This window comes from Erpetoichthys calabaricus, chromosome 3 (assembly GCF_900747795.2).
Source record: "Erpetoichthys calabaricus chromosome 3, fErpCal1.3, whole genome shotgun sequence".
Taxonomy (NCBI): Eukaryota; Metazoa; Chordata; class Cladistia; order Polypteriformes; family Polypteridae; genus Erpetoichthys; species Erpetoichthys calabaricus.
The window spans coordinates 268,522,879-268,644,774 of NC_041396.2; the positions used below are offsets into that span (position 1 = coordinate 268,522,879).

General features: G+C 36.6%; 2 protein-coding genes and 3 non-coding genes across 6 annotated transcripts; 1 reads left to right on the forward strand and 4 right to left on the reverse strand.

Annotated features, from left to right (window-relative positions):
* The first annotated feature begins 60,912 nt into the window (after positions 1-60,912).
* LOC114648911 (PWWP domain-containing DNA repair factor 3A-like) lies at positions 60,913-63,418 on the forward strand. 2 transcript variants are annotated; one of them, XM_051925258.1, is made up of 5 exons: positions 60,913-61,428; positions 61,871-62,036; positions 62,145-62,345; positions 62,428-62,516; positions 62,842-63,418. In XM_051925258.1, exons 1-5 carry the CDS (start codon positions 61,331-61,333, stop codon positions 62,903-62,905), a joined length of 618 nt encoding a protein of 205 aa, XP_051781218.1. In that variant the 5' UTR covers positions 60,913-61,330; the 3' UTR covers positions 62,906-63,418. The 2 variants fall into 2 exon arrangements, with proteins under 2 accessions (XP_051781218.1, XP_051781217.1); XM_051925257.1 differs by lacking the exon at positions 60,913-61,428 and having other exon boundaries at positions 61,435-62,036.
* Positions 63,419-74,829: 11,411 nt separating this feature from the next.
* Positions 74,830-74,922, reverse strand: trnar-ucu (transfer RNA arginine (anticodon UCU)). Its single transcript has 2 exons — positions 74,886-74,922; positions 74,830-74,865 (listed from the first exon to the last, which is right to left on the reverse strand). It is a non-coding gene; the product is annotated as a tRNA-Arg (tRNA).
* A 398-nt stretch (positions 74,923-75,320) lies between these two features.
* trnat-agu (transfer RNA threonine (anticodon AGU)) lies at positions 75,321-75,394 on the reverse strand. Its single transcript has one exon. It is a non-coding gene; the product is annotated as a tRNA-Thr (tRNA).
* Positions 75,395-76,158: 764 nt separating this feature from the next.
* trnaw-cca (transfer RNA tryptophan (anticodon CCA)) lies at positions 76,159-76,230 on the reverse strand. Its single transcript has one exon. It is a non-coding gene; the product is annotated as a tRNA-Trp (tRNA).
* A 14,214-nt stretch (positions 76,231-90,444) lies between these two features.
* On the reverse strand, positions 90,445-117,130 carry LOC114648912 (diacylglycerol O-acyltransferase 2-like). Its single transcript, XM_028798244.2, has 8 exons — positions 116,746-117,130; positions 106,062-106,165; positions 104,326-104,433; positions 104,173-104,243; positions 101,839-102,043; positions 101,573-101,747; positions 98,932-99,131; positions 90,445-91,061 (listed from the first exon to the last, which is right to left on the reverse strand). The coding sequence occupies exons 2-8, from the start codon at positions 106,162-106,164 to the stop codon at positions 90,907-90,909; spliced, it is 1,017 nt and encodes a 338-aa protein (XP_028654077.2). The 5' UTR covers position 106,165; positions 116,746-117,130; the 3' UTR covers positions 90,445-90,906.
* Positions 117,131-121,896: the final 4,766 nt, after the last annotated feature.

Genomic DNA, 121,896 nt, shown 5'->3' on the forward strand with positions numbered 1-121,896 from the left:
ACTTTTATTTTCCTGGGTTGTGTGGTTCCTTGTAGAACCCATCCGTTTCATTGGGAAGGGTTCTCTGCATATGACGTTGGTTCTTTGTGCTTTGAAAAACTTCCTATATGTACAAAAAACTGAAAATTTTAATGTATAGTGGGTTGCCTAGCAGGACACTAGCAGATTAAGAAAACCTGGACTTAGCCTGTGTTATTTTATTCAACTAAAGTCCTTTTAATATCATTACCCATTGGTATTTCACAAAGGAACCTGTTAGGAATCTAAATAAATAAAGGTTCTTCCTGGAACATTCATGTGTATGGGTCATTTGGGGACCAAAAATGGCTCCCCTATGGCAGGGGTGGGTAAAGTCATTCCTGGAGGGCCGCAGTGGCTGCGGGTTTTTGTTCCAATCCAGTTGCTTAATTAGAAAACAATCCTTGCCAATAATTACATTTCATGGCCTGTTAGTGCTTTAACTCTGCTATGTCAAGTCATTCTCATATCCTAGATTTTTTTTTCCATTATAAGGATATCATCCAAATACTTTGAAGTGTAAAATGGATGGGTAATTCTCAATCCTTCACTTTGTTCTCTTCTCTTTCCTTCCAAGTATTTAATTAAACCAACTAGTGCACGATAAATACACACAGGTGTAAAGGGCAACAAGCAAAATTGATAACTGCTGGTTTCTTTTGTCATTTGCATCTTATTGCTAATAAGGAGCAATTAAAAACCGAGAATGCAGCTGTTTAAGACTTAAATAAGCAATAAGGGTTCAAAATTTTAACGAGGGAGATAAATAAAATGAAACAGAAGTGTTTCTAGAGCAATAAGTGCTTCTTATTAAGCAATTGGGTTGGAACAAAAACCTGCAGCCACTGCAGCCCTCCAGGAATGACTTTGCCCACCCCTGCCCTATGGCATCGCTCTGATGAACTACTCTGGCACATTTTTAAAGTGTGCATGGCGCACTTTCAGGTAGTGGCCACTCACCACACAACAGGGGTAAGATAATAAGAACATCACATTTACCAACAGGAAATACCACGCACACATGCATAGAACGTGCAGACACCATACTCGACAACAACTGCACGCGGGTTCTGAATCCATTCTGATCGGTTAACCGCAGCGATGGTAATTGTTTTTATTACATTACAGAAGTATTGCATTGTAATGAAACTTTATGTATTAAATGTTTACATTTTCTGCGGTGGCGGCATGGTGGCGCAGTGGGTAGCGCTGCTGCCTCGCAGTTGGGAGACCTGGGGACTCGGGTTCAATTCCCGGGTCCTCCCTGCGTGGAGTTTGCATGTTCTCCCCGTGTCTGCGTGGGTTTCCTCCGGGCACTCCGGTTTCCTCCCACAGTCCAAAGACATGCAGGTTAGGTGGATTGGCAATTCTACATTGGCCCTAGTGTGTGCTTGGTGTGTTTGTGTGTGTCCTGCGGTGGGTTGGCACCCTGCCCGGGATTGTTTCCTGCCTTGTGCCCTGTGTTGGCTGGGATTGGCTCCAGCAGACCCCCGTGACCCTGTGTTCGGATTCAGCGGGTTGGAAAATGGATGGATGGATGGATGTTTACATTTTTAATTTTCTTTCCCGTTTATGTGATTAAGCCTGAAATAATATTTTTATGAGCAGCACAGTCAAGTTGATATTTGCTGTGATGCTTTAAATACATTTTTTCACCCGTAAAGAACTGGGTTTTAATGTGCTTCTAAACTAGCCGATTTCAGTAAGAAAGCAGTCCTATTTTAAATTAAACTTATGTGCATGAAGTGCTGAATTGCCACACCCCACGCTGCAGTCTGATTAATTCAACACGTGGCAGGAGTATCGGGTTTCAAAACTGTGGTTGCTTCTCGTTTTGGTGAAAAAAAACTTTACAAGTGTAGCACGTGTCTTTTTGATTTTTTCTACCCTCCCACAATACCATAATTCCATATTTAAGGTACATGCATGGCCATATTACATTTCTCCCTAATGATTTATTTAGATACATTCTATTTACAGCTTTTGCTTTTTTTCTCCCGAGTTTTAATATTAATTAATCTCTCAAATAAATGCTATTGTCCAAACATGAAATGTGAATAGTAAGCATTTTACAAGTGATAAGAAAGCAATAAAATGTACGCAAGGAGAAGAGAAATTTGTTAACCTGAATTTCACAAAAGACTAAAAAGCAAAGAGAAAAGTTTTCCCACGGGAAAATGGAAAATGTGCAAAAAAAACTCACTATAAGTAAAATCGAGGTCGGCGGTTTGTAAAAGGTTGTACGACAAACCTGATAATAAGTACGAAAGAAAGAAAGAAAGAAAGAAAGAAAGAAAGAAAGAAAGAAAGAAAGAAAGAAAGAAAGAAAGAAAGAAAGAAAGAAAATACAAAAGGCAGGCAACATTATAAATGACAAGATCAGCATTTTTAAACATTTTTGTTCGCATAGTAACCACGAACGTAGTAAATTAGATCCTTTAAAATGAATACCCGGTCGTCTATGCCACAGCCAGAAGCTACTAGTGTGTTCGATCACAAATATCAGGAATTACCATCTTTGATGGTCAAATAGAGGTTGTGAGTTCAAACCCCGCTACTGACACTGTGTGACCATTGGCAAGTCAGTTGACCTGTCTGTGCCCCAAGGGGAAAACCAAATGAATGACCAATTGCATCATAAATGTTGTAAGTCTCCTTGTAAATGTAATTCAAGCTGGCAAGACTTAGCCGGTGACTGCGGAATAACGCATTGATATACTGTGTATTACACGTGACGAGCAGACTTGATGCAGCAGAACGAAGAGACATTTTAAAACATTCTCCATGCATAAATTATTTATTTCCGGACCTTCAAATGTCTGTGCACGGACCTGCAAGTTCGTGGTGTAAATACACACAATAGCAGTTTACTATAGCAGTTACAAAATAGCAGTCTATCACAAGTTTAGCAATTTTGTACATCAGCTGTAAATCAAAAACATATCACTAAAAAGTCCTAAGAGGTTTTTCTCTTAATAAAAGGACTACAACTTCTGTCATGAAAAAGCTATTCTATTAAAGTGTGTAAAGTATCTGAGCGATTGATATCCTGTGCAAATAAATGTAAGGTTTATGTATTCATTGAGAGCTTTGCAGATGCGGGAGGAAGCAGATTTTCAGTAAATGAAAAAAGAAACCAACATCTGCCTTTAATCCGACTTTTAACTTCTATAGGGGTCTTCAATTGTTAAATGCCTTGTAAAGAAGTACAATTCTTCTAAGCAATTAATCCGCGTTTTGGCTCATTGGTATGGATTAGTCTCGGCATTATCGCCGTTTACAAATTTAAACCCATATTGTCTGCATTATTGTTTCCCTTAAAAGACAAATAAATTGCACTTTTTGATCCGTTGCATAACGCTAACTAATACCGTACATCGTTCCATTTTTGTTCATACTATCTTTAAAGAATACAATGTGATTAACATTGCGTAGCTGTTTGCAATCGTATTTAAAAGATCACAGATATTTTTCCTCAATCTTGAATTTCCTTCGACTTTTTTATTAATGCGAGTAAAACAAATGTTTAAATATGAATTATACTATGAATAAACTTTCACATAAATCACGTTACACAAAAATGAAAACAAGAATACTCTTTAACGGTTTTAGTGCCTCCGTTTTTTAATTTGTGAAAGATGTAAAAGAACGTTTTAGTATGAAAAGTTCAAAATAGAGTGCCTTGTTGGTGAAAATGCACACTTCTTTGACGTTCTGGACTCAGGTTTGTGTTTCCTAAGCAAAATTCTGTACATACATTTATAATCTGGAATCATGGATAAACAAAAATGGCACCTGGTAGTTATTGGGTTGCATTTAAATTATGCCGCGGTCGCCCTCTGATTCCAAATGCCTATACATTCTTTTTTAAATAAAAACATCTTCACGCCGCAAAGAAAAAAAAAGAATGGCTTCCACTATTATATCATAATCCATGATGTATATAAGTACAGATCACTGTTATACGTTTGCTAAAAAAAAGATGGCAATCGGTATGAGAATGACTTTTACAATAAAAAAATAACATTGAATTTTTAGAGGTGCGCGCGTCGTGCGTTATTGTGATTAGTAAAATACAGAACTCTGATTGATTGGAGTGTCTTCGATGGGCGGAGCGTTGAAGCTGGTCTAGGCGGGTGGGCGTTACTGTTCTATAAGTATCCAGGACTCTACTTTCCCGTAGTTGTTGGATTTTTGTTGGATAGCAGTGTTGTTACAGTCCTTACTATTTTCTGCCATGAAACCAGCGGAGCTTCAAGAATCAAAAAGGGTAACTTTTCCTTTACATACAAACTGTGGATATACAACTCGTCAATAATTCATTATCAGTGTAACTTACAGTTGCTTTATTTTCTCATTCGTAGGTTTCCAAACCACTTATGGAAAAACGAAGACGTGACCGAATTAACCAAAGCTTGGAGACATTACGTTTGTTGCTTCTCGAAAATACAAATAATGAAGTAGGTTGAAACTTTGCATTTTGGTCCATGTTTATATTTGTTATAGAAGTAGTTCTATGAAAATATACTCTCTCGGAGTTTTTATCTTATGGTACTTATCGTATTCAGGCCTTATATGCCTAACATTAATGCTACGTTTGTTGATCTGTAAATTGCTTGTTACAGACTGAATCACAGTTTAGATGATGTAAGAGCTCCCGTCTTACTTCGTGTATGCTAATTAACAGATGCTGCCCAGACATGATAATTGGCAAGACGTGTTTATGTTCTGTATAAAATGTCAGAGATACGAACTACTTACAATAAAAAATCATATTTTTTTACTCAGTTGCTCTGTTATTTATTTGCTTTATACCCTTTCTTTTCCCTATTTACAGAAACTCAGAAACCCGAAAGTAGAGAAAGCAGAAATTTTGGAGAGCGCTGTTTTGTTTCTGAAATCAGAACTGGAAAGTGGTGACCTGAAGAATTCAAAAAACGAGGTAACTGCGACCCTGGAGATGACCAAACCCAATACGTCAAAGTACCTGCAGAGTTATGACGAAGGATTCAGGTCATGCCTGGAGACAGCCAGCGGTTTTATTAACACTAAAATTTCTCAAAATAGTGAAGAGAGCGAAGCTCACATCAGAGAGAGCTTACAACTCTGCGCGGATCGAATTCGCCTTAAAGCATCTCTTCAGCACCGACATAACCCTACTGATCAGGTTTACAAATCCACACAATTACATCAAAGAGAAAACTGCCACACTCGGCATAAAGTCAAAGCCTTTCACGAGAATCCTGGAAATCACCAAAAAAGAGTCAAGTCTGAAACACAGAGTGCGAATCGACACCCTAAAGTACCCTCTTACCAACATACTGCAAAAGCAACCACAACTCACAATCAAAAGGACATAACAAAGAGGGACGGTGTGGCTAAGCCACCTACCACCTGTAATAGCTTCGTCTGGAGGCCATGGCCATAGGAAAAGAATTCAGCTTTCATTAAATAAAGAAGCGCATTTGTGAATGATCCAAATTGTAACGAACTTTAGCGGGAATGGAAAAAAACACTTTGGATTGTTTGTTGTTTTTGTAATCTTTTATATTAAAATGGAAATTACCGACGATTGTATTTTTTACATTAAAAAATGCATATTGTTCTTATACGGTTTTTTCTGTATGATATAGTGTAAAGTATTATTTTTGGCAACATGCAACTGTGAAAAGAATTTTTTTTAAATAGAATCTGGCTCTTATGTGTTACAAAAATGAGAGGGCAATGCAAGATGTATTTGCCACTGTTCAGCAAAAAAGACTGTTGTAACATACAATTGAATATTGTTTTTGGTTATGCTGTCCTATAAAGTAGAAAGTATTACCCTTTATTTTGCTAAACTATATTTACTGTATAGTCTGACTTAATATCTTTCGTGTGCACGGCATATTTCACAAAATAAGGATTTATTCAACAGGTATAAATTGGTCAAAAGTAAAATGGTAGACTGTGTAATTACTTGTTTTACTTTAATCGAATGTGTTTTGTGCGTCAGTGCAAATAGATATTTAACTTTGTTCCCGCTTTAAACCTGGTAAATAAATCGATAAACTAATTTTCTGAGTATGGAATTGTAATTAAGTTACTAAAATCATGTAATTACTATTCTCCCAAGTGAAGTGCTAGTAAAGCGTGTGCTTCTGAAGTGCACACTGATTAGATATTTAGAATAAAACACAAAGTGTTTTATATGTAAGTGTGTGGGTGTGTGTGTGTGTTTTCTTTTTCTTTTTTTAGTTTCATTTTGACTGCAAGGATGAAAATGGTTCTTTAGCACAAATAAGTTATTGCGATCTTAACTGTATGTGGACAATGAGCAAAGATGAAGTGCACGTACTTCTTTTATATTCAGAAATGCACAGACACTTCAGATAAAGCGTTAAACCCAAATAAGAAGCGACACTCGTATATGTGTATTGTATTTTTGTAAGTTGTGTCAGAAGGCATGCTGCGAGCAGCATGAACCTTGAAGATGGTAATTAGCATGTGAATGATGCTGCCACAGTGTCGCACTGTAGCAATTTTTACTATAGACAGCACAAGTGATATTTAACGTTTAGAGTTATGTCATTTTGTACTGCTGCTTGCACTTATAAATGCGTACATGTTTCAGGTTAGTTATTAGATGGACTTTCTGATTCAAATGCATGTGTTTCCCAGGATGTACAGTGTTCTTTCTGGTCGTTGTTGTGTTTTAGGTATGAAACGTTACAAAAATGTGTTTACAATTATTATAAGAACATGTCTCATATTAAAAATGACTATTATGTGAAAAATATGTCATCGACTGTGTTTATTAATTTTATTCAGTTGAGTCTTGCAGGACTTTTTGCCCTTTGGCTGTTTCCGGAACTATCGTGCTGCCGTGCACTGCCACAGGTCACCATGACCCTTATTTGACTAAAGAGGGTTTGGGATTATGTTATGTTATGTTACGCATCATCCCTAAAAGATTGATTTAGGTCGAATTTTAACGAAAGGTTCACACAAAAAAACTTTGCCCTAGAAAAATAGATATGGGAACGTCAGTAATTAATTGCATATTTGCATCAGCCTTTTCAGTGGGCAAAAGAGACTCCATTTATTGGTCGTGTTTTGTCTTTTATGGAGTAAGAATTGGATTAGGAGTAACGAATGTTAATAAATTGATTTAGATGTACAGTATACCAATTTTGTTATAAATGGCTGAGCTTCCTCTTGGAACCTTTTTAAAGTAAACATTTGTGGGTCAACTTGAATGGCGATCTAAAAATGGGTTTGGAGTGTGTTGGATGTATGTGGAACATTAATATTAAAATGTTCAAAAACTATATTTTCTAGTGTTTAAGTATATTGAATTTCCACATTTGCTCTCAGGAGTATTACAGGTCGTTTTTTTTTCCTAACAAATAAGTGTGAAATGGAGACTATTCATTTGACCTGTACCACCTTCAGCTATCCCTTTTGTACAATCTTTCACTCCACGTGTGGGTACACTTACGGACCTGACAACTTGCTATTTCATTTGTTAACTGAAGGTAACATATATACTCTTGGTAATACATTATCAACATAACAACTGGATACAGAATAATGAATTCTGCTAGGTCTTCCTTCTATTATTGCAAACGTGTATGCAATGCAGATGTTTTGACATTTTAAACGATAAATCGTTTTATATGGTGCATTCGATAAAAAAGATTTAAAAACAATTAAATAAGAAGCAAAGCAAAACATGCATATATTTATTTGTTTTTATGTTTCCTGTGTTTTTTTTCAATTATGGCGATCGCGAAATTTCAGAAAAACATTCAAGTTCCAATCTTCATTAAAAACACTTTTTGATAACTTTTAACGACTGCTATTAACATTATAGGTCATCTTCGATTTGACTAAATAGCAGTAGAACAACTTTACATGAGATATTGTAATTATCTTAACCTTGGCCGCCCTCTACTGAAACACTATTTGAGACCCCAGAAAGAAAAGCGGTAGTCTTGGATGTTGCCATATTCTCAATAATAAAGGTGCAGAGTGGTTCTTCAGAGCAATGCCATATGTGCAACCATTTTTGGGTCCCAAAAGACTCATCCACCGGTTCCAGAAAGAACATTTATTTATTTTGACAGGCTCCCTAAATAACCATGAAAAAGCTCATGATTTTAAAAGGACTACTGCAGAATACGTATGTAACACGGGCAAAATCGAAGTTTTCTTAAGCTGTACAAGGAATTTCTTAACCAATTAAATATTTCATATTTTTTACATATTTGTCAAAAAACAAAGAACCAACTTCATATAAGAACCATTCACAGAAAGAAATTGTGCTTATCGAGCAATAGTTATATGAGCAACCACACAACACAGTAAAGAATAATAAAATGCCATTAAAGAATCATTATTATTATTGCATCCGCAAACTGGTTTTCAATTCGGGTCACTGTTTCTATTCAGTTTATGCAGAGTCGCCATGTCCCCGTGGATTTTTAGCTTTGCGATTTTCTTTCCATGTTCCAGAGACACAAATTCATTTATAACTCTAAGCAATCCCCAATTAAGAGGTGCGTGGTTATGTCCTGCTGTTGTGTTGTTCGCTGTTGCACCCACGGCTCCTGGAATTGGTCCTGGAACAGGGGAAACTAGATTTTGATTAATATCTAAATTGATCAATGATGAATGTGAGGCTTTATACAATTTTTCAGTGAAGGGTGTCAATTAATTAGTTCGAATCTACTTTTATCAAGTTTGGTTTGAGTTGCTATTAGAAAGAAGTGTGATGAGTTTTGATTGTTAAAAACACTGATGGAAAACATAACCTGAGAAAATATTGAGGTCATTTGAAGTCTCGAAGTGATCATTTGAAAGCAGTGGATGTTACTGCCCTCAGACATAAGATGCATCAAGAAACTAGGCCAGTTTCCACATTTTTTATTGTGAAGTATTGTTTTTTTAACGTCTTAATTCATGTAATTGCAATGAATTAGTACTTGCAGAAAACCGAATTAACACCTAACTTATAAATGTATGAGGGTTCCAATTTGACCCCTTTAAGTAAAAGTATATTTTAACGAAAGATGATGGAACAAAAAGTAAGATTCTGCAGTGAAAAGTGTTACTAAACTATTCATCCCTGAACCAAACAATGAATTTTCTATCCTGCGAATGAGGATAGGGCAAAACTGCTCAATGCCATGACTTATTCTTATATTTAGCACTTTCATTAAAACATGTTAATACGCAATATACTTTAAATGGTATTCAATATATATAAATATCTAGACATACAAAGCATATGTTATTTTTTAATAACCAAGGTGAACATTGTTCTAAATACTATACTGATGAAATAAGAAAAAGGACGCAACCAGAAAATAAAAGAAAACACACCCAAAAATAACCTAATATATAAGCTCATGGCTGCAGGTAACCATCCAGCCTCTCAAAGGACTGTCCACCAATCCTTCAAGGCGCAGTCCAAGTAGATTTTAGTAACTCTGGCAAAACTATGAAACAGGTTTGAGGACAGGTCTGCAGTTGATTATACAGTAACATTTCCACAGCTACAATACAGATTAAACAGACGCATGCAGGAACGTTGTGCCTATTCAACGTCATTAATTTATCTGATGTCTGCATTTATATTGGACGCACATATATCAGCTTTCAGGCCTGGCTAAACGTAAACAGAAAATAGCTCCAGGATCTATAAAAAATGTGCTAATTTCTTTAATCTCAGTGCCAGGTAATAATGTTACTGCACGCTTGAAGGAATCTGAGATAATGTGTGTAAATTTAAAAGTTTAAACAATTATTTTCAAAGAGATATCATTTAAGAAATACTATTTTCTTGCACTATCGTTTGTTTATGTCATCGATGGAAAACATGCTTTTTAGTATGGTTTGGCAGAGTCACATCCAATCCGCAATATTTTATAACTTTTATTATTAACGCCGTCCATCGTTATGCTCAATTGCTTAACATTTAGGTGGCCGAAACAAAGTCGCAAAGATAAAACTAGGAACGTTTTATTCGGATTTTAGTTGCTATTAAGAGCATTTAACATTGCACGTTTGCACTTGCAACTTTGCATGCATATGGAATTACACTGCATTATCATACAAGTTTCCCGCTGTTCTGGAACATTTAACCAACAAATCAATAGTTCCCTTCTTTGAGAAACTAATTGTAGGTATTTAAAAATAGTGACACGCTTCTTTCGCATTTAAAATACGGGGACATTAATGGACAAAACACTTTCAAAACCCAAACAGGCCGACCATTTGGTGACTTTGAAGGTGTTTCCGCAAAAGTGGATGAAAGTGACGATTCCTGATGGCCGTGGTGGGGAACCAAAAGGTTTCTTTGGCCACACTTCTTTGTCGTGTGCTTCAGAAGTGAATCGTTTGCTGTGCGTTACCATTTTAATAAGCCTGCATGCGCAGGGCCTGGAAGACAAACTTCAGACACGAGTTCCAGGGTATATGTGAATTGCCACCTCATGCGATTTTGTAGACGCCATCAAAAAGCGTGTAAATGTAACACTTGATGGTAACACAAATGCCAAATCAAGTTTATTGCAGTAAGATAAACAAAAGTAGTTTTGTGATAAAATATATGCTACGAGTTTTCCTGTCAGAGCTAAAAATTATTTGCACTGTAGAGAGTGTATATTGAGCGAGGATGTGCGTGTGTGTGTGTGTGTGTGTGTGTGCTTCCTGCGACTGACTAGCGCACTCGGGGCCGGGTGTTGGGTTGCACTCAGTGCTGCCTGGTTGGGCTCCGGTCCTCCATGAAACTTAAATTATCTAAACACGTTAGACAATGTTATGTTTTGAAAATGACTGAAAAAATGTAATTGCATAGATTTAAAATGGCTACACGCTTTATAGTTTTTTTTTTTTTTTTGTATTTTACTTGGCGACAAGAACTCCACGATTCTTATTTACAGTAGATATCGCCTTATAAATCTGCCTGAGAAAAGTCTGGAAAAGGTGTCTATATCAAATGTAATCAATCCGGCAATTAATAATCATTTTAGTTCTAAGAAAAAAATAAACAAAATGTATTTAAAATCCAGGTATGCAAATCAGTATCTCCAGAGTAATTTTGCATGTATACAATCTCTAAGATCTCCGAAGCGTGCCCGACATGCTTTACGTCACTGAGTTGTGTTTCATTTAATTAAAATAATTCTGGTAATCGTGTTACTGTCAGCTGTGTTAGTGTTAGTAGCCCATTCTTATTTCGCCCCCAGCGTGCATAAGTTTGTAAAGGTATGGATGCCGTGCTGAGGAGAGGTTTCAGTCCATGGAATATATGTGTGTGTGTGCGTGTGTGTGTGTGTGTTTGTGTGTGTAATTAAAGAATCTACAAAGAGGATTAGGTAGCAAGTCATCCAGCACTAATGACTTTGAAAGAAGTACGCTGCCCCGGCAACACACAGGAGTCCACAAAGTATTTAATCTGAGATTAAGAAGCAATTAAAACCATCTTTACAGAAAGTTGTGGAACACACTGTCTTTAGTGGAACTTTCACAGAAAACGTGTTGTGTTTTGAGTGATTAAGGATCGAATCCGGAAAAGATATACTCCTTTATTCTGTTATTTATTTAAATATCTTTAAAACTAATTGTGAGAGTATATTCTAAGATGACTAATAAAATCTAACATTTTCTGTCGGACACATTCAATAAACAATTCTGCATTTCCACACAGTACCTCGTGTTATACAACTCTACAAATTCGTGTTAGAAGAGAACCCGTTTTCATAAACATTTTCTGAAAACTGTCTTGTTTACTTATTCAGACGTATTAATTTGAACTGGCTTTTTATATTTCGCTTTGATTTTACAAATTCAATTGATCCAATATGTTCTTTCGTGTTTTTTGCAATTAAACAGTTTGAATGAGAATTCTGCTTATAAAGCAAAACACCCAGTTTAATAATAAACAAGGAGAGCAGTAAACTGGTGTCTGTATCAAGTTGATAAAATGTGTATCATACATTGTGTATTCCGAATTACCTGTACATATTTTTACTAGCATTTAAAAGTATTTTTTCCAATTGTAACATTTATTTTAGGAACAAAAACCTTGAGCTTATTATTTTAGGTGCGTTTATTAGTACATGAAAGATTTTACCAGATAACATTTTCAAAACACAACAGATGGCAAATATGGTCGCTTCCCAATAGCTGTAGTCAGTGAACGGAAAAACTGGAGTACCTGGACAATTAAACTAAGCATGGAGGGTGCCTAATCCTCGATAATTACCATAAACGGCTTCCTGTGCCAACAATAAAAGACCATCGGCATTTCTGTTTTTTTTTTTTTTTTTTTTTTGTCTCGTCCATAGACCAAGACAAGTATTATTTCTTTGCTTCATACAGTTTAAGACCACCTAGATCTAAAAAGCAAATGTTTGGGAAATCTGTCTTCTATTGAGGTCAAGGATATTTATTTAATTAGACGATTATTTATTTTCCTATTCATCTTCATCCTTTTCACATTTCATCAATGGGAATGTTCAGTTTTCGTCAAACAACTTAAAAGCTATCAAATATAAATCATGGATCGTTTACACGCTTTTTATTAAGCCATCAAAACAATTTCAAATGAGATAGATAGATAGATAGATAGATAGATAGATAGATAGATAGATAGATAGATAGATAGATAGATAGATAGATAGATAGATAGATAGATAGATAGATAGATAGATAGATATGTCATCTGTCAGATGTTCAAAGAGATTTTCAAAGCAATGGATTACTATATTTTTTTTAGAAATAATCTTTTAATCTAGGCACTTTTCTGCTTGCATCTCAAAGAAGCCATTTTCTTCTCTTTTTTAATCCAGTTAAACTAAAATTGACTTCACTGGGATTGCCGTTTATACACGTTGGATTACTTATTAAATGTCTTTAGAGGGGGTATCTAATCCTGACTCTTTTAAAACAGTTTAAAAAGAATTACCCATCTCCAGCTAGGCAGCTTTAAACTGAAAAAACACGACTGTAATGTTAGAGCCATGCATTTCCAAGAGAATTTAAACCGCTTAGAAGCAATGTGCTCCAGAATCAGAAAAGTAATGAGGCTCCATACTTGAGGCAGGAATTGTGGGAACCGTATTTTTAACGGAAACCTCTAATTGTAAAATTAAATATATATCTAAAGGCGTTTTCCCCATTTGAAGAAAATGGCATCATGAGTCAGTGAATGAAATATCAAAGTAATATATTTTATAAGTATTTCAGTTTGTACTATGTATTAAATCATTCAAAAATGATGAAAATACATCGTTGTAGGCATCGTCGGTATATTCAGTATTAGTAAGTATAGCGATGAATGTTTTATTTTTTCGTTGCTATTGCTTCTTCAACCTAAAGATAAAATTATTTGTGATTTAAAATGTTCAGAAAAAGATGAGTATAGCGTTTGACTCACATCCAGTTCTGGGACTATCAACAATTAAATTTGATCTTCTCGGTTTTAGAAAATGGATGGATTATAACAAAACATATAACGTGTGATTCAGGTGTTAAGATGTATAAATTGACTGTGGGTTGCTTGTTATTCATTGAAAACACGATGCTTTTACTTGAACGTGACTATTAGGTTATTATTGTATATTTAATTTTGTAACTGATAGGTGTTATAAATATGAATACTAGTTCATCTTATCTTCATATACTTATTTTAAAATCTCAGAACGTTATAGAAGTACACAACTATAATTCACTTTTCGTCTTCTCAATATATTATCATTGCAAAACTTGCATCAAAAGGCTGTCAAATTAAATAACTTCACTCTTAAAAACTATGTCTCTTCAATTGCAGTTTACGGTTTTTTAGTGGGTTGCGTGGTTTCTTGTTGAACCTTTGCTTTTAATCCCGGGAAGGGTTCTTTGCATATGAAGTTGGTTCTCTGTGCTTTGAAAAACTTTCCAAAAGAAAGAATAAGAAATCTTTAATGTTTGGTAGGTTACGAAAACCTCAGCTTAGCATGTGTTACTGGACTTATGCAGCAAGTCTTTATAAAATCATGAGCCCATAATATTTCACAAATCTGTTACCATATATCTGTTAATGGTTATTTACTGTATGGAGCCTTACAGAACTAAATGAATAGCTTTCGTTTGGAATCTTTGTGCGGATGGGCCTATTGGGCATGGTTCTGAAGAACCACTCTGGCAACTCTATTAAGAATGTTGGTCCAAGTCATTCACCATCACTCCGCATTAATTGTATGAAATGAAAGCAAACAACAAATCTAAGTTCTGGCATTTATTGGAGCACATGCTACTGAACTTGAAGAATTTTGAAGATTATTTTTCTCTAATCTTTTTGATATTATACATTTGGGTGAAATTTTAGAACAAAAATAAGCATTTAAATTCTTATTCTGATGTTTCGCCGTCACTGACAATATAAGACTTCAGACAAAGTGCCAAACTGTGGCTTTGTCTCGTTTTGTGAATTGGGCGCACTCTCACTCACGCCCCCAGAATTCAGCCACGAGGAGCAGTTCAGAGGAAGCACCTTACCCCGCCCTTCGCCTCGCCTCGGCAGTCACTGTACACCCCCCGCCTCCTAGTGAGAAATTCGGCTCAACTGAGTTTAGAAAGTAGCGATTTGGTGTCATCACACTTCATAAAAGACAAAAAATGCATAGGCTTGAAAGGGTAAAACTGCATTTGTTGCAAAATGTGGCACTTTTCCCATGAGAAACCTTTTGAAAAATCCTTCCCACGACAAAGGAATAGGTGACAGCAATAGATCGAAAGATTACATTCATTTTCAAGGATTAAGTTGATTGGATTTTTGCAGTTCCTAAAAACAGTTTTGTGGAATATTGAGGGTCTTTGCAGTTCCTAAAAATAATATTAAGGAAAGCTGGTATCGACTTTTTTTTAATCGTTTATTTTCAGCTTTCGTATAAAATCGTCATGCTTATTTCAGCTCCCCAAAATAAAAAAAAAAAACTCCATGACTTATAGTATAATGTATATTAAGAGCAAAAAGGATTTTACAATTTTATGACAGTAAAATATTGCACCACTTAAATTTCATCTCGTTTTAAACCAGCTGCCTGCATGGTTTGCTAACAAGTTTCACACACACCCGTGCGCGATATAAATAAAAAAGCGATTAAATTATAATGAAAACCTAAAGGTGTTTAAAATTACGTGAAAATAGTAATATAAGCTTCAATATTTACAGATTCTAGTCTTTCTTTGGTATTTATACAATTAATTGGTCTCTAGAAATATATATTTTAATTCATCTACTAACGTGTTTTATTGTGGGTTTTCCACCGCAAGCAATTAATGATACAGCTTCACAATTAGTAATATAAGCATCAATTCATGCTTTCAAAATAAATATACAGGGCATGTCCATACATTTTCACTGAATGTGATGAAAATGAGACGCCATTGACAAAAAAACATGTGTTTGGGTTATTTATGTTAAAAGTAACAATGCAAGATAAATACGTAGCCTACTTGTGAATACTTAACAAATAATGAACAAATTGCGAGTTGTGTGCTTGTGAGTAAAGGGGTTTGGTAGGAGGAATGGCGCGTGTGTGTGGGTGCGCGTTTAAGATTTATCCTCCAATCAAAGCGAAGCAAACAAATGGCAATGACGTCGAATGTTTCGTCACTTACCGTTGTTTCTTGGTATAAAACAGGTGAAACATCGCGCCGGCCGTCTATTATAAAGATATTTCCTGCTGCGAGAACTGAGAGCTAGCTCATATTGACTTGAAAACGTCGAAAATAATGAAGACCTCACATGGTACAAAGTTTAAAGAAATGAAGAAAGTAAGTTTTTATCTATCTATCTATCTATCTATCTATCTATCTATCTATCTATCTATCTATCTATCTATCTATCTATCTGTGACAGTTAATCTTTCTGTAACCTTTCTAACCATTTTGTCTATATACTGAATTTCTGGAATTAATGAATTTGGTTTAATTTATTGACTTCAGGATTCAGAACAGTAGAATTTAAAGGAACATAATTAAATTACAAATATATCCTTGAAGAATTATACAGATAAATCTAACTATATAGAATACTTGAAAACTTTTGAAGCTATGAGCAAAACTATGACCTGTTGTGTATTTCAAGTATTTCTATTGTTCACATCTTAATTGCCAGTCAATAGTTCTAATACAATATGGAAAAGTCGATGTATTGTAAAATTCATAGACTGGGAACAAAAAATATGTCTAGGAAATGTGGATGGGGGAAGTATATATGAAATAAGATCAACAGCATCGGCTAGAATGTCTTATATTTCGAGTTTGTTATTTTTACATCTTGTGTCCGCGGGCTTCATCATCCATCCATCCATCCATTTTCCAACCCGCTGAATCCGAACTTTCACTGCGAATGCACGATTTTAATTGAGAAGTGAAACGCAGTGTCGCGAGTTTTGGTGCCTTCTCCACGTTTGGATCTTTACTTAGGTACTGTTGCTGTTTCGAAGATAGGTATTGGTGCATTTCAAATATATCTGAAACTAAAGTTTAAATGAACGGTTTGGACAGAATTCAAATGCCTATGAAACGCAATACAGAAATTATTTCTAGAATCACCATAATAGGATTTACTAAATCCAAGTGTGTAAATTATTTGAAATACATTCAACACACTGTTACATTTACCTATTCTTTTCAATTATTTCGGTTTAGATTAACATTCTTTAATTTGACAACCATGATTTGTTAAATTAACTTATTGCATTGATTTGTTTTGTTTTTATTTTTATATACTACAGATGCTAAAACCATTGGTGGAAAAGAAGAGACGAGATCGAATAAACCAGAGCCTGGAACAACTGAGGACGTTGCTTTTGGATTCCACCAAAGAGGAGGTGAGATGAATAGTGAAAAAGTAAAGCACATTAATAAATTAAAATTCACATCTATAATATGGTAGCGTGTTATTAGTTGATGCTTTGGCATTTTGAGCATTTTAAGGAAAAAAAAAAAAAAAACTTAAGGGCGATTTGGTGAAATCGGCCTTACTTTCATTTTCTTATAGTATGCTATCACCCTCTAGTGGTTTCATCAGATAAGGAAAGCTACTGAAATTTCACCCACTAGGCCCCCTAAACCATTTAAACATTATACGGTTTTGTTAAAATGTTGATATTATACATAATTACAAATAAGTTTTAATATTTTAATAAAACTATATTAAAATATTTATTAAAAATACTTATTCAGTTTCAATAAAAATAAAATTTAATATATTAAGAAAAGTGACCAAAGAGATAATTTCGTCAAATTTTGTTTGTTCGTTTACATTAACCAGTAACTCCAACCCCACCAGATAATTGTTGTTAAAACTTTTATCATCCTATTATTAAGTGAAAGTGAAACAACCGAGGAGTTTAGGGAGTTAGTGTCAGAAATTTCACAACTTACTGCATTTTCATTCATTGCCCAATTACATTCTGCACTTGTTCGTGAATGTCGCTTTGGAAATATTTTACATAATATAAACAAAATCTCAGGGAATAATTTAAGGACGCAAACGCAACATTTCAGCTTTTCACATCTTGTCAGTTTGTTGCCTGTGTGTTGTAGTAGGGGTGCTGAGTAAGAAGACTAATGAATGACGCTGTAGCTGTATTGTTATCACCAGACTACTAGACAAGGATGAGATGTTAAAAAGTGTCTGGTGTTTCTGGATGATATCGTGGGAAACAGTGAGCTCCCCTTCTCCCACATCTCGCTGCACACATTTCAATTTTATGATGTGTCGTGTGTCCTCTTTAAGAACTTCAAAGGGTCTTCTCGCTCGTGCCAGTCTGTTAACGTGAGAAAATTGTGTTCCTCTTTTTACTTAGCATGCAAAAGCGACGAGTGCAAGAATTACTTTAGGTTTGTGGCTCAATTGAACGTAATTAAAGGAAACGCTAAACATGTACCTACCATTACTTTCATGTATATATACACTATTTTTAAAGTGCAGAATGAATATTTTTAAATTTAAAAAGTACGTTTTAAATATTCACAAAATATGAATCGCTAAAATTATTTTTTCATTTTTTCTTTTGTGTCTGAATTTTATTCTTTAAGTTCTTTTTAAGTTAAAATAATATTTGTAGCCCTGGAATTTCGTTTAATTTTAATGTTAATGTCAACAAACATTGTGCAATAATTTTGGGTAACTGTTTAACTGCCTTCGAAAACTGGTTGGTGCATTTTCAATAGTGAAGTTTATTTGGTGGAGTATCTTAAACTTGCATGGATCAATCCAACTGGACTGTGCACAATTCTTGTTGGTATATACGTCACCACTGCTGCTAAGGTTGTACCAAACTAGTTTGAAATGATACAGCTGGCCAGGGTAAGGCTTTAAAAGTATTCCTATCCCTCTTCTAGCAATTTCGCTGTGAGGTGGATTGGCGATTCTGAATTGGCCCTAGTGTGTGCTTGGTGTGTGGGTGTGTTTGTGTGTGTCCTGCGGTGGGTTGGCACCCTGCCCAGGATTGGTTCCTGCCTTGTGCCGTGTGTTCGGATTCAGCGGGTTGGAAAATGGATGGATGGATGGGTGCTGTTTTTGACACTGATAATGACAGCACAATCACACTACAGTATAGTGGTTTTACAATGGCACTAAAGGGAACCAATATATGGTCTGATATTGTACCTGAGGGTAATTTCTATTTGTACTATTTTGTCTTCAGCTTCACACAATTATCTAATGGGCTTGAATATATTTGTATGTATGTGTTTATTCTTGGTTATTTTCAAATTAGTGTCATAATTTCTAAAAAGTAATATTGAAAGCATTCATTATTTATTTAAACTGTAAATATATCCTCGCTTAAAACCAGTTTCAATGGTAAATTATTGGTTGAATATGTCATCCATATTTAAGTAATATTTTTTTCATTATTATTATTATTATTATATTTATTCATTGTTATAGTCATATTTGTAATATCCAGTTTTCAAAAATTCTAATATAATTTCATATGAATGTATTAAATTGGAGAATCTGTGGTAGCTCTGCTGTCTCACAACATGGAGGCCAGGGTTCGTGTCCTGGCTCTTCCTTGTGTGGACTTTGCATGGTGTCTGTATGGGTTTCCTCTGGATGTTATGATCATCTTCCAAACACATGCAGGATTGGTGATGCTAAATTGGCCTGTGTGTGTATTCATCCTGTGATGGACTGGTGTCCTGTCCAGGGGTTGTTCCTGATTTGTACCCTATACTTTGTCCAAGTTCCCAATGACCCTACTCAGGATGAAGCAGGTTTGAAAAGTGAACGAATGTGTCAGATCCTAGACAGAACGTTATTTGTCTGGAATTTGAAGTTTAAGTTAAGTGAGTCTGAAAATGTCATCTTAAATTGGCCAATTGAAAAAGAATGTTGGTGTGTTTTTGAGCAAAACGTATTATGGTCTGGTACCCAGTCTGGGGTTAGTTCTTGTCTTCTGTCTAGTGGTACTGGGGTAGTACATCTGTGTTACTTCATTACCCTTAAATGGATGTAGCAGTTTTAATAATGGGCAGATCAATAAAATGATATCCTTTATATATATATATATATATATATATATATATATATATATATATATATATATATATATATATATATTCCATTTAGATAGATAGTTAAACTTTGCAGTAACTCCTGCAGTCAACTTTACAGCAGCTCCTTAAGTTGGTGTTAGGGAAATTTGGGAAGATCAAGTACTTTCTTTACATGAATGCAGCATTCTGCCATTTTACCAGTGCTGGTCTGGTGTATAGTTCTGAATGAACGCCACAGTGCTACAGCATGGATATATTAAGGTAAACATGTTCACATATTTTGGTATTTGTCCATTAATACATGTTACAGCGGCAAAGTAGAATTCACAAAAAATGGGGAGTTGGGTTGGGAGGAGAGTGGGCTGCATACAACTGGCTGGATAAGCCATAATCTGTTTTGAAATTTAGAAACTTTTTATGAAGCAGTTACAGTCCCTTTCTTGGAGATTAGCGCATCCTGATCCATTGACGATTAATCTAGTGTGTGGGGTTTGTGGGGGATTTCCCTCTTGGAAGTGAGTGTCACAATTCATTTATAATTGAACAAAGGTCTGGGATGGACTTACACGGATCACACAGAAGCATTTGAGGAGGCTTGGCTTCTGAATGGGGGGCCCCCATAGCTTTTCCTCTGATGCTTTATAATTTCATGACTAAGGATATATTATAATATTAAAGTTGCTCTGTGAAGGGATTTCAGCTTTTTCTGTGGTTGGCATTTCATTATTCATATAAGCTAAAGAGAAATTACTCACTAGTGCATTAAATTATTTCATAACTAAAAATGGCCCAATCACAATAGTTTACACATATTATATGTCTTCTTAATATATGCCTTAAATGGTATATTTAAATAAAAAAAAAAGTTCTTCTGAAAATAAATACAAAACGCACAGTCTTATCCAAGTATTTTTTTAACCCAAGTATTAAATTTGTGGAGTAGGGTCCTATATGCATAAAATACTCCACACTGGCTCTGCCCGTAATATCCTGGCCCATTTTCTACCAGAGTCCATTCAATGTAATAAATTACGAAAAATAAGCAGACCCATATAGTAAATGTACATTTTATATATTACATGATTAAAACACCTTTATTGTATCATGCACAGACACTCCCTATTAGTACTACAACAACATGGATACCTTATCATAGGCATCTCTGACTTACCAATTCACATTCCCCTCTAATAAATAAGTAGGACATTATTTTCTGTATTTAAATGAGAACTGTCATTATTGTTTGCATAAATACTGTATGTCAATAATTCCTGAAGTAATCACTTTATTAATGCTATTTGCAAGCAGTGAATCACTAAATGAAATGCTGTTTCCTCCTGTAAACTTGTGTATAAAAGATCTGAAGGATGTGGAGGGAAAAGCATGTTAGCAAATGCTGCTGCCACATAGCTCTGAAGAACTGTTATCACTATATGTAGCATTTGTTGATTGTCTTCATGTCTTCATTGGTCCACCTCATGTCTCTGGTTTTCTTCCTACATCCCAAAGACATATATAATAGGTTATTTTGTTGACTATAAATCAGCTGAGGGAGAGAATTCATATGTGAGAGTGCTCAATTGACTGGTTCCATGACCATCATTAGTTCTTGCTTTACACCTAAATTTGCTGAAATAAGTTGTGACTACACTGACTCAAACTTAGATTAAGCATGTCTAGGAAGAAAATGAATAGAACAGAGGTTGGGGTGGATTGTAGAGTCACTCATTTATCATTTTGAAGAAAGAAAGAATTAGTGGACAAGGGGGATATGGCAAACAGCTTTCCGAAATATAGTTGGTGGCAAACACACATAATATATTTAAAAACAATTACAACAACTGGTTTTTGATATATTATTTAACATTCAATTGAGTAATTAGAAAAACACCTAGATTTTAAAAATGTGCAGTTCATTTACTTACATTTCAAATACACACATATTAAAAATGATAAAGTTAGCAATCATGGAGTAAGAAGGCTGAATCCCACATTGCCAATTTTAATACTGTCCTCCTCAAGTCTACTCCTCTACTGTAGGTGTCTTACTGAAGTTTCTCTCATTACAGCTGTTCTTTAAAGGAACACAAAACACACTGCAATTAGAACACAAAAACTTAAAAAATTTGACAAATGAAAGGAGAATTTTCAGTCCATCAAGCTCATTTGTTTAGCTAATAGCTAGGATGTCCTAATTTCTCAACTTCATATGTCTTAAAGGTTGTCAAGGTTTCTGGTTCAACTCCATGTCTGGGTAGTTTGTTCCAGACTCCCACAACTATTTGCATAAAGATGTGCTTCCTGGCTTCAGTCCTAAATGCACTTCCCCTTAATTTCCACGGGTGTCCCCAAGTACATGATTAACCCTTAAACTGAAACTTTATCAATGGCTTTAGGAATTTTGAAGATCTGTATTACTCCAGATGCTGTCTCTAGTGCAATTATATTGTCTGAGTATAACGTCATTCAAATTATATTCAATAGTACTGTATAACCTAAAATTGAGTCTTACCATAATTAAATAAGATGAGTTGGTTTTTCTATTAACTAATATCAAATCAACATGAATCTCCATGAAAAATAACTAATGTCCATTTCTTACTTTATTTCTTATTAGTTTTATGTATTTTTTTTTTTTTTTTTTGCATTGCTCATTTATTGCAGAGAAAACTCAAATCTGGGTCTAACTCAAGTTGATTTAGGTAAATCAAGACTTAACGGAAAAGTCAAAATTCTACTATTGTATCCCACTGGGTTCAGGTAGGACAGAAAACTTTTATGACAGAAAACATTTCTGTGGTACAAATAGAGCGACCAATTCTACCCAAGTTGCTCAACTTTGGAATGTAGGAGGAAAACTGGAGTACTTGGAGGAAAACTAAGCAAACAAACAGAGAAAATGCTGTCATTACAGAATTCTCATGCATTTCTTCAAGAGAAACTTTTATAACAAGCTTTCATTGTTTTGGTACAGTTCAGAATTGCTGTCCAATTATAACTGCATACATATATGTCTGTACCAGACAAGGAAATAACAATGATCCCTTTTACAGTTTTGATAACACTTTAGTTTAGGTACTGTGAAACTTAATCTATTGCTCATTTACTCTTATGTAACAAGACATTAGTAAAGGATTCTTTTGCCCAACTATACTAGTAAAGCTTCAGTAAAGGTGTTATTTATTTCTGTTAATAGTGGCATATTTAGAGTCTTTGACATGCCAGTAAAACTATTTATGAAAATGAAGGATTCCCAGATCTTATATTGAAGTAGGTAATTTCAAGAGAAATATGTTTCACCTAAGCTACCTCTCACCATTCCAAAATGAAGTTATTTTACTAGTCCACATGTACAAATGAATAACCACTTTATTGATGTTTTGTGTTATTAACATTAAAAGAAGACTTTGCTAAGGTCTTGTTACATAAGAGTAAATAAGTAACGGATGCATTTTTGCAGTACCTAAACTAAAGTGTGACCAATTTTTCATGTTTAAAATTAGCTGACATGTCCTTAACTAAAGCTCAATGTATCTACAGAAACTTTTTTAATTGAAGTTAATTGTTTATACATAATGAAAAACAAATAAAAATCACAATGTGCTGAGAATGCAAGTGCACCCGTTAAAATGTTATCTTACTTATATAAACATGTAAATTATGAGTCTCAGTTCAGTCTTATTAATAAATAAATCATGAGTAAAACTGAAAAACTGCATTCTTATTTATTGAATCTTACAAAAAACATTAAAAAAGGACATTAATGTTAAACATTACTACATATCTTTTTAAATCATTAGCCAAAATCTTTATAGCTTACATCAGGTGTGTCAGACTACAGTATGTGTAAATGATTGAAAATCATTAAAAAGCAGTTTAAAGACCCACATTTTACTTAAAAATAAAAATCTGAAATAGATTCAAGTTAAAAAAAAATACATGTGAGTAAAACCATATCAATCCAGGATTAATAGAGAATCCCAAGATGCACAGAAGACATCCTTGCATCTGAAAGTAAATGTTAAAAGAAAGTTAAAGTTAAGCATTCCACAATCCAATGGATTATTTACAACTAAGACCACTGCCAGTCTACTATGAACTGATCATCTCACCAAATTCAATGGCCAAAGGATACTCAAGTTTGAAGAAGAAAACAAAAGCAGGTCAACATCAACACAATCAATGTCAAGATGCATTAAACTGTTGCCTGAATGTGGCCAAGCTTGGTCTATGAGGAAGAGGAGAAAAGAAGATAAGATAGGACTGCTGTTTGGTAGCACTGCTATTTTGCCACAATGACATTATTTTTGCACCAAACAACAATTGCTTTTGAACAGAAATCATTAATTCCTATTGTAAAATAAGAAGGCGGATGCATTGGGGTTTAGGACTGCTTATTTGTTTAAGGCATTTAAAAGCTTGTTCAATTTCAGCGAATCAAGAATTCATGAACATAATGTAAGGGAATTTGTCAAAAGGCTAAACTGAAAATTGGCCTTACAAATCAAAATTGATAATAATAATAATAATAATAATAATAATAATAATAATAATAATGCCTTTTATTTATTGGGCACTTTACATTTGTAGTAAATCTCAAAGTGCTACATAAGAAGTTTAAACAAAGGCAATACAAGTTAAAAACAGAGATAAAACAACAATAATTAGTAGCATTCTTGTTAATATGCTTTCCTAAATAGAAATAATAATAATAATAATACTCAGGCATGTGCAAAACAGACAATTACATGAAAAATAAATTGAGAGTTTTGGAATAAGTGAATCATATTTCACATCTAAATCCTATTGAAAGGATGTGTGTTACTGGAGGCAATACCAGGTATTGAGGCAAGGGCTGCTGAATAAGTAAATGACAAGTACACTCTTTCAGTGTTACTTGATTAAGTCACTTTAATCTATTGATAGAACTGAACTGAGTACTGTATCAGTTTTCTGTGTGGATTTACCCAGACTATCTCAAATTGGTGGCACCATGATATAAATAATATGGCAACAGTTATTTGTTATGGATATTTTTTCAGATTAATTACTTTTATGTTTAACTGGACTGCCTTTTTTCAGCTACTAACATCATTTAGAAGCTTTATTCTGTGTTAGAACATTTCTGTACTCAGTTTAGTTTAAACATAACATAACAAAGCATTCTTAAACTCACCTGTACCTATTCAAGTTATAGACAGATAGACAGGGACATTCAATCACATCCCAAAGATATGGATGTTTGTTGGCAATTCTAAAGTGGCCCCATCAGCTTGCAAGTGTAAGTGTGGGTGTGTGTATCCGTGTATGTGTGAGTGGGCCCTGAGATTGACCCTTAGTGTCTGTGTCCTGCCCTGCCTATGACGTTACTAAGATGGGCTTCTTCTCCCTACTTCGGAGAAGCAAGTTTGAAAATGTTATGTCAGATTAAATTGTCGCAAATAAAAGCTATGCTAGTTACTGCAATCTAATAAATAAATGATTTTTGACAGACCGATGGTTCTGGATATTTTAGTTTCAAGCACTGTGTAGAAACAAAAGCAAGAATCATGTGTGGTCAGACATCCATATTCCCTTGCACTTAAGTATTACCAGGACTATGAAGGGCTCTGCTTTTGAGGTTCCTCCTCTGATTGTTGCGATACTGAATCTTGCACAGGCAGTGACAGAATGTAGGAAGCTCAAAATATTGTCAAAACAAATTGTTTTGTCCTTATTTGTTTATATCATTATTAAGGGAATAATCCACCCAACAATGATAATGTTTTTAATATGTTACTTACCGCATGTATTTTGTAGTGGTGGTGGAGAAAAAATTTTAATGTTATGTTTTCTTGCAGAATAGAGAAAAAAAGTTTATGACATAACCAATGTTGTACAATGATAAAGCATGTGAAAACATCCATAAAAAAAAAAATTTGTGTTACTCATGTCACATAATCCATATGTCAGTTACCCAAGTTGTATGTTGAAAACATGCAAAACACAAGCTTGTTGCTAATATTGTTAAATAGTTACTTTTGAATAATCCACAAACATCATAAACACCAAACTAAAACCTCATGGGTATGTATCACTTTTACAAATGAAGACTGGACTCTTGACCAAAGAATGATGTACATGTAGATTATGTGACACAAATAATGTGAGATTTTTGTGAGGTTTTTAATATTGTTGTCCAGCACTGGTCACCATCCACTTTCTTTTTTCCATGGACATTTTTCACATAGTTCCCCATAGTATGGCGTTGGTCACTGTTGGTTTCTATTATGTCAAAACCTGTTTTCTCTCCATTCTGCTTAATTTTTTTAAACACCACTACGAAGTACTTGGGATACGTAACACATTAAAAAAAATATAATCTTTGGATGGAGTAATACTTTAAGATGGGCACACCCTTCCTGTTTCCCTAGATGCCCAGAATGAAGAAACTAACATGGTTCACGTTTAAGTTTGACTTTATACAATTTGTCTTTTTAAATTTAATTTGGGCTGGTAGCCAAAGCTGTGTGCTGTAGGTGGTAGTAAACTGTATGTTGGAGCTGTTCTCTATTTTTTTAACTCCCAAATAATTGATTCAGGCTAAGAAGTGGCCAAGGATGCCTGGAGTTTTAACAGAAAGACACATGGATTCAAGCATAATTGGGGCCACCTATTGAAGGTGTAAGGAGGCCATAGGGCTTCCGAACTCCAAGGTAAAGGTCTACAATTACTGGAAGAGCTATATGAGGGCACCCTGATGTGTCATCTTTAAAATATGGAACAACATTCCTGAATGAATTGTTGGCCATTTTGAACGTCAAGAGTTTGGGGCCTCTTCAGTCTTCCCTACTTTTCAAAGCCTATATTTAAATGAATATGAATTTTGGTGGTTCGCTTCCCGGGTCCTCCCTGCGTGGAGTTTGCATGTTCTCCCCGTGTCTGCGTTGGTTTTCTCCGGGCGCTCCGGTTTCCTCCCACAGTCCAAAGACATGCAGGTTAGGTGGATTGGTGATTCTAAATTGGCCCTAGTGTGTGCTTGGTGTGTGGGTGTGTTTGTGTGTGTCCTGCGGTGGGTTGGCACCCTGCCCGGGATTGGTTCCTGCCTTGTGCCCTGTGTTGCCTGGGATTTGCTCCAGCAGACCCCCGTGACCCTGTGTTTGGATTCAGCGGGTTGGAAAATGGATGGATGGATGGATGGATGAATTTTGGTCTCTAAACCTCAGATAAATTCACATGCCTGACAGGTCACAAAACATCCTCTAAGGAAACAGAAGTACAGCATGCTGTAACTCTGCATATTCATTAGCTAATACTGTAGGTAGCTGTTAATTGTATTTACTTGTAATAAATACTTGATGTGGAGTACTTGGAGAGTGTTATTCAGTGTGCATGTTTACTTGTAAGGTTTCCATATATTGTCTTCTGCTGTAAAGAATACAAAAAATAACTGTTCAAAAAGAGTTGAGCATATTTAAGGATCATCATGAAAACTATTTCTTTACTAATTTTAATTTAAAACTAGACTAGACTTATAACCAGAAAGACAAAAATTGAAGTTGAAAAAAGTTGAAAATTAAATTGATAATGCACATTACTTGTTTATAGTAAGAGACAATATACAAATAACTTATCAATAGCCACTAATAAATTACATTTTTATTTTTTCCTTTACAAATTTGAACTTTCTGCTTAGTACATTCTAACCGGAGTCTGTATTTTCTAAATATAAAATCTGCATAATGTCTACGATTTTTAACATTTTTGTTTATTTTCTACAAATGATTATAAACTAGGTATAATTGCAACAAATGAAAACAAACACATCAATGCATAAGGTGTTAGAGTGGCACACTGGTGAGCACTACTGCCCTAATGCTACATCATTTCATCATTGGTTTAACCACCATTTTCCGGATTTACTCAGGTTAGCCGATTGCCCCCCAAATCCTTCTCCTCCACTCTCTGCAGTTGAGTCCATTTGGATGAGACCCGTTCTTTTCACATCATCTGACACCACCTCCAACCATGTCTTCTTTGGGCTTTATCTGGATCTCAGTTCCTACGTCTCCATCATAATACACCTCTTCACACAATCATCCTCTGCCTTTCACTCACTCCATATGCACAAACCACCTTAATGTGTTTCTACACAGCACAATACCCATTGCCTCCACTCCAACTCTTTCTCCTAACTCAGCATTCATCTACTCAAAAGAAAATTAGAATAATGAATACTAGTACTATAAATTTAAATTTTCCCATAGTACAATCATCATACATCTTCAAATAGTCATATGAATTGAGTTTTAAATATGCTAGATGTTAGGTTATCTACGGTGGGTTGGTGCCCTGCCTGGGATTGGTTCCCTGCCTTGCGCCCTGTGTTGGCTGGGATTGGCTCCAGCAGACCCCCGTAACCCTGTGTTCGGATTCAGCGGGTTGGAAAATGGATAGATGGATGTTAGGTTATATAGCACAATATGTAAAATACAAGTCAAATGAGGTTGTGCTTAAGATATACAACACACTAGTGAGGCCTCATCCGGAGTACTGTGCACAACTTCAGTCTTCAAGGTGAAGAAGACAACAACACACCATGGATGCACACATGGCAAAAACAACACATGTTGCATTACACAATTGAATCTGTTCCTCAGAGAGTCACAGTCAGGGTGGTTGATTGAACAGTCTTTAAGGATGACACTGCAGTTCTGACCCGCTGGGCTGGCTACTTTGAGCAGTTGTTTAAAGCTGATCCACCAGGCTCCTATTCCTGGTGTTGGGCAAGGTCATGGGGTCCAGTGTCTGTGGGGCATCTGTTGGTGAAGAAATTCACTAATTTTGACTTTGCTGACAATGCTGTGATATTTGCGGAATGGAGGCTCTGATCAGGGCTCTCGAGAGACTAAGTGAGGGGTCTGAGTGTCTGGGCTTGCGAGTGTCCTGGATAAAAACCAAGATCCAGACCTTTAATGACCTCTTAGGCACAGCCATTAGTAGTGTGTGGCGACGCACTGTACTAGTGCATGCTCCCCATCCTCACCTGACCTAACCTGTAATTTGCCACAAGGAAAGATCTTCATTTAAACTCAGAGGAGCAACATACAGTGCATCCAGAAAGTATTCACAGCGCATCACTTTTTCGACATTTTGTTATGTTACAGCCTTATTCCAAAATGGATTAAATTCATTTTTTTCCTCAGAATTCTGCACACAACACCCCATAATGACAACATGAAAAAAGTTTACTTGAGGTTTTTGCAAATTTATTAAAAATACAAAAACTGAGAAATCCCATGTACATAAGTATTCACAGCCTTTGCTCAATACTTTGTCTATGCACCTTTGGCAGCAATTACAGCCTCAAGTCTTGTTGAATATGATGCCACAAGCTTGGCACACCTATCCTTGGCCAGTTTCACCCATTCCTCTTTGCAGCACCTCTCAAGCTCCATCAGGTTGGATGGGAAGCGTCGGTGCACAGCCATTTTAAGATCCCTCCAGAGATGTTCAATCAGATTCAAGTCTGGGCTCTGGCTAGGCCACTCAAGGACATTCACAGAGATGTCCTGAAGCCACTCCTTTGATATCTTGGCTGTGTGCTTAGGGTCGTTGTCCTGCTGAAAGATGAACCGTCGCCCCAGTCCGAGGTCAAGAGCGCTCTGGAGAAGGTTTTCATCCAGGATGTCTATGTACATTGCTGCAGTCATCTTTCCCTTTATCCTGACTAGTCTCCCAGTTCCTGCCACTGAAAAACATACCCACAGCATGATGCTGCCACCACCATGCTTCACTGTAGGGATGGTGCCAGGTTTCCTCCAAACGTGACGCCTGGCATTCACACCAAAGAGTTCAATCTTTGTCTCATCAGACCAGAGAATTTTCTTTCTCATGGTCTGAGAGTCCTTCAGATGCCTTTTGGCAAACTCCAGGCAGGCTGCCATGTGCCTTTTACTAAAGAGTGGCTTCCATCTGGCCACTCTACCATACAGGCCTGATTGGTGGATTGCTGCAGAGATGGTTGTCCTTCTGGAAGGTTCTCCTCTCTCCACAGAGGACATCTGGAGCTCTGACAGAGTGACCGTCGGGTTCTTGGTCACCTCCCTGACTAAGGCCCTTCTCCCCCGATAGCTCAGTTTAGATGGCCGGCCAGCTCTAGGAAAAGTCCTGGTGGTTTTGAACTTCTTCCACTTACGGATGATGGAGGCCACTGTGCTCATTGGGACCTTCAAAGCAGCAGAAATTTTTCTGTAACCTTCCCCAGATTTGTGCCTCGAGACAATCCTGTCTCGGAGGTCTACAGACAATTCCTTTGACTTCATGCTTGGTTTGTGCTCTGACATGAACTGTCAACTGTGGGACCTTATATAGACAGGTGTGTGCCTTTCCAAATCATGTCCAGTCAACTGAATTTACCACAGGTGGACTCCAATTAAGCTGCAGAAACATCTCAAGGATGATTAGGGGAAACAGGATGCACTTGAGCTCAATTTCGAGCTTCACGGCAAAGGCTGTGAATACTTATGTATATGTGCTTTCTCAATTTTTTTATTTTTAATAAATTTGCAAAAACCTCAAGTAAACTTTTTTCACATTGTCATTATGGGGTGTTGTGTGTAGAATTCTGAGGAAAAAATGAATTTAATCCATTTTGGAATAAGGCTGTAACATAACAAAATGTGAAAAAGGTGATGCACTGTGAATAATTTCCGGATGCACTGTATAAGACTACTCAGTATTGGACACTGTAAAAGCTTGGTGTGATCAAACACCTTTCCCTATGCCAAGATGAATTAGGACTACACAGGCATCTGATGTCTTCTTCTTCTTCTTTCGCATGTACCTGTTAGGGGTTGCCACAGCGGATCATCTTCTTCCATATCTTTCTGTCCTCTGCATCTTGCTCTGTTACACCCATCACCTGCATGTCCTCTCTCACCACATCCATAAACCTTTGCTTAGACCTTACTCTTTTCCTCTTCCCTGGCAGCTCTATCCTTAGCATCCTCCAAATATACCCAGCATCTCTCCTCTGCACATGTCCAAACCAACACAATCTCGCCTCTCTGACTTGGTCTCCCAACCGTCCAACTTGAGCTGACCCTCTAATGTACTCATTTCTAATCCTATCCATCCTCGTCACACCCAGTGCAAATCTTAGGCATCCGATATATAGCCAGTTAAAGACTTTCTTTCCTGATGTTTGCTACTGTGTAACAAGTTCACAATTATATGTGTCAAGTAAACTTACACTTTTTACAACCTTTTGAAGAGAAGTTTCAAAGTTAGTAGTAATCATGATTAGCACATGCAAGTGAATTCTGCACATGTGACAATATTGTTCCTATAAACCTTCAAACTCTATGAATCTGACACAAAAACACAGCAGCAACAGGGAAACTCTAAAGAAGTGTGACTAGGCTGATTGTGATTCAGAAAGATATGAGAGATAAAGAAAGACTAAATAATCCTGAATCCTTTCAGTCAGTCATGGTGCAAGGCTTTTGTACTGTGGTGGCAAGCACATCAGTGGGCCTTCCACCAATGTGCATACAGCACACATTGCACAACACTTCCTAGAATTTAATATATTTAATAAAACTTCTTATCATATCAGGGGTGAACATCTGATTTTAGAACTAATGTGGATCAATGGTGTTTCCCATGTGTGAATGAGGGTTCAAAGTTAGCAGTGGTAAATTTCAATGGGCAACTGACAGTCATTTTCATCATTCGCTGCATGTTTATCTCTCTCTGGTTGTTATAGTTTTCATCTTCATCTGTTGCACTGTTTTCAGTGTCACTAATTTGGTTTTCATCTTCATCATCATGTCAGTTGTCCTCCATCCTCTTACATTTTTCTGTTACTTGAACAGTCTCCTTTTATTCAGTGGGCAATCCATCTCTCTCCTCTCATCACTTTGTTCTTCATGCACTTTGTTAATGCATGTTTGGCTAGACAGAGTTAGTCCTTGGCTTGAAGCAAAATAAAGAAAATATGGGAGTAGAATCAAAATGTAAGAAACAGAGCCACACTTGTGTTTATTCATTTTCTAGAAGGATAGCGTTTGTGGGAATACTTTTTTGGAGACATAGTGTGGTAATGCAATCAACATGTACCTTTCTTTAAATTCATTAAACTAAACTCATTAGGATGGGGCTTAGGGGGAAACCAACCCCTCCAAACACACACACACATACAAACACACACACACACAACCCAACCACCTCAGATGAAGTTTTCATTTTTATCATAATGGAGCTTAAGAGGTAAAACGATTGAAGTGTTTAAATCTATGAAGGGAATTAGTACAATGGATCCAGCCTGTTACTTTAAATTGAATCATTTATCAAGAAAAAGGACAAATAGGGAAACTTGAGCTTTTGAGGTTAAACGGCCTGTTCTCATCAAATAATTCTATTGTTAATTAATGAAAAATTTTATTTGACTTAGGGCATATTTGTATGAGGTGGCGTTGCTGCTTTTTAGTCTTGTCTTTGTATTTTTGAGGGCTTCCAATAGACATGATGACTTCCTCATGACATTTTTAAGACAGATTGTTCAATGACTGGCAGTCTATGTTGTCCATCCATTTTTCCCTTATGGTTTCAAATATGCAGGATTTAAAACTTTTAATTATTACTAGTTTAAAGGAATACTCCACCTAAAAATTCTATTTTTTTAAAAAGCTGCTTACCCCGCATCTCCCCTGATATACTGGGCCAAGAGTTCTGTCTTCAATTCAAAAGCACAACCCCATGTGAAAGAGTTTCCAAGTCATGGGCTTCTTTCTCTTTACTGGAGGAACTGATTTATCACTATTTTAGCCAAAAATGCATGCATTGTGCTCCTTTTCAGTATATGACTGGATCACTTGACATGGATTATTAGATACAAGTAATGTGAGCTTTTTTTCATGGAGGTATTGATATTGTTAAATGTGGTCCAGTGCTGGTCATTGCACACTTCTATTAAAGCATTAACTTTGTTAGCTCTGTTCTGTATGAAAGTATGTGATCACAACACTCATCACTACAAACTACACGGGGTAAGCAACATTTTAAATATATCATTTTGGGTGGGGTATTCTCACACAAATAACGCAATGCGTTTTATACATAGTTTTTGCTTATTCAGCAACATTCTCTCTGCCACACACACAGTGCTCATTGCACAGATCTTGTGGTTAAACCTTTAGTTCTTTTATTTTGTACATTAATCTTCTAAAGAATATTCTAGTAAAAATATGAATTCTGCCTAAATCAGAGCTCAGTTGCTGGATACATTTACATGTATGAAGATTGATATTCACAATAAGCCAATATTCCAACCTGAAATATTCCTACAGTATTATACATTTGCATGTATGAAGATTTATATTCACATTAAGCCAACATACCAATGTAAAATATTCCTACAGTATTTCTTTATACAGCTGAAAAAAAAACAAAAGCCAGACAATGTAAAAGGGAGTTAAGTAATCATTTCTTCTGTTGTTTTTTACAGTTCTCACTATAACAACACAGTGCCCCATTAGCTGTTATTGATTTTAAAATAAGTATGTGAAATGGAACATATGTTTTCAAAGTACACCTTCTTCTTGTCTATATGAGAGGTGGGATTCGGAAGGTGTTGGTCATAAAGTCTTTTTTATTATATATGGTTGAAATAGTTTACTGTCAAATAAATGCAAAGAGTACATGACACATGTTTCGCCCTCATTCTTGTCTCATCAGGTGTACACACTCCACTGCACTCCCTCTCGGGAATCGAACCTCGGACGTCAGCGCCAGAGGCGATGCCCCTAACGTTGCGCCACAGCGTGTGGTTCGTTTATTTGACAGCATGTAGATCGGGGTAATTACATTCACGGCATTCGTAGTCTGTATTACAATCTGATATATATATATATATAAAATGTGCATTATAATAAACACTGTATTTTATCCTTCTGAAATTCTAAAGTCACCAGTTTTTAAATCACAATAAAAAGTATATACCATGAACTCACTGGGATAAATACTCAGTCATAGAGCCTCAAAAGCAATTGCATATGTTTGTACCATCAATACATTAGCATAAGTAACAGATTCAAAATAGCTTTTTTAGGTTGAAGAAGATACAGGCAGACATTTAAGTCTTATTTATTTATTTGGAGTATCATGATCAAGATGATCAAAACCTTCAGGATGATAAAAAAAAATACTTTCTAATATTAATATCATGAAGATGATATTTTGGCCCTGTCATTATTGTTGTTGTTTTTGGTACAGTAGAGCAGCAATTGTGACTTTCACTTAAGCAGTACTTGGAACCCTGATCAGCCTTGTGCCTCATGCTACTGAAATAAGTTCAAGCCCCTCATGGCTATGTAAAATATATGACTGGACTGTTATTCTCAAAAGAATGATCATCCTTTTAATTACACACAATATATAAATTAATCTGCATGTTTAGATATTTTACATTACTGTTAACTTGCTCTCACTTTTCGTCATACAGGGGTTATGATAATTCTTCCTATTATTGTACAAGAATGTCTCTTTTTCTGTTTTTTTAAATAGATTTCCACTGCCTGAAGGAAATATTCACACTATTTCCTTGTAGTTTAAATGAGTATAACTGAAATAGTTACGATATTACATTTTGAATGTGTTGCTAATCAGTGTATCTTTTCAGAGATTTCAAAATCCTAAACTGGAAAAGGCAGAGATACTGGAGCTGACAGTACAGTATTTGGAGAAGAAAGGATTCAATAATACCAAGTCCAAAGGTAGGGTGCCTTCTATGAAGATTTTTAGCATTTAATTGGGTGGTAATCATTTTTTGTTCACATTTTTTCTCAGTTATAGCTTCACTGAGACAATGTTCATTATTTTAAAATGCATTTATTAGGAGTCAACTATTGTTATAAACACCACTGCAAATTGCTTATTTAAACTGTTATGTCAAAAGTAATAATTTTAATAATAATTTTTTACATTTATATAGCGCTTTTCTCAGTACTCAAAGCGCTATCCACACAGGGAGGAACCAGGAAACGAACCCACAATCTTCCATAGTCTCCTTACTGCAAAGCAGCAGCACTAAAAATCCATGCAACAGACTGACACCTGTCTAGGTTTGGTTCCCAACACATCCCAAATGCACTCTGAAAAGTTGCTATTTCCCAATTACCCTGTGAGCTCATATTACCAATAAACAGTAAATGCCAAAATATTATAAAAGTTAAGAGTACAAAGTTAACTGAAACACTTTGGGTAGAGTTTTCACGTCTAGCATTTCATGTAAATAAAAAGCGTGCTAGTATTATTACTAACAGTTTATAAGTCGGGGGCAAATGCGGGTCTTCATTCTAATCGTAAATGTCAAGATAGACAGAGTCTTATGATTCAAGATAAGAAAGAGACCAATCATGAAACTTGAAATTCTATCTTCATGGATTCAGACTCATTTCATTCATTTGTATGACCAATATATCCTAAACCTGTTTCCTGGAACCTCAGTGAATTTTAATTTCTTCATTAGTTATTTAAAAGTCCTACACTTCTTCTGTCTTTTACTAAGGTTAGCAGGGACATATGTTACAACAAGGCAGGTCCTCGACTTAAGATTTTATTAGTTTATACTCCAGCTCCTTGCACCCTTGATCCCTGAGCAGGGAAACTGGTAGAAAATTAATGTATGGACCAAACAGAACCCAAAGGAATAATGGAATGAAAATCAATGCATAGATTTAGCAAATATGACATCTGTGGTCACATTTCTAATACTTGTTTGCCCTCATTTAAGATTCTTTGTTCCTTATTATTATTTTTAGTTCTCTCCCTCAGTTAATTATACCCACAACAAACACAAACATGTAAACAGCTAGGCTGCATACAGAAGGGCAGTCTTTTGCATTTAATTCTAAATGTATGAGCGAGTTCTTCAGAAAGCAAGCCAGATTAAAAAATCAAATGTATTTAAAAAGAAATATGAGAACAAAATCTTACTACTGTACAATATTACAAAAGCAGACCTACTTTGATGTACAAACCATGCAGACATCTTCACTACAGCTGTGAAAAAAGCAACTAAAGTCTCAATGGGTGTTTCTGATATGGCAGACAGAAAGCAAAACCAAGATGCCTTAATCCAATGTCATGTTACAGATTGCACTGCGGTCAGTACTTCAGTTGCTTATCCCTTTTCAGACCATGTCAGTTTACATGACTGAGAATTGCAGGCCATGTCCAGTTTAGCAACTATGTGCCAACCTTCCAGCACAGTTTTCCTCAGCTCTTTTTGTAACAGTCAATAATGTGCTGCCTGGCAGAGCCAGTTATGTACAAAGGGTTAACAAATAGGGAGAGTTCAGTTGCAATCTCTTCCCCTTTACCTTTTTTTCCATTTTGTCATGGTTCATAAAAGATAACACATCAGGCAGACAAGCTTCTCTTCTGTTAGTGAGGTCAAAACACCCACATTCCTTTTACCTTGTCCCTGCATTATATGCATTTTGCTGTCATGCACACAGAGCCTGCCCCTATAACATTATCGAAGCAAGTCATGAACTAGTTGGAGTGAGTTGCTGGGCATGTCATATTATGCGACTGATTTCATGGGTGCAACTTGCCTCCAACTTGCTAAGATTATGTAAATTAACTCTGTGACTGAAAATTATGGAAAACTCATCTAATGTAACATGGCCTTTAAGATAATGTGTATTATCCAAGTACTGGGATGCATACTCATATACATATAGAAAATTATTTAATTTGGACATCAGTATTGATGATGGTATTAGTTCAAAGAACTGTCCATGAACCTCCAAAACTGTGTGTCTGCACAAATTTGTTTTGACTGTTCATGTGCTACAAATGACACACACATATATCACATAGTCCTAAACAGAAACACACTTGTGCAAATGGTGCAGAAACCACAGACTTGAATATGTAGTATGACTGTGCAGGTGTGCACACTTCATGTCTAATAAAGTAAGCCAAAGCCCTAATTAAATATCTAAAGGCAAGTGAATCAGTAGTTAGACAAAGCAAAGCCCAGAATTCACATTGGTAACTCTATCAACCACTAGCCAAGAACTTAGCATATGTGACCTAGCAACAAAAAGTTTAGACTGTAAGCCACAAAATTTCTATTTCATTTTCCTTGTGAAATCATTAATTTATTCTTATTGTGAAATCTAGGGTCACTTAGTTGTCCAACAATTGAAATATGAAGTATTTTCTAAAGGCAATAAATCAGGTTTTAGGTTGAAGAGAGTCAAAGACTATTCCCAGGAACATTAGTAAGAAGGTCTGGGCTAGATGCCATTACATTGAAAGGCACACTTGAAAACACACACTAAACCAATTACCTAATCTGCAGGTCATGGGGACTTGCAAAAACAAAATACACATGCATATTGGAAGAATGTGCATACACCACATAGATAGGAACATGGCCAGGATTTTCATTGGGTCTCCAGATGCTGTTCAAACTACTACAATACTCAAAGATTAAAGATGAGGTGTGGTGAAATATCATTTTGCCATATTAGTAAAGCACCAAACCATTTTGAACATGGAATCTATTATGTGATGGCTGAGTGTGAAGATTGGCTACACAAGATTATATATAAATTGGGACTAAGATCTTTACTAGACTGCATGAGCCTTTGGTTAAACAACTGTTATATTTTCAGTAAAATGTCTTTCCTAACTAAAAGAAACTAGTGTTTACTTACTATAGTGTACAACAGATCATCTCTGTTTTAATGTGAAATCCATTGAAAATTCAATTTATTTTTATAGGACTCCTCACATTGAAAAGTTCCAATCTCTATTTATTAACAAATCTAGCAATATACAAATAAAACAAGTTTACCAGTTCACATTTCAACCCTGCCTTATACAAGATGTTCCTAGTGCTTCACATGATCATAGATTGGAATAAATAGGTTCTAATAATTGATTCAATGAAAGGGAAACATCAAAAACACCATGCAAAAATGTAACAGTGTTTAAACATCTAAATGGTAATATAAACCAAGCTAGCAATTGAAGAGAAGAAAACATTAACTCCAGCCTTTGAAGTCCCCAGTGGAAACTAAACACTTGAAATTTACAGTCATTAGATTAAGATAAAGTCATGTCATACCTGTTAATGTTTTTTAAGCAAGATGTTACTAAATGTCAAACATTAAGGTAGAAAAATATTTTTTTCAGAAAAAAATTCACTGTAGATGTTTCCAAAAGTGTTTGCATTTTGCAATCCCTTATTGTCAGCAGATGGAATTGCAATCCAGCCATTATTAATTGAGGGAAAATTTATAGAAAGATGTGGTCCCTTTGGAACTAAAGTCTCTAATTAAGCTCTCTAATTATGCTGTTGTTTTATTATACAGGCAAGAAACTTTACCTAAGCAGGTAGTATGGTCTAGTTGCTAAAACACTGTACCTTAAGCCACATGGTTGCTAGGTCAGTTCTGTTGCAGAGTCATTTTTGTTTGGATTTGCTCCAGTTATAAAGACATAGAGAATGTGTATGCATATAAATGTGTGACTGTGTGCATGTGTGTGTTTGTGTGTGGGTAAGTGAGTGTTACCATAGCACAATATCCATTATGTTAAGGTGGGTTATAACATGAAGGCTGTTTCCTATATCTGGGAGATCCACATCCTGGCTAAGTATTTAACTGCAGTCTTATTTCATTTCTTATATGACCACAAACTAAAAGACTGCAGTAAAGTTTAAAAACACTGTTTTATCACAGACTAATGAAGAACATCATAGACCTGAATGAAATATAAATTGGACAGCAACTGTATATTGGATGCCCTGCTTTAAATAAATCCAACCTTGTTTCTTTATCTGTCAGAATTTCTGCTTACTGAGGATCCAGCAAACCCAAGACAAACTGAAAACTATGAAGCCGGATTCAGAGAGTGTTTCTTTCAGGTGACAAACTTCATGAGAAACGTCGGCCCTTCCACGCAGGTTAATTTCATGGAGAGCTTCCAGCAATATATTGCTTCACAGAACTGCACCGTGACAGCTATGCCTCACCATGAATTTTATCTGCCATCACAAGTGAATATGGTCCCCTGTGCTTGTTCACATGAGGACAATGCTGCCCAAGAAATGCTCCAGCATCAGCTGAATATCTGGAAACAAACAGCTGTTGGGCTGCAGTTTCCAAACCGGGACCCTTCATCTTCAACTCAGGTGGGGCACTGCTGTCCCACTTTGTCTCTCCCATCGTACACACCACAATCAAGCTTTCCAGTTTCCCCTTCCAGTAAAATCAGCATGCCCAGTGTACATTTTTCCTCGCCTGGTCACATAAATTCTCTACCAACTGCATGCTGCATGAACATGACTCCAAATCAGGAACTAACACTTCCTGCTGGCTCTTCAACTAGCCCAGTTCATTCTCAGGCAATTTGGAGGCCTTTTCCTTGAAATGAACAAATGATTGCAAGACGCATGAGAGTGTATTATCATGTATATATGTAGATAAGAGTCTATACTAAAATAATGTACTATACATAGTGCTATGTCAATAACTGAAGCAATAGGTATATAGAAATATACTCTGTAAATAAAAAATGTAGTAAACATCAGGATTGGCTGTCTTTGTGAGCAAGCCCAGATGACAAATATATCCTTTAAAAATCTCCTTTATTTCACCAAAATATTAAATTGCTTTAAAATTAATTTTAAATAGACTTGAGACTTCTTAAATATATTTAAATGGTAGATATTTCGTTCAGATTTATCATATTTAAGAGATTGTATTCTACTTATTTCCTGATTAGAAAAATCTACAAGAACCACCTTTTCTTCTCTTATGCTGTTTGTGCTTAGAAAAGTTACCTAATGAAACAAAACAGAAAAATCAAACTCAGTAATATTATTTTATTTTAAACATGAACATATTCAGAAGGTATGAAAACTGTGTATAAAACTGAATCATAAACTAGGGACTTGTATATAACAAATGTTTTATTATGTGTATATGTTGTATATATGAGAAATATATAACCAACCATCATCCATATTTTATCTATACTGCATTCTGTACCTTGTAGCTTGTTAATAAACGTGTGTTTTTGTTTAAAAAAAAAGATAATGTAAAAAAGTCTTGCCTTAATTATCCTGAACAACTGGAGAAGTTTCTGGATTTTGCAGTGCATAGGCATTTTTTAAAAGACCCAACAGAATGCAGCTGACTGAAAACAAAACGTTGACTGGCTAATAGGGGATAACATACAATTAATATAACTCACCTCACTTTCTTTATGAGATACATGTTTCTGCAATATAGCATTTAAAATATCAAACATGATACTGTTTGTAATAATTTTTATTTTTCAGGCTTTTCAATAAGTTTCTATTTTAATAAAATTTTGTTTTTTATATATAGACTACTAAAATTGCCTGCATTAACTTCATTTTTGCATTAGCCTAACTCCACCATACCAACAGTACAAAGCACTTACATTAATATCTATCTATCTATCTATCTATCTATCTATCTATCTATCTATCTATCTATCTATCTATCTATCTATCTCCATTTTTCTGCATGAGGTAAGGAGTGTACTTCTGTACAGTTTTACAGTAGGTATCTTGCATGCTGACTCTTCTTCCTTTATTGTGTATTATGAAAAAAAAATTGTTCTAAACATGAGTGCTAAGACATGATAATTTCTTCAGCATGCATGAAGCACTCATCTTGAAAACATTCTGCAATAAAATTGGTTGCAATTGAATCACATTTCTGGTCTTCCCTTCTTCTGTATTGTTACATGTCAGGGCAACTGCCCACACAAGGGGGTATGGGTCTCATGTCTGGAACAGGACGACACATTGTTGAAAACACTTACCATCATGAGGTGCTGAGGCTTTGGAAATGGACTTCTGATATCAAGCCTAAGGAGTGTGCTCTAGATTGATCAAAACAAGCTCATGGGTCAATCCTAAAGTTAACATGAGCAAGGGAACCTTATCTACTTCACTGGGACATTGGCACAGAACTGTCTGATGGCTGCTACCATTTTCATGTATAGCTCTTGAGTCTAGAAATAGTGCTATTGAGGATTATCAATGGTTAAAAACATAAGAAAATAACTTGCAGACAGAGATGACCAGATGGAGAAAAAAACAAGAATGGTACCTAAACATAAAGCCCCCAACATTTCTTCTAATTGAGTACTTTGTGTAAGTCTCTCTATTTAGTTTACAGTACATATTTATAGACATTACAATATAATTAGACCATTGTATTCAATGTAACAAGCGATTATTATATATAGAAATTTTAAATGAAAACTAATGATATACAATATGCAAATTTAAACATTTATTGATATCTTTTTTTGAGTTCATGTGCAAACTGAAATTTCCAAATACTAAATAGTAAGATTTAATTAATCTAAAACAAATAATCAAATTATGTAGATCAGTTTTTTCTATATCATGTAAAATTTTAACAGGATTGAAATAATTCTCTCAACATCATGTACATTTTTCATAGAATTTAAGTCATTCATATTCAGATCAAAGAATTCAACATATATTTAGTTAGCAAAAATATTGAAATTAATTAGACTTGAGCTACTGCTATGGAAAATTATTTTTAAATATGTACACAATTCATAGGATGGGAGGAGGAGTTTCTTTATCAGGTCAGGTTTGGAAGCGTACACTGGTACGGCGCATTGCAGCACCCACCACACTATGAAACAGCTCAAGATCCTGGTTGGCAAACCACAAAGGCAGACACACAGTCCAGTCCCACCATCCAGAAATGACCATCTATCTGCCACAACCAGGTGTTATGTGGGCGTCCCCTTGACCTGGTCCAGCCACTCGGGTCCTCAACCACGAGGATCCTGCAAGCCAGATTACCCTCAGGGAATCGCACCACATGGCCGTAGTGCTGTAAGTGAGTTCCACCACAATGCAGGTAGTGCCTAATTCGGAACTCCATGAACAACTGCTCATTCGACATAAAGTCAAACCAGCAGTACCCAAGGATTCTCCGAAGAGAAACAGTACCAAAGGAGTCCAGTCTTCAGCTCAGGTCACTGGATAGCATCCATGTCTCGCAACCATATATGAATCACTTAAACAACTCTTTGGCTATTACCATTAAACACATGTAATTTTGACCATATTTTATCTTTAATAATTTTGTATTAAAATAAACTACTGTTTTAGGAGCAAAACATATACTATTTAATGGCTTGCAAAAGTAATCAGCCACCAGAGCTATTTCATATTTTGTTTTCTTAGGTCTAGGTTTTCACTTTGGTGACTACAAATCTATAGATATTATTAGAAAAACAATTGGAAAATGGTAAAAAATGTCAACAATTTATAGAAAATGAAAAATGAACATTTTCAGATGAATACATATCCACCTAAGTTGTAATTGAAAGCTCAGTCTGATCTCTTACCTTAATTTACATAATTTTTTTGCTGGACCATGTCGAAAATCATTAGAGCAACTGATTTAACCCTTTGCAGTCGTATTTAATTTTCAACGTCACGCTACATTAGTCGTAATTAATTATTGAAAAAACGCCAATAATTACAGCAGTTATTTTTTTCAAGCACGTAGGAATAACACAGGCCACTTTTCTCGACCAGGCGACTGTGCAAATCGGTCAGAAACTTGCAGGGCCACCAGCGGTGGCCTGACGACCTATAGCGCACTTTTTACTAAGGCCAGTTTTCTGGCCTAACGACCGCAAAGGGTTAATTGAACCTGTGAAGAAAAACCAATTCAGTGTAATGTCCCACATTACTCTAGATAATTTTAAAAGAAAGCTTCAAAATAGACATAAAAGCGGTTCCTATGCAAATAAATAATAATAATAATAATAATATTAATAATAATAATAATAGTAATAAATCTTATTTATATAGCACCTTTCCCATGCTCAAGGCACTTACAAAATATAAGAAGAACGGCAGGGTATACAGTATATAGCATTGTACAAACCAGATAAATAAATAAAGAAGATTATGACAGTGAATTCAGAGAAAAAAGCCTAACAGACAATATAATTGATGGTCTAGCACACACACATACAGGTTACATGAGCATCTTGACAGAGAAGCAAACTGAGAGAAGGGTAATAAAGTCAAGTAGAGCTAAAAGCCTTCCTAAACAGATGAGTTTTGAGTTGTTTTTTAAAAGAATTCATGGAGTCAGCTGACCTGATTAATTTCAGTAGGTCATTCCAGAGCCTGGATGCTATACAGCTGAAGGCCCTGTCACCCATAGAGTGTAGATTAGTGTGGGGCACAACAAGATTGCCAGAATCAGAGGACCTTAGTGAGCGGACAGGCACATAGTGATGGTGAAGTTCACTGATATAGTTTGGCGTGAGGTTATTTAAGGCTTTGTAGGTTATTAGTAGGATTTTATATTCGATTCTGTAAGACATAGGAAGCCAGTGAAGGCGGAGCAGGATGGGTGTGATGTGCTCACTGCTGCTGGTCCATGTAAGGACTCTTGCAGCTGAGTTTTGAATAAGCTGGAGCTGTGATATAAGATTAGAAGAGGCACCTGCCAGTAGGGAATTACAGTAATTGATGCGGGATGTGATAAAAGCATGGACAAGTTTCTCAGCATTTGAAAAGGAGAGGAAGGAGCAAACACGGCATTTGTTACGGAGGTGAAAGTAAGAAAGTTTCTTAATGTGATTTATGTGGGCGGAATAAGAGAGGGAGGAATCAAAAATGACACCAAGATTCTTTACAGTTGAGGCAGGTCTGATGAGATCACCGCCAAGATGGACTGGGAAGGAGCTCATTTTATTAAGTTGCATTTTAGTCTCAATTTGCAGGAGTTCAGTTTAACTGCAATTTAATTTTAAAGAGTTCTGCTCCATCCAGGTTTTAATTTCACTAAGGCAGGTTGTGAGCTGAGAAATAAATAAAGTAAGCTGGTACCAGAAGGGAAAAGAAATATTTTCACGATTAATGGGAAGATTAATGGGAAGATTAATGGGGTAAAATGAAGAGAACAAAACTCTCCTCTCAACTGTAAAACTGAAAACAGAAAAGAAATCTGTGTTTTAAGAAAGCAATGCTCTAAAACAAAAAATGCAGAGTAACGCTGCAGTGCTTACAACGAAGAAATTAATGCAACCTAATGAGAATCTCATCAATAATCAGTGGCATGATTTCAGAAATTCTCTCTATTAGTGCTACCTGACAAGCTTTGAGACAGACACGGTAATTTCTCAAGGGGGGATGAATATTACTAGGTCTTTTCAAAACACCAAATGCAATGAGCCAGATTTAAAAAACCTGAAAACAGCATTCACTAGAAATGTTTTACATAAACTGTTTAATAATTCACCTAATAGTTCTGAAAATGTAGCAAATTTAAAGTCTAGAAACAGCTTTTAAAAGAATGTTTAGGTTTATAAAGACTTCAGATCAGATATACAGGTGCTGGTCATAAAATTAGAATATCATGACAAAGTTGATTTATTTCAGTAATTCCATTCAAAAAGTGAAACTTGTATATTAGATTCATTCATTACACACAGACTGATGTATTTCAAATGTTTATTTCTTTTAATTTTGATGATTATAACTGACAACTAATGAAAGTCCCAAATTCAGTATCGCGGAAAATTAGAATATCAATTAGGACCAATGCAAAAAAAGGATTTTGGATAAAGACAAATACAAAACAAGCACATAAAGGAACTTACTTTGACCTAACAGACTTTTTATTAATAGGGAGACTGGGGACGGTTGCAACACTTTTTGCATTCCCCTCATTTACTCGGAGACTGTTTGGACTACACCAGCCAAATTTGTATACTATAAACTTACATCTGTCTGCTAATTACCCATAGTGCTTGTAGTTAATTATATTTTACATATCTTGCACAATATTGATTTGAACTGAAGAAGTCAGATGTTGCAACCGTCCCCGCCATGACAGAACACCATGTGCTAGCTATTCAAAGAGTCAGGGAAACATGCTAACAATACTTTTTAAAAGTCAACACCACAATGATTTGAACTAGGTATGTTTTGATTAATTAAAATAAAAGCTATGGACAGTAAGTCAAAAAAACAACTTGCAAAAAAAATTACTTTCATACCTTCACAGCAGTTATTTTTCAATAAATGCAGCAGCAGATGATGAAACTGTATAGTTTCTCTCTGGTGGAGAGAGGGCCTAACTGAGCATGTACAGTATGAGTTTCATCACTCTAGCATGTTTCTAATTAGAGAAATAAGACTTGTTGCAACCGTCCCTTGTTGCAACCGTCCCCAGTCTCCCTATCTATCAAGACTGTTTAGTATGAATTTGCCTAAAACAATTTATGACCCAAACTGATCTCATCTATAACTAATATTTGCATGCTTTTCATAGCCATCTTTTATGCCAGTATTGTGATAGATAGATAGATAGATAGATAGATAGATAGATAGATAGATAGATAGATAGATAGATAGATAGATAGATAGATAGATAGATAGATAGATAGATAGATAGATAGATAGATAGATACTTTATTAATCCCAATGGGAAATTCACATTCTTCAGCAGCAGCATACTGATACAATAAATAATATTAAATTAAAGAATGATAATAATACAGGTGAAAAAAACAGACAATAACTATGTATAATGTTAAATATTAACGTTTACCCCCCCTGGTGGAATTAAAGAGTCGCATAGTTTGGGGGAGGAACGATCTCCTCAATCTGTCTGTGGAGCAGGACAGTGACAGCAGTCTGTCGCTGAAGCTGCTCTTCTGTCTGGAGATGACATTATTTAGTGGATGCAGTGGATTCTCCATAATTGATAGGAGCCTGCTGAGCGCCCTTCGCTCTGCCACAGATGTTAAACTGTCCAGCTCCATGCCAACAATAGAGCCTGCCTTCCTCACCAGTTTGTCCAGGCATGAGGCGTCTTTCCTCTTAATGCTGCCTCCCCAGCACAGAAGGATGTGTGGAGGGTGCAGTACTCCGAGGTGAGAGTGAGAGTGGGTTAGGGTGGTCAAACCTGTTAAAAAAGTTGTTTCATTTGGTGATGACAATATATGTAGAGAACCACCAGAAGCACAAAACAAAAAACTAAAAACAAGATGGCAGCACCAATGAAAATAGCCTCCAAATGGCTGTCCCAATAAAAGGTGTCATTTTGCTTGGCTTTTCTTGACACAATGATATAGTCTTCATAAAGATAAAATATTTTAAGAATGAAAAAAACTAATAGCGTCTAACAAGTTCCTAACAATCATCTGTGATACTCTATGCCACTTCATAAATAGATCTTTTTTTAGTCCTCAAGACATTTTTCTGCTTTTTTTAAACTATAAAAATTACCATTGAAGGATTCCATAGCCTACTATTATTTGTAAAATTATGTTTCAATTTTGCATTAAAAATTTCTTAATCATCTGTTCATTTTCTACATCACATTTCCAGTTCACAGTTGTGGGGAATAAATGCCTGTCAGGGGTGAAGTGCCAGCTCATTGCAGGGTACTTTAATGCACAGACCCTTACTAGGAATTATAGACAAGTTGACTTCTGTCATAGAGTATAGAATTGTCATATTTTAAAACTGAACACTGCTTATATTAACTTATAATTTTGCTCACACAAACCAGGAGTGACTCTAGATGAATTAATTTACAAAAGAATTTATAAGATCCTTAAGGCAATTTAACTACATGGGTTTATATTGATAGCATCCTCTTTTATACACTTTTCTTGCATTGTAATGCATCTCTTTAAGTCAGCTTACAACTTAATGGAAAAAAAAGGGATGGAAAACTGTACGGATACACACATAATCAAAACTGTTTCACTCAGTTTACAACTTCATGACAAAAAAACAAATAGAGACAGAATCAAATATTTTAAGTAATAGTCATCGGTCTCCATGTCAGCTAGCCAATCACATGTGTAATTCCACATGTCCTGGATCCCCACTTGGGATTTCAACATAAATAATGACGAGAAGAACTAAATAGGAAGCAACATCAGAGCCCAAAACACATCAGAAAGAGAGATTGACCATTTCATCTGGATATCAAAGACAGTAGCTTATTCACATTGACTGCTGAATTAAAAAGTCACCCGGGACAACATCTGTAGTGTCTCATTTGGAAAGTGGGTAAGGTTCCTTTACCAGAATGGGACTTATGGGCTAGAGGAGAGGCACAGGAGATTGGAAGGAAAAGGAAAGACGAGCAATGAATGTAGCTTTATGGTGTGCATATGTGTACTGGTTATTTGTAATTTGTAAGATGTGAAAAAAGTCAACAAGGATCTGTGGATTTTCTGCTATAATAACAGCAACAGTAGATGGACTCTTATTTACGCAAATTATAGCAGTGCAGAACTATTATGTGCATTATCAGTGCCTTTGTTTAAACTATCACGACTGCATATAACCAGACAAGTTACAAATAAGTGGAACAGAGTCATTCCCAGCTATCAATATCCACGGCAAAGCTACAGGCACTTTGCGTCAAAGATAGGAAAAGCGGCTTTCTCATTTTGACATCTTTAAACATGCACAGGACAACAGAGACGATATGAGGAAATGCTACTTTGTTAAGCCAGTGAACATGTATTTGATATTTTTATTATCCTTCCAGATATGGAAGAAAATAAGGACTTTGACGAAGCCACATTAGCACTGAGTCAATACTCAATCCCCCCCCCAAAATATGGATTTAAAGGTTTACAAGGTCAGACAAGCTTCCTAGTCAGAGACTGAGATAATGGTTTAATAATATTACATTTGTTTATGTGTGCTAGCCTTGTCCTGTGAATTTACAGACGTGTATATACAAATTAAAAGACAGATGTCTGAGCCAGTAGACTCAAAAAATGCCAGTGTTAACACTCTTCACTCTAGTAAACACAAGGAGGAAGCCAAATACCTCTTCACACTAATTGATTCATTCAGAACAACTTCTTTGAATACACTATGGCCGTGTTGTCCCAGTGCACACTCATGCTTCTGTAAATGTCATGGACATTTGTACTTTTCAGTCAATCCCAGAAACTCCACCTCTACAAGACACTTCTGTTTATGGCTCAAATAAACCTCTGCCAATGAGTGGACAATTTATCTTATATCTGAGGCTTCAGGACAAAGTAACTACAGATACATTCCATGTAGTTGACAGAACAATATCCCCAGTGTTAAGCTACCATACAGAAATTGGTCTTGACCTTGTACACCACAATATTGATAAGTCAGCAGCACTTCAAGCTAAATAACCAGACGTTTTCAAAGGTACTGGCAAACTTAGAAATTATTATGTTAAACTACCGGTATATTTTGACACATCTTTTCAACCAATTGCCTTGCCACATGAGAAAACTGGTAGAAATGGAACACTAGGACCTTTGTAATAGTAGATATTATTGAGTGGGTTGAGGGCCCAGCTCCATGGGTATCACCCTTTGTATTGACACCAAAGCTGAAACAACCAGGCAAAATAAGACTCTGTGTCAACATTAGACAACTAAATAAAGCCACCAAGCATGACAGGCACATTACCTCTGCTATTGACAACATCATATCAGACCTTAATGGTGCCAGAGTTTTCTCTAAACTTGACTTTACAGCAGGTTACCATCAGTTAGAGCTACATCCTGATTTTTGTTCTTGTGACATTCACCACTGACATATGACCATGTCAATTCAAGTGTCTCAACTTTAGAATTTCTTGAGATGTTGAAATTTTTTAAAACACTATTAGAGACACGCTGTCTGGCATTCCTGGCATATTGAATGTCAGCGATGACATGTTAGTCTATGGCACATCCCGGCAAGAACATGATGAGGGCCTAGAACAAGTCCTGCTACAACTCAGAGAGAACAAAAAAAACATTAAATGCTGCTAAGTGCGAGATTAATAAAGGGAATCTATAATTCTTTGGCTATACAGTGGAACCTCGGTTTGCAAGCATAATTCATTTCCGGAAACATGGTCACAGTCCAAAGCACTCGTATATCAAAGTGAATTTCCCCATAAGAAATAATGGAAACTCAGATGATTCGTTCCACAAACCAAAAGTATTCATATAAAAATGATTAATACAAAATATAAAGTAAAAATACATAAAACAAATTAACCTGCACTTTACCTTTGAAAAGAATCATGGCTCGTGTGAGTGATTTTCTAAACTTTTGTGGGATTCCACCCAACGGGACAACACGCGGAAGAGCATCCCAAAGCAATTGCAGTCTCCCAGCGCTGTAGCAGTTCGCCATAAAAGCGAATCCAAAAAGATCGCAGACATGCTATAAGCGCCTGCCGTCAATGGGTGATACAAGGAACAAGGAACATTATAAATGCGCAGGGCACAGTACTACTTGGCCACGACCCTGCCTGACTGCTATGTCTGTATATAGGAGAGTGGCAGATCCCACTACAATAAATAACCGCGCTGTTGTTGTTTCAAGCTGAATAAAGCTGGTGTTGCTAAAGTACTGAGACTCAGCCTCGTGTTTTGGGGTGCAAGGCGGGGACTCGCACGTCACAGCACACACACACGCGCACACACATGCACGCACACACACACACAGAGTCACAATGCTGTAGTAAACAGTATATGCTCGTACGGATGTTGACTATATGAGTGAGGCACGCCGACTCAGATGGAGAATACGAGACGATTGCCCACAATCCCGCAGTGAGAGAGAAGAACCATCAGCTCAGTTGTGATCACGTGACGCTCAGCAGACAAAGGGTATATGGACTACTCATATTGCAAGACCTCGCTTGTTTATCAAGTCAAAATTAATTAAAAATTTTAGCTCGTCTTCCAAAACACTCGTAAACCAAGTTACTCGCAAACCGAGGTTCCACTGTATATTCTTTGAACACAGAGTCTATCTGCTGGTCCCAAGAAAGTTGCAGCACTAATTGAAGCCACGGCTCCACAGAATCCAGGTTCTTTCTCGGCCTTGCTGCATATTGTTGTTGTTTCATTCCTGAGTTGTCTACTTTGAAATAACTCCTGTGGGGCCTTACAAAGAAAGATCAGCAATGGAAATGGTCTGCAGAGCATCAATCACCCTTCAACAATCTTAAATACAATCAGAGCAGTGCAAATATTATGGCCTACTTTGATGCATCAAAGAATACAGAAGTTATTGTGGATGTAAGCCCAGTAGACCTTGGAGCAGTACTGACACAGACTGTGTCAGATGGAAACGTATATGCACTTGCCTATGCCAGCAAAGCACTGTCACCAGTACAGCAGAAGTACTTGTAAAAAGACAGGGAGGCTCTGGCTATCATCTGGGGCTGTCTTCAATTCCAGCTTTACTTACTTGGCAATTCCTTCATAGTAGGTACTGATCATAAGCTTCTGGTGCCAATATTCAACAAACCATTCACTCCCTTCAACTCCAAGATCAGAGCACTGGCTATTTAGACTACAAAATATTAATTTCTCTGTAAAGTATAGAGCAGCCTCTGGAAATCTAGCTGATTACTTCTCCAGATACCCAGAAACTGCACAAGACAATGGAGACATTCATGCCCTGTAGTTAGCTCAGGGTCATGTGCATTTCATTGTCAGCCACAATGTACCCCATGCCATGACACTACAAGAGATAAGAGCAGCAACAGAGTTTGACCCATGTTTGCAAAAAGTCATCATGGCTGTAAGCACAAGAAGTTGGAATACACTTCTCAGACAAACAAAAGACTTCACTCCAGCCCAACAAGCCACTTCTTTGCTCATGCATGCTAAAAAGTCAGAGCTGACTGTGTCCACTGGTAACACTCTCCTTAAAGGGAATAAACTTGTGAAACCTTCCTCACTGAATAATCAAGTAATAGACTGCCCATGAAACCCACCAAGGAATTATAAAAAACAAAAAGCTACTTCAGGAAAAAGTCTGGTTCCCAGCAATTGATTAGATAGTAGAAGACCACATCAAGACCTGTCTTGCCTGCCAGACAGTGACTGACACTGCCCATTCTCGTGCCCCATTACAATGACCTGCACTGTCAATTGCCCCATGGGCAGAGGTAAGCGTTGATTTTTATTCACTACCTTCTGATAAATACCTGTTAGTTGTTATGGATGATTACTCATGGTCCCCAGAGGTAAAGGAAGTCTCTAGCACATCTGCAAAGGCTGTAATTCCGAAATTAGGCACAATTTTCTCTGCTTATGGCATTCTTGAAGTTGTCAAAAGGTATAGTGGACATCCCTTCAGTTCAGAAGACTACTCTCAATTTGCTGCATATTTAGGATTTTGTTACACAAAGATTACCCCCACAGTAGCCATAAGCCAATGGAGAGGTTGAAAAATTCATGAAGACATTAAAAAAGACATTACGCATTGCACTGCTTCAAAACAAAAACCTCCAACAAGAACTCATCACTTCCTAAGAGACTATGATCAACTCCACACTGCTCTACTGGAAAACTTCCTGCTACAGCTTTGTTTGGAAGGTAAGTCAGTACAAGACTACCAAACCTCACATCCACCACTTCAGATAAAGATACAAGGATTAAAGACACAAAGAGTAAACAAAAAATGAAGGAATATCACGATAAACATTTCTGTAAATCCTCTTCAACTTTGGTTGTGGGAGACTACATATTAAATAGATGACTGCGTCCTGCTAAGAAATTTCAATCCCCATTTCACTCGGACCCCTACAGAGTAACTGCTGTCAAAGGTACAATGATCACAGCACACACTGGGCAACATGTGGGGACTAGAAATATATCAAACATCATAAAGCTTTCCCCTGCAGTAGCCCAGCCAGATATGCTTGATTTTCATGATCATATACTATAACGCTTCCTCAATCACCGCCTATGGAGATGCAAGGTGGGCAGGACCACAATACTTCTGAAGATCTGTTGCAGCAAGTAGGATCAGATTCTGAGTTCCCATTTGCACCAAAATACCCAAGGAGAGTGACAGTAAGACCACCTGAATGTCTTAAGTATTTTGTTGTACATTAATTACTTCATGACAAGAGTGAAAACAGTTGGATGAAAGTTAAGAGAACTGTTTTCTCATATGTATTTCAATTGACCATTTAATGTTCATCTTTATTTGGAAGTCATGTATAATTCTCACCATTGTTCCACCGAGATTTCTTTGTTTTTGGGATATTGGGAGGAATGTGGTTAAGGTTCCTTTAAAAGAATGAGAATTATGAGCTAGAGAAGTGGTACAGGGGAATATAAAGGAAGAGGAAAGAAAAGTAATAAAACAAGCAGTGAATGGAGCTTTATGTTGTGCACCAGTGTCCGGGTTATTTGTAATATATAAAATGTGATAATATCCATCCTTGGTGAATTTCAGTAAGCTTTTTCTAAGAGTCTTCATATTCTGACTTTGCTATCCATTTTATTTTCTATTATTCTCTCTTCTATTTGTATCATTATACTTTAATAAATACAATATTGGTTTGATATTTCTATAGTTTTTGTATCCAGTGTGATTATAAAATAAATATTAGGGCACCTGGTGCAAGGGAGACTGCCATTTTGCTCATCCTGCAGGATTTATCAAAGGCTGAGAAGTTTTACCTGAACATGAAGAACAAGTGCAGTAGAAGTAAGACACCATTGCTTGGTAAATGGCATATAACCAAAAGATTTATGAGCCATTGTGTGACTTGGGGACACTAGAAAGTTTTGTTAGTGCTGGTGATAGTGAGTCCCTATGTGGAGTACTGAGGAATGACAGGCATCAGGCATCATTCTTACACATTATGTGGTTGGGATCCTATGTGGTATATTATGGAGTGACTGGCAGTTCATACTCATACTTATGTAGTTAGTCCCATCACAAAGGAGATGAATGAGAGCACTGGCACTGGCAATCCTGCAGATGCAAAGGCAATTTCTCAATGTTTAACTTAAATGTCGGGTTTTACGGGCAGAAACTGTAATCAGATGGTTGTATCTGTTCAGTGGAATGTGATCGTGCAAATGAGAAAAGGAGATTTATAAATTCACTGGATCTCATCAAATGTACAGTCCATACAGTATTAATTATGTCATGTAACCAATCTGAGGTCCTGGGGCTGTATGGAAACAGCCCAACATTTCATAACACTGTATCTCTATCTAAAACTTCTTTGTATGAAAACACTATTATTCTATTAGTAAAACCTTTTTTGAAGCTGGATAAGAAAGATTTGCAGGAGCTGTTCCTCATCTGGCAGAGATACCTTCAGTTGCAGCGTGAATAAAACATACAGAATAAAGTGTGGGTTCCTACTTTTACCTTGCCTTATGTGAATTTTGCTATTGGTGAGAATGTGAGATATCTGCACTGATGACCTCTTTGGTGCCAAAAGTAACTTTAAAATTCAATGCCATTATTCTCAACTCATAGTCTTTGTGAAAGTTTTCAAATTTATGATAGTCTTGGAACCACATTCAACAATTCTGAGACCCGTTTTATCCCAGGAAACTTGGGGGAAACACTGGAAGACCAATAGTGCAACACCTCCGTCAGAGTTTAGAAGTTGGTCTTTTTGATAATCATATCTTACAAATACTACAACACAGCCCTCATTTTAATGAGGATGTTTAAATTCTACTGCAAAGCTTTAGGAGTAAACACCTAATATAATAAGTATATAATAAACCCCTACAATCCATAAAATAGTTTCAATAATCTCCTTTTTAATAATATTAAAAAAACAACTCTGGGGATGGTTATTAGAGAAATGAGGGACTACAATCACCAAAACAGTAACTGCAATATCCTTACAAAAATCAAAATACAATAATAGGATATCATAGATGTAAGCAGTGACTATTTTCTAGGGGTTAAAGGCGATTGAACCATTAGGAATACACATATAAACCCTTGACAAATACTTTTTGAAACTCACAGCAGGAGTTGTTCTTGTCCACTGTGAGAGATGGACGTCCATGACAGAGCTCCGCTGACATCAGTGTTATTTTACTTTTTTTATTTTACTATCGTTCCAAGGTATCCTCTATTTCATCAACCTGAGAGGATTTAATTACAAGTACATACTGTACAATCATGAGCAGCAAACCAAGGGATCTGAAAAATGCTTCATCAAAGTCTAAACCAGGCTCAAGTTCAAGTTCACGATACAGCTTGCCAGAGACTGACTTGGTAGAGACAGGTGAAGTAACGGATCTGCTGGGACCTCACACTGCAATCGAGAGCGAAACTGGGAGGAAAACTGTAAGTGAGGCAGGCAGTGAGACTCTGTTGATCTCAGGTGGATTATTGGAACTGAGCATGGCCTTTCTATCTCCACTGTCAACTACTACTAACACTCTAAGTGAGTCAACAGCATCAACTCCAACTGGACTCGCAACTCTGCCTTTGGAGCACAGAGAAGGTGGAAACGAATTGTCTGAGCTTAAGATAATGATTATTATGAAAGTAAAATTAGACTTAGGGCTCACATAGTCATTTAGGATAGTGTTTTGCCATCTTTGAAGTATAAAAGGGCTAATACATGTTGGAAACATTGCATATCAGGAAACCAGTCCAGTGAACAACGAAGACAAGAATGTACCAGAAGCAGGTTGATGTAATACACCAAATGTTTGATTAAGAGGTCAGCAGATGTCCTGTAAACAAAAAACTAGACAGTTGTCTTATACACAGAGGATTCAAGGGTAATGTTTAAATTAAGAGATATTGAGGAACAAGGATATAATATAGAAAGACGTCTATTTAGGCTGGTTGTGCTCTATGTTAAACACCTCATGTCTTTTAACCAATTACAGTATGATATGTAAGCATTAATCAGCACTGTTATGTAAATTCAGTTATCAATAAGTATGAGCTTCTGCTGTCATTCTGTGATCATTCTGACCATGCTGTAACAGACTGCTTTTTAAGAATACTCCCTCTAAGGCATTTTGCAGAGGAGTAATTGAAAGATTACAATGAACAGCTTTTCTGTTCTGTTTCAGGGCAGAGTGACATTAATGTTATAAAAAGAAACATAAAGAAGGATATACACAGGAGAACTGACAACATTGACAAAAGAACAGACAAGCTGCTTCAGGATATAAAAGACCAAGAGGTATGTTTACATAATAATTTTGCTGAAACCTTCAAAGAAATTCTAGCAAGAACTAATTAAAAAAATACAGGAAAATATGAGTAAAGCTGAGAATAAAATTAAGTGTACTTTGTGCTCAGCTTGAACAAGTTAAGTAAACTTTAACAACTTGTTTGAAGAAAATGAACAATTGACATCCGTCACTGACAAAAAGCAACTGCTGTTAAATCAGAATGCAAAGTGCTCGGTGATAAACTAGGTGCACTAAAATGCTAAAATAACTGTAGAGGACTTCAGATTGGACATGGAGATTAGTTAAGTTAAAAACAATTTGATGTTGGTTCTCAGATAGAAAGAGGAGATCATATGTGAAAATAACCAACATTTGTAATATCCCAGATTTCTCCCCTTTAACAGCTGCTAAACAACACATATTCTACAGGAATTAAACAGTGCTTATGCAAATCCAAAATCAGATACAGCCTCTTGCTAAACTGAAAGTGATTTTTGATGACCAATTCTACATTTTCAATTCTCCTAAAGAAGCAGAAAAAGACCAAAAAAGACTGATCCCAACATAATTTAAAACATGATTATGAGTCATATTGTGTCCTGGTAACATAAGGAAGATTCGTCTTGTAACTTGGTCTATTTGTAACGTTACATTTGCTGTAACTATACATTCTATTTTTTTTAATCATATTGAAATATTGTCTATTTAATTTATGCATATTTTGGTAACCATTAAGTAACTAATTATTTACAGTGTTATTAGACTATTATTTTTTTCTTTTCACCTAAGGGGACTGTTTAACATCATACCTTAGGTTATTGTATATGGACTGTACTATCATAAGTTATTCCAATTTCCAATAGGACTACTAAACATCATACCGTAGATTTATTCCATCTCGACTGTACTATCACAAGATAGCTTGATTTTAATCTTTACTACACTGCTGCTGGGTTTTGTTTTGTTTTGGACGAGTTCTGTCTTGTGACATGTCAAGAGGATTGGGACTTTGCGAAGTATGGTCTAGCCTCACTTGGGGAGGAAAAATGGAGGAGGACTGGGCAGGGGAGAAAGAGAGCAAGTTACTTCTTATTTATCCTTTTTACCCCAACAACTATACATGCCAACATGATAACAGGCTCCACAGCCACAATACTCTGCAAAAATATGAAGTCAAGGTTAAACCTATTGTATAAAACAACATATTACTTTTACTTACGTTTACAAAATGTCCCCAAAAGTGCAGAAGCAGTGTCTCTCTGACCAAACAGTAAACTTCATGAGGTAGAATGTCAAAGGTCTGTCTCACTCACGATCTAAAGAGAAAAAAATTATTTTCTCAACTACCAGGTCTAACTGCCAAGATAGTATTTTACTTAATAAGTAATGACCAGTTTTTTGTATTGGCCAAATTTTTCACTCTATCTATACAAAGAAAACTAGAGATGTGGGAATCTTAATACACAAAACAACTCTTCTGCAGTATCAGATGTAGTATCTGATCCTGAAGGGCAATATGTCATGGTGATGGGTAATTTATTTCAATCTGAAGTCATTTTGATAAATATCTATGCACCTAATGTGGATGATACAGATTTCATCCAAAATGTACTTTCATCTATTTCTAATGTGAACACTCATAAAATTATAATAGCCAGAGACCTTAATTGTGTTTTAAATCCAAACATGGAAAGGTCTATCTACGGTGGCAATAACATGTAATACTGCAAAAATAATCACACAGTTTGTAATGGATTATAACTTATCAGACCCATGGAGAGCTTTTAATCCAAACTGAAGAGGATATTCCTTCTTCTCACCATTATATCACAGTAACTCAAGAATTTTTTTTTTTTGATAATAATGTATTGCCCACTATCAAATCTTGCAAGTATGACGCTATTATTGTTACCTCCGACCACAGCCCTCTGATATTGGAGGTTAAATCACTGTACCTTACACACTCTTCTCATAGCTGGTTCCTTAACGCTAGAATTACCAGAGCCTACGAAAAAACTTGTAGATCATGCCCACCTTAAATCCCATCGCACCTCTCCATTAGCGTCTTTTGTTCTGTAAATGTGCCAATAAAGACAAGCAGCAAGCAGCCTACTATTCCATCCCCCCACAGCCGAAGAACGTGCACAAAGTTCTCCCAGCTTATGCCTTGATTATCTGGGAGTGAAGTGCTGGAGTTTTAGAGTGGAAATAACAGATCGTTATTTGGAACACATGCATTTCATGTGTGTTCTGTTTCTACAATAATCTGTGTAAACACATTGTTAAAACAGAAACGTTTTTCATATTTTAGTAGTAAATGATAGAATGTTGGCATAATCTATATAATGTGTGAAGCCTGAAGTCCAAAGATCAAATAAATACGTTCACGAAAGTTTCAAGGATAAGACAACAGCTTCCATGGCGAAGCCGTAAGATTTGCTGACTTGAAATCAAGAGTCCCCGGATCGATTCTGACCACCTCCTACTGTATATTTGCCATTTCCAGTAGTGAGCTGCTCTTATTGTTAATATTATACAGTACACACTTACATTTTGTTTGCGTCTGTAACAGACGGTGTACATTTATAGTACTTGTAAAAGTTACCGCTTTTTTTTCACTTTTATTCTCTCAGTCACGATCACGATACATACTACCACCCTAGGGATCTGACGCTGGTAGTTTTTATTTGAAACTGGGAATAACGCGCGCTGTGTACAGGGCGTGGCCACACCCGTCACACATGATGCACAAAGGGTAATGCCTGGGCACCATGCAACTCTGTGTGGAGCTGTGTGAAGGTTTTTACAGTGGCTGTAGTGCCAGTTCTGCCATCAACCCCTTGCAGGTTTGGATGTAGGTTAACATCATACCCAGATGCAAGCAATTGTGGGTAAGGGTCTTGTACAAGTACCCAAAGAAGTGTTCCGACGGTTGCGAGATTCAAACCAGTGACCGCCAGCAAATCCTTACCACCAGAGCCACCACTCCACTTAAGAAGAGACAGGCATGCATTTTAAATTCAGAAGTGTTTGAGATTGAAAAGATCTACAAATATACAACTCTTTCACTCATTTGCTGGTGATTTCAACAAAATTAATAAACTAAAACCATTTGTAGGTCACACATTACACAACACAGTTAACACACGTAGTTAAATCTTATACATCAGTGGTCTCCCCAGAAATTTTTTCCAGCCAGGTGGCATGAAAAAGTAGCCAGGAGGGGCGGGACAGGGAAATATGGTGGTGGGTAAAATTAAATGTGCACTATTTTTATTAGTTAATTATTATTAATTATTTTCCAATGCTCAATATGACTTCCTTTTTTAAGGTTTGATTTACACTTGTGCCAGAATATTTTTTATTAAATTTAAGAAGTATCCAATTCAGGATCCTGCAACCCTAACAAAAATTTTAAATAACAATTGTTATGACATAAACCAAGAGGCATAAGTATTGTCACTGTTGGGAAGAAAAGTGAAAACAATGAAAAAAATTTTAAAATATTCTTCAAAGCCAACTTGCATATGCAGATGGTGTCTTCAGTTAAATATCTATTCTTCTTTTCTTCCTAGAAAAGGAACAACCTATTTCTTTACAGTGTTCCAACAGCTCTTCAACCAAACGTTGTATGTGGCAACTCATTTTTTGCCAACCAATACATGGATCTTAAAGCTCCCACAAAGGCATCTCTCTGTAAGTTATTTAACACAGATACAGATCTTTCCATTTGACTGATTCCAGTTTGCTCTAGTACACACTTTCCTAAAAGGTCAGCAGAAGACTCAATGTGCGTTTTACTTTTTTCATGGTCCAGCAAGCTTTCTTTTCAAATTCTTGTGCATGGCACATTTACCCAAGGTAATTCCCTCCTTGGGGGATGTTCGTTTGAATATTTCATGCACTATGAGCACCACATACCATTTTCGTTGACCATTAGCCAATCAAAATCTTTAAACCATTGTTTGGTTATGCCGGATAAGCGGTGCTTAGATTTATCAATTGGCAAAGTGTGTGCTGAAGAGATTTTTCCTGATGCTTCTGCAATATTTTTGTTTGAAATTGCCACATGTGGAGTTGACGCTGCACCTTTATTAGTTTGTTGCGTCTCTTTTCTGAAATAACTGAGCAGTGTTGTTTTCTGAACACTTTTTTTGCTCATGTTGGTAAAACGTTTGGAAAAAATTAAAAGTTCCTATAATAAGACTTTTGAGTGGGAAAGTGAGAGCCTGTTGGAAATTCAATGCACACTTGCACTATGGCAGGGCAAGATATGAACAAAAAGGGAATGGCAGATGAGTCACTTTAACAAAACTACGGAAGCGTATTAGGGCCACGGTGAAAAAAAAAATACGGGTGCATTGAAGAAAAAAACTGTACGTTGAGAATAAAATCGACATGTTGACTTTATTCTCGCCGTTTATGTCGAGATTAAAGTCAACATTTCCACTTTATTCTCAGTTTATTTTGTCATTAAAGTAGAATGTCGTAAACTAAACTTCATCTTAAAATCAATGTTTAATTTACTAGATTTTCTCAAACCCCGTCATAAGGTAGTGTAATGAATTAAATGCTTTGTGTTAAGTGTTCCCCCACCGAGTTGTTAATCACAACGCACTTCTTAAACGGACTTCCTCTTGCACTGAGGAGGCACCGGGAGGGATACATTCACTTCATGATATCTGCTCTCTGAACAATTACAATGCTAAGATAAATACTTGATATAATTTTCATGATGAAATGCATTAAAGCATGTATTAAACATGCACGGTAGTGTGACAGTAGTGCTGCTCCCTCGCAGTAAGGGGTCCCAAGGTGTACGTTCAATTTAGAGAACTTTATGGTAGGTGTGACGAGGCTCCAAAAACTGGATGTATGAATGGGTATCGCACAGCTTTAACTTAAATATTGTGTAAATGTTGTGTTTGTGATCTGGTGGTCGGAGACACGAACACAGAATTCAATGGATGTTCTTCTGAGCGGGCTTTCTTTATTGCATGCGTGCTGTCTCTGTCTAACGTACCAAAACCCCAATTCTTATCCTTCCTTTTTCTTTCTCCATATAACCAATCACCACACGATAACACAAAGCATTTCATGTGCTACATAATTTATGACGGGGTTTAGGAAAATCTAGTAAATTAAATATTCACTTTAAGATGAAGTTTAGTTTACGATGTTCTACTTTAAAGACAAACTACGAGAATAAAGTCAACATGTCGAGTTTAATATCGAGATAAACGGCGAGAATAAAGTGGAAATGTCAACTTTATTCTTGACATAGCAGCACTACACAGACTGCACTGACACTGAGAACACAGACTCACTTCCTGACGCCCTTTTTCTGATATCTGACAGGCTGAGAAGGGTATTGCTGCAGACGGGAGACATTATGGGCGGATCTGAAGGCGGGATAACTGTAAATGGCAGTGGATAGTATTGGCTAATTCAGAATTTCAACGAATGAGATTGTTGTTAAAGTATGACAATCAAAAACTCACTCAACGTTTGAAGTTGTCTATCAAGTGTAACTTCCACCAATCACAGTTAGTGATCCCTACCGCTTTGAGGTTCCGCCTCATAGAGTTTCTTTTGAAATAGCCTTGCGCTGTACTAAGCAACGAAACTCTGTTAAAGAAAAGAAAACAAAGACGAAGCAGAAGCGAAGAAACTCTATTAGACCAAAGAAGAAGCGGCGAAACGAATTGTTTGTTATCTCTGACAATGGAAGTAAGTTTGCTTCTAAATTAAAACGTATGACATTTGCAATTGCTAAGTTTTCTTCATGTTTTTCAAATAACTTTTTGTTTCTTTGTTGTGATTGTACGTTTGTATAAATATTAATATATATTGTATTCACGTTTGTATTAATAATCATTTTCGCTGTAGTAATTGATGCATATTCAGTGCTTGAAGTGGTCCGGCACTCAGCGGTGCCGGCAAATGTTCAAACGCCGAAAAGCAAGTTTCACGGGCAACATTCACCCATACCCACCCCCTCTCCGTGCTCAGTGGAATGCTAGTAGATCACCGCCAGTAGTTTGGTTGCCTATTAACTCTGTGCATATTTACATTTGTGAGATGTTCGATTAAAACGCTGTAATGTTATTTTACATTTTTTTAAACAGGATCATATCACGATCAAAAATACCACAGACATTCCGTCCGTACTTCAATCTTCAGATGTGTTTTTGTGCCCTTTCTGTCATCCGCGACTGTATTCTTCACGCTCGTATATACGAGCAAATGAACACTTGCGAGATCACCGCAGAACAGCAGTTTCCAAAGGAGGTACGTGTATCCCACTTTTCCCATTAACTCAGGCTGAGTATGGGTGGTAAATATTCAGTGTTTCCTTTTTGTTTTGTTAACAATTTATCCCATAATTTTATGTGGCCATCTCCTATGGTCTGGTTTAGTGGGTGCCAAATGACCTGTGCCTTGTTAGAATAATTTACAGATATTGGTACTTGTTCTGAGTGTACCATTGCTGAGTGCTGGTGCGGGTACCCTGCTTTTGGAGATGCTCCTTTTTGGGATGCTTGGACAATCAAAGGTGACACCTCACATCCAACCAGGGGAAAACAGTTTAAATAAGCTTGGAATTTTACATTTTTTAATGTCTAAATAAGTTCATATAGTGTTACTTTAAATACACCAGTGTGTGTTTTGGTGTATACAGGTAAACTTTTACTGGCACTCTTTTTTTTTCTGTTAAATGAATAACATCAATATTTTAATGTCTAAAAGTCAGGACCAAGAAGATCATGGCAGCAGTGAACTCGTTGAGGAATATACTGATACAGCCACACAAAGGTATTAATGTAGAACTTAGTCTACCACTGTGGTTTGATACTTGGTTCAACTTGAGTAAAAACCTTAAAATTGAACATGGTATGAAGGCTTGTCATAAGCCTTTTGACCCATTGTCACATGGGGAGTGTTAGATTGGTTATTTTGATGGTTAGAATAAAAATATCTTCAAAGCTCTTCTGTGACTTGCATATTACTTTAGCCAGTGTCCGGACTGGTGCAATCATAATACTCTGAAGTAATGGATGTATTCAGAAAAGCTATTGAGATCACATCCAACAGGAGTTTTTGTAGTGATTCACAGAGTAATCCTCACAGTTTCAACAGTATTCCAATGTGTCCACTTTTCCGAGAAAACACAACTGTTCAGACCAAAACCAGACAGCTTGCATAAGACAAATACTACATGTGACAGTCTGATGCATTTATTTGTGTGTGTCCACAGTGTAGGAGAGCAGGCTGGCTGTGTGGCTGCAGTAGGGCAGCTGACTGAAGAACAAGTGGCTCAGGTTTTTGCAGCTGCAGAGATCAGCAGGGCCTACATGAGGACTCAACATGAAAAGCTGTTAGAGTTCATAATAAAGGATCATGGAGCAGATGATCACTTGCTGGTAACTTAGTTCAGATGACAAGTAAAACTTTGGTATTGTTATCTATCTGGCAGCAAAGAGCTATGATGACTTTATAGTGCCAAACACTTGTATTTTCTTGTCCTACAGGCTGTTGTATCTCGTACGGTATCGTCCAAATGGTTAAAAAATTATGGAAATCCTAAAGGTCACCGGGTAATGACTTATATAGAAGATGAGGAGCTGATAGATGGCCTCTACAACTTCTTGGATGAAGTGGTGTCAAGAGCTGTAGGCACTTTTGAGAGGATTGACAGAGGTCGCATCATTCTGGATGTGCTGATGCCAGAGGTTAATTAGCCTTCAGTAAATCTCTAATGAGTACAGAAAGTGTCTATGAGTAACATCCTCTCTTTTTCTGTGTTTTTGATAGGCTCTTATTAAAGCTATACAAACAGTTGAGAGGATTTCTCTGCCAGAGGCAGAAAATCTGTTCATGGATGGACCAGTATACAGTGAGTGGTACGTCATGTGGAAAATAAACAGTCCTTTCTTTTTCTTTTCAGCGCCATTATTCTGTTAAACAGAATGCCCTATAGTTGTTGTGAATTTAGACAAGAATGTAAACTAAATATATATAAATGTGAATATATATGTTTAAAGTGACATTTAAACTATACATTTTTAGTATTGGTAAAATTACATTTAGAAGTATGCCATATGTAGCATTTATTCTAAACTGTACAAGGTCAAGAATTGCGGTTTCAAATGACAAATGAAGAAGTGTTTCTGGTTGGTATGATTAGAATTTGTTCATTGTGTGGTTGTTTTTGTTTTGTTTTTTTAGTGAGAGGGAAGAGTTTGACAAACTTGTTTTGCAACAGTTGGATGCACAAGGAAAGCACCACTGAGGCATTTAAACTCGAGATTACATCTCAACCCTACTCAAATAAATGTGTCTCTTTCTTTACTTCTCTTTTGCCTTTTTTATTTCTGTGTGTTAAAATGACTGTGCATAATAAAGTTGTATATATTTAATGTAACTATTGATGTAAATAATAAAGGACACTTTCTGTTATTGTTAAAGATTGTTGATTAAGTTCTGTATATTTGAAATTGCATGTCTGTTTTTAGACAATTGATGTCATCTGGATTTTTTCTTTAATTGTTATAACTGCTTTGTACAGTTGTTATGCATTTTACATTGTTGTTTTATTTATATATAATATATAGAAGCGGGCATGCTGTTGTTTTAATACTTCAGTATATTCCTTGATCAGTCTGTTTGTTAAATTTAATCTTTGTGCATTCTTTCTTTCAATTCAACTGACCAATCATTATTGGTAATTGTAAATATTTCTTGAAATTGTTGCACAATTTATATTGAATAATTATTAATAAAATCTTGTTTTTGGTAGTGATAATACTGAGTGTTCTATTTAAGTGGTGCTGGTCCAATCACCCTGTGGTGGGTTGGCACCCTGCCTAGGATTGGTTCCTGCCTTGTGCCCTGTGTTGGCTGGGATTGGCTCCAGCAGACCCCCGTGACCCTGTGTTCGGATTCAGTGGGTTGGAAAATGGATGGATGGTCCAATCACCTTGCGTATTAACACTGTTAGAACTGATAGATATGACCAGAGCCTCCACTTGTATCCACATGGTTACAAATGGTGTGCACTTTGCTAGTAATCCCACAAGATAAAACAGCTTGGAAACTGAGCATCCTGATCAAGGCTTTGCTGTTCACTTACAAACATACTCTAGAATAATATGGTTCTTACTTATCTTTTATTAGGAGTCACATTTTCAATAACACTTGCATTTTTAACTTAAAATACAGGTTTTACATATGGGAACAAAATTAAAAGAAAAGGATTGTATACGCCTGATAAATAGTAAAAACTTTTGAAGCTCAGTATTCTAAAACCATGACTCACAGCTAGGACCTTGTTGTTCTAAGGTCTTGACATTATATATATAGATATAGATATATTTATCTATATCTTCTCAAAAAGTGAAAGGAACCCTTTGTAATGAGAGTACAGCATCAAGTCAGTGACACTTGTGGGCTGTTAATCTGGTCAGTTAAGTAGCAGTGGGGCTTGTTCATCAGTTTCAGCTGCTTTTCGGCACTGGGGGGGGGGGGGGGGGGGGCAACAATGAGATGACCCAAAAAACAGGAATGAATGGTTTAACAGGTGGAGGAAGGCCACTGACATTTTTCCCTCCTCATCTGTTTTGTCACTTATTTTGCATTTGGCTACGGTCAGTGTCACTACTGGTGGCATGAGGCCATACCTGGACCCTACAGAGCTGGCACAGGTAGTCCAACTTCTCCAGGATGGCACATCAACATGTGCCATTGCCAGAAGGTTTGCCGTGTCTCCCAGCACAGTCTCAAGGGCATGGAGGAGATTCCAGGAGACAGGCAAGCAGTTATTTCAGGAGAGCTGGGCAGGGCCCCTCGTAGAAGGTCCTTAACCCATCAGCAGGACTCACCAGTTTCTGCTCCTTTGGCCAAGGAGGAACAGGATGAGCACTGCCAGAGCTTATAAAATGACCACCAGCAGGCAGGCCACTGGTGTGAATGTCTCTGACCAAACAATCACAAACAGACTTGAGGAGGGTGGCCTGAAGGTGGCCCGACGTCCTCTAGTGAGCACCAGGGAGCTCGACTGGCATTTGCCATAGAATACCAGAATTGACAGGTCTACCACTGGTGGGCACCCTGTGCTTTTCACAGATGAGAGCAGGTTCACCCTGAGCACATGTGACAGATATGAAAGGGTCTGGAGAAGCCATGGAGAACGTTATTCTGCCTGTGGTGTAGTTCAGCATAACCGGTTTGGTGGTGGGTCAGTGATGATCTATGGAGGCATATCCATGGAGGGACACACAGACCTCTACAGACTAGACAACAGTGGGCACCTTGACTGTCATTAGGTATCTGGATGAAATCCTTGGACCCTATGCTGGTGCAGTGGCTCCTGGGTTCCTCCTGGTGCACCACAACGGCCGGCCTCATGTGGTCAAAGAATGAAGGAATTGATCCCATTGACTGCCCCAAGAACACCTCTGGGTGGGACATTATGTTTCAGTCCATCCGATGCCACCAGGTTGCGCCTCAGACTGTCCAGGAGCTCAGTGATGCCCTGGTCCAGATCTGGGAGGAGATCCCCCAGGGACACCATCCTCCATCTCATTAGCAGCATGCCCCCCTCCCCCCCCCCCCCCCCCCCCCCCCCCCAATAGTCAGGCATGCACACAAGCACATGGGGGGCAAACAAATTACTGAGTGCTATTTGGAGTTGCTGCAATGACATTTTTGGCAAAATGGACTCGCCTGCCTGTCGCATCGTTTTTTCCTTTTGATTTTCGGGGTGTCTTTGAATTCAGCCCTCTGTAGGTTCATCATTTTAATTTCCAACAAACGATGTGCCATCCTTTTGTTCCTAACACATCAGTCCATAGCAGTAGAGACAGCCAGCAAGATTTTTTTCCCCATTAAGATCTCATGTGCTTTCAAAGTGTTCCTTTAATTTTTTTTATATACTATATATATATAATACATACTATTGAAAACTACATTGATGTAAACCAGATTTTCAGTATAAACCAATGAGAAACGACAATATAAAAATGCCTTACCAGAAATATCATTTCCAAAATAAATTTCCAGCTGTTCAGATTGAATTATTTAATGGCTATGACTTGACAGACTCAGTGCAGTGTGTGCCAGTTAAGTGGAGTCATTTACAGCTGTACAGGTTGTTATGTCAGGGCCATACTGGAGTATACAGACTCGGTGTGCTCTTAATATGCTGTTTGCTTGGATACTCATATAGGATTACGTCCAGCTCAAATATCTGTCATCTCTATCTTGTTACCAGTCGTGATGCTGATGCACATCAGTGCCTGCTGTACAGTTGGACTCCTGACCTCGTCCAATCTCAGAGACCCTAAAGACAGGCTGATGTGTTCAGCACACCACTAGGACCTGAAGGAGTCAAATGGAGGATAAATGAGATATGAACAAACATCTGTCATGTTTTAATCTCTAAATGTAACTTTTGCATAAGTAATATGTATTATAATAAACACATATTTGATGATCTTAAAGAGGTATTTAAAATCCCAAAAGTAATAAAGGTCCAATTAAGTCAAATAATTGAATACCCTGATTAACAGGTGCACAGTCACAAAAACTGCAAAATAATTAGTCTTTTGAAGGTATAATATTTGCTCTTCACAGATCGTTTAACATAGTAAACTTCATTGTAAAAATAATAATTGAAAGGTGACTATTAGCACTATGACAACTGTGTTTCTTACATTTAACATTGATAACATAGAGACAGCCAATGGATTCTTTAAAGTCACAATTTTATTGCCAGCTTTCTTAACGTTTTATATTCCTTGATACCTGAACGTGAGAGTGTCAAGTATGTGATTTGTAATAATCTGTAATCATAATACAGCTAAAAAACAAACTTAAATACGTGATTCACAGGCAAGAAACTCACTAGAGCTGCTGGTATATTGAGAACAGACATGAAGACTTGAATATTTGACTGACATCAGCAAACAAAGAACAGATGGTGATCTGCAGGAAAGAAGGGGCTACAATGGAATATTAGGAACTCTGATAGTTTATTCAACGTTTAAAATTGTAATACGTTCATAGCCTTTAAGGTCTTTAAGGTGAACCGTTAAATGTAGGCGGCTATTTCATTTGAACATTCGAGTAAACACCAACAAACATTTGTTTTAATCTGACTGACTTAATCAAGTAGAGCCCACACTTAAGTCCACGTCAATCCATTAAAATTAGGCGGACACAAATTTGTATTGTTATGTTCATTTAAATTTTCTTCAGACGTTGTTCAGTAACGATAAATATCTCATATGCAAACTTTTATTATTATTTTTTCAGAACCGCTACTTCATACATGACTGTGGTAAAAATACACTACAGTTTTAATAATGCACTCGACAAAGTGCTATAGTGTAAGATATTGACACTAGTAGACTATCGTCGGAGAGGTATTTTATGAATATACACTCCGTCTCTTACAGTCACTTTATCTTGACCGTCCACCTTTAGAAATTATCTTACACGTCCACCTTTAGAAATTACACCCACCTTTCTTTTTACGTATCCAAAAGGCAATTGGCTAAAGTGGCCGATGAATGACAACTAACACCGATTGGGGATTTGTTGAATAAAACGGTGATTGACCGCGACGTTTAAATTTGCGATTGGCTGATCAGTGCCTAACGTGTTCAAATTTAATATATGATTGGCTAAAGTCGAAAATAATATTAACGCCCATTTTACTCCGGTTTGCAGCAATATCTACTTGGGACAGGCTGGTTCCACGAGTCTTTTTTTTACTTTATCAGTCCTCCTCTCGCCAACCCACCTCCACATCCTCTTTGCTTGTGAAGTACCGCTCCGCTCCCGCTATTAGCATGTACAGTCTCCTCTCGCCTGCCCACCTCTCCATACTCCTTGCTACTGTAATTAAACTGCTCCGCCCCTGCTATTACCATGTACACCCCCCACTCGAAAGCCCACCTCCCCATACTCTTTGCTTGTGAACTCCGCTCCGCCTCGTCCCCGCTATTAGCACCGAGTGATCGGTAACATCCCGTCCCGCGCCTCTCCCCTCGCAGATTGCGATCATATAACATATTTGCTCGTCCCTTGCCATCTCTGCAAATCATTAGATCTGCGGCTGTCATCTCACAATGTCATGCGAGATGACAGCCGGGCGCTCAATTAAATAAAAGAAGCTAGGGAGAACACTGTACATCCCTACTAAACACAGATGGATGTTAATTTGCCTTTGAGTGAACGGCCTCTTTACATAAAAGTGAAAGGGATTTTAAAAGTTTTTATTTGTGTGTTACAGGACATGGTATGGATGACGCCCGCATCACCTGGGCCACTTCTCTGTGTAAGAAAGTTGTCACTTGTTTTGTTTTGCCAGTTGTTACATGTTTAGTTATTTGCACAAAGTTGTAGATGTTTGCAAAGGACTACACACAGCAGGAAGTGTTTTGGTAAAGAAAGAACTCTCTACTTCAGTGGAAACCCACTTTTTAAAGAGCAAGTCAGCCTTTTCTTATTTTTGCATTGTATCTTTTCTGCTTACATTTTCTTAATTGCACAGCTGTGAGTCTTTTGTTATGCAGGAAAAGAACATTTTTTGATTTTATTCAAGAAGCATTATTATTATTTAATATATGCCGATAGTTTATTTTTTAGCCATTTCTCATGTACATCTACAGCTGTATATAAAATAAAAGTGACTGTGACATTTGAAACATGTGGTTTTGACTCAGACTTGTCTTTTTGCTATTACTTTATGGTAAGAAAAAATATCGAGATATATATTGTATATCACCATTCAGCTAAAAGATATCGAAATATGATTTTTGGTCCATATCGCCCAGCCCTATTCCCACAAAAATAAATTGGAAACCAAGAAGGCGTCAGAGCTAATAAATGAAATTACCAGAATAGATCAAGAATATGCCAGATCTCCAAATGTGGCACTTTAAAGGAAAAGACAGATTTTGCAATCAGAATTTAACCTCTTGACAACAAAAGAAACGGAACAGCTCATTTTTAAATTAAGATATCAATACTATGAAAACGGAGACAAGGCTAATAAGATCTTAAACTACAAATCCACAAGCAGGAATTTTGCAACACAATTAACAGAAATTACCAACATAGATGGAGATGAAATCATTGACCATAAAAATATAACCCACACATTTAGGGAGTACTGTAAGTCCTTATATATTAACCAGATTAAAGATGATAAGACACAATCTAATTAGTTTTTTGATGCATTACAAACCCGAGTGAGACACACTTTGTGCAGATGAACTGGAAAAACCACACTGACACTCTCAGAATTACTGCATGCTATAAACTCACTCCAATGTGGGAAAGCAGTAGACCTTGATTGTTACCCAGTGGAATTTTATAAACAATTTTCAAATAAGTTAGCTCCACTACTACTAGCAACATTTATAGAAACTATTGACAACAAAATTGTACCTTGGACATTTCGCCAAGCATTAATTATAGTTTTTCTAGAAGGATTGAGAAAGTGTTTCCCTCTGTAATTTCACAAGGCCAAACCGGATTTATTAATGTCAGACACTTAAATTCTACTCTTCGACATTTGTTTAATGTAATATACTCACACATAAAATCTAATACACCAGAGATCTTATTATTTTTGGACGCACAAAAAGCATTTGACATGGTTAAATAGGACTACATATTCACCACATTGCAGAAACTTGGGTTTGGACCAAATGTGCATGGATCAAACTACTCTATACATGTCCATAACCCTCTGTTTGTATTAACAACATTATTTCATAGTAGAACGTGATACTCGACAAGGATGCTCCCTATCACCACTGCTCTTAGAAATCGCCATTGAGCCATTCACTTTCAAAATGTATCTGAGATATAGACGACTCCCTGAGAAGAACCTGAACAGAAAATATCACTGTATGTAGATGATATGGTACTGTATATATCAGACCCACAAACTATCGTACCAGCCCTCAATTCACTAGCAAAATTTCAAAAGATATCTGGACTCAAAATTAATTTGAATAAAAGTGTGCTTTTTCCAGTTAACTCTCTAGCACACAATATTAAACTGGACACTTTCCCATTTATTTTAGCAGATCAGTTCAAACACCTAGAGGTAAGCATTAAAAGGTAATATAAAGATCTTTTTCAACAAAATTGTGCTATCTGTATGTAAAAAATTAAACAAGATGTTAACAGATAATCTACCCTCCATCTCACATTAGCAGGGAGAATTCAATACGGTCAAGATTGACATCCTTCACAAGCTTCTATTTCTATTTCAGAGCATCACCATATACATTAGCAAATTGTACTTTAAGAAATTAGTTTCAATTATATCCTAATTTATTTGGAATTCAAAACATCCATGCATGCAAAGGGTGACTCTACAACAACCTAAAGCAGAAGGGGGAATGAAATTACCTAACTTTCAATTTTATTACTGGGAAGCAAATATACAATCTATAAAGACCCGGACACTGACACAAATTGATGAATATCCACAAGTGTGGCCTGCAACAGAAATAATATTTTTATAACTTCTTTATACACCCTGCTTTGTACCTCCGTAAATATAAACTATCATCAATACACTAATTGTCCATCACTCTCACAGAATATGGATCCAATGCAGGAAGCATTTTAAGACAGAGAAGCTGTCATCTGTTGCACCTTTATATGATAATCACCTTTTTCTACCCTCTCAAACCTACAGTATTTAATGTTTAGAAAACATCCGGGATTAAAATACTTAAAGAGATCTGTATATAGATATTGTCTTTGCATGTTATTAACAATTATATTTCAAATGTATCTTCCCATCAACACAATTTTTCCACTACTTTCAAATAAGAAACTTCACTAAAAACCCATTTCAACCTCACAGGTGGCGCAGTGGTAGTGTTGCTGCTTTGCAGTAAGGAGACTGTGGAAGATTGTGGGTTCGCTTCCCGGTTCCTCCCTGTGTGGAGAGTGCTTTGAGTACTGAGAAAAGCGCTATATAAATGTAATGAATTATTTATTTATTATTATTATTAAAAAGAACATATCCAATTTTCTTCAGCTACCACCCATTTCTGTAACTGAGGCAGTTCTGATCACTCTTGAAGACACAGACAGAATCTCAACAATATATAAAAACTTCTTAAAGACTCTTCCTTTCAAAGATCCTACGGTATATTGGGGAAAGGATCATTCACTTGATATCTCTGAAAAAGAATGGAAGGCAGCCATGCATAGAACACATTCCAGCTCCATATGCTTAAAGCATTCAATCACCCACATTAAAATCTTTAATCACGCACATTTATTTCATTAGAATTATCTTAAATATGTCCAGTGCAAGATTCAACATGTGAACTTTGCAATTTAGCTCAAGCCTCACTGGGCCACATGTTTTGATTGTGCACCAAGTTAACATCATTTTGGATAAAAATCGTTCAGTGCCTATCGGACAACCTTGGTGTCACAATCACTCCTAACCCATTAACATCCATGTTTGGTGGACTCCAGGAAGGGCTTAAAGTGGAGAAGAACAAATTGATAGACTTATCTTGCTCAACTGGAAGAATTCCAGCCCGCCTGTTCAAAGTCAGTGGATAACTGATGTTCAGTACTATTCAAAATTCGAAAAAATTAAATTCTCACTTAGAGGATCTGTTAATTTTTTTTTTTTTTAATATGACAAGATCTAATTAGTCAAATCTTAGAATAAGCACTTATACTGTATTGGTGAAAAAGAAAATTCTACTTTTTTATTTTTTTAAAGATTTGCTCATGTTGTAGTCTCTCCTCTCTTTCATTTTAGTGGGGATTGAATTATGATTTGTTAAGTTTGACATGATTGTATGGAATGTGTTTTCTGTAAATAATATAAATAAAAATGGAAAGAAAAAAATCACTGCATAAAATTCCTAAGGACTGGAGACTAGCAAATGTTTTCCCATTACATAAAAAGGGTAATTAGGCTGATCCAAGTACCTGTAAGGTCAGTAAGCTTAACATGCATTACTAGTATATAATGGAAGCTGTTGTGAAGCAAAAGATGTGAAAAGAACTGGTGCATTAGTAAACAGCATCAGTTTAGTTAGGAGAGACAGTATTTCACTAAAATGCTGGACTTCTATAAGGAAACAACAAAGCATACGATCAGAGGGGTGCATATTATATTATTAATTTGTATTGCAAAAAGTGTTTGATAAAATCCCATTGGCAGATTAATGTACAGTTTTGGTCCCCATATTGAAAAAAATAACTACTGCAGAAAATACAGAGAAGAGCATCTCAAGTTAAATCTAGGAAAGCTAAGTATGAGGTATGAGGACAGACTAAAAGAGTTTAACCTTTTCAGCTCATGAAAACAACACCTTCAACACCATCCAACCTCTGCTCCTCAAGGACAAGCTGGCAGAGATGGGAGTAGATTCATACCTGGTGGCATGGATCGTGGACTATCTTAAAGACAGACCTCAGTATGTGCGTCTCGGGAACTGCAGGTCTGACATTGTGGTCAGCAACACAGGAGCGCCGCAGGGGACTGTACTTTCTCCAGTCCTGTTCAGCCTATATACATCGGACTTCCAATACAACTCGGAGTCCTGCCACGTGCAAAAGTTCGCTGATGACACTGCTATCGTGGGCTGCATCAGGAGTGGGCAGGAGGAGGAGTATAGGGACCTAATCAAGGACTTTGTTAAATGGTGAGACTCAAACCACCTACACCTGAACACCAGCAAAACAAAGGAGGTAGTGGTGGATTTTAGGAGGCCCAGGCCCCTCTGGATCATCAGAGGTGACTGTGTACAGAGGATGCAGACCTATAAATACCTGGGAGTGCAGCTGGATGATAAATTGGACTGGACTGGCAATACTGATGCTCTGTGTAAGAAAGGACAGAGCCAACTATACTTCCTTCGAAGGCTGGCGTCTTTCAACATCTACAATAAGATGCTGCAGATGTTCTATCAGACGGTTGTGGCGAGTGCCCTCTTCTATGCGGTGGTGTGCTGGGGAGGCAGCATAAAGAAGAAGGACGCCTCACGCCTGGACAAACTGGTGAGGAAGGCAGGCTCTGTTGTAGGCATGGAGCTGGACAGTTTGACATCCGTGGCAGAGCGACGGGCGCTCAGCAGGCTCCTGTCAATCATGGAGAATCCACTGCATCCACTAAACAGTATCATCTCCAGACAGAGGAGCAGCTTCAGCGACCGACTGCTGTCACTTTCCTGTTCCACTGACAGACTGAGGAGATCGTTCCTCCCCCGCACTATGCGACTCTTCAATTCCACCTGGGGGGGGGGGGTAAATGTTAACATGATTCAAAGTTATTGTCTGTCTGTATACTCGCATTGTTATCACTCTTTAATTTAATATTGTTTTTTATTAGTATGCTGCTGCTGGAGTATGTGAATTTCCCCTTGGGATTAATAAAGTATCTATCTATCTATCTATCTATCTATCTATCTATCTATCTATCTATCTATCTATCTATCTATCTATCTAACAGAGATTACAAATTTAGACAAGTACAACTTTAGAAGACTGTGGTATTCAGAATTATGAAGGGAATTTGCACAGGGGATCTCTTCTCTTATTATAGAACAAATTTCTCCACAATAACACAGGATCACAGGTGGAAACTTGTTAAGAGTTAGTTTTCCACAAATGTTTAAAAGTTTTCTTCACATAGAGAATCACAAACCCATGAAATACTTACCAAGTGATGTAGCAGATTATAGTACTTCAGGGATTTTCAAAACTTCATGGAAGTTTGTAGAAATTATGTACATTTGTTTGGCTGAATAGCCTATTATCGTCAATATTAAATGTTCTAATGTTCTATATAACAATTGGGCTGAAATTTCCAAAGAGACCTGGAGCAGTGTGGCAGTAGCACTATCACCTGCACAAATACAATGTCCACATAGACAGTAATTACTTAGCTGAAAGTTTAAAATTAACACTCCAATTCATAACTGCCATTAATGTTCTATATATTTTTTTGTTCCTACATGTACTATCATGATAACTGTGTTATCCATAATAGTATGCATTTTTTTAATCATGGTTCCGGAGTGTGGTAATGTGTTTCATGTTAATTAGTACAATTTGTAATAATGGAATTAGCATTCCACTGCACTCTGTGTGACTGACAATAATGAACCTATAAACCCAATAATGGCCATATATATATATATATATATATATATATATATATATATATATATATATATATATATATATGCATTACCTTTTGCGCTCAAATTGCAAAGAACAAGAAAGTACTCGGTCATACATAATAACCAAGGGGAATGTTAAAGCAGTTTGAATGCAATGGAATTTTAGGAAACTGGATGGAATGTGAAAACGGACATATTAAAATCATACAAAAAAAAGTAAGTACGGGAACATGCCAGACGAGTGACAAAATACGAACAAGCACAGCTATGAGGCAGCGGCAGATGAGAAAGAGTATTTGTTACAAACAAACTGAATAGCGAGTACAAAATAAATAAAATGAGAACGAGAGACAAACGTTCTCTTTCAAGTGAGATCTGAATGTTGTTAGTTATTATAAGACAACAAACTGTCATTCTATAAACGTCTGAGAATGCATTTCTATACCCATCGCCTCCTTGACGACTTTCCAGAGAAGCGGATGAGGGACTTAGGGGCCAAGCGTCAAAAGATCTCCAGTATCTCTGCCAAAAACTTCATTACGCGTCTGCAATTGCGGAGATTGGAATTCAAAACTTTACTCATAATGTTCGTAAAATCCTTGTGTCCCGGATAGTCATTCTCAAAATGTTTCGCAAGAGGGCGCTTTCTTACATGTCTGAGACAAAGAATGACTTTATGCCCCAACCCCTAACTTGTTGAGTATGTCTGTGTTTTCCGCAAACTTTCATGAATATATAGATTTGTAACTGCAGGAAACTTCGACAGCTCAATCACATTTCTGTGTAATACAGGCTTCTCGGTAGTTTACTGAAGACCCATAAGTAATATGCTCCGAAATAAATTTTCCTCGTAAATCGACCCCACGATCAACCTAACGTACTACGTGCTGTCTAACACAGCGGGTAAGTGTTTTGATAGCCAGCGCTGTTCCGCTTGAAGGCTCTCGATAGCCACACAGGCGTCAGTGGAAACAGTGCAGTACTAGAAGTCTGGAGGGTAAAGTGTTAAAATACGGTGATAAACAAAACTCGACTCTGGTGGGACTCGAACCCACAACCTTTGAATGCCTTAACTGCCATTCAGTCTAGAAGTCCAATGCGCTATCCATTGCGCCACAGAGCCGCCCGAAAAATGAGTTACCTAGGGCGGTTTAAGCCGTGCTATTTAAAAATTATTCTTTATAAGATATAAAGTGGAATTGAGTGAAACTTTGTGCCAGTACACAGATATGTATATTAGTCTATTAATAAAAATATAAAAGAAATATATACCATGATAAACTGCGTATCATGTAAAATAATATTAACGTCGAAGAAATCGCAAAATACAATAAAATGGAGAGTTAGGCAACTGCCATAAGTTTCACTTTTGCTAGAAATTACTACCTGTCTGAATATTATATGTAATGTTATGGAAATTATTAATGTTTAACATTTACTAGAGTGCTGATTTAATGCTTGACGTATGCGGGTTACTGTTGTGTTACTGGGGAAGAAAAACAAAAAAAACAAAAAAAAAAAAGGCACCGCTGGGATTCGAACCCAGGATCTCCTGTTTACTAGACAGGCGCTTTAACCAACTAAGCCACGGCGCCGCCCGATGGGTAAAACACAACAGCAATTCTACATAATGGAATTAGCTATTAATTGTTTATTCGTACGTTTAAACAATTTTTATTACTATGTATTAACGAACATACTCTGATTACAAAACCCCGAAGTGCAAGCAGAACAAGTATCGCGATGAATACTCCATTATTCTAAATACCTCTTGATATTTATTCAACTTTGATGTAATCAGATTATCCAAATTGTACAAGGCCGCGTAATTTGACTCCATTTGAGTTCTCTAGAATATGGGCGAAGGCATTCGTTTAACTCGCAGCCGCTTGTCAACTACATTTTATCAAGCAAAGCACGTAGGAACAATATAAACAAATAATGAATAGTTTTAACGTGAAAAAAACTTTTAATTGCATATACGCGATTTAGTTTTACGGTAATATAATAATTTCCAGAAAATAATTTATGGTCAATGTTTTTCTGAGCGGGGTGATGGGCATTCACCGGTACGGTTTTGTAGAAACTAAAAAAATTAGTGTAGCATACTGGTGAAGAAGATAGATAAGGATGAGACTAAAAACGTCACAAAGTGAATTTTGTGGGAATTCATTTAATAACAACGATCAGATTACAAAACGACTCAAACTGGTTTCGAGAAATACTATATTTTCTTAAATATACTTTCCGCAGCACATAAATTAAAGCAGTATTTAACTATAATATTAACAACAGCAATGTTACAGTTGATAACCTGGAAATCAATATTGATTTACCAAAAAAAAAACAAAAAACACTTTGACCCCGACGTGATTTGAACACGCAGCCTTCTGATCTGGAGTCAGACGCGCTACCGTTGCGCCACGAGGTCTTCGGCCAAACATCGCTGATTTTGTTATATTCAAATGCGACAAGCACGATTATATATTACTAGAAGCTAGCAAATGATCGAAGGTACTCCACGACGTACAAACCAAGTAAATTCAAAATTAAACTTAAACAATATACATATAAAACGTATTATTTCACTTTTCCACTGCGACTTAAAACATGCACATGACAGGCGTATTCGCTCATTTTTGTAAGTGCTTGTAAGCAATTCTAGGCTACACGCGGTTCTATTTTGACTGTTTTCTACGTAGTATTATGCCAAAGTGGCAGGCACAGAAGTGCAAAAATTCATAATCACGTGCAGGGGTACCTTATCTGTGAATGTATAACCACACAAAACATTTGTGGTTACAGTAATATAAGTCCCGAGCACAAAGTATGCGTCAAATGGCACGCGTTCCGAAATGCTTGCCAGGCAGTAAATTACCAATCCAGTAATCTAATTTACACAAACATACCCTTGACTTTTGGAAAAACTGCTTTTAAGCATAATTTAACATCCTCACTCAGCTCTTATCTGAAACAACCAATACAATTTGTCTGGGAATAGACCTCAAATGCAACAACTTTCACATCTGGAATGCTATTCTCATATCCAATGCCAGATTAAGACCACCATGGGCCCCACCCTGTCAAAACTCAAAAGGCTCCCTTCACCTCACTCCTTCCATCAAAGACACATATATCTAAAACTTTATATCAGATCAACTTCATCTTTCTTTTTTGCTCATTAGTGCATTACAATGAATGTACCAACAAATGAATGCAACATCATATCTAAAGGAAATTAACTTTATCATTATTATTAATATTATTATTGTAATAATAATAATAAAAACACTTTATATAGCACCTTTACAAAGCTCAAGGCACTTAAAACAAAATTATACAAATAGTTTCTGCATAGAACAATAAATAAACACAGGATATATAAAAGCATTAAACAGAATAAAATAATAAATCAGAGTATAATATTAAATTCAATCAATTGCATACATGAACTATGCATACAATAAAAGAAAATGAAAGAAGTGCAAAAAGTGCAAGGTTAAAGCGTGTTTTAAAGAAAAGTGCTGTTAACAGGGTAGAAATAGCAGTGAACATGTGTGCGCCAGAAGCCCCTCACTCTGATAATGCAGTCAACAAACATCCATTAAACTTTTTTAAAAGGCTTGTGCAAATTTGTAAATAAAGGCGACATGTAACAGAGCATTATGTGTTCTAACCCTAACCCTTTGTTCAGCTTGTCCTCCTCATTGTTGTTCATATCTATGTCAGTGTTGTCAGAGTGAGCATAGCTGCTAGAAGCAATGACATTAGTTGTGTCCTTACTATCTGTAAAGTCAGTCTCCTTAGTCTCAACTGCAGTATTTATGGCTTGTTGAAATCATCATTCACTTTTTTTTTTATAGTTTTCTGCTAAACAGCATCTTCTTTTCGCTGCACCACTTGGCTCTCGTTCTGAATAACCATTCATTTTGTCTTTTTTCTATTTCACAACTTGGTAACATATCAAATGTTAAGATTTCATAAAAGTGACCTGTTAGATCCCTGCTCTGGTTGTGTCCTACGCAACCCACATTTTTCTTTTAAAACCTTTTTATTTAGGTCTGATTGGACAGGTTTATAACTGTTAGGATCGAGGAGGGGTAGGAATTGGTGCTGGGCAGTGATTTGCTGTGAGTGTCAGTAATATGCAATAAGCCTGTACTTTTCTTGTTAATAGGAATGTTTTCTTGCATATGCCAAGGCCCTTTTTGCAAGCAGGGCCCCAGGGTGGTCACCCAAGTCACCCTGACGGTAGATCCATCTATGATAATATATTGGATAACTGTATTTCCAATGCCCCCAATAAGGTACACAAATTGTAAAATGGCCTGATCTATGCCATATACATTTTTTTCTACCAAATAAGGTTAAAGAATTCCACTACAAAGTCATAAATAAATTTTACCGCACTAATTAATTAATATTAACATATCCCTAAGTGTTGTTTCTGTACGAAAGAAGATTAATCTCTTTTACACCTTTATTTATGTGTCTGTATACAGAAAATATAGTTGACATGCTTTACTAACTTGGTAAATATATATATAATTCTAAATTTCAGAATGTTAGACATTTTATTGCACATTTCTGTTAAATAAATTTTTATTTTTTTTAATGTTTCTATACTACAGGTATGCTTAATAGATAAATTGTATTACTAACTCACTGTAAAATATTATACAATAAAGGGGTGCTAAAAAAACTGGCAGTTGCACAGTATTTCTTTTGCACTAGCTTTTTTTCTGTTTTATAACATGTTTTTAATATTTCAGAAACAAAAAGAAAAAAGTTGCTGTTACCTCTTCCTTCATTACCATCCAAGTACATAATTTTAAGGTTCCATTATCTACCTGTCTCTCTCTCTCTCTCTCTCTCTCTCTATATATATATATATATATATATATATAAATATCTATATACATATATCTATATATCTATATCTATATCTATATATATATATATAAAAATGGAATGGGTGGGTCGTCGGGTGGGCCTTTTTTTCATTCCGTCGTTTTTTCGACGTTTTGAAAATGTAGAATGATTATTTGATTTTTTTGTTTTTATTTGATCGTGTCTATGTAGCCGCCGTCGTAATAAAGTATCGCTAAAATCGTCATTTATCGTAATTTATTTTTGACGTATAACGTCGCCGTCGTCGAGGTCAGTGATACCACTGCAAAAAATCTGCTTACGGTTGAAAGACACGCCCTACTCACTGGACAGTTAAAAACACCAATCAAACTAACGATGACATCAAGTATTACCCAATCAAAAGTAGGAAAGGAGGCATCTTCATAAAATGCGTGTGGGATGATTTGCATGAGACGCTGCTTTAAAAAAAAAATTATAAAAAAAATACGGGATAAATCCCGTCCAGTATTATTTCAAAACGGGACGCGCAATTTCATTCTCAAACGCGGCACGATTCCGTATTTTAAAGGACGGGTGGCAACCCTACAGTGCCAGGTAACCACCCATACAATCACATTGTGATTCAGACTAGGAATGCAATGAATGTAATTACCCCGATCTACATACAAGGCGAAAGTCTTGCAACATTCAAAGATGATGGTTTGGGATAAGTACACCATACAACATAAAAGAGCTTATGAAGCCTTGAACCGAAAAAAGCAACATCTCAGAGATCGTAAAAAAAAAAATAGGAGCTAATGTCGTTTACTCGCTGTAGATTTTAGTCAAACATTACCAGTTATTTCACGAGGGAGACCAGCACATCAACTCAACGCGTGTTTAAAATCCATGCTTCTCCCACGCTCGGTTATATGTCGCGTGTTCTCGGGTAGGTGCACCAAAAAATTTATACATTTAAGCATGTAATGGGCAAATAAAAAATGAGGTATACCCGAAGGCACAGCAGTAGTACTTAATGTAACTTTACTTCTTAAATGTTAATGTTTTACTGTTTAATAATTTATACGCTTCTTATATGTTGTTCAAATTCTTTTATCAAAATACCACTGACAGCACAATGCACGATAACATGGAGTGAATACACCATACGCATCCGCCCACGGCTGCCCTGCTGTGCGCAGATAGGAGTTGATTCTACAATAAAATAAAATAAAGATAAAAAGACTAAAACAATCATCACCCATAAAGCGGATAGTAGACGTGACGTACTATATGGGTACCACATTTCAAGTGTATAGGTGCAACGGTTTGCGAGCTACAGGTCATTTAAAATCCTGGACAGACACACAAATTGCCACGGTAGCAAATTACAGAAGAAGATTTTACTGTTTAATAATTTATATTTATATGAAATGTGCTTCTTATATATTACTTCATATTCTCATATGATAATGATGTTAATGTTTATATTGATTTCTGTGTTATTAAAACTGCATGTATGTGTGTATATGTATATATATATATATACGAGCTGTATATACCCGCCGTTGCCCGGGGCAGAAGTAACCTAATCGGTCAAACACTTACATATATACCAAAGTAAACCTAATCGGTTAAACAGCTTCATATATACAGAAGCGAACCTAATTGGTCAAACAGTTATGAATGTGCAGAATGATTTTACAAACATTATGCGTGTTAACAATCATTAAAAACAAAAGATTGAGGAACTGTTCTTCTATATGTGATGAAGCCACTAATAAGACAGATTTTTTTCAGGACCCAGCTGTTTCATAACTAAACTACTGCCACCCCAAAGTAATGCCTAATAGTGGTTTTTGGGGTAGCTGTGGAATAAAAAGGGTGTTTTTTAGTCAGTAAGAATCTGACAGTACCCTTCAGTACGGGCTGAAGGGTGCCTATGTAAGGTTTTACATCCTTCCCGTATGGAAAAAAAAACATACTAAACTTTTTTTTCATCATTACAGATAATCTCAGTCAAATCGAAGTACGCATTCTCAATTTATTTTTATCTAATTTTTACTTTTTCACAAAGCCATCCCATGCCAATTTGTATGAATAAACTTTTGCTAGAGAGTTACCAAAAGTTTATTCATGCACATATTTTAATACGGATAATCTATCTCTAATCAAGGTTCTCATTTTCATTCTAATTTAAAATAATAATAGATACTCATTTTTTTCTTCTGTTTTAGAAAAACCAATCTATGCCACCTACGTCTTCGTCAAGTCAGCTTCATCCAGCTTCATCACATATAGAAGAAGAGTTCTTCAATCTTTTCTTTTTAATGATTGTTAACACGCATAATCTTTGTAAAATTATTCTGCACATGCATAACTGTTTGACCAATTAGGTTCGCTTCTGTATATATGAAGCTGTTTCATCGATTAGGTTTGCTTTTGTATTTATGTAACTGTTTGACCAATTAGGTTTGCTTATGTATATACATTAGCTGTTTGTCCGATTAGGTTCGCTTCTGTATATATGAAGCTGTTTAACCGATTAGGTTTACTTTGGTATATATGTAAGTGTTTGACCGATTAGGTTACTTCTGCCCCGGGCAACGCCGGGTATATACAGCTCGTATATATATATATATATATATATATATATATATATATATATATATATATATATATACACACACATACACATATGTAATAGAATATCTGCCTGTCTGTCTGTGTGCTACAGTTTGCACACCACTGCCAGAGCAAGTAAAATATCCGAAGAGGCACACAACATGCCCAGAACTTAACATTTTTCACCCAGACAATGCACCGTGCTGCTTCTAAATTATGTGATGTTGGAATGTAAAAGGGAACATCGTTCACTTTTGCAGTGGAATATGGGGTCAGCTGTCCACCATGAACTAAGAGGAAGAGTCAGAAATGGCAGTGTTTATAGCTAGGCGTTTCCCACCCACTTCACACCAGGCTGTGCATCTACCCACCACTCAGCGAGGGTGATTGCTGTGTTGCAAAGTCAAAGGGAGAAACATCGGCCTTGCTTCTTGCACTTCATGTTAATACATTGGTTTAACACATAGGATACTTATGTATATCCACTTCAAGTACTACTTTTCATATATAGAGGCCTCACATAATAGGGCTAACTGGTTGTACTGTACTGTGCAAAAGGACAATACAGGATATGCAGTTGACAAGACAAGATGCTTTTTCATTGTAATGCTTATTGAAAATAATATCCGCAATTATAATATCAAAGGCAATAATCATCAATTATTGTCATAATCATACAGACCTATTACAATGTTCAATACAGTGCTTGCGCCAAGTAAATGTGATGCCTACAAAAGTCAATGCTGTATATAATAAAGTAAACCATGATTCAGTGCATACAGTATTGCTTTTGATCTAAACCCTCCAAACTTCTGTAATGGTACAAGATTACAGATCAAACCGTTAATTGAAATCTACTTGAAGCTACCTCGTTTACAGGATCTGTTACTGAGTGAAATTATATTTCTACCCAAAGATCCCACCATTCCTTTCCTATTTCAATTCAAACCAGTAGTTTCCTGTAAAACTGCACGTTGTAATGACCATCAACAAAAGCCAAGGTCAACGGCAGGAATGTTTTACTGATGTATAATTGTATCCAGCATATTCCAGAGGGTGGTCCAGATCTAATTATGCAATTTTCATTACATATAACTTCATTACATATAAGTTTATTGCAGAGATTTTACTTAAAATTCTTTTTGTTACCGATAGATGGCAGCACCTGCCCTGCATTCCAAAATGGCGGGGAGACGGTTGTCAGTCGAATATTTGCATAATTAGATCAGGACCACCCTGTATTAAATAATAATAATAATAATAATAATAATAATAATAATACATTTTATTTATACAAGGCGCCTTTCAGGGAGCTCAAGGACACCGAACAACAATAAATAAATAAATAATTAAATAAAAGACACAATTATAAAAAACTTAAAACATCAGAAAATCTAGAAATTAAAACCAAACAAAACCATTATAATCAGGATGAAAAAGAAAAAGCCATTTTAAACAGATGCGTTTTAAGTTTACATTTGAAGGATGAATATGATTTGATATTTCGGAGATCCGCAGGCAATGAATTCCAGAGCTTGGGAGCAGAACGACTGAAAGCTCTGCTCCCCATGGTGGTTAGACGGGCGGGAGGGACAGTCAGATGGGTGGAGGAAGAGGATCTAAGATTACGGGATGGAATGGCAACATGAAGAAGGTCAGACAGATATGGAGGGGCGAAGTTATGGATGGCCTTAAATGTTAATAGTAGAATCTTAAAATCAATACGAAACTTAATCGGGAGCCAATGAAGCTGCTGCAAGACCGGAGTAATATGGTGAATAGATGGGATTTGAGTGATGATACGTGCTGCAGAATTCTGGACTAACTGAAGCTTATGAAGAGATTTATTCGGGAGACCAAAGAGGAGTGAATTGCAGTAGTCCAGCCGGGAAGTGACAAGACTATGAACAAGAATGGCAGTAGTATGAGGAGTGAGGGAGGGGCGAATACGATTAATATTACGTAGGTGGAAGTAAGCAGACCAGGTGATGTTATTAATGTGACATTGGAAAGATAGAGTACTGTCGAGGATGACACCCAGACTCTTGACATGAGATGATGGGGAAACAACAGAGTTATCAATAATAAGAGAAAGATTATTGGTTTTGGATAATGATGATTTTGAACCAATGAGGAGAATCTCAGATTTGTCACTGTTTAATTTAAGAAAATTCGAAGAAAACCAGGATTTAATTTCAGCAATGCAGTCAATAAGCGAGGGTGGTGGAAAAGAGGAGGTGGGATTACCAGCAAGGTAGAGCTGGGTGTCATCAGCATAACAGTGAAAATTAATGTTATATTTGCGAAAAATATTGCCAAGGGGAAGAAGGTAAATAATAAAAAGAAGAGGCCCCAGGACAGAGCCCTGGGGCACACCAGAAGTAACAGCGGTGGGTTGGGATGTGAAGGTTTTAAGTTGTATGAACTGAGTGCGGCCTAAGAGGTAGGATCTAAACCAATCAAGTGGAGTGTGAGTAATACCAATCAGAGATAATCTATTAAGGAGAGTGGTATGACAAATAGTATCAAAGGCCGCACTCAGATCAAGGAGGATGAGAATAGTGATTAGACCAGAATCAGCAGCCATAAGGAGGTCATTAGTAATTTTAACAAGTGCCGTTTCTGTACTATGAAGGGGGCGAAAACCAGACTGGAACTTTTCATATAGATTATTGTGAGATAAATGGGTATGAAGTTGGATAGCTACTATTTTTTCAAGAATTTTGGAGATAAAGGGCAAGTTAGAAATGGGGCGAAAATTATTGAAATTAGTAGGATCAGCACCAGGTTTTTTTAGTATTGGGGTTATAGCAGCAGTTTTAAATGATGAGGGAATAATACCAGTAGTGAGAGAAGAGTGAATGATGGCAGAAATGAGAGGGACTAGAGAGGGGAGGCAGGCTTTAACCAGAACTGTAGGCAGGGGGTCCAGCTGACAAGTAGATGACTTGGATTTGCAGATGAGATCTGAAATTTCAGAGGAAGTGGGAAGCTGGAAAGAAGAGAAAAAGTGAATAGGCGAGTGTAGTTCAGAAGGAATATAGTGCCCCTGTATACAGAAGTAGGTCTATTGTGTTTGGAAATATCCCGGGGGTAACCGGGTAACTCAGCTAGTATTCAGTAAAATGCATGAACAGTTTTGTAACTGAGATTAACTGATCATTTATTTTTTAGAGAGACAAGCTTGTGAAAGTGCTGTATTGTATGTGCTTGTATTTATGTGATTGGTGAAATGGTTTGCTGTTCAAAGTTCTTTCTTTATCACGTCCTTAACAACGAGTCTGTCTTTCCGACATCTGGGTCGGCAGCATGATGGTAAAACCACCATTTCTCCCATAGAGGTTGGGAGCATGCACTGAATTGTACGGCACCAGAAAAGAATGCGGGATTACGTAACTGCACTTAAATAAAAATATAAGTAATTGTACAAACGATTAAAGAAGATCCAATGGAAACTGTAAGAATAAAAATCGAATTGCGTATTTAGCAAAATATAGCTTCAAGAAAGACAACATTCTGCAAAAGAAATGCGAACACCTAGGTTAATGAGACTTTCTGATGCTGAACGTTATAAAAACTGACGGTGTTTTGTGTCTTTATAGTTGATCAAAACGGGGTGACGAGAAAGCTGAAAACCGAGTGCTACGATTGTGCCTGCATTAGGCTCGGGGTATAGGGGGCAACTGAAAGCTTGCCGTATGTGTAGCTCTAAGAAGAAGGTTCCAGAACAAAATATTATTACACTGTTTCATAAATACGCTTTATTAAATTTGGTTGAAAGCCAAAAAACATTGCTTAAATGAGGGGGAAATTGCTTTGGAGAGGACCTTGCAAAGACAAAGAAAGAGAGATCTATGCACTGGCCATTAATTGAGTAAGCTCGCCAAATGGGGAAATTATGTAGCACTCGACTAAAACTCGAATTCGTAATTTACGACTGCCGACACGGAAAACGAAAAGAAAATGTGCCCAAGCACAGAATTCCAACTCGCAAACTCTGGCCTGGTGAGTTGGTCCGACTTCAGATTATGGTGTCAATCCAAAATGGCGTCGTACACCGCGATCAGGAAGCGCAGCATATGGATTTAATTTTTTTTTACTTTAAATGAATAACCTCACTCAATGATACTGAACATCGAGAATGTGAATGTTATCATTACCAGAACTAACAGTAACGGACTAACCGATGTTAGCCTGACACGTGCTACTCTTCGTACGTTGCGCTCAAACGTTGCTTTGTACAGTTTTTTAATTGCAGTTTCCTAGTAGAAACAGTACTATTTATTGTTGCCAAGATGATAATGGTCATTTTTTAGCCATGACAACATACGTTTTGTGCCTTTCTTGCTCAACAGCATCTTCTTCAGTCCGAAGTATAGAACTGCTAATTAGCGTTTGTTGCTGAAAACACCAGATTTCATAGGGTCACCTTCTACCCACGTGGGTAGCGCGAACGCGTGAAGGTCGCAAATGACACCAATTACGACTTCCAACTTTCCAGCAATGCCGTATGACGAAGTCAGCTCCTATTATTGTCGCACGAGCGACAATCGTACAAATAGACTATTAGAATAGTGCAAACATCACGATGCAACTGTGAGAGCACTGGAATATGACTAAATAAAATTATTTTCAGTGTTGGATTAATCTCCCTCAGTTTCCTTCATTTATACTTTCTGATGCAATCTATCATAAATATATCATAAATGAAGTGTACAGCAAGTCAATTGTTTGCAGTTCGTTACTCAGTTCCGTACATGAACCGATTCTTCAGGTGAACTAGTTCAGTGTACTGTACTGCGAGTCTCTTGTCAGCAGTTCGTGAACGAACTTGAAATGGTTTTACATAGCGGTAGGGGGCATACTGGTTCATTCGAACAGTCAAGGTAATTCAATGTTTATAACCTTGGGGCGTAGGACATGGGATTTCATTTATCAATACTTGTCACTGTGTTTTGTTATATGAGAAATATATGATGGAAATATTGTTGTTAGTTGTTGTACTTAAATTTTGATTACTTTGTAACTTGAATTCTTTAATATTGTTACTGGAGTTCGGTCGAACAATGTTAAATTGTGTATTAGATACGAAACTAGTTATTTTTCCTTTTAAAACAACTCACTTTGCACAACAAGATTTAAGTCTTCAGTCTTGAATGTTAGGTTTCATATTTCAACGGAGTTAAAAAGTAAAATTAAGGAATTTGGAATTTGTCCATTTCCAAAAGCTGTAACGTTCAGATTTAGTACTAGAACATTAACTACTACATATTCCATTATACTAACATACTATACAAATTATTCAAATTCATCTGGTTTTAGAAAAGCAGTTAGAAAAACCAAGATATAGAACATATTGGAAATTGAACAACAGTTTACTGTATTGGGTAATGAAGATTTGGTTAAGAACATAAATATACTCAATGCTAAACTTTGGGTTGGTGCCTCACAATTTGCGCTGCTGCCTTGCAACTAGAAGATCAGGGTTCAGGAACTCCCTTCATGGAGGCCACATTCGTTTCTCTAGTTGCTCCAGTTTCATTCCAAAGACATACAGGTTTGTTGAACTAGAAATGCTAAATTGACCCCTGATGGGTGTATGTGTTCACCCTGCAGTGGGCTGGCAGACTGTCCAGAAGTGGTACCTGTGTTGCAGCACATGCAGGCTCCGACTTCCATGTAACCCCACTCTGGATAAGCGGGTTTAGAAATTAGATAGATAAACACTGGAATTTAGCAACTAAAAGTAAATAGTATAGGAAACATTGTGAGATATTAAAACACAAAATTAGATGTCTGAGAATTAAAAAGTGGAGTAGCTGGCTTCCAAAAAAACAAAAAAGTGAAGATTTAGAATATTTTGGAAGGAATTCTAGTATTTAATGAAGATCTTTTAAAAGATCAAAGAGCATACTACCCATAACAAAAGATTATTAATTTAAAAATATGTCTTCAGTAAGACAATATAAAATGTCATATGACACAATAACATTTTTTTTCTCTTTAAATAAAAGCCATTACACCATTGCAGACACTTTTCCATTAGATTTATTTGTCTATAAATCAGGTTAACATATTGGACAAGTGATGTAATAATAATTTATAAGACACTTATTAATTCATAAAACTAATTCTCCTTTGTCATTTCATTGGTTTACTCAACAAAGCTAAAACTGTCACTCAACCTGGACCTTTTTTGTAAGTTTTTTTGTAAACAGAAAATTGACAGAACTACTTTTTAAAATATTGCACAGATACTGTTCTGTTAATAAAACACACTCTAAAAAGAGAAAAAGGGCTCTTTTTGATTTAAGGTAATTTTAGTAGTTGTAATGAACTATATTAATATATTTGTTCACCTAATGTAATTTTTTGCTTTACTTCAAATTGAAAAACCTTGCTGTCGCTTAATGTAACTTCTTCTATTTAGTCTAAAGCAAAAAATCGCTTTGGAGACCTTGCCAGCTCCGACCCCTGTGATGTCACATCCGGGCTTGCACCAATGGCAGAAGACCAACATGAGCCCGACCCCTTTGACTTCACTTCCTGTCTCCCCCTTTAAAAGCCTCCACCTTTTCCCTGTTCCCTCAGTTCTGTTTGGACTCGTTTTTGTGCACATCAGTGCTGTATTATTTTGAAAAGCAACTTTGCAGCCAGGAAACCAAATTATATGGGTGGCTGCCCCAAAAATTTATATGACTCTGCCTTGAGTTTGTGACTATATATATAGAATTTAAGTTGGCATTACAGTGAATACAATAATGGACAAAATTTTAATTTGAGTTCATCCATCCATTATCCAACCCGCTATATCCTAACTACAGGGTGACGGGGGTCTGCTGGAGCCAATCCCAGCCAACACAGGGCGCAAGGCAGGAAACAAACCCCGGGCAGGGCGCCAGCCCACCGCAGTTAATTTGAGTTTTTAAAAAAATTTGGTTTGAGCTAAATACATTTTTTTGCTTTTATTCAAGTTTTGTAAAGGTTTAAACAAACTCAAATGAATTAAGTTTACTCAAATACTTTTTAAAATTTGAAAGAAATCAATTAAATTGCTTGTTACCTTGTGAAGTAATTTATTTAGGTTGATCCAACAAAACATTTTTTACAGTGCACTATGTAAGTTCCTTACTAAATCTATTGAGTGCTTATTTTGTCATAGTGTATTTCATAGTTAGTAGAAAGGTCTCTCCTCAAAGCTGCTACATACGGTTAACATTTTCATAACACCTGCTTTAGCTTAGATTAACACTATTTATTTTAAATATATTAGCCACATTTTATGTACATAATTTGATGCTCTCCAAATACTACCATTTATATAATTTGTATGCTCTGACAAAACTAAATTAAAACACTGTTCACATTTACTGTAGGACAAGCGAGGATTTTCTTTTAGGAATAATTAAAGATCTTCAAATTTCGTCATCAGCAAATTTTCAAGAATTTTTGCAGTTACCTCTTATTTGTATATTTAGGCCATTTTAAAAATACTGTAACATAAAGTAACATTTTTAAACCCACTTGATCCATTTCATTGGAGTGGGGAGCATGTAGCGCTGGATGTAAGGCATGAACAAATCATAAGCTGGGGGCCAGTCTATCACAGGGCCCATTCACAGACCCTGGGGTCAATTTGGAATTGTCTGTTACGATAGCATCTTTATGGATATCGGAGGAAAACCCATTCCGACACCCTAAGAATGTTCAAACTTTAAATGGGTATAGACCAGGTGTGGGATTCACACCCAGGATGCTGAATCCGTGAGACAGCGGCACTAGTCATTATACCACCATTGTAGAATGATATCCTTTGCCTTTGCACATATTGTATGGCATGAATGATAATAAAATTAAATAATATTCACATGGGTCATCTCAAAGCACTTCAGAATCAGAATTCGCTTTATTGGCCAGGGACATTAATGCAAGAATTTGTCTTGGTTAAGTATTGGTGCAACATACAAGGACAACACAAAATCCCAAAATATAAAAAGATAAAATATGATGTAGCAAACAAAGAGGCAACGCAAAATATAAAGAAATAAAATAGGCTAAATATGAAGAGAAAGAAAAAAAGCCCAGGTAGTCCAGTGTGCAGGTCTACATACAGTAGATAGTCAGTAGAAACTCAGACCTGGTTAGTCAGAATAACTACATGTGAGAAAAAAGTTTAGGTGACATGCTCTTTTGGCTTTCCCTGCAGAAATGTGTTTACAAGAGAGAAGTACTTGCAATAGGTGGTGCCCTGGGTGAGTTGTATCAGCAATTATCTTTGCAGCACACTTCCTTATCCTGAATTCATACAGAACTTGAATGTGTGGTAAGTCTTAGATTTTTTCTCAGGTTCTGATGATGTGCTGTAGATTGACCTTAACCTAAGAAGAGGCAGCAACAAACCAGACATTTATAGATGACATCAGAATGGACTTGATGATATCTGTCGATCTTGCATATTCTCTCTCTGATTGCTGTTCTTCTCCAAGGTCTCAAGTTTCTACCCATAGCAAAAAGATATACAAGTCCACCTAATGGCATATTTAAACTGGCCTACTATCAGCAGGTGTGATTGTATTCATGTGCCCAGTAACGTGTCTGGGATCCCTGCATCTACTTTGACTGAGATTAACCTCTGCTTCCTGTGATTTTATACTAACTATTGTAAAATGGGTTTAAAAACTGGAGGCAATAGATAGTTTCATTCAAGAATCTGTTTTTATTATATTTATTATTTTATGATATTTGAGTTCTGATCTATTTTTATTTTAACTCTTCACATGCATTCAGTCTGCACAAAGCTAAGCAATACAATATGGATGTTGTATTAAAAGTAGTGTTGTCCACCTGGCCAACCCCAGGGCATAATCTCAGCATATTACAAATAAAAGAACCAAGAGATGAGTTACATCTAAAACCAGGGTTTGCTGCAGGGTAACAAGAAACAGGTCTGATAATTGTATTATATTGTGAAAAGAAAAAGCGAGTCTTCATCAGAGGAGCAAAATTCTATATAGACTGACAAATGATGAACTCAGTTTTTCCTTGACTGTCTGAAATGTGTAAAAAAGGCAAAGCATATCTGCAGTACTGTAGTCAGTATTTTATATGAACACCTTTCAAGAATAATATTATCCCAAAGCACTTTACATGAATAATAATACCACACAACTACTAAAAAGTATTACTTTTTATTAAAAAAAAAAATTAAGTATAACCAGGTTAAGCAACATAGTCAATGTGACATAGTGAGTCAGAGTTGTTATGTCCCATTTTCTTAGCCAGTAAATCTCATTACAGGATCAATGGGATGGATTTTTGCAAAGAAGAGGACAACAATCCAAAAAGACAAACATAACAGTATAATATTAAAGCAGTATTATAAAGGGGTACTGTATCTATTCTTCTATAGCAAGGATGACTTCTTGTGACTATTTCACCCATATTCCTTTTCCCTGTACACCTCCTTTTCAAAATTATACACAAAGATTAGAAACCAAGACAATCAGAGGAACTAAAAAGTGAAAATCCTTTTAAAAATTAATCAAACTAAATGAGGACTAATGCAGACACCTTATTAAAGAGATGGTGGGAAAGACATGTTGGGAGGATACAGACTATTTTTTCTTCACAGTTAGATAATTTTCAACTCATGCTGTTCTGTCAGGCCACATTCCTGCTTATAGTCATTAAACAGTTCCAGCACTGCATCCATGTACAGTTTGTGGTAGTGGTCTACCACTTCCTTGGGGGCGTTCTTTACCTCTTGCACAGAGATAGGTTTTCCCACTGCAGAAATGAGAAAAGTCAAAATATAACTTTCATAATATTGAAATTGCTGCATATACAAGATAGGCAATTCTGAGAAGACAAATGATACTTATGTACAGTTCAAGTCAATTAACAGAACTGCAGAAAAATGTATATCTATCTATGTCTGTCTGTCCGCTTTTCACGAGAGAATTTCTTAATGGATTTAGATCAGGTTTTTTTCTGTAATTTTCTTGAACATTCCAGTTGAATTTGCAACTTCACTTATAGTTCGCTTGCGGTACCAATTTATTTGCCCGAATCCGAAGGGGCGGGGCCCTCCTCACTCACATGCCAGCATCCGTTGGAGTTGGTCTACCTCTAGCCACGTGTTGGAGCGTACTTTGCCTCCACTTAGCTAGCAATACCCGTTTGTTCAACAGACATTATCATCTACAGATTGTTACTGAGTAACGTTTGTTGTTTTTGACAGAGAGAGATCGGAGCTACGTGTATTTTAGAGGGTAGCTGCTGATTGGCACAGTTATCATGGCCACATGCTTTTCTCCCCATGCGGGGGACACTCTCCTGTCAGAACTGAACATGATCAGATACTCTGCCAACATTTGATGTTGGAGTGTACCTACCTTCTGCTTGGCCAAAATTTTTTTTTTTTAATTGATTTTTAAAGTTTGTCCTGTTTTACTACTACGTGGGAAGAGTCACGGGGGGTTTGGTGGGAGGGGGGGGGGGTTAGTTAGTTATATAAATAATAGAAAATTGCAAGCAAGTGTAACCTGGAGGCAAGTAGGATCAGATATGAGAAAATTTAGAAAATTGACAACTAGGTTTAACAGACAATAAGATTCACAACAGATAAGAATGAAGCAGTTGATATTATCTTTATAGTGCATTATAGCAATCTGTTTTCAATTCCTGCACCTGTTTGTTGTTTATATGGAGTCGACATGTTCTCCCTTTGTGAGTGTATTTTTCTACCAGTACTCCAGTTTTCCCTCCACATTCCAAAACACATGCTTGTTATGTTAATTGACAATTCTAAATTGGACTCATGTCAGTGTTAGTGTGTGCATTAATAGGCCGTCAAGGAGTAAAGATAGGCTGTAGCCCTCTGCGACCTTGACTCAGATTAACTAGCTTTGATTATGTTATCTTATTATTTTTAACCTTGCAAAAGTGATATATGCAGTACTCTACTAATATATATTTATAAATAAATTACAATGTGTTTCCTATAATACGTTTTTTGACGGTTCAGGTATTAACCACAACATCTTTTTCTTCTACCTTAGCTTTTTTGTATATGAGGTCACTGTTATTGACTAGATTTCTCCACATTCTGCAAATGTCTATACTCATTCCCATTTTATCCTTTCTCCCTCAGATTTTTACTTATTCAATCCATCCACCACTGCTTTGTTCTCCCCCTTCTTCTTCCTTCAACAAAAACATTTATTTCTATAACACATTTTCAAATAGAAGCTTAGCTCATACTGCTTTACAAATCACAATAGACAACTTACAAATGAAAGAAAATGTCAATGCACAATTATGAAAATAAACTTTTAAAGGCTTCATTCCAAATACCACTACAGTCAACCCATAGTTAGCTGAATTCAATGATAGATAGTTCAAAATTCAGATACAGTAAAACCTTGGATTGTGAGTATCATAGTTTGCATTTTGCAAGATGAGCTAAATTTTTAAATAAATTTTAACTTGATAAATGAGCAAGGTCTTGCAATACAAGTAGTCCGTATACGCTTTGTCGGTCAAGCGTCATGTGATCACAATTGAGCCAATGGTTCTTCTCTCTCTCTCTCACCGCGGGATTATGGGTAATCGTCTCCCATGCTCTGTCTCAGTCGGCATGCCTCACTCATATAGTCAATATCCGTACAAGCGCATAATGTTTACTATAGCATTGTGACCACATGTGTGTGCTGTAACATGTGAGTCCCTGTCATGCACCCCAAAACACAAGTCTGAGTCTCAGTACTTTAGCAAAGCCAGCCTTATTTAGCTTGAAACAGGAACAGCACTGTTATTTATTGTAGCGGGATCTACCGCTCTCCTATACACAGAAACAGCAATCCGGCAGGTTAGTGGCCAAGTAATACTGTTCTCTTGCATTTATAATGTTCCTTGCTTCACCCATCGACGGCAGGTGCTTATAGAGCAACCGCAATCTTTTCGGATTCATTTTTATGGCAAACTGCTACAGCGCTGGGAGCCTGTGATTGCTTTGGGATACTCTTCCATGTGTCATCCTGTTGGGGGGAATCCCAATAGAGTTTAGAATCTTTACAGTGCGTAAAGCATTTTTTTTATTTTGTGTCCAAGTGTAGTGACTCTTCAGGCAAAAGCAACTGTCATTGGATAGGTTCCTTGCTAAAGTCGCAAAAAAACGCAAAAGATTCCAGTGAGCCAACAGATAGCAGTGATTCCGTTAGTTAGAGTGAAATTCGTCCTATACAATAACCCTCCTCCTCCTCCTCTCCTTTCTCTCGTCTCCCTCATACCAGCCACGATTCTTTTCAAAGTTAAAGTGCCGGTTAATTTGTTTTACATATTTTTACTTTATATTTTGTAAAATCATTTTTATATGAATATTTTTGGGTTGTAGAACGAATCATCTGAGTTTCCATTATTTATTATGGGGAAATTCACTTTGATATACGAGTGCTTTGGATTACAAGCATGTTTCTGGATCAAATTATGCTCACAAACCGAGGCACCACTGTATTCTGCTGTCAGAAAACTGCAGCTTGGTTTACACGTAAGTTGTAATGTTTTATCTAGCATCAGATATTTGAAGAGAATACCAGGAAAGGTTAGTTCACTTCTGGACTATTGTATTTATGTATTTTCTGTTATTTTTTATAATTGCGTATTGTCCCTTTAACTGCACTCCCATCCCTTCTGTTTTGTGGGTTCTCTTGGTTTTTGAGCCCTCCTTCTGGCTACTTAAGGCCACAACTGAGTAGGCTCAGTCTTGGGAGGTTGGGCAATGACCATACCTGAAGGCAGGCATTGTGAAAATGGTGGAAGGACGACTATCCATCGAAAGTTTTATCAACAGATACAGTTATAATGAATAGTGAAGATGAGAATGAAGAAAGTGAGACAAATTGGAAGCAAAAAGGAGCTAAAAGTGAAAGTATATTGGTAATTTTGAGTTTGGAAATATATATTTTATCAGAAAGTTTATTTAAGTTATCTTTATTTTACTGTTAAAGTATTTATTCCTCACCCTTTGAGATGCTATAATTGTCAGCACTTTGGTCACACTTCAGCAGTTTGTAAGGAGAAAAAGAGATGTGGCAGAAGTGGAGGAGAACATGATTATGGGAAATGTGAAGAAGGAATAGAAGTTAAATGTAATTGTGGACAGGGCCGTTTTAACTTATGGGCACAATGAGTACTGGCCGTGAGCCCCAGGAGCATATAGGTCTATGATGTTTCTGATGCCTATGTATGTTTCTGTTTTGCTATCAAAACAGGGGCCCCAGCACCCTAGTTTGCCCAGGGGCCTATGATGCTGGCAAGACTGCTGTGATTGTAGAGGGGAACATACAGCAGCATTTGGGGATGTGAAATGCATATAAGAGCAAAGGAAGTACAAAGGACAAAGGGTGAAAATGGAAGGCAATTTGTCATATGCAGAGGCAGTTAAAAATGTCAAATTAAGAAGTAATTAAGAATTACTTTCATTGGGTAACATAGAAACAAACAAAACAAAAGGAACAGAGAGGCCAGGAGAAAATGACAATAATTCAGTTGTTAGTAAAATTCTATTTTTGGCTTTTATGACTGAAGTAACAAATTGTACAGCTCAAACCACAAGTAAAACAGAAAAATGACAATAATAGTCAAAGCAGAAGAAAAATATTTACAGATATCTAATATAAATATAGACATCCTAAATAATTTCTTGATGATTGGTCCCCAAAAGCCAAACAATGACAATTTATGTGTTTATCAAAAATCTACTATGGGGAGCAATCATTTTGCCATATTTTTTATGATAAAAATTGAATTGGATAAGTCAAAATTTAGATACAATCCAAAATGGAATGCAAGTTGGAGTTTATTTTGTTATAAATGCAGTAAGGTGTTTAAGACAATTAAAGATGAGGATGACGTGGACAGAATGGCATAAATAAAGATTTGAGCATTCCAATATTAACAGATAAAACCACTGTAGCAAAAACCAATATAGAAAAGGCTACATTTTTGGTAAACTTATTTGGGGAAATCTATGGTAACAGTAAGACTATCAAATAATTTAACAAGCTATATGGCGGAATTGATAGCACTAAAATGGGTAGAAGAAGTAAAGCTTCCAATTGTATTTATCAGCTCAGATTCCCACTCAGCATTAATGTCAATTAAAGAAGGTAAATGTTTCTCCGGGTAAGATGTGCTTTTGGAAATCTTGCATTTATATAATAGTATATGCAGTTGGGAATCTTTATTGAGTTTGTCTAGGTTCCAGCACATGTTGGGGTGGAAGAAAATGAAATTGCTGGTGCATTAGCCAAAAAAGTGGTGTAAATTGAAGTGGGAATGAGTTATAATGAAATCAATAGTAGAATTAAAAAAACAGGATTTCCAGTTATGATACAATAAATAGGAGGGAGCAGTTAAAGGCAGACACTTCTATTCAATTCATAATAATATTACCCTGTTTAAATATATAAGTCAAAACAGAAAAGAAGAAATAATATTAAGTAGGCCAAGGCTAGGAAACTGTGCCTTAAATCAAGTATTGTATTTAATATGTTGACACAGACATGCAAACTATGTAAAATGCAGCTCAAAGGAAAGAACTGAGCATGTGTTACTCCACTGTATTCTGTATAAAAACAAAAGGCGAACACTAATTAAATGTCTCTGCAAAACTAAAAGTATCACAATATCATTAAAGGACCTTCTGGGGGACAACGACAGCGTTGTTAAATACAAGGAACTAATGAAATTCATTAGAAACGCAGCTCTGGGGAAAAGCATTTAACATATTAAATGGAATGAGAAGTTTTCCCTCTGTACAGTACTTGGTGGTAATATATAAAGAGTATACAAACTGCCATAAAACAGAAGGAAAAGGACACACTGTGTTGAAAATCATTGCACTTGTGTTTGGAGAATTTGTAATACTATTTTTGTTGGGTTTACTGTTTTTTGTGACTTTCTGGCTGCTATTTAAAGAATTTGTCTTCTGGTTTGATTTTTGGGGCATGTTTGCTTAGGATTGCCTTTTAGCCAATGCCTTATTGCTCTTCTGAGCACCTTTTGTGACCTTTTTTCGCTTTAATAAAATATTCCCTTTTTACAACTAATCCTTGCTGTCTTTTGGCCACAAGCAGGAGTTTTTACTGTTTCTTTTCCTTGTGAGAATTTTGGGACTTTTTAGATTTATTTTGAACTGTTAAGCAAGTTTACTTCAGTTTGGGCTAGCCAGTATGAAGTCTGCAGGTAGATTTCTAGGGCAAGCTGATCTAGGGTGAGTCTCTTCTGGGCTGGATAGTGAAGGTCCTGACCTGCTTTATGGTTGTTTTTAGAGACCTCAATCCTCTTTTGCCATGTGTGAGATTGCAGTACACAACATGGGTAGCATAAAAAACAAGCTGCAGGTATAGCATGGATTCTTGCAGCCAGTTTTTAAATCAGTTTCTATAAAATGTCAGAGAGAGGCCCGCCGAATCAAAAAGCTAATTAAAAGGGCAAGCTCATAGGATGAACTCTGGACTTCCTGCATGTACTAGCAAAGCAAAGAATTAAAACAAAACTGAGTGCCATTATAAACAATTCTGCACATCCTCTCTCTGACACTGTAACACTGAGTTCTTTCAGCCAATGAATTATTCAGCAAAATTGTGTAAAGAAACACTACTGGGGCTTCATTATACCAATAGCAATATGTCTGCATAATGCTTCACAGGGACTGTGACAACCAAGTCATTGCTTTTTAGTTATTCTGATGTGTGTTCAGACCATAACGTGTCTGTATACTGTATTTATTTATTTATGTATTTATTAATTTAAAAAACTTCTTTAAAAATCCAAATTTCCCCCCGGGGAAAAAAAAGTTCTGTCTATCTATATAAAACCTGTTGTGTGAAGGGTTACACCCAAGCCTTAATTGAATGCAATGCAAAAGTATTGTTTTATGATGTTTGACTGCATCATTAATTTGTTTTTAGTATTCTGTTTTTGTTTCAGTGCAACAGGCCGTCCTTCTGCTAAACTCACTTAACTAGAGCAGGATCATGAGGAGGCTATAGCCTATCCCAGCAAGCACTGGGCGCATCATTAATTGATTTCCTTCTGATAATGGTTTTATTGTTATTGGGTATTTGGTCTTGTGACAAGTTCAGGGGGTGTTTTATTAATTTATTTTAATTGTTTGTATGCACCATCCATTGGTTTAACTCACACTGGTAAGAGATTTGTGCACGGGACTGCACTTAGCAAAGTTTTTACCATTTAAATGACAGTTTGGTAATTAGCAACTGTTGGGAGATTCAATGGATAAAAGGGAATGGGTTAGAGCAGGTGGGAGAGAAGTTTTCACTGTTAGAGAGAAGCCATCACTGATCAGAGAGGTATCAGGGGAGCAGATAGGGACAAAGAGAGGTCACAGAAACATAGGCAGATCCACAGAGTGGCAGCATTCAGAGAGAGAGAGCAAGACACCCTACTGGCTTAGTCAGGTCTGTTTGACAGATTGGAATGCAGCTAGCTGCATGATGTGGACTCAGAAAATGTCCTGAGGACGAAAACATTTATTGATACAGTTTATTGGAGCACATAAGGACACTTTTGTTTTTATGGAGTGGGTTTTTAAAGAAAACGTATTCTTTATTTATTGAATGCACTGTTTGCACTTTTTTAACACTTCAATTCTTACTGTTTAATAAACTTCTGAACATTTTCTGATCAAGAAGTTTTGCCTATTTCCTCACTCACACTGGTTGTGACTATTGGATGTCCCGAAACTGAAGACTGTCCACTGTGGGTGCTGCCATTTTATGTAGTGGTTTGCATAGTTGCTGCTATTTTGTGAGACTGGTTACTATGCTGCTCTGTGGTTGCTATGCATGTGTCATTTGACCTATACTGTCATGCCATGCCATCCGTAAGATGGTCAATCATGTTTAGCAAGTGTACGAACTTTAACCTGTTTAAAGAAATACCTTGTGAGAGACTAATGCTTGATTAATGAAAAAAATTGGGAAAGGACCATATTTTTAATTTTATTTTGTTTTAACTTTGAGTTTGGTTTTGTCCTTAAGATTATATTGAAAGATTTAACGATTTTTGGGTGATGGCCTTATATAACAACATTGACTGCTATTTTGTGTAACCCTTAAGGAAAAATCTTTTTGCTTTACACTACTTTCCCAACAAAATCTGCCTAACAGGACATTAACTACATCCTATTTAAACATAACACATGATGATCTGGATACATTTAGATAAATGTAAGTATTTCAAAAGGGCTAGATAATGTGCCATCTTTGAAATCTTTTCACTATCAGGTAGGGGTGAAAAAGAAATTTGGTGCCCAAGTAAACAGAAAGAAATTATTTTAATAATTTGGGTAAAAACTGAAGCATCTTCTGTCACACTTGTAGCCCATAAAATGTTGACTTTAATCAGAAATTGAATACTACATCTATTGGAATAGCTACTGGGAATGGAAGATGACAAAATTAAATATGCTAGCAGAGCAGGGTATAGAAATTCAGGTTAAATTCACCTGGAGACAAATATGGTAGGGGCCACTGCAGATGTCCTAACAAGGGTAATGAGTAAGTTATCAGGCTGGAAGTATATACATAGATCATGTACCAGTTTTTATTGAAGAAACCTTTCTACTTACCAACAGTGATGATCTGTCTGGGGAATGGCAGTAGGCCCCATTGACTGAGGAGGACACCCTTGCCTTTAAAGATGCAGGGGGCAAACCCAATGTATTTATAAAAAGCTGTCTGCAAGCTTCTTCCCCAGCTACCTGGTTCAAAAATCACCTGTTGAAAAATCTCATTCTCACCGAAAGAGTAAACAGGAACAAGGTCGGCACTGGAAGAGATGGATGAAGACACAGTCAAGTGTATCTAGATGTAGGCATTTTAAGTGATACTACAGAGGCCCAAAGGGTTTTAGAATCAAAATACATACATCAAAATGTGGTCCCTCATAGAGCCATTGCTTAACAAAGAGCTATTTTATTCTGGGAAGGGTTCTGTGCTTATGAAATCTATTATGTGGCCTTTTAAACAGTTACAAATATGTGGACAAAACAGAAATCTTTAACATATAGTAAGCTAGATAGCATGATAAAAAGGTCAAGAAAACCTGAGTTCTTTTAAAATCCCGAACCCATTAGTGTTTCAGAAACCTGGTATTATCTGTTCATGGCTATTTATGTAACCTTTTACAGATCTAAATAAGTAAGCAGTTCTTTGTAGAACCTTGTGAACCAAAAATGGTCCCCCTATGGCATCCCTCTTAAGAACCACTTTGATACCTTTATTTATAAAGCCTAATCTGCCTTAAAGGTGGTTAAAAAACAATGGAGGGGTGAAAGGTACATATCAGCTACTGAATTACTGTCAAAATACATTAACAAATTGAGCTACCAAATAAAGCCACAAGACGGTAATTTTTAAAATCTCTTTGAAAAGCAAAAACAGCCAATATTTCTGAATAAGCTGACCTAGGAATAATTCTACTAGACTAGAAGCTAAAATGAATGACAAGCTTGTTAAACAACTGGCTGAAACAAGGTCAGGTACTACCATTATGAGACTATCACCAGCATGAGTATTTCAAACTTCAGATCTAAAAATTACAATGGCATACATGGACCACTGCATTCAGGATAGGTTCTGACTTTCACACAGTATCTGAAGCACAACTGACTGTCTCATGGATCTTACAGGGTGATGATTACAATTACAGAGAAGGTCAGTATTATAGTTTTTTACATTTACCTGTCATATTATCAGAAAGTTTCACAAAAGGCATTTCAAATCAAGGAGACATTATTCTCTACAAGTGTTTTCAGCCATAAAGGAGTTCAGTGATTGGTAACAGTTAAATGTAACATAATTTTGTTTTCAACTTAAGTGCCTTTCCAATTTGCTTATGTCTGTTCATGTGTTACCTTTGCGGACACTGTTTTTCTATATTCTTTCATAAAAGTTAATAAAGGCAAGAGATGACAATTCTAAATTTGCAGGGCGTGTAGTGAATCTGTGTTTGTGTAAATCTTGCAATGAAATGATATCCTATCTAACAGAAGTTCTTGATTTGTAATTATTGCAAACAGTTATTCATGAACTCTTGAGATCATGATATTTTTATAGCAAATTACAATGTAAGCAGATGGTTTCAGGTAAGGAGTTTAATCTCCCCAGGCCCATGTCATCAGATTTGTCCCAATCAAAAGATGTTGGAGTGCCGTTTAGATAGCAAATATGTTTATCTGCACAACACTCTGCATAATTGATTATTAGAGTGATACATTTTAACTTTATATTATCCATACAGTTCATCAGTACATATTTAACCATACAGTTCCTGGGTTCATACTGTCTTAAGTGTTTTGGAAACCTTGAGTGGCATAGTGATACAGTCTGTAGTGCTGCTGCATTACAAGTTCTGGGTCCATATCACATCCCAATATTGTTTATGGGATTTGCACATTGTCCCCATGTTTATATGGGTGTTCTTCAAGTATTATAGTTTTCCTTCCGTATCCTGAAGTTAGGTTAATCATAAACATGCATAATGCTAGGTGTGTGCATAAATATTCATATTCTTTATTATGAAGTGGCATACAATCATGTCTTGACTACTGTCTTACACTCAGTGCTGCTGGGAGCTGACCCTGAAATGAATAAGAAAGTTAGAAAATTGATGGAGTCTTCTGAAGCCTGTTTGTAACCCTATCTATGACTTTGTTTTTTATTCCAGCACATAATTGTGTAAACTGGCTGTTTCTGGGTTGTTGGGAAATGAAAGGTGATTACTTAATTCTTTTATTGCATATTTGAACTGATGTCTTATTTGTTTCACTAAATCAAAATCATATGCAAGTGATACTACTATGGCAATAAAATATTTATTTTACCCCTTATTTTCAAATTATCCTGCTCTTAATCCATTCCCAAACTTGCTTAAACTTTTTACTTTTAACATGGTGTTTTTCAGGTATTTGTCTCTAAATGTCATGAAATTAGATATTTTATCTCTCCCACATCTCTTCCACATTGCATGTACAGTTCTTACAAACACCTTATATCCACTCTGAAATTCTGCACTTTGAGAGATCTAAATTGATAAACGACACAAATAAGCTAATACAATCAAATATTATATCCCTAATAAAGGAGGTAAGAATAATAAAAGTACCTCAATAAGAGGTCATTTTGATGCTCTGTGAAATGATTATCTTAAATACAATATTTGTTCAGGATTTATCAAAAAAATAAATAAAATATGGAAAATATTATTACCCATATTCCACAGCCAGTTTGACAAAGCCCTTCCGATTTTTTAAGACCAACTGGTTCAGCCCACTAGTGCAGTTAAGAGATTCTGCAGCCCCTCCAGTCACAATCACAACAGCATTACCAGTTCCATTCTGTGAAAGAATGTATTCTAGACTAGGCTTGCTAACAGGACACATACCTACAATGAAAACAGGAAAAGTGGCAAATCAACAATAATTTTATTCAAACATCTGAGATTTAACTGATCCTCTGAACAGAGCTTATCTTACCAGCACTCATCAAATACTCTCGGTATAAAGGCAGTTTAAACATTCCAGCTAGCGTTGCCAGATAAGGCCGAATGCCAGGAAAGGTGACTGAAAAGTTAGTGGCCTCTGTGCTGAAGTTGGAGAAGGCCCCAGCACACATGATTCCATGTGGATGATAGCCTAGAACATAATTCTTGTGAGGGCTCAGCTCTGCTGTTTTTATCAGCTGAAACAAAAGTGGTAACATGTATTATACATCATATAAGAGGGTACTCAAAAGTTTTGAGCCTGAACTTTAAATTAGAACTTTAGAGCATTTGTGGTTTATATACATGGGTCTTGTTTCACAACCAACTCAAAGCAGATGCAGAAACTCATAAACTGAAGTATTGTGCTATCATTGACTATGGCCAGAATATGGGGATTGTTTCTGGTACATATTGACTAGGCCAAAATGTATCTCCAAAGGTGTATTTCTCGCCAGCCTTAGAATTTTAATAACAACATAATAGATTTAGTAATCTACACATTTATTGATTGACTGACTTACTCATTCACCCACAAAACACTATTTTCCATTTAATTAAAAAGCTGAAATTTGGAAGGATGGTACACCTAGGGCATTTTGATATATATCAATATTTAGAGATAACTCCCAACAACAGGAAAACTAAACACCCCAAAATCTCAAAAATCATTGACTGATTTGATTGAAGTTTGGGGACAGTATAGAAAAAAGAAAATTAGCTGATCCGTGTTTTTTTATATGTCAATATTTGTTGATAATAATGCACTTCTGAGTACACTATGGTAGCATGCTGCACAGTGCTGACAGAAGCCTGAATAGAAAAAATAGCAGCCACCCAGCACCCTGTTTGCGGCGTGCTGGTGAATGTAAAATAATGTTTTCAGCAGAAGTGGTGAACAGTGTAGATAAACAGCACCACTGATCAATATTGCAAGTGAAGAAATGGAGGTGTCTTAGACAGGTGCCGTCACTCATGTAGACAGAGCTGTGAAGTGAATGGAAAGTTCTGCCAAAAAACTGTTGTTTCCATACACAATGCTAGTTTCAAGTTGTATATTGGTTTTGATCAATTACAATGAAATTCTGTGCTCTATTTCCACACCACAAAATACATGTAATGCAATGTTGTCAATCATTGTGTGAATATGGTACAGATATATTAGGTTTGGAAATTCTGCATCAAATTGTCTGATTTGTAGTGAGACAGTGGGTGCAATAGTCTCATATAACACAAATGGAGACAATTATGATGTTATTATTAATTTGAATAATATGCAAAATACTTCAACCATTACCACTTGCAGATTGTTAGCTGCATCGGAATTTAAGTAAGTAAGTAAGTAAGAAGTAAGTTTACAGAAATGGAGGATTATTTGCTAAATCTGGAGTAAACAATTGCCCTGTTAAAAGATTGCACTTCACAGGAGCTTTATGCGAATGTCATTTTGATGTTTACAAACCTATTACTACTATTGTTCTTGCTCAAACTCAGAATTGGCTACTCCAAACATCGCAATCCAGTACATTCCCTTAACCAAAATACATCACAACTTTACTAATACAGTAAATCAGAAAAAAAGGTGCCATACTAGATATACAGACAAAATCAGACTAAATCAGTTTAAAAAATGTATAGTGAAATATGCTACATATACACACAAAATTCCAAAGTGAGCAGACTTCTGGTTGGTAAACATGCAAAAAAAATTGTGGTGGCTAAAAAAAATCAAAAAAATCTACAAAGAAGCAAGTAAGAGTCAAAAGTGGGAGTAATGTGATTTTGATGAGGCACATTGTCCTCTCCCACATTTAGAAATGAAGCCCACAGCCCAGATAAAGAACAGCCTCACTTCAAGCCCCACTTCTTTTCTCCTATCTTTTCTGGTTTTCCTCTTTAAAACCCCCACAGAACAGGAAATGAGTGTCATTGAATTGATCAGCAGAGTACAAGGCTCATCTTAATCAAGTACCATTCTGGAATTGTTCTTTTCAATATCTGCCTTTACCAGCGGCAATTAAACAGAGTTACCCTGGCTACCACATACCTTTTTATGGCTTTTCATTATTTTCTTTTACATCATACATCATGTGTAAAATCAGAGCTTTTTCTGAATTTCACTGCTATCATAATAAAGTCATTAATAGTTGTACTAATATAAGTTCAGAAAGATATGTTTTTAAACTATTGCAAAATCATCAAAAACAAACAGAAAATATTCATCCCTGTACTACTTTATTGCCTAATGTGATTCTTGCAATAGCTTTTCAGGATAACAGCTTGTGCAATCTGACATGTAATAAACCTTACACACATAGTAAATGCATACCTTTATAGGGTAATAATCTCTAAAGTGCCTCCATACACTCCACCTCCTAACCCAACTAAAGCGTCGCCCTCCTAAGTGAAAAAGAAAGTGACAAAGTTACACACCACACATAACATTAGTCCAAAATATGCAGAAGACTGCTGATTTGCTTACCTTTTTCAGGCGTGTCCCAGTCCATTATCAACCATGTGAAGTATATCACTGAAAGTATCCACAATGAGGTAAACATCAGGTACACAACAAACAGAGTGCAGAATATTCCTAGAGAAAAAGAAGACTTGCTTAAGAAAAGCTGGATTATAATCTTTCCTTTCAAAATATTGCAACTGGAATGGGTTTATAAAGGACCAGAAGTCAGATGTTAAGTGATGGAAGACACAGTGTTGCATTATGAAATTATTTCTGCTGCTTGCATTAAGTAGGTTTAAGAATTTTATGTTCTGAAAATATCTACGTATATGACAAATTTAATTTGCAAATTTTTTTATAGTGTAATATTTTACAGCCACAAAAGGTTTTCATTCATCATTTTATTTATGTTTCTTATCAGATATAAACCTAAGAAATGCAATAAATAAGTCAACTGGACCAACATTTGCCCAGAAGAGACTGCAAGAAATATAAGGAATGCAACTTGTGAAGTAATTTCTCTGCTACTCAAAACCTTATATTTAATAAAATGTGAACCTAATGCAAATAATCGTGGAGGTTTTCACATTAGCATTTAATGTTGGGGAATAATCTGTCTGTTTTTAGGCCAAATGCTTGACCAAATAGTGTTTCTTTTCACAATGTAATCTTAAATGCAGAGTCCTGGACCAGATTATTGCATGTGTACAATTTGCACAGTTTTCCTTTTCTCACATAGATTTTACTCTGGGTATTACACAAATATGTGGGTGTTATGTTGATTGACAACTCAAAATTGTCCCAATGTGACCAAGCATAGGTATCTGTGTGAGTGTTCCTAACAATGGACTGGTGGACAGTGTTGCTAAAATGGGCTTCATCCCCCTGTGACCCTCATCTGGATAAGCAGGATAAAAAAAAGGATAGATGAATGGAAATGGCTAAGTGGATTCGAGAATGGATGGAAGGATGGGTCTCTTGACTAAGAGACCATAAAATGTGCAGATTCTAACTGATGGCAAAACGTATTTGTGAAAAGCTCTATAAATAAAAATAGATTTGATTTTAAACTGAATGCACATTGATTGCTGTTTGCAGCCTGCGCTGCAAAAGATTAGTGTTTGTAGAGGAGCCTGATAGACTGCTGCAATTGAAATTGACTTGCAATCAAGAGTTTAACGAAAGGGCTAATGGTGATTTGTATGTGTTACCAAAATGTGCTCTGCTATTTCAATACCACTAAGATTGTTGTTCTAATCATTTTATAGTAGTATAACATAAAATGTCAGAACAACAGTGTCAAGGAAACAAAGTAGTGATACTTTATATGCGCAGAGTTTATCCAGTTCTTAAAATTCTTAAAGGCGTCAATAATTTCAGTTAAACTGTGAATTATTAATTATTAAGGAGAAGTGCATTTAAGGTTACAGGTAAGAAGCATTACTTCACCCAAAGAGTTTTTGGACAAACTGTTAAGTCAGCAATTTAAGCAGCGGCAATAAACTCATTGGGACTCTTTGCTGTAGCAGTCAGTTCACTAAATTAGCTTGATGAACTAAATGCTTTCCTCTCTTTAGTAGCAATTCCTTATATTTTTATATTTCAATATACAGAGCCTTAATAAACATAGACAGTTCAGATAATAAATACAGTATCACTCCAAGAAAGAAAGGAAATTTTAAATGTAAAAAGGCATTTTCTTACGCTGTTTAGACAGAAGCACAAACAGTTTGATGGAGATGGCACAACTCTTCACTCACCCATTGCAAGGAATGTAAGAACCCATTGCAGGACACTGATTTTCTCAATAAACTCTTTTGATTTGGATTTCTCACACACCTTCTGCTTTTCCAGTGAAGACATTCTGATCATTTAAAGAAACAAAAGACTAAGTGAAACAGACAAGGAGGGTTAAGCGTCAATAAAAATAAAACAAAAAAACATTTATGAGGGAAGAAGTTTCCATGACTTCATTAGCCTGAGTCATCAACGTCATTACCATGAATTGCAGAAAATTAGGAAATATAAAGTTGCAACAGGTATAATGAAAATTTCAGTTGCTTAGAAGTGGTTCTATCAAAATAAAGTGCAGTTTATATGACTGGAGGAAGAAGTTAGCTCTACATTATGAAAATTCTTCTGTGTATCTGATGGAAATATGCAGCTTAACTATAAATTATTCATTGATACAAAAGTCCACTATTCATTGTGTGAATTACATTTTTTATTTTCACATTTCTGTTGTATTTACTTCAGAAAAGAATATAAACTTGCTTGGCAACACATTTATTTATCCATCTTCAATTAAAAAAGTTTAAAGGGTAAACTTAGAAAGAGTTAAAAAAATATTTGTAATAAAAGAAAACTAAATGTAACCAGCCTTGTACTGGAGCCTTTGGTTTCCTATGACATGTTTCTGTGTATAGTTTGCAATCCCACCCAGGTCACTGCCCTGTAGCATTGTGTATAGCAGCAGTTCCTGGCTTCCCATAAAGCAGATCTGTGCCATGACACTGACCAGCTGGGCCCTTTCTATGCCTCATGTGATGCCTTTCCCCATCAGGTATCAGTATCTTATGAGCACGCTACAAAACCCAAATCAGTCTCTTCAAATAAACAAACAATAGACCAATTAATTAAGTAAGTGAATAGGTGATATTTATTTTAATACATACAAAATATTATTATAAGCCAATAATATCAGATATATAAAATAAATCACAACACTCAATTGGCAACACAAGATTAAACCAGAGAAAGAGGGTTCTCAAATAACTGAAAAGAGCATTAAAAAAAGGTTTTAAAAATCTAATATAGGGAGCCAACTCCAAAAACCTTACTTAAAACAATTACTACTCCAAAGCAATTCCAAAGCTTAAAACCTAAAACCAAACTAAATTCAAAACCAGAAGAAAAAGCACAGAAACTATGTCTTTGATGACTGGACCTTAAGAGGAAGGCTGCAGAAAAAAGGGGAAGACAATAATTCCTCAGCCAATCCCTACGGCAGGTACCAGTCCTTTCATTGTGCCTTAGACGGCTGCAATTACTTGGTGACAAGTGGCCTGTACCCTTTGGATCTATCCTTAAGAGGAAAGGAGAAGAAAAATTTACAAATAAAGGGATTCAGGGAAACCATACTTATCAAGTAAAAGAAATACAAAAACGACAGACGCAGCGGTACAGCCTCAACAAAAAAGGACCTTTCTCAAGTAACATACTGTTAACCAAGTCCCTCAATTTTTCAGTTCCCTTGGCCCCACTTACCATTTTGATTTACCTGGAAACAGCAATAACCCAACAGACACAAGATGCAATGGATGTACATTTTTACAGACTCCTAAGCACTACTTATGGCTCAGTCATTGAGTATTTTTAGATCCAGACTGTCCTGCCGAATAAACGGACAGGCGATTAATTTACTGAGCTAAACCGGGAGAAGCACGTAACAATGAAACCAAAACGAACAAAAAATAAACCTAGCTACCAAATCCTATTGAGAGACAAGAATCAAAGCTAAAAAAACAGCCAAAGGGGTCAAATCAAATGAAATTTGTGAGAAGTTTAACAAAACAATAACAAAATATTTCTCTTAAGTATTTTTTATTAGGAGGATTGTATCCAGAGATTGGATAATGAAAGGAACACCCAGCCAACGTTTTATTCAATCTAGCCAATTAGCCATGGGTCACAACTGTAGAACCCACTACGGGAAGTGGTGCCAACGACAGCTCTCAAAATGGTGGTGTGACAGGAGAACCTATAAAATACTAAATTAATTAAGGCCAAACCTAATCATAACATAGACTGCCATGATTTGACTCTTATTTTTATTTTTCTTAATTGTTCCTGTGGTTCTAAAAATAATTTAATATATTATTTTAAAGTTATTTTTTGAGGTCCAGGCAGCCAATGTTCACAATTATGTTTTGTTTCAATGCATATTTTCTTATGTTCGTTATTATTTTATTTTCTCAAGGTGCCATTTTGTTTTTTTTATGGACACCAACATTTTGGAACACAAGTATTCACAGGTGCTATGTGATTATTAGGGGTGACATTAGGGTTATGGATCTCATGACATCACAGGTCAAGAAAGTTAAGCCTCATGGGCTTGCTAGTTGTCCAAATTTGGATTCACTAAAAAGACTCTGTATTCTGTTTGTTTGTTCATTTGAAAGGCTCTTTGGTTTCAAAATCTTTTCTTTCCCTTACCACAATTTATGTCTCCGTCTATGGCCCAGTTATGTGCATTATTCTGTCTTTCCGAATGCTCATTCGTGTCTTTCACTGCGATTTTTTGTCTTCCATTCTGTGCTTAGTTTATTGGATTCTCCCTCATCTGATTATGACTTTGGCTTGCTTTCTTAGACTTATCTCTGTCTTTTGATTCCATTATTAAAAATAAAAGTTGTCATGCACAGTCAGTACACAGAGAGTCTATTGTGACCCAATGTACACTTCTGCATCTTAGTGTTCAGTTTATGTACTCCATTTTTACTTTTATCATATTAAATATATGGAAGAAGTATTGTTTCCATGTGAAAAATGTGTTTTATGGCGAAAGGGTGTGAAGCATCAAAAAAGACCCATAAACCAGGCCAAGGCCTTCCCTATCTTGCACATCAAGCAACCTGCCCCCAAAACTCTACTGGCCAGCTTCAGCCAGAAAGGGTTTTAGACTTAAAAGGGGTTTTTGCCATCAAAAATTCAAAATATATATGTCTCCAAAAATAACAAAAATGCAAAAAACAAAAACCTCTAGGGAGATGAACTATATAACCTTTGGCTAGATGAGAAACGTTCAAAAACAAAATCTTTATAAAAGACATCAATTTGTGATAAACAAAAGAAGCACAAAAAATTATGGAAACCCAAAAAAAACTAAATAGGCAACCCAAAGCTAACAAGTCCATCCATCCATCCATTTTCCAACCCGCTGAATCCGAACACAGGGTCACGGGGGTCTGCTGGAGCCAATCCCAGCCAACACAGGGCACAAGGCAGGGAACCAATCCTGGGCAGGGTGCCAACCCACCGCAGAAGCTAACAAGTCCCAAATCATAATTAAAGCAAAAGAATCCATAAAACATCCATCCTCCAACCCGCTATATCCTAACCACAGGGTCACAGGGGTCTGCTGGAGCCAATCCCAGCCAACACAGGGTGCAATGCAGGAAACAAACCCTGGGCAGGGCGCACACACACTAGGGTCAATTTAGAATCGCCAATGCACCTAACCTGCATGTCTTTAGACTGTGGGAGGAGACCAGAGTATCCAGAGAAAACCCACGCAGACACGGGGAGAACATGCAAACTCCACGCAGGGAGGACCCAGGAAGTGGACGCGGGTCTCCTAACTGCAAGGCAGCAGCGCTACCCACTGCGCCACCCATGAAACAGAATCAAAATAATCTAGAAACAGAATAAGTATTTGTAATAATGCACTCCAGAACAACAATCAATGAACTACTAAAGGACCCACTTCCCAGCTTCACATACATATAGAGGCTGAGGGCGGTTCTTCAGCGATGACATCGGGGGCCCCACCTCTTGGGGATCCACCCACAAAACACAAGTTACAAAGGAAACAACCAGATACACACATAATAAATAAACAGAACAATAGTAGCAAAAATATATAAATACAGTAAACATCATAAAAATATTTTACAACAACCACAATGCACAGAAAAGTAAATTAAACATAAGCTGGGGAACACACTCTGGCTGAAACATGACAAAGTGGACTTTGCGATTTCAATGGCAAAATATGTTTTGATATTCCCTGAACATGTTTTGAGTATTTTTGGCAAAGGTGTATATGCCTGTATGTCTGCTTTTGTGTTTCTGTGGTAAAATGTCTTGTGGACACTGTTACTTGTGAATGACTGGACAAATTCTTATGAAATTCCGTGGATACTTTAACTACAATTTTCCTTAGAATATTGTTTTATTTTAGTACCTTTAGCTTCTGTTCATCAGATTGACAGATTGTTGACCTCTTGTCTGCTTCTTAGAGCAGTCTGTTTTTTTTTTTGCTATATTATCTTGCTGTTTTGACTATGGTTTGTCATCTAGAATCAAGCAGTCACCATTAACCTTAAGACTGACTATTAGTTGCTTTCGCTTCTTCAAATAAAACTTAGTCATTGACTCTCAAAAGAAAACTCACTTCTAATGTTGGGAAAGCCATTACAGCCAAAAAAGAGACTACATGACAACCTGGATAAAAACATTTTAAAGTAAACAGATGACTGAAATTGCATTTTTTGGACTTATTAAACAAAATGTATATTAATTGAATAGCAAACACTGACTGATCTGGGATGTGTTTCCTAAAAACAATCAATCTTAGCAAATAACTAACAAGATAACAAACAAGGTAGGTAAAGAAGGAATGAGTTTAATGAGTGTTTCTCAAGACCCTTCCTTATTCAATATTTAACGAATAAGTTTCAAGTACTTCTTTGTTGGCTTCTCCCCAGTGTCCTCATCAGTAAAGCAGACTGCAGATAACAGGAACAACAATCCCAAATATTTAAATGGTCAAACATAATATTATATTATCATACCAGACATGTACAAATGTTAAAAACACACACATGCAAAATAATGAATTTAAAATTTCAACTAATAGGTAGAGAAAAGCCAAGCAAAATGACACCTTTTATTGGCTAACTAAAAAGATTACAATATGCAAGCTTTCGAGGCAACTCAGGCCCCTTCTTCAGGCAAGATGTAATCAACTAATAGGTAAAATGATTTAACATATTAATGAAAAATCTATAAAACAAGCTCAAAATGTGACACAGCTCCCTTGCAAGAAAGAACAGTGTTAATACAACTTATGGAGACGTTAGCAAAAAAACAAAGAAATGTTGTTTGCCAATGTATGTGGAATTCCCCAAAGACTTGCATCTTCCCCATGCCCAGAGCATGCTCTACAGCAGTGTGTGTGCTTTGGTGTGCAGTATTCGATCTCTCCTCAGCCACAGTTTGTGGATTCAGTAATGGAGTTAGCAGGTACATGAAGAGGACACTTTCTGTCTCCTAGTAACCTGCCACCAGCAAATGCACCATTCCCTGCCATCTGACACACTCCATAGTTGGACCAGATAGAAGCGCCAAATGAATCCCAAAGCCACTATGGTCACAAGGTCTGCAAAAAGACACTAATGTTAAGAGCAAAGTATACGTGTGAAATACAGAGAGACCTGCTTCTAAGATTTACGTGAGAATATGATTTTTTTCCCAATTTCAATTAGTATATAACATCAGTTACCGACTGAATTAAAAGAGGTGAGTTCAACAGAAGTCTATTTGCTACTAGTGAAGTAAAGGCAATTATGGTTTGTTTGTCCTTCTCCACTTTAAGCCCATCTGGGAGTATATCAAACACAGCTATTAATGGATTAAGTTTTACAGTACCTGATCTGAACTATTTGGTCTACTAAACAATTAAGAAAAAAGTTACAATTGTTGCCTTCGGGTGTGAGAGGTGTTGAATCAATATGTTTAATGTATGTAAAAATGTGGTTCCATTTTAATTGTTGGAGGTGAGCCAAATGGTAAACCCACAGTTATTCAGCACCTGCTGTTGTGTCAATTTTTGATATTATAGGGAAGAAAGGTTGCATTGGTGATGAGAATATTAAGCAAGCAAGGCGTTACCAGTATGTTTGTTTTAACTATATAATAGTTTTAAAAAAGTAAATTGTGACACGCGCTCCGGTTTCCTCCCACAGTCCAAAGACATGCATGTTAGGTGGATTGGCGATTTTAAATTGGCCCTAGTGTGTGGGTGTGTTTGTGTGTGTCCTGCGGTGGGTTGGCACCCTGCCCGGGATTGGTTCCTGCCTTGTGCCCTGTGTTGGCTGGGATTGGCTCCAGCAGACCCCCGTGACCCTGTGTTCGGATTCAGCGGGTTGGAAAATGGATGGATGGATGGATGGATGGAAATTGTGACACAGTAGTAATAGTAGAAGAAGTAGTAGTGATGTTTGTATAAATTACAGTGAAATTTTTATGTGCGTGTCCAACCAACATGCAATGTATCGCCATCATCTGGTGTCATGATAAACAATTATGACTAAAACAGACTTACCCTCTTATGTCAAGTCAAAGCACAGAAAATGCCATGACAGCCTTGTATAAGATGTGCTGATTTTAGAGAAAATTAATCAATAACACAACAATCAGGCAAAGATTTACATTAAGTCTGTGTAACATTTTCATAAACTAATGTCTATTATGGTTAATGTGTTTATTTTGCAAGATTTGCAGTTTCAAAAATGTATAGAAACTGTCAGATCCATGGGCAACAATATTGATTTGTATTGCTTGGAAGTTTGTTTCTCAATAAAATAACATGTTCCCCTGAACACAGCCTCCTCTGCAGAAGTGTACAAAGTTGACCTTTCAGTCCATCATATTTGTTCTTTAGCTAATAGCTAAGCTGTCCCACTATGTCATCCAGATGTTTTTTAAAAATTCCCAAGGGTTTTTCTTCAACAATATCACTTCAATGTTTGTCTCAGATACCTTCCCCCATCCTGAATGTAAAATAGTTTTGTGCATTGTATTATGGCACGGTATTTACTCACAAACTATTAGAAATTCTTAAATGATTATTCAATTATAATTTTATTTGGTCTTGCTTGATATTGGCTATGAAATCTTTACATTTACAAGCTTTTGTTGTAAATGAAGGAGTGCACATGCAGTCATGGATCTCAAACTCCGTTCTGGAAGGGAGTCAGTTTCTTTATTAAAAGCTAGTTCTTGCTTCTTAAAAATGTGGTTTTATTACCTGCTGGATCCCTGCTCTCATTCTTCCACATTATAAATTTACATTTTCATATATCTTACTTATTGAGTAGATGACTAAATATTTTAAAAACAAATGAATTAGCAGCCCTCAGTTCTTGTTTTCTCTCCTTCAATATGTTATAGTCAAACATTATGTGATGTTTAATCTCAGCTGTACATATTGTATGTTGGTTGGCCACGTAAATGAGAACTTCACTGTAATTCTGTGCACGTGACAATACTACTGCTACTACTACTACTACTACTACTACTACTACTACTACTACTACTACTACTGCAATCTAATTTATTCACCTCAATGATGAGGTGCCCTGTTATTTTTTTGGCTCGGGGGTCTGTGTGGTTTCCTGCCCACCCCACATAGCTGCTACATCACTGATCGAAGGTCTCCTGAGATCTCTTTTTTGTAAGGCATGCCTCACATTAGCAAATGCTTCTTGTGAATAGCAAAATCAAAATGCCAGAGTCTTTTTATAGGTCAAAGTATCTCTAAACCACACCTCTGATCTCATCTCATTCATTGGACTTGAAGTTTGCCAACTTATGACTCAGCTTTTGTTGAAGTCATGACTCCACAGCCTGGAGGTATGCATGCTTTTTCCAACCTACACATCTGAATGTTTGGATTATGTATTCAAGATGTTCAAGAACAATTTTTGATTTTTTGATTTGATATGCAATGCAATAATTGGCAAGTTATTAGTTAAACCAGACTGTGTTTGCTCATTATTGTAACTTAGATGCAGATCAGACCATATTTTAAGAAAACCTGAAGTTATTTCCAAAGGGTTCACAAGCTTTTTCTTGTCAATGTACAAAACAATTTCATCAGGTTTGTTCAGCTTCTAGTGTAATTGTTTAGCAGTTGAGTATGATCCGTGTCCAACACTGTGTGAAACTGTGTATCATATACATGCTGAGTTAATCAAATGCTCTTAATTGGCCCTGTGTGGGTAAGTGAGGGTGTGTGAGTGACTGCACCTTTGGGCCAGCTCTTCATGCAGAACTGGATGATACTCACCATAAACTGGACTAATCACACCTGACAAGGATTTTTTTTTCCTTTTTAATTATAGCATATTTAAGAAGAAGTAGTTTAATGACAATTAACCGCATTTTGAGAAAAGCGCTATATAAATGTAATGAATTATTATTATTATTATTATTTTCTGCCCCTGCAAGGAATGAACAATTCCTAAATCAAGTGTAATGACAACTGAATTCTTTAACATATTTAAGCACAAGTAATTGATTAGTTCTGAGACTTAAGGACAAAATGTTTTTCTGATTTAATGCATCTTTACTGTCTTAAACTGCAATTAGCTGTCATGGTACTGTGTTCAATTACAATAACATTTAATCTAATCCAGGGGTCGTCAAAGTCATTCCTGGAGGGCCGCAGTGGCTGCGGGTTTTTGTTCCAACCCAGTTGCTTAATTAGAAAACAATCCTTGCCAATAATTACATTTCATGGCTTGTTAGTGCTTTAACTCTGCTATGTCAAGTCATTCTCATATCCATCCATATCCTAGATTTTTTTTCCATTCTAAGGATATCATCCAAATACTTTGAAGTGTAAAACGGATGGGTAATTCTCCTCTTTCCTTCCAAGTATTTAATTAAACCAAATAGTGCACGATAAATACACACAGGTGTAAAGGGTAACAAGCAAAATGGATAACTGCTGGTTTCTTTTGTCATTTGCATCTTATTGCTAATAAGGAGCAATTAAAAACAGAGAATGCAGCTGTTTAAGACTTAAATAAGCAATAAGGGTTCAAAATCTTAATGAGGGAGATAACTAAAATGAAGCAGAAGTGTTTCTTGAGCAATAAGTGCTTCTTATTAAGCAATTGGGTTGGAGCAAAAACCTGCAGCCACTGCGGCCCTCCAGGAGTGACTTTGCCCACCCCTGATCTAATCTAATCTTTCCGCATGCATTTAGTTATACTAAACAGATCTATGGTCATGATATTCACATTTATGAACCTGTGAGATTTAATTTTGGCATGTGAGTACTGTAAAAGCCAATCCCCCATACAGAGCACCTGAAACAGATCAAATGAAAAATATGGAAATTAACTTTCTATAGATAGGTACATAGACAGATTGTAACTGTGTGGTAGGTGCCTTCTGTACTGTATGTGGCTCTCTTCTTCTTCTTTGGGGACTCCCATTTTTCCTCCACAGTCTAATCACAGTGCCACTAGCTTGACTGGCACCACTAAACTGGTTTGTTGTATAGTATGTTTCATTGACTCCAGCCAGAGACAGGCCTTCAGTCACCGTTTTTATCTTGTATCATCTATGGCAGTGCTTCCCAAACTCGGTCCTGGGGACCCCCCATGGCTGCAGGTTTTTGTTCCAACCAGATTCACAATCGGTGATAATAATCGATAACAACTGATCTCATTTAATTAGCTGGTTTTTTTTACTCTTCTCTTATTCTGTATTCAGAAAAACACAGCAGTATGGTTTTTACATGTATAAAAGACATTTAGAAATATTTGTTTTTTTCTAAAGCTATAAATGCTTATGTCTTTTTTGTTGTTTTCCTATTATTTTCTCCTTTTCCTGTGTAGTTTGCTCCCTTCATTTAACCCTAATAGTGACCATTAACAACCAGCATAGCAGACACCCAGGATGATGAAAGCAGTAACAACTTCAGTGTCAGACCCGCTAACTAGTAAATAATCAATTAAATAACCAGAACACCTGGAAAAACAATGAAAATTAGCTTGAAAATACTGTTACTTAAAAAAACTACATATTCCCCATATAACTGCATATAACTGCTTATTACATTTTAATAAAAATCCATCCAACCATCCAACTATATCCTAACTACAGGGTCACAGGGGTCTGCTGGAGCCAATCCCAGCCAACACAGAGCGCAAGGCAGGAAACAAACCCCGCCCACCCGAGGGCGCACACCCACACACCAAGCACACACTAGGGACAATTTAGGATCGCCAGTGCAAATAACCTGCATGTCTTTGGACTGTGAGAGGAAACCGGAGCACCCGGAGGAAACCCACGCAGACACGGGGAGAACATGCAAACTTCACGCAGGGAGTTCCCGGGAAGCGAAACCGGGTCTCCTAAATGCGAGGCAGCACGTGCCCCCCTTAATAAAAAAAATCTACCAAACTTATTTTGTAATTTCTATTGACTCCAAAACACAGAAACTGGGAAATAACGACTCACTTAATTAGGCTGAGTCCAATGAAAAATGGAAGTTGGTTGGAACAAAAACCTGCAGCCACAGTTGGGTCTCCAGGACTGAGTTTGGGAACCATGGATCCAAGGCAATATTTTTTAACTTTTTGCAGTCATGTGTTACAGTAGACGCTTGACATGACAGAACTATCTACAGTTTTTTTTTTTAACCTACCTGAGATTTGTGGCTGAGCCCTATACTACAATTAACTTGAACAGTCACCCTTTGCTTTCAGGTCGTATATCCATGCTTGTAAATTTTATCTTGTGCAAATATTTGTAAAGCGATTAATATTTAACTTTATTCCCAAACTTGAACACCATCGTCGGTGTTTTCGTTATTAATTTAAAAGCTGAAAAATCAGCGGACAATGTGTAAAAATCTGTGCTTACCTGCTAGAAACAACGCACTCCGTGCTGCTCCATCGGGAGACGGCTTCGCTAGACGTGATCAAGTGCCCTTTGTCCGGTTCGACGTGGACCCCATATAAAAGTGAGATAAGAGCGCACACACGCAGGTACTGCTGCCTGCAATGTCCAATCCAGAGTTTAGTTTTTCATCACAGTTTAGTCAAACAGCAATGTATTCGGTATCGTCTACACAAGAGTGTCGACATAGGACTGGAAAAAAGAAGCATTGGCAAAACTTAGGCAGAATAACACAGAAGCCACTCAACTTCTCCCTAATCACTTCTCTTACTGAACCTCCCTAACGTCTGCAGGTCCACAGCCGGCCGGGTTAGGCAGCAAACAAGCGAAAGCAGGAGCCAACTCTGGACTAGAAGCCACACTAACTCGCACACTTCTCTTACTCACTCGCAGCTGACCAATTTAAAGTCAATAATCAACTTGAGAACACGTCTTTGGACTTCAGAGGCAAAGAACTGTCACCAGAGGAACCTCATCTAACAAACCACTCATATTGTGCACTGCAGCCATGAACATCAAATGCTGCAGGCTGTAATGGCTGCACGATGATTCAAACCTACACGTTTCAAGTTCACCCCAGACTGTCGGGGGTATAGGTTTTCGGAAACAGAAGGTTTAAAGATTGATGTGTTGGGGTGTCAGAAGCACCTCGCCATGGATAGATTACGGACTTCTGGGAGGTGTCATTTTGCTTGGCTTTTCTCTACAGGAAAAAATGTAACCTTAGTTAAGGCATTCCCTAGTAAAATAATTCTGGGTGACAAAACATGTCAAAGTATGTGGAAAGATTGGATTTTTTTTATAATCACCAGTTTTCAAGAATGAAGATTAGCAACCAACTGCGATGTATGAATTATTTTACTGCCCTTGAAGGAGTGATTTTTCACCCAAGTATCTGTTTAAAGTTTGCTCAGAAAATGGACAGCTAGTGACATTGTGATAGGATCAGCCCCCTCCCGCCCCCCAATACTACCACCACATACCCATACAAATGCAGAGTTTTTATTAATCATTTTTGTACCTAAGAGTTGAGTGTTTAACCTCCTTTCAACACATTATATCCTGTTGTCAAATTAGGTGATAACTTTCATTTTCTTGATTTTTTTAATTCAGTTTATTCTCTGAAGAAAGAATAGCAGCACTGTAGTGGTGAAACTGGTAGAGTCAGGTATTGTAAGCAGGGAAAGGAGACATGAAACAAATAGCCCAATGATGAATCAGAATGTAATGGCAAGCTTAGTCACATTACATTTTTATAAAGTATCTGGTGTTGTCTGGGTATATTTTTTATAATGGGTTAATGTAAGAAAGGAAATATTTAGCTGCCTTTTAAGTGTGGATTCTCTTCTCAATGCTCCATCCGTCAGCTACACTACCTCTCTGATAACTGTTATTTTTTCTGATTTCATAAGTCAAGACATTTTTCTTTAAGTGTATGATTTTACTGTATGTAGGCCCAAACCTTAATAATATGCCAAATTTATTACCATGAACTGTACTGGCATGGTTTCATATCCCATTCCCATCCACTCATTACAAGTAGATGGGACTTTTGAAAGAGCTTAAAGTTTAGATTTTAAGTTGTATCAACAGTAAAATGCATGCAAAATTTCACTTATATTTGATTCCACCATTTTAGAGTGATGTATTTTAAATGTTAAAGGTTATAAGAAAAGTTCTATATTCCACTAACATAACATATTAAGTACTTTTCATATGAAAATGTGATTGCTTTGTAGGTCTACAAACCAGTGTATGATTAAATAAAGATAACAAGTGCTAATGATGAATGACACAATGCGTTGACTGAACCAAACTGATTAACTGACACACAAATAGGTGCATAAGAAATCAGACTGGGTGAAGGACAACCAAACTAAAAGGTAAAGGTGCAGCACATGTAACAGTTTAATCTTTTAATCAGCATGGCAACAGTGAGTATTCAAACAAGACATACGGTGATCCTCCAGCTCCAGCAAGGTCTCTTCTGAGCAGAAATGTAAGGCAGAAGGTCATAAATGGATCTGAATATAGAAATCACAAGAAGTTCAGCATTGCTATTAACTCTGAGCTCAGAGAATCACTGGAACAACAGTACACCTCTCTACAGTCCAGAGAAGTCTTGTCATAAGTGGTCTTCATGGAAGAGTTGAGGCCAAAAAGCCATTCCTCAAAAGTGAAAACAAAGCCAAGAGAGTCGTCTGAACACAAAGACACAAGGTGTGAGATATTAAACAATGGTAGCATTTGATCTGTACTAAAAAGTAAAAATTTTAAATTTTTGTCTCAACCAGGAGGCAGTTTATCTGTGGTAGGGCTGGATAGTGCTAAATGGATGAGTGTCTGTAGTCAATAGTGAAGCATGAAAAAGGTTTCCTGTAGGTTTGGAGCTGCATTTCTCCAAAAGGAGTAGGTAATCGGGTCAGAATTAGTAGAATCCATAATTTTGAGAAGTATAAGCATATTCTCATCCATCCTGCAATACCATCAGAGAGGTGTCTGATCAGTATCAGCTTAATTATGCAGTAAGAAAATTACCTTCTAAACATATAGCCAAATAAAGGAATATCTTCTCCAAAAGAAGGTATGGTTTCCAAAGAGCCCTGGTGTCAATGTCATGAAAGCGGGAGAGACAGAAGCAAGTGACAGTACTGAAGTCTGAAGAAAACCTGTGGCAAGTTCTCTAAGGTGCTTGGAATAAACCACCAGCTGATGATCTTATAAAACTGCTTGATGGTGGCCCTAAGGGAACTGATGCAATTTTGAGGCAAATGGTAGTTACACCAAACATTCGTTTGATTTAATTTCCACTCTTTATTGCTCCTTAAGGTAAATCTTTTGATATTTAGAAACCTTTATTTTTGAAGTATCTTAACTTTACCAAGTTATTTTTTCATATGCCTAAAAACTTTTGTAAAGTATCATAAATTGGACTGCAAAAGCAGTGTATTCTTTCAAATTAAGGGTAAATCTTGTACTCAAGGACATCACTGGAAATTAAGGGGAAGTGCATTTAAGACTGAAGCCAGGAAGCACTTCTTTATGCAAAGAGTTCTGGAACTCTGGAACAAACTACTGAGACATGTAGTTGACACAGAACCCTGGACAACCTTTAAGAAGAATCTGGATGAGATATTGGGACAGCTTAGCTATTAGCTAAAGAAACTGGCTTGATGGACTGAATGGTCTCCTTTCGGTTGTCAAATTTCTTATGTTTCTTATATTTTTAAGGATTTTGTCTCTGCTAGTGGAGCAACAGACCTAATATTGCTAGAGAAAGATGGCAAAAGAAAGTTTCCAGTGGAGAGTGGCATTTATTTAAATTAAGTTCTGAATGCTTAGTTTCATTAAATTGCTGCCAAAGAGAACCCGAGAAGTTCAGATAGATAGATAGATAGATAGATAGATAGATAGATAGATAGATAGATAGATAGATAGATAGATAGATAGATAGATAGATAGATAGATAGATGCATTTCTGTATTACTAACAAGCCCGCGATTCTCGAAAGAATCGCAAATCCAAGAATGGCAATCACTTTCTGTTCCCTCCGATATTTGGAGGGATGAAATATCATGGAGGGTGGGTGCGGCCTGGGAAAGTTCATTTCAACGCGCTTCTTTTATTGTTTTTATTCATGCAGTCTCTTTTTTGTTTTTCTATGGCTGTGTCGTCGTATATGCGGTGGTGTGGGCGGTCGCGTTCGGGCGGCTGTACAACCTGGCGTGCACGCTTTACCTCAGGTTTAGTTCACAGGTCGTAGCCATGGTAAAGTTTTCATTTAATTAAATAAAACCTATTTGTACTAAAACGGTTTCTTTGTGTGTGCGCCTTCGTTCATTGTTTTTATCCATACGGGCTCGTGTTTGTATTACTAATCGTTGAGCTCCTTCCATTTGGAGCCGTGCCTCCTTTGCCTCTGCTGTGTCAGAAGTGCGTTGTGGGCGCACTCGTTCATTGTGTTTATCCATACGGGCTCGTTTTGTATTTCCGTTAGTTGAGCTGTTTCATTGTGGAGCCGTGACGTATTTGCTTCTGGTGTGTCTGAAGCGCATTGTAGGAGCCTCCGTGTATTGTTTTTATCCATGCGGTCTCGTCTTTGTTGTTCTGTGGCTGTGTCGTTAGGTAGAAGTCGTTTACTGTTAGGAAGCATATTCCAACTTACACACACTGACTGCTGGCACAGTGGATTAGAGCAGGTGTAGTTTACAGGTCGTGTTGTTTGGGCGCCATGCACTGACTGTGGGAACTATGGGCTCGGTTTTGTATTAGAAATCGTTGAGCTCTTTCCATTTGGAGCCGTGACTCCTTTGCCTCTGCTGACACAGACCGCTGGCACAGTGGATTAGAGCAAGTTTAGTTTCCAGGTTGTGTTGTTTGGGCCCCACCTACTGACTCTGGGAAGCCGCCGCGCAGTGCACATGCGCTTCGGTGCGTCCGCCGTGCATAAATTAAACTGTGGTTTAGTAATATAGATAAAGAGATGTGACACTGCTCTCCATTTCCCCAGCAGATGGCAATGTTATGTAAAAATTAATCTTGCGAAAATCGTTTCACCATCATCATGATTACCTGTAATAAAATGCTAAAGTTTGTGTATCTGTTACATGATTACTCGGAAACTACTGTGGCTAGAACCTTGATCTTCATCATAGTCAAAAGCCTATAACCTGATATGTTCTAGAAATAAAAAAAAAAAACTTATGTAGCAGCAACCTCTGCAAAGTGCTATGTGATTGTGTGTTTATTATGGCAATGCAAGCTCAAAACCAAAGAGTCGGGTATAGCTGTATGACTTTATTTTTCTACCTTTTTCTCTATTTCACTGTTAAGTCCTACCACTTTCTTTTAGGTAGATTCATTCCCTGGAATATTTTCTTTATCAGTATGCTGCTGCTGGAGTATGTGAATATCCCCTTGGGATTAATAAAGTATCTATCTATCTATCCATATCTGCATCCCAGAGCTTCTACCATGGAGCTCCAAGTACCTGCACTTCACTTAATGGTCAGACATCATTATTTGAATCAGGTAATCCTCCCACAACCCTAATCTTAACCATAGAGTAACCAGTTGGAGGTCTGGGGGTCTGCAGCTAGACTATATTTGTGTCCA

Excerpts from the sequence above, each read along its gene's own strand:
- LOC114648911 (XM_051925257.1), top strand. The coding sequence starts at position 61,671 with ATGTATTCAGAAAAGCTATTGAGATCACATCCAACAGGAGTTTTTGTA. Across the intron at positions 62,037-62,144 it reads GAGCAGATGATCACTTGCTG|GCTGTTGTATCTCGTACGGT; the intron begins GTAACTTAGTTC and ends CTTGTCCTACAG. Across the intron at positions 62,346-62,427 it reads TGGATGTGCTGATGCCAGAG|GCTCTTATTAAAGCTATACA; the intron begins GTTAATTAGCCT and ends TGTTTTTGATAG.
- LOC114648912 (XM_028798244.2), bottom strand. The coding sequence starts at position 106,164 with ATGTCTTCACTGGAAAAGCAGAAGGTGTGTGAGAAATCCAAATCAAAA. Across the intron at positions 104,434-106,061 it reads TCTTACATTCCTTGCAATGG|GAATATTCTGCACTCTGTTT; the intron begins GTGAGTGAAGAG and ends CTTTTTCTCTAG. Across the intron at positions 101,748-101,838 it reads AGAGTATTTGATGAGTGCTG|GTATGTGTCCTGTTAGCAAG; the intron begins GTAAGATAAGCT and ends TTTTCATTGTAG.